The sequence below is a fragment of the Heptranchias perlo genome, chromosome 13 (genome assembly GCF_035084215.1).
Source record: "Heptranchias perlo isolate sHepPer1 chromosome 13, sHepPer1.hap1, whole genome shotgun sequence".
In the NCBI taxonomy this organism is placed as follows: Eukaryota; Metazoa; Chordata; class Chondrichthyes; order Hexanchiformes; family Hexanchidae; genus Heptranchias; species Heptranchias perlo.
The window spans coordinates 59,130,170-59,240,355 of record NC_090337.1 but is presented as its reverse complement, the minus strand read 5'-3'; the positions used below and the strand labels follow the sequence as shown (position 1 = coordinate 59,240,355).

General features: G+C 46.6%; 1 protein-coding gene across 1 annotated transcript; it reads right to left on the bottom strand.

Moving 5' to 3' along the window:
* Nucleotides 1-19,263: 19,263 nt before the first annotated feature.
* Nucleotides 19,264-94,241, bottom strand: LOC137331632 (serotransferrin-1-like). Its single transcript, XM_067995559.1, has 17 exons — nucleotides 94,139-94,241; nucleotides 84,450-84,607; nucleotides 81,508-81,610; nucleotides 77,585-77,767; nucleotides 75,473-75,617; nucleotides 73,221-73,288; nucleotides 39,515-39,687; nucleotides 35,701-35,878; nucleotides 32,838-32,974; nucleotides 31,311-31,407; nucleotides 30,496-30,540; nucleotides 28,343-28,507; nucleotides 25,689-25,845; nucleotides 24,849-24,913; nucleotides 23,598-23,782; nucleotides 21,138-21,330; nucleotides 19,264-19,526 (listed from the first exon to the last, which is right to left on the bottom strand). The coding sequence occupies exons 1-17, from the start codon at nucleotides 94,176-94,178 to the stop codon at nucleotides 19,492-19,494; spliced, it is 2,127 nt and encodes a 708-aa protein (XP_067851660.1). The 5' UTR covers nucleotides 94,179-94,241; the 3' UTR covers nucleotides 19,264-19,491.
* Between the last annotated feature and the right edge of the window lie 15,945 nt (nucleotides 94,242-110,186).

Below are 110,186 nucleotides of genomic sequence, written 5' to 3'. Positions count from 1 at the left end.
GGAATTCTCTCCTAAATCCCTTTGCCTCTTCACCTCCCTTTAAGACCTTCCTTAAACTCACCTCGTTGATGAAGATATTGCTCCCCCCTCTAGATATCTCTGTTTCTGGCTCGACTTCCATTTTTCTTTCTCCTTGCACTTTTGTGAAGCATCTTTCTCCTGCATTAAACGCTCTCACTATAGCAATGCAATTTGTTGCCGCTAATTGACCCGAATGAAGGTCGAAGCAAGCGGTGTTCTTTAACCACTTGCTTCTAAGTAACGCAGCATGGCATGAACGCAGATTTATTAAAGTTAGACACTATCTCTGGGAATTTCCTCAGTGGCTCGGCAGCTGTAACTTCTCCGAGACGATCAGTGGAAACCCTGCACACTGCTGTCACTTACCTAATGGAGAAAGAATGGGAGGGATATGGCTAGTGCAGGAGGGAGGTATAAGTGGTAGACTTTACATACATCATGAGCAAGGTCGGTGATTTGGAGTTTTCAAGGAAAAAAATGGACATAACTGGCCTGCAATCCCAAGACATCAGGAAAAATCTGGGAATTTCATATGTTAAAAATAGAATTAGTGTCAGCATGGCTCAATTGGTGGTATTCTCTTCTCTGAATCTGAACGTTGCGGATTCAGGTGTCACATTTGTCCGATTACGTCTCTGTGAGGTGCCTTGTGTGGTCTTAGCCTTTGCTCAGCGTGTAGCACTCTCACCTCTGAGTGAGACAGTCATGGGTTCAAGCCCCACTCCAGAAACTTGAGCACAAAATCTAGGCTGACACTCCAGTGCAGTACTGAGGAAGTTAAACCAAGGCCCTGTCAGGTGGATGTAAAAGATCCCATGGCACTATTTCAAAGAAGAGCAGGGGAGTTCACTCCAGTGTCCTGGCCAATATTTATCCCACAACCAACATCACTAAAACCGGTTATCTGGTCATTATCACATTGCTGTTTGTGGGACCTCGCTGTGTGCATTTTTCTACATTACATCAGTGACTACACTTCAAAAGTATTTAATTGGCCACAAAGTGCTTTGAGGCGTCCTGAGGTGGTGAAAGGTGTTATCTAAGTCTTTTCTTGGAAATTTTGCCAAGTTAAATAAATACAAGTTGTTGTTGTTGATTCCCAGCCCTCCACTCACTCTGAACAGAGGACCAACAAGCAGAACTACTTGGTATCAGCTGTGGCTCAGTTGGTAACACTCTCGCCTCTGAGTCTGAAGATGTGGGTTCGTAGTCCCAGGCCCGAAACCGAAGCACAAAATTTAGGCTGACACTCCAGTGCAGTATTGAGGGAGTGCTGCATTGTTGGAGGTGTCGTCTTTCAGATGAATGGTTATGAACAGTTTAAGATGGTCTGAGACAATGGGGGTGATTTTACACCGCAAGAACGGGTGGGTTAGGGGCGGGTGGGAGTTGAAAATAGTTGTTTTTTGGGTCGCGACCGCAACCCGGCTTTATTTCTGGGCTTAATGTCGATGCGGAAAACTACAGGCTTCCCACTGGGAATGCAAAGTCCGAAAATTTTGCAGTTGCGACCCAAAAAATCAACTATTTTCAGCACCCACCCTCTCCCTTCCCGCCCGTTCTTGGGATTTAAAATCACCCCCAATGGACGGGGAGGGTAATGGAGACCGTGGTGAGAGAATGGAGTTTGTAGCAGGGGCTGAAGACAATTGCTTCAGCCTTCCCAATGCTTCAGTTTGGAGGAAGCTGTGGCTCAGCCAAGACTGTAAATAGAGCAGAGTACCTCATCTGACATCAGTTGAATGATTGAACCCATTGTAAGGTATGTTCCTTTTTCACAACACACAATGAGCTCATTCACGTCCTTGACAAAATTGTATGTGTTGGGCAACAGGCTTTGAGATCCTGTACTTTCCCAGTTTGAGAGATACTGCTCTGTAACACAGGGCACCCCAGGTGCAGTTGCAGCTTGATTACTGTAGCTCATTTTGTGGTCTGGAGTTGAAGTGCCAGTCTGGTGTGGTTTTAACATGTTTCTCTGACTCTACCTCTTTCTGTTGATGCAAGCATTTATTTTCTCAACTTTCTCCCTTCCTTTCTTGAAGGTACATTTACACAGCGTATTTCACAATCGCAGGACGTCCCAAAGCGCTTTACAACCGATGAAGTACTTTTGAAGTGTAGTCGCTGTTGTAATGTTGGAAACGTGGCAGCCAGTTTGCGCACAGCAAGATCCCACCAACAGCAATGTGATAATGACCAGATAATGTTTTGGTGATGTTGGTTGAGGGATAAATATCGGGCAAGACATGAGGAGAACTCCCCTGCTCTCCTTCGAAATAGTGCCATGGGATTGTTTACATTCTCCTGAGAGGGCAGACGGAGCCTTGATTTAAGGTCTCATCAGAAAGACAGCACCTCTGACAGTGCAGCGCTCCCTCGGTGCGACACTGGAATGTCAGCCTAGGTTTTGTGCTCAAGTTCCTGGGGTGGGACTTAAACCCACACCCTCAGACTCAGAGGTGAGAGTGTTACCAACTGAGACACAGCCTGACACCAAGTAGTTTTGCTTGTTGGTCCTCTGTTCATCTTTACTATCGAGTGGAGGTCGTGCTTGTTTCCACAATCATGCCTTTTGGAAATGTGTTATTTTCAGGGTACTCCGATTGCAGGGTATTTTTCAGTTTGAGAGATACTGTTCTTCTTCTTGCTCCAACAGATTTCTATTCCTCATGATTTTAGACATTTTTGGTCATTCAATTTTTCTTTCGCAGCATCTCCCAAGCCTGCGACCTCCGCCATCTAGAAGGTCAAGGGCGGCCGATGCATGTGATCGCAGAAAAAACAGTGAGCAGGCAGCGAGTCTTCCACAACTGAGTTTAAACACACTGAAGTGAGTCCTGCTCACCTTATAGGACCTGGTGCTGACGTACAGCAGAGTTCTCTCTCTCTTTACACAGTTTGTTGCAAGGGAAAAGCTTGCATTCATGTAACGGCTTGTTATGTTGTCAGGATGTCCCCAAGCACTTTACCACTAATGGATTACTTTTTGAAGTGTACTGTTGTGTGGGAAAATACAGCAGCCAATTTACATTAAGCAAGGTCCCACAATACAGCACTGGAATGAATGGCTGGTTGATCTGTTTTTGTTTGGTGGTATCGGTTAAGGAAGAAATTGTTTGGTCAGGACAACAACAACAACAACAATTTGCATTTATATAGCGCCTTTAATGTAGTAAACCGTCCAACGGCAATTCCCAGGAGCATTATCAAACCTAAGAACATAAGAAATAGGAGCAGGAGTAGGCCATACGGCCCCTGGAGCCTCCTTCCTCATTCAATAAGATCATGGCTGATCTTCTACCTCAACTCTACTTTCCTGCCCTATCCCCATAGCCTTTGATTCCCTTACATAAGAACATAAGAACATAAGAAATAGGAGCAGGAGTAGGCCAATCGGCCCCTCGAGCCTGCTCCGCCATTCAATAAGATCATGGCTGATCTGATCCCAACCACAAAACTAAAGAGCAGACAAAGTAGGAGCAGGACCCGGCCACTCAGCCCCTGGGCCCTCTCCGCCACCCACAGGGCATTGACCGATCCGAACTCAGCTTCATGTCCAATTTCCTGCCCGCTCCCCATAACCCCTAATTCCCTTTACTTCTAGAAAACTGTCTATTTCTGTTTTAAATTTATCTAGTGATGTAGCTTCCACAGCTTCCTGGGGCAGCAAATTCCACAGACCTACCACCCTCTGAGTGAAGAAGTTTCTCCTCATCTCAGTTTTGAAAGAGCAGCCCCTTATTCTAAGATTATGCCCCCTAGTTCTAGTTTCACCCATCTTTGGGAACATCCTTACTGCATCCACCCGATCAAGCCCCTTCACAATCTTATATGTTTCAATAAGATCGCCTCTCATTCTTCTGAACTCCAAATTTGCTTGAGTTCTTTGAGGATATAACGTACAGGGTGGATAAAGGGGAACCAGTGGTGTATTTAGACTTCCAGAAGGCATTCGAACTCAGCTTCATGTCCAATTTCCTGCCCGCTCCCCATAACCCCTAATTCCCTTTACTTCTAGAAAACTGTCTATTTCTGTTTTAATAACAGAGTCCCAATCTACTCAACCTCTCCTCATATGTCCACCCCCTCATCCCCGGGATTAACCGAGTGAACCTTCTTTGTACTGCCTCGAGAGCAAGTATGTCTTTTCTTAAGTGTGGACACCAAAACTGTATGCAGTATTCCAGGTGCGGTCTCACCAATACCTTATATAACTGCAGCAATACCTCCCTGTTTTTATATTCTATCCCCCTAGCAATAAAAACCAACATTCCATTGGCCTTCTTGATCACCTGCTGCACCTGCATACCAACTTTTTGATTTTCTTGCACTAGGACCCCCAGATCCCTTTGTACTGCAGTACTTTCTAGTCTCTCGCCATTAAGAAAATAACTTGCTCTCTGATTTTTCCTGCCAAAGTGCATAACCTCACATTTTCCAATATTATATTTCATCTGCCAAATCTCCGCCCACTCACCCAGCCTGTCTATATCCCCTTGCAGGTTTTTTATGTCCTCCTCACTCTCTACTTTCCCTCCCATCTCTGTATCATCTGCAAATTTTGATATGTTGCACTCAGTCCCCTCCTCCAAATCGTTAATATAGATTGTAAAGAGTTGGGGACCCAGCACCGACCCCTGTGGAACACCACTGTTTACTGGTTGCCAGTCTGAGAATGAACCATTTATCCCAACTCTCTGCCTCCTGTTCGATAACCAATCCTCCACCCATGCCAGAATATTACCCCCAATCCCGTGATTTTTTATCTTAAGTAATAATCTTTTATGTGGCACCTTGTCGAATGCCTTCTGGAAGTCTAAATACACTATGTCCACTGGTTCCCCTTTATCCACCCTGTACGTTATATCCTCAAAGAACTCAAGCAAATTTGTCAGACATGACTTCCCCATAGTGTCCAAATATTCATCAGTCTCAGTCTTGAACATGTTCAATGACTGGCCGTCCACAGCCCTCTGGGACAGAGAATTCCAAAGATTCACAACCCTCTGAGTGAAGACATTTTTCCTCATCTTGATCCCCTTGACTACCAATATTTCTTAGTCTCGCACCTTTTAAAAAATATTCTATTTTTCTATTCTTCCTACCAAAGTGGCTAATTCCACATTTCCCCACATTATACTCCATCTACCACCTTCTTGCCCACTCACTTAACCGTCTATGACCCTTTGCAGCCTCTTTGCGTCCTCCTCACGGCTTACTTTCCCACCTAGCTTGTATTGTCAGCAAACTTGGACACATTACACTCGGTCGCCTCATCTAAGTCATTGATATACGTTGTAAACAGCTGAGGCCCAAGCACTGATCCTTGTGGCACCCCACTAGTTACAACCTGCCAACCCAAAAATGACCCGTTTATTCCTACTCTCTGTTTTCTGTCCGTTAACCAATCCTCAATCCATGCAAATATATTACCCCAAATCTCATGAACCCTAATCTTGTGTAACAACCTCTTGTGTGGCAACTTATCGAATGCCTTTTGAAAATCCAAATATATCCATTTGTTCCCCCATATCGACCCTGCTAGTTACACTATCAAAAAACTCTAATCAATTGTCAAACATGATTTCCCTCTCATCAAACTGTGTTGATTCTGCCTAATCATATTATGATTTTCTAAATGTCATGTCACTATATCCTTAATAATAGATTATATCATTTTCCCTACTATTGATGTCAGGCTAATTGGCCTACCTATAGTAGCCTGATTTCTCTCTCCCTCCTTTCTTGAATAACAGGCTTACATTTGCTACCTTCCAATCCATGGGGACCGTTCTAGAAGCTAGGGAATTCTGGAAAATCAAAACCAATGCATCCGCTATCTCTGCAGCCATCTCTTTTAAAACCCTAGGATGTAGACCATCAGGTCCAGGGGATTTGTCGGCTTTTAGTCCCATTAATTTCTCCAGTACTTTTTCTTTACTAATCTTAATTTCTTTAAGTTCCTCGCTCTCATCAAACCCTTGGTTCCCCACTATTGTAGGGAGTGGTGGTGTGTGTCAGCTTCACCTCTGACTTCTGAGCTGTTCGAATCGCTCCCACTCCCTTGGTTCTAGATCTTATTTGGGGGTTGTGACAAAGTGCAGCAGACAACATGTTTTGGTGCAAGAAAATTTGATCTTTATTCAAGAGGGGAAATACAACACAACAATCTTAACACTCTAATAAAATGGAGAACACTTCGGTACACACGAGGGAAATTACAGTAGAGCGATACCTCACCCCTCCCAATCCCACTTTACTAGCTAAGTTGGGCTCTCAGGACCAGGGATAATGCTCACCAAACGAATCCTTGACAGTTGAGCTGGTTCGCGATTTCGGGGTTTGCTGTATGTGTTAGTTGGTGTCTGCCATACCCCGGACGTGGTAGAGGACTTCAACTGAGTAGCTGGTCAGTCTTCGCGAGTCCACTGATGCGGTAAGGTGTGTATTGGATCTATCGGGTGAGTACCCACTTTTCTTCGTAAAGGGATAGGATTTAAAGTCTTTTGAGTAGAAACTCACCCAGGGGTAAGTCAGGAATAGATTGAGAGTGGAAACTTTGCGGATCTTCGGTTTTCTCCCGAGTTGGTTTTCTTTGGTCGCGGTGGCCCAATATTACCCTATTGGTTGGTGGTAATATTTGGTTGGTTGTTTCGTAAGGCCCTTGTTGCCGCGAGGTGTCTGATGGTCACTGGGGCTGTTGCTCTGGTTTCTTCTTGTGTGTTGGCCTGCTTCTAGAGCTGCTGACCTTCTCTGTTGAACTTCTTTCTGTTGCCCCCTCGCCTTGTTGAACTCCTGGCTGAACTGAACTTCTTGAGAAAACGGGCCTTCAATTATACTAATTGAAGCCTCCTTATCTGCACGCCAAATCTGACCCAGTTTATTGTAAGATTTTGGCTGGCTCGTTAAGAGTAACTTGTTTATGAAATGTGTGAAGTGTTTCAGGATGGTTTCATGAGTTGTTGAGCTCTTGCTTGATTGTAGTCATTGTGCTCAGGTTTCGAGTTTCCTGACTGGGCCTGAGATTTCTATGGAGTGGGCTGATTGGATTTGTTTTATGCATGTTTTGGATGGGTCCTGTAATTTGGGTGGGGACTGCTCTACCGTGGGTCTATTGTCTGAATGTAAATGTCTGGTAGGGCTGAGTGAGGTCACACAGTTCCCCAGACAGTTTGATTAACTCCAATACTCTAACCATCTATTACAGACATTGATCCCAACTCCTGTTGCAGCCTTTTCTTTTACAAGCCTAAACATGCTTTTTTAAAATACCAAATCTTGATTTTTGACCTTGAATCACCCTCTGTTAGGCCCAATACATTTCATCACCCTGAAATGGTCAGAAAAGAGTCCAAAGTCCTTTTCTTTATGGTTTTTCTCCGAGTTTTGGGGGATCTGTGAATTTTGAGAATCTTTGGTATGTTTTTTGTGTCCTCTACGGTGAAGACAGATACAAAATATTTGTTTAACATCACTGCCATTTCCTTATTCCCCAGTATAATTTCTCCTGTCTCTGACTCTAAGGGACCCATGTTTACTTTTGCTAATCCTTTCCTTTTTACATACTTGCAGAAGCTCTTAAATCTGTTTTTATATTTCTTGTTCGTTTACTTTCATATTCAATTTTCACCCTCTTTATCAATTTCTTGGTCATCCTTTGCTGGTTTCTAAAATCCTCCCAATCCTCAGGCTTACTATTCTTTTTGGCAACACTGTAAGCCTCATCTTTTAATCTAATACTATCCTTATCTTCTCTTGTTAACCACAGTTGGATCATTTTTCCCATGGAGTTTTTATTCCTCGAGGGAATTTATGTTCGTTGAGAATTATGAATTATTTCCTTAAATGTTCGCCATTGCTTATCTACCATTATATCTTTTAATCTACTTTCCCAATCTACCTTAGACAACTCACCCTTCATATTTACATAATTGGCTTTGTTTAAATTTAAGACCCCAGATTCGGACTTAACTATATCACTCTCAAACTCAATATGAAATTTGTATATTAGGATATACGGATATTAGGATATTATCAAGTTAGGATATTATTAGGAGATATTATTAGGAGATCAATATTATGATCACTCTACCCCAGAGGATCCTTAGCTATAAGATTACTAATTAATCTTGTCTCTTTACACAATACTAGATCTAAAATAGCCTGTTCTTTCATTGCTTCCTCGACATATTGTTCTAGAAAACTATCTTGAATGCATTCCATGAACTTGTCCTCCAAATTACTTTTGCCAATTTGGTTTGCCCAGTCTATATGAAGGTGAAAGACCCCCACGATTATTGCATTACCCTTAATACATGCTCCTCTAATTTCCTGGCTCATATTACGTCCAACACTATAACTATTGTTCGGGGGCCTATAAACTACTCTTACCAATGTTTTCTGCCCCTTGTTATTTCTTAGCTCCACCCACACTGATTCTACATCCTGATTTTCTGAGCTCAGATCCTTTCTCACTACTGCCTTTATCTCATCCTTTATTATCAGGGCTACTCCCTCCTTTTTCACATTTTGTCTTTCTTTTCTAAAAGTCAAGGAGCCTGGAATATTTAGTTCCCAACCTTGGTCACCCTGCAACCACGTCTCAGTAATGGCGACTAGATCAAACCCATTTATCTCTATTTGTGCCATTAATTCATCTATCTTGTTACCCTTGCTTCATGCATTCAGATAAAGCACCTTTAATTTTAACTTTTTACTATTTTTCCCTGATGTGACCATAGTCACTAATGCCTTATTACCATTGTTAAACTCTGTCCCTTCCTGACACACTCTACTTGTTTTTACCCAAATCGCTACTCTGCTCTACAGCGTTGACATTTCTCATTAGACTTATAAATTTACCCTTACCTGAACCCTCCCTCCCTCTTATTAGTTTAAAGTTCTCTCTACCGTTGTTGTTATTTAATTCGACAGGACACTGGTCCCAGCTCGGTTTAAGTGGGCCCCATCCTAACGGAACAGCTCCCTCTTTCCCCAGTACTGGTGCCAGTGCCCCATGAATTGAAACCCCTGCTTCCCACACCACTCTTTCAGCCACGCATTTAACCATCTAATCTGTTTGTCCCCATGCCAATTTGAGCGTGGTTCAGGTAGTAATCCAGAACCTTTGAGGTTCTGCTTTTTAATTTAGACCCTAGCTCATCAAACTTCCTCAGCAAAAACTCATTCCGATTTCTACCTATGTCATTGGTTCCTACGTGAACCCACGACAAGTGGATCCTCCCACTCCCACTTCAAGTTCTTCTCCAGCTGCGAGGCGATGTCCTTAACCCTGATAGAGGACAGGCAACACAGCCTTCAGGACCCCGTCGCGGTTGCAGAGAACAGGATCTATCCCTCTGACGACACTATCCCCTAACACTACCACATTCCTTTTCACTCCCCCCATTTGAATGGCCTCCTGTACCACGGTGCCGTTGTCAAATTGCCCATCCTGCCTGAAGTCTTTGCTCCCATCCACACAGGCAGCAAGTACCTCGTATCTGTTGGACAAGGGCAAAGGCTGAGACTCCTCCACCACTGCATCTAGGATCCCCTTACTTGCCTGACTCGCATTCACATCCTCCTGTCCCTAACCACTGACAAAATCTAAACCACTACCGAGCCCAAGAGGTGTGACTGCCTCCTGGCTCAAAGTGCCCAGGTAACTCTCCCCCTCCCTGATGCATCGCAATGTCTGCACCTCGGGCTTCAGCTCAACAAATCTGAGCCGAAGTTCCTCGAGTTGCAGACATTTACTGCAGATGTGGTTGCCTGGGATCACACTGCTCTCCACAAACTCCCACATGCTGCAGTTACGGCACATCACCTGCACTGCCATCGGGATCTAACCTTGTTTTATTTATTTATATAAAGTTTTTATGTAATTAATTCACTCGTTTTATTTTAGTTATTTTTAAATTAATTTATCTACTTTAAATTCTGAATTTAATAAAGTTTTAGCAAGTTATAGATTCCTAGTTTAAACCTCTCCACTAGCTTAGGGAGCAAAAAAATATATTACTCACCAACCAGCTGTACTCTGATGTCACTCATTCAAATATCTGCCTATGTTTCAGTTGGGGTCAGCTTTATATCCCCACTCTGCTCTCGGTCACTGGTCCCTCTCCTTTATATCCCCGCTCTGCTCTCGGTCACTGGTCCCTCTCCTTTATATCCCCGTCCTGCTCTCAGTCACTGGTCCCTCTCCTTTATATCCCCGCTCTGCTCTCGGTCACTGGTCCCTCTCCTTTATATCCCCGTCCTGCTCTCGGTCACTGGTCCCTCTCCTTTATATCCCCGCTCTGCTCTCGGTCACTGGTCCCTCTCCTTTATATGCCCGCTCTACTCTCGGTCACTGGTCCCTCTCCTTTATATCCCCGTCCTGATCTCGGTCACTGGTCCCTCTACCTTATAACCCCGCTCTGCTCTCAGTCACTGCTCCCTCTCCTTTATATCCCCGTCCTGCTCTCAGTCACTGGTCCCTCTCCTTTATATCCCCATCCTGATCTCGGTCACTGGTCCCTCTACTTTATAACCCCGCTCTGCTCTCGGTCACTGGTCCCTCTCCTTTATATCCCCGTCCTGCTCTCAGTCACTGGTCCCTCTCCTTTTTATCCCTGCTCTGCTCTCGGTCACTGGTCTCTCTGCTTTATATCCCCGCCCTGCTCTCTGTCACTGGTCCCTCTCCTTTATATCCCCGCCCTGCTCTCGGTCACTGGTCCTTCTCCTTTATATCCCCGTCCTGCTCTCGGTCACTGGTCCTTCTCCTTTATATCCCCGTCCTGCTCTCAGTCACTGCTCCCTCTCCTTTATATCCCCGGCTCTGCTCTCGGTCACTGGTCCCTCTCCTTTATATCCCCGGCTCTGCTCTCGGTCACTGGTCCCTCTCCTTTATATCCCCGCTCTGCTCTCAGTCACTGCTCCCTCTCCTTTATATCCCCGCCCTGCCCTCGATCACTGGTCTCTCTCCTTTATATCCCCGTCCTGCTCTCAGTCATTGGTCCCTCTCCTTGATATCCTCGTCCTGCTCTTGGTCACTGGTCCCTCTCCTTTTTATCCCCGCCCTGCCCTCGATCACTGGTCTCTCTCCTTTATATCCCCGTCCTGCTCTCAGTCATTGGTCTCTCTCCTTTATATCCCCGTCCTGCTCTCGGTCACTGGTCCCTCTCCTTTATATCCCCATCCTGCTCTCGGTCACTGCTCCCTCTCCTTGATATCCTCGTCCTGCTCTTGGTCACTGGTCCCTCTCCTTTTTATCCCCGCTCTACTCTCAGTCACTGGTCCCTCTCCTTTATATCCCCGCTCTGCTCTCAGTCACTCGTCCCTCTCCTTTATATCCCCACTCTGCTCTCAGTCACTCGTCCCTCTCCTTTTTCTCCCCGCTCTACTCTCAGTCACTCGTCCCTCTCCTTTATATCCCCGCTCTACTCTCAGTCACTGGTCCCTCTCCTTTATATCCCCGCTCTGCTCTCGGGCCTCTGCTCCCACTCCTTTTTTACCCAATAACTACTACAAACACTACCCAATGAACTAAATACTTACTGACTTACCCTCAGCACTCCTCCTTGCTTGGTTTTGATTCCTGGTGCGTCTCACTTTATGCTTGGCTCAGTTTTAGTCTATAGTTCTTTGGTTTAAGTCACTTAGCACCTCCTTCCCTTTCTGTACCTAATTGTCCCCCAGTGGAGTACAGGCCTCCTTCCTCAGCCCAAGGACAGTCCAGAAGTTCCTGCACACCACTCAATGCAGAATCTGGACCCAGGGTCCCAAATGGAAGGTAACGTAGACCCCGGACTGATGCAATATTAAGACCTGAATGTTTTTATTTCCCTTTGTATTTTAAAATGGATTTAAAAATTGGATCCATAAACTTGTGTCGCATCAAATTGACTACATGATGTGCCGCTACCCTGGACTACTTGTATAGGGTCAAGAGGGACCTTCTGTTCTTGCAGGAGTGCGGCATCTCACACCTCAGCAACTATCGGCAGTGGTCACGCACGTGGACACAGGGGCAGTCGATCTGATCGGGAGGCAACGATCGTCGTTCCTCGGGCCTCGGGATTCTGCTGCGAGGAGGTCAATTCACCATCGCCGAGGTTAAGGAGGTGGTGGGGGGCCACCTGCTCGCAGCAGACGTTCTGTACAAGAACGCCCCGCTCCGACTGATCAATGTGTACGGCCCGATCCTCTGAAGCGAGCAGATGGAGGTCTTCCAGCAACTCCCAATACTGCTGGCGACGTCCAGACTGATTGTTCTCGCCGTAGACTTCAACTGCATCATCGATGCGGCTGGATGATCCAGCAGGGGTGGCGGTATACTGGACACCACATCTAACTCCTGATAGAGGCGGTGAAAGACACAAAGCTTCGCAACGTCTTCAGCAACCCTGCAGACGGGGCACCACAGAGATACACCTGGTCCAGGATAGAGTATTTGTGTCCCCAATGCTCAAGGTCAGATCCACCGACGTCCAGCCGGTGTTCTTCTCTGACCACTGCCTCCTACTGGCCGACTGTCAATCTTAGGACGACCAGAGGGCGGGCAGGAGGACATGGAAGTTGAACGTGAGACTGTTGACCCAGGAGAACATTGAGGAACTAAAGATGGATTACACAGGTTGGAGAACCGTGAAACCCCTCTTCGATTCCACGGTGCACTGGTGGGAAGCGATTAAGGCCAACATCAAAAGGTTCTTCATCCTCAAAGGTGTTCAGAAGGTGAGAGAGAGAGACAGAGGCAAGTGTCGCAGCTCCATAAAAGCATGTAGGATCTGCTCTAGCTGCAGTCAATGGGGTTTGATGTCGGGGAGGAACCCCGAGAGGTGAAGGGCCAGCAAGCCTCGGTCTTCGCCTCCACGGCCTCAAAGATCATTTTGCGATCCAGAGTCCGCTCTGTGGAGCAGGGCGAGATGTGCTTGTGCTTCTTCTTCCAGAAGCTGCACAGAGACCTCTGTGATCAGCAGCCTGAAGGAGGAAGACGGCTCGCTGACGTCCTCGCAGGCCGACATACTGAGGATCAGCACATCCCTTTATGCCAGACAGCACGGCCTCCCAGTCCTTCCTGTCCTCTATCACGAAGGTCTTAGAGGACAGCGAGCGGGAGAGCATGGATTGGCCACTGACCTTGGACGAGCTGACAATGGCCGTCCAGTCCTTCGAGAAGAGTAGAGCTCCCGGAAGCGATGGCTTACCGGTCGAGTTGTACTCGGCTCTGTGGGACTGGATGGGCCCAGACCTGCTGGAAGTGTATGGGTGTATGCTTCTGGCAGGCAGCACGTCAGAGTCCATGAGGAAAGACATCATCACCCTCATCTACAGGCAGAAGGGGGAGAGGGAAGAAATCAAAAATTGACCACCCATTTCCTTGCTAAATGTCGACTACAAGATTCTGTCTAAGGTCATCGCCGACAGGCTCAAGTCTGCTCTGGAGTTGGTGATCCACCCCGATCAGACCTGTACTGTATCCGGCAGGAAGGTCTCTGATAGCCTTGCGCTGCTGATGGATACGATCGCCTACGTACAGGACAGGGGGGTGAACATCTGCCTCATCAGCTTGGACCAGGAAAAGGCCTTCGACAGAATATCCCACACCTACATAATGGACGTGCTCTCCAAAATGGGTTTTGGGGAGGGAATCTGCGATTCGATCTGACTGCACTACGTGGACATCCGTAGCACAGTCCTAATCAATGGGTGGGAGTTGGAGAGCTTTCCGATCAGATCTGGAATCAGGCAGGGCCGGACTCTCTTCATGTTCGTATGTTGTATCGAGCCGTTTGTCGCATCCATCAGGAAGGATGCAGATATCAGAGATGTGATGATCTCAGGCAGCAGAGGCTCTCAGGTTAAGGCCTCCTGTGGACGATGTCACCGTCTTCTGCTCCGACCAGCAGTCGGTCCATACACTGATGGGCATCTGCGGCCGTTTCGAGCTGGCTTCAGGGGGCCAGAGTGAACCGAAATAAAAGCGAGACCATGTTCTTTGGCAGGTGGGAGGCCCGGTCCCTTGTCCCCTTCACTGTCAGGTCCGACTACCTGAAGGTGCTGGGGATCTGGTTCAGGGGGCCCCTGGCCTGCACAAAGAACTGGGAGGAGTGAATCGCCAAAGCCAAACAGAAGCTTAGTATGTGGGTGGGATGATCCCTCTCCATAACTGGCAGGCACCCGGTGATAAGGTGTGAGGTATTCGCGGTGTTGCTCTACGTGGCCCAGGGTCTGGCCCATTCCTCACAACTCCGCCGTCACAGTCACCCGAGCTATCTTCCACTTTGTCTGGAGTCCAGGATAGAATGCGTCCGCAGGACCACCATGTACAAGACCCCAGACAAAGGGGGGAAGAACATCCCCAATGCCGCTCTGATCCTGATGGCCTCCTTTGTATGTGGCTGCCTCAGGATGTGTGTAGAGCCCCAGTACGCAAACACCAAGTGTCACTACATGCTGGGTTTCTACCTGTCGAACACACTGAGAAGGCTAGGTCTGGCCACACTGGCTGAGCAGGCGCAGGACGTCCCGTCCAGCTGGACCGTCCCCCCAACCTGTCCCTGGTGGAGATGTTCCTGAGGAGGAACCCCTTCGACTACAAGGCCGTCAGTCAGTTGTCAACACAAAACGTTCTCAGATTCTTGCAAGGAACGTAGAGGGTGGACTCGATCAGTTTCTTCCCCGACCAGATGGCCGGTGTCATTTGGCAGAACGTCTGGTTGCTGGAACTGGCCAACATGCACCAGGATGTAGCCTGGATGGTGGTGAGAAAGGCCCTCCCAGTGCGGTCCTTCCAACACGCACGGAACCTCAGCACCACCACGAGCTGCCCTCGAGGCTGCGGTAGGGAGGAGACCGTCTTCCACCTCCTGATGGGCTGCCCCTTTGTGCAGAGGGTGTGGAGAGAGATGCGTTGGTATCATTCCCGGTTCATCCCAAACAGTTTGGTAACACAGGACGCTGTGCTCTACGGACTTCTCCGGGACGCACACCGAGACAGATATCACCTGCGGCTTCAACTCGATGAAGGAAGCCCAAGCTGAAGGAGCTGTCCACGACCGAGTGTTGCCAACAAGCATACTGCAAGGTCCAGGAGTACATGCTGCGGGACGCACTGAAGCGAGGTATGACCTACGCAAATGCTCAATGGGGAAAGGCCACCGTGTAAGGCCACCCCACCATGAGTCATAAGAGATACTGTGTTTGAATTGTAATAATGAGATAGCTTTGTGTACAATCTGTGGTGTTCTTGCTTACTGGTTTGGAATTGTTATATTTACTTTAAACTGCATGTACCTTTAAATTCTATGAAATAAAGTATATTTTGAAATAAAATTTTTTTTACTATTTCAGATTTCTGCCTGTGTTTGAGTTGGTCTCAGCTTTATATCCCCACTCTGCTCTCGGTCACTGGTCCCTCTCCTTTATATCCCCACTCTGCTCTCGGTCACTGGTCCCTCTCCTTTATATCCCCACTCTGCTCTCGGTCACTGGTCCCTCTCCTTTATATCCCTGCTCTGCTCTCGGTCACTGGTCCCTCTCGTTTATATCCCTGCTCCGCTCTCGGTCACTGGTCCCTCTCCTTTATATCCCCGTCCTGCTCTCGGTCACTGGTCCCTCTCCTTCATATCCCCGCTCTGCTCTCGGTCACTGGTCCCTCTCCTTTATATCCCCGCTCTGCTCTCGGTCACTGGTCCCTCTCCTTTATATCCCCACTCTGCTCTCGGTCACCGGTCCCTCTCCTTTATATCCCCACTCTGCTCTCGGTCACGGGTCCCTCTCCTCTATATCCCCGCTCTGCCCTCGATCACTGGTCCCTCTCCTTTATATCCCCGCTCTGCTCTCGATCACTGGTCCCTCTCCTTTATATCCCCGCTCTGCTCTCAATCACTGGTCCCTCTCCTTTATATCCCCGCTCTGCTCTCGGTCACTGGTCCCTCTCCTTTATATCCCCGCTCTGCCCTCGATCACTGGTCCCTCTCCTTTATATCCCCGCTCTGCTCTCGGTCACTGGTCCCTGTCCCTTATATCCCCGCTCTGCTCTCGGTCACTGGTCCCTCTCCTTTATATCCCTGCTCTGCTCTCAATCACTGGTCCCTGTCCCTTATATCCCCGCTCTGCTCTTGGTCACTGCTCCCTCTCCTTTATATCCCCGCCCTGCTCTCGATCACTGGTCCCTCTCCTTTATATCCCTGCTCTGCTCTCAATCACTGGTCCCCCTCCTTTATATCCCCGCTCTGCTCTCGATCACTGGTCCCCCTCCTTTATATCCCCGCTCTGCTCTCAATCACTGGTCCCTCTCCTTTATATCCCCATCCTGCTCTCGATCACTGGTCCCCCTCCTTTATATCCCCGTCCTGCTCTCGGTCACTGGCCCCTCTCCTTTATATCCCCATCCTGCTCTTGGGAATCCGCTCCCACTCCTTTTATCCCCAATAACCACTCAAAACACTACCCAATGAACTAAATACTTACTGACTTACCCTCAGCGCTCCTTCTTGCTTGGTTTTGATTCCTGGTTCAACTCCCTTTACGCTCCCATCAGTCTTAGTCTATAGTTCTTTGGTTTAAGTCACTTCACACATCCTTCCCTGTCTGCACCTAATTCCCACACTCACCAAATTCCTAGTTGAATGTCCTCACTCTGTTAGCACTTCACTCCATTGGAGGTTCACTCTCTGACTTTCCCAATCTCCGTGTTCAAAATTTGACACCGAGCTACGTAAGGAGATTTTCGGAAAGGTGACCAAAAGCTTGGTCAAAGAGGGATGTTTTAAGGAGCATGTTAAAGGAGGAGTGAGAGGTAGAGAGGTTTAGGGAGGGAATTCCAGAGCCTAAAGCCTGGGCAGCTGAAGGCACGACCGCCAATGGTGGAGCGATTAAAATCAGGAATGTACAACAGGCCAGAATTGGAGTGTAGAGGACACTGAAAGAACTCTCTCTTTGAATAGTGCCTCATGATCTCCTAAACAGGCGAATGAGGAGTTAGTTTGTCTTGATTGAAAGACTGGTGCAAGAACTATAGAGTAGTGATAATGGGGGACTTCAACTATCCTATTATAGACTGGGATAGTAATAGTGTAAAGGGCAGAGAGGGGGAGGAATTTCTGAAGTGTTTTCAGGAGAACTTTCTTGATCAGTATGTTTCTGGCCCAACGAGGAAGGAGGCATTGCTGGATCTGGTTCTGGGGAATGAAGTGGGTCAAGTGGAGCAAGTGTCAGTGAGGGAACATTTAGGGAACAGTGATCATAATATCATAAGGTTTAGATTAGTTATGGAAAAGGACAAGGAGCAATCTAGAGTAAAAATACTTAATTGGAGGAGGGCCAATTTCAGTGGGTTGAGAATGGATCTGGGCCAGGTAAATTGGAATCAAAGATTGGCAGGCAAAACTGTAATCGAACAATGGGTGGCCTTTAAACAGGAGATGGTTCTAGTAGAGTCCTGGTACATTCCCACGAGGGGGAAAGGAAGGGCAATCAAAGCCAGAGCTCCCTAGATGATGAAAGAGATAGACAGTAAGATGAAGCAGAAAAAGGGGGAGTATGACAGATGTCAGTTTGATAACACAAATGAGAAACAGGCTGAATATAGAAAGTACAGAGGACAAGAGAAAAAGGAAATAAGAGGGGCAAAGAGAGAGTATGAGAATAGACTGGCGACTAACATAAAAGGAAATCCAAAAAACTTCTATAGGCATATAAATAGTAAACGAGTAGTGAGATGAGGGGTGCTGCCAAAGTCACAGTAAAAGAGGAGGTAGTTAATGGACTTTCAAAAGGTGTTTGATAAATTGCCACATAATAGGCTTGTCAGCAAAATTGAAACCCATGGAATGAAAGGGGCAGTGGCAGCATGGATAAGAAATTGGCTAAGTGACAGGAAACAGAGAGTAGTGGTGAACGGATGTTTTTCGAACTGGGGGAAGGTATACAGTGGTGTTCTCCATCGGTCGGTACTAGGACCACTGCATTTTTTTGATATATATTAATGACTTGGACTTGGGTGTACAGGGCACAATTTCAAAATTTGCAGATGACACAAAACTTGGAAGTGTAGTAAACAGTGAGGAGGATAGTAACAGACTTCAAGAGGACATGGACAGGCTGGTAGAATGGGCGGACACATGGCAGATGAAATTTAACGCTCAGAAGTGCGAAGTAATACATTTCGGCAGGACGATTGAGGAGAGGCAATATAAACCAAATGGTACAATTCTAAAGAGGGTGCAGGAACAGAGAGACCTGGGGTATATGTGCACAAATCTTTGAAGTTGGCAGGACAGTTTGGTTAAAAAAGCATACGGGATCCTGGGCTTTATAAATAGAGGCAGAGAGTACAAAAGCAAGAAAGTTATGATGAACCTTTATAAAACACTGGTTTGGCCACAACTGGAGTTTTTTGTTCATTTCGGGGCACCAGACTTCAGGATGGATGCGAGGGCCTTAGAGAGGGCAGAAAAGATTATTAGAGTTGTTCCAGGGATGAGGGACTTCAGTTACGTGGCTAGACTGGAGAAGCTGGGGTTGTTCTCCTTAGAGTAGAGAAGGTTAAGAGGAGATTTGATAGAAGAGTTCAAAATCATGAAGGGTTTAGAAAAAGTAAAGAGAAACTGTTCCCATTTGTGGGAGGGTTGAGAACCAGAGGACACAGACTTGAAGTGATTGGCAAAAGAACCAAAGGCGACAAGAGGAAAAACTTTATTACACAGCGAGTCGTTATGATCTGAAATGCACTGCCTTAAAGGGTGGTGGAAGCAGATTCAATTCTGGCTTTCAAAAAGGAATTCGATAAATACTTGAAAGGAAAAAAATTGAAGGGCTACGGGGAAAGAGCAGGGGAATGGGACTAACTGAATTGCACTTACAAAGAGCCAGCACGTGCTCGATGGGCTGAATGGCCTTCTTTTGTGCTGTAACCATTCTGTGATTCTACAGCACTTTGTGATAAAGCAGCGTTCTCTCGGTCTGTGGGAACATTGGGAATGGACAGGATCAAACTCAGCTCTGCTACATCCCTGTGCTCAAATATCCCCCTCTGGACACATTAACTGACTGGGATCACACGTGAGGTCACTTGGGTGAGGTAGCAGGGGACATCTGTGCCCTTGGAGCTGTGCTCCAGCAGGAGTAAGAAACCCAGTTGGAAAGAATTGTTTTCAAAAAGTGAAAAGAAGTTTATCATTGCTAAATTATTGATCAAGTTGAAATATTGTCGTTGTTACAAAAATAGCCCAGAAAGCCTGAAAATACTGAAGACAAATTTTATTTTGTGTTACAGAAACAGAATCAACTCTTTCTCTTCTATAGCTGTGAGATATGGAGCTTATCATATCTGCAGATAATCCATCAAATGCAGAAAAACGATTTAGGCAGATCTAGCGTGGATATCATTGTATTTGGACAGGCATCCAATGGCGAGAATGGAAAATTGCAGGCCATGGTGTGGAGATCCTGGTCAGGTCATCACTGTGGGGTTCAGCAGTTTTCAAAGGAACAAGCTTCCAGGAGCTCTGGAATAGAGAGGAACAGATGCTCAGAATATGGTTGCAATGGTTCTCACTCTAAATGTCCCCTATAGTAATGGAGTTTTTACATTTATATAGTTTCTTTTGTGAATCTTTGTGCTTATCCAGATGAGGGATGGAGCACTTGCATTTCAAGCATCCTGTGTTAGTGTCAAACAATTCCAGGTCAAGTACCCCATAAGTTACATACAGAGTAAAGCTCCCTCTACACTGCCCCATCAAACACGGCCAGGTCAGGTATTGCATGGTTTAGATGCACAATAAAGCTCTCTCTACACTGTTCCAACAACACAAATCGGCCCCAAATTTAAAGAAACACTTCTTACTACAGCAATGTGACATTTAAACATTTCCCACACCAGCCAACCTATGCCCTCTCTGAGTGAGATTGTCATTTAGTGCCATGTTAGGACAGCTTTGCACTGGGGGTCCAAGCCCACTAGGAACTGGGTTAAGACCACCACCTTGCATAGAATCCTTGCAGCTAGTCATTTATCCCATCAATCTGAGCTGGATTTGAAAGATCCCAGGGGTTAAAGGCCAGTGTCTAATATACTGCACGATCCAGTCCCCTCCTCTTTCCCCTCAACTGCATGCAGTATAAACTGGTAACACTCAAACAGATTTTTAAAAAATTAATTGTTTTCAATTATTCTCAAACTGTGATGATGCAAACTGTGATGATGAGCTCCCGACTGATGCTTTGGGAATATGCTGAATGTCACTATAGTCAATATCTCCGTCAAAACCATGATGATGCTGAAAGCCTGGAACGGCCGAGAATGCAGAGTTAGGGAGCCGGGATTCCAACACTCGAGATGTAGCACAGCCTGAGCTGAACAAGACGAGAGCCAGATCCTGTTTCAGGAGACTGGAGAAAAATACCACAGCTACATACAGATGGACAAGTATGGAAGCTTCATACTCGTATGGGGTACCATCAGATGCAGAGTGGAGTCATGGCTGTAACCCAAAAACAGGCAGAAAACTCTCCAGTAACCTCATCAGGATCAAGAGGGAATTTGCACACTTTTACAGCGCATATTCTCCTAGCAGGAGACAGAGATGCCTGGCTGAATTCCCACTCCCACCAAGATAACTGGCAGGACCTGCACTCCTGGATCTTAGCTACTAAGATCTGCAGGGGTGTAAAAGGCTGCATTCAGTGAAGCTACAAAACACTTGGGTGTGAGACTTGGATGCCAGAAAGTGGAATCGATAGAAGTGTGGACCTCACAACCTCAACATCCACCAGAGTATAATGGGCCACTGAAAATCATAGAGTGAATGACCCACACCCCACACAAACTCCATCACTCTCAAAACTTCTTCTTTGGATAGTGGGCCTGGCATTCACAAGGGCCATGACTGGTCTCGGAGTTCTCTCGGTCCTAGTTGGGCTCAAAGAATGGTAGAAAGGTATCTGCATCCAAGAGCCCAGACAAGCTTCATTACTGCTTCTCCCAGAATGTAGCACGACCTGGGAGAACTTGATCAAAACCCAGTCACCGCCTGGTTTAAGCACACAATAAAAATCCAACTATCTGAAGAGAAAAACACCCTGTGGAATGAAATCCATATTTCACTAATATTTACCAGGTGGTTCACAGGAGTGGACCCCTTCCATTATAGCAATGTAACTATCACCCAGGAAGCTTTTGTAATCAGTGGCATTGACCTCAATGAGGCACTGAGTGGAGTCCTTAAAAAGGAGGTCCTTCCCCAAAAACGACGTTGAGTTGAACATTGCGAAACTGCTCTCCTCGGATCCACCACGACCGTGTTTCAACTGGAATAACAAGCAAACCTGTTACTGTTGGTGACAGCAAACACACTCCCATGGTCTATATGTGAATTATAATTGGAACATTAGGAACAGGAGTAGGCCATTCAGCCCCTCGAGCCTGATCTGCTATTCAAATTAGATCATGGCTGACCTTTACCTCAACTCCATTTACCCGCCTTTGCTCTATATCGCTTAATACCCTTACCCAACAAAAATCTATCAATCTCTGCCTTGAAAGGTCCAATTGTCCGAGCATCCACAGCCTTTTGGGGAAGAGAGTTCCAGATTTTTACTACCCTTTGCGTGAAACAGTGCTTCCTGATTTTGTTCCTATTCTACTACAAGGATGAGTAGGGTCGCTGACATTCATTGATGTCTAACTCAGCCTGAACTACCTAGAGGATCCCACACTCTACACCACTCCTATACTTGTATTTTGTTTGTGATTTAACCTTTCTGCAGCATCTCTCTGTCTGTCTTCATGTATCCTGTGTGAGGATGGAGAACTAATAAGGCTGGAAATGTCACAGAGTGAGTGAGCTGGGGCGAGGCTTGAACTGACTCAATTTGTAACAGAAGGAAGTCTAATATATTCCAATGCTCACCTCCTCTGTTGTAGGTGCTCACGGAATTGAAGTGGTGACACCACCTTTTAATTCCCAAATTCGGGTAGAGCCCCGAAATTGATAGCCAATGACTCACCACCCTATTGCCACGGAAATGCTCACTGGGGCCTAGCGCTGGGTGGCTGGAGTGGCCCCTGGAGTCAGGCAGTAGGCCCATTTCATTTCGGGATTGGGGCTCTTTGACATCAATAGGGCCCCGATTTACATTTTTGGACTGAACCGCGCAGAGAGTGCGCTGTGCCCACTCTGACCAGAATCAGCCCGGCGACCAAGCTGAAGAGGACCCTGAAGCTAAGTTCCTCTTTCTTTTTCTGGGGCCGGGATGAGCTATGAATCCCCGTTTGGAGGAATCAACCTCTGGTGCTTTGTAACTTGCTACAACCCACCAAGGCAGTTTGAAATGGCCAGTCTTTTTTTTATTCATTCATGGGATGTGGGCATCGCTGGCAAGGCCAGCATTTATTGCCCATCCCTAATTGCCCTTGAGAAGGTGGTGGTGAGCCGCCTTCTTGAACCGCTGCAGTCCATGTGGTGAAGGTTCTCCCACAGTGCTGTTAGGGAGTTCCAGGATTTTCACCCAGCGGCGATGAAGGAATGGCGATATATTTCCAAGTCAGGATGGTGTGTGACTTGGAGGGGAATGTGCAGGTGGTGTTGTTCCCATGCGCCTGCTGCCCTTGTCCTTCTAGGTGGTAGAGGTCACGGGTTTGGGAGGTGCTGTCAAAGAAGCCTTGGCGAGTTGCTGCAGTGCATCCTGTAGATGGTACACACTGCAGCCACGGTGCGCCAGTGGTGAAGGGAGTGAATGTTTAAGGTGGTGGATGGGGTGCCAATCAAACGGACTGCTTTGTCTTGGATGGTGTCGAGCTTCTTGAGTGTTGTTGGAGCTGCACTCATCCAAGCAAGTGGAGAGTATTCCTGACTTGTGCCTTATAGATGGTGGAAAGCCTTTGGGGAGTCAAGAGGTGAGTCACTCGCCACAGAATACCCAGCCTCTAACCTGCTCTTGTAGCCGCAGTATTTATGTGGCTGGTCCAATTTAGTTTCTGGTCAATGGTGACCCTGAGGATGTTGATGGTGGAGGATTCGTCAATGGTAATGCCGTTGAATGTCAAGGGAACATAGGAACATAGGAACAGGAGTAGGCCATTCAGCCCCTCGTGCCTGCTCCGCCATTTGATAAGATCATGGCTGATCTGTGATCTAACTCCATGTACCTGCCTTTGGCCCATATCCCTTAATACCTTTGGTTGCCAAAAAGCTATCTATCTCAGATTTAAATTTAGCAATTGAGCTAGTATCAATTGCCATTGCACCTCCAGCAATCCCTCAGTACTACACTGGGAGTGTCAGCCTAGATTTTATGCTCAAGTCTCTGGAGTGGGGCTCAAACCCACAACCTTCGTGACTGAGAGGTGAGAGTGCTACCACTAAGCCAAAGCTGACACTAAGGGAAGATGGTTAGACTCTCTCTTATTGGAGGTGGTCATTGCCTGGCACTTGTCTGGCGCGAACGTTACTTGCCACTTATCAGCTCAAGCCTGGATATTGTCCAAGTCTTGCTGCATGCGGGCACGGACTGCTTCATTATCTGAGGGTCTGCATTTTGTAGAACTGAACAATAAAATGTGTTCACACACTCACCTGTTCACGTTTCAGCAGTTTGAGAACTTCATCTCTCTTCTCTGGTCGTGTCATAACAGCATGCGCTGGGACATCAGCCAAGTGGCATGTCAAGAATTGATCAATTGGGGCTGTGGTGCCATTTTTGCACAAGAGGCGGTAATCAGAAGAGACCAGATTCCGATTCCAGTCGACCTTTCCATTCCCTAAGAATTATTCGAACAATTATCCTCATATACCATCTGCCTGCATTTTCCTATCAAGCCTTTTGTGAGATATCTCATCAAACACCTTCTGAAAATGCATATGCACTATATCTACTGCATTCCCTTTATCGAGCAAATTGTTCACTTCTTCCAAAAAATGCTATTAAATGTGTTAAACACGATTTGTCTTTAACAAATCCATATTGGCTATCTTTAATTAGCCCATGCATATCTAAATGGTCATTAATTTTATTTCAAATTATCGGGAGTAATTATCACCTTCACCAACTGGGTGATGATCTGGAGGAGAGGACGCCCACCCATTGTAGAACGTTTCCGATTTTCATCCCGATCAAATTGTCCAGGTGGTGAAGGTGAAAATTACCCCCCATGAACTCCTAACAATTTGCCAGCACTGATGTTAGACCAACTGGTCTTTAGTTACCCGTCTCTCTCTGGAACAAACCTTCTATACTGGCTACTCTCCAGACCAATGGCACAATCTGCATATTTAAAAAGCATTGAAAAATTGTGCCAAGAGTCTCGGCTATCTCCTCTCTAACTTCTTTCAACCATCAGGGGTACATGGCATCAAAGCCCTGTTACTTCTCCATCTTCAGTTCCACTCATTTTTTCAGAACCAGTTCCTTTTCCACAGTTAACTCTCAACGATTGTTTCATATTCTCCTTCTGTAGACCTACATTCTCACTCCCATCTTGTAAAAATATCTAATGTCTCCATCATACCTTCGGGCTCCATAATTAAACTCCCTCCTTCATTCCTTGGTGACCCTATCCTTTCTAACTATTCTTTTGCATTTTATATGCTTATAAAAGCCCTTACTATTTCCTTTTATCTGCTAGCCTTTGTTCATATTCCCTTTTAGACCTTCTAATCTCTCTCTCTCCACCTCCTCACTACACTTTCTATGTTCCTCATGATTATCTTTAACTCAGGGACTGACACTCCAGCTGAAATCAGCTAGCTGAGCCCAAACCAGGAATTGAATTCTGATGTGTGTGGCTCAGGACGGCACAACTCAAGTTCACCAAGAATTGCACGTACCGTCGGTGTTCTCAGGCACGGTCGTATGTTTAACGAAAGCCACGTCACCCGCTTCCACCAGGCACCTGAAGGAGAAATCAGAATTACAAAAATAAATGCATTCAATATTTCCCTTCTTCTCCAATTTTTTACCCTCCTCTTTTGAAGACGATGACTCTCATCGGAGCACAGTTCCACAAGCACTGGCAGCAGCCCTCTGATACCCCACCCGAGTGACCTTCATTAAAATGTGAGATAGACTCATGTAGACATACTTAAATCTGGAACTCTCTCCCCTCCCAATTGTACCTATGTTTATCACCCAGCCCAGCATTCAGCTACACGCTGAACTCCTCTTGTGTCGTTGTTTCCAGCATTCTCTGTTTTTAATTCTTTGTTCCACTATTTTGTTTGGTGGGTCATTCTAAACATTTCTCATCCTTTAGCACTCTCGCGTCGGAATCAGACGGTCATGGGTTCAAGTCCCAATCCAGAGACTTGATCACAAAATCTAGGCTGGCACTCCAGTGCAGTACTGAGGGAGTGCTGCACGGTCGCAGGTGCCGTCTTTCGGATGAGACGTTAAACCGAGGCCACATCTGCCCTCTTAGGTGGATGTAAAAGATCCCAAGGCACTATTTTGAAGAAGAGCGAGGGGAGTGCTTCCCGGTGTCCTGGCCAACATTTATCCCTCAGCCAACATCACTAAAACAGGTCATCTGGTCATTATCACATTGCTGTTTGTGGGACCTTGCTGTGCGCAAACTGACTACACTTCAGAAGTGCTTAATTGGCTGTTAAGCACTTTGGGAGGTCGTGAAAGATGCTCTATGAATGAAGGTTCATTCTTTCTTTTATTACCTGAAGGCTCCGCTGTAGCTGAAGTACCTCTCGTTGCTGTTGGCTGCACACTTGTCTGTTGGTGTCGCTGTGCCTTCTCTACCGATACACAGGGAGCACAGTTTGGGGTGAAGAGCGGCATTCGCCCCAGGAGCACAGCTTTCATAGAAATATGTCGCTTCGTTCAAAAAAGAAACAGACGTTAATTTTTTTTTGTTGATTAATCTCTAGATTGTGTCTGGACTGTGATACTAAAGGGAAGTTATAACATTACTGATTGGTTTGTGATATCGCGCTGTTACCCTGAATCAATCTGAGCCCAACAATGGTCCATGCCAACCACGGCCACCATGAATCAATCAGATAGTTGGGAAAAACATTGCAAACCATTTTCACTCATCATGTTAGTTCCTCGTAACACCCTCCATTAATCCTCTACCCTGGGCATTTAACCCACTCTGCTTAACGTCTGCTCCCTACCAGAAATCTCTCCCAGCCTCTGCACCAGCACCGTCCAGAGCTATTCTGAGTGCTCCAGCTGTTCTCCCCTTCTGGGGAAGTGTCCCACTCCCCACAGCCCCAGGCCCTGCCACCCACTTCATTCTTCTTCTTCCAGTCCTGCTCTCTGGGTCAGCAGCTCGGTAGGATGCTGCTGCAGGTCAGAGGGTAAGTTTTGAGCAGGTGGACAGGCTGAATCAAGTTTGGGCCAGGCATGTGTTGAGAGCTGCTCCTGCTGCACTAAAGATTAAAGCAGACAAGCAGAACGATTGTAACTTGGGAAATCAGTAGCCCTGCTGGTCCCAACATTAAGTGAGCCTGTGAAACCTCTTAAACCTCCTGATGTTGATCTACAGCAATGCCCTACTGTGCCTCCATTGGAATTCAATGTGGGCAAGAGTGAGGTGATCCACTTTGAACCCAAGAAAGATAAATGAGAGTATTTTCTAAATGGTGAGCAACTAGGAACTGTAGAGGAGCAAAGCGATTTGGGAGTCCAAGTATACAGATCATACACAAGTTATGCTTCAGCTGTACAGAGTGTTGGTCGGATCCCATCTGGAGTACTGCATTCAGTTCTGGACACAACACCTCAGAAAAGGTATATCGGCCTTGGCAGGGGTGCAGTGCAGATTCACCAGAATGATACCAGGGTTTAGAGGGTTAAATTGTGAGGACAGGTTGTACAAACTTGACTTGTATTTCCTTGAGTATAGAAGATTGAGGGGCGATCTGGTCGAGGTGTTCAAAATGTTAAAAGAATTCGATAGAGTAGATATGGAGAAATTATTTCCTCTGGTGGGGGAATCAAGAACAAGGGGACATAATCTTAAAATTAGAGCCAGGTCGTTCGGGAATGAAATCAGGAAGCACTTTTTCACACAACAGGTAGTAGAAATCTGGAACTCTCCCCCCACCCCCCCCCCCCCCCACCCCTACATAAAGGCTGTGGCTCCTGGGACAATTGGAGCTTTCAAGGCTGAGGTCAATAGATTTTTGTTAGGTAAGGATATCGAGAGATATGAAGCAAAGGCGGGTAAATGGAGCTGAGATGTAGATCAGCCATGATCTAATTGAATGATTCAGCACGCTCGAGGGGTGAATGGCCTCCTTCTGTTCCTAATGTGCCTATGGACACTTGGAACCCAGCCTTGCTCTCCAAACACAAAGTTGTCAGCACTATAAAAGCTTTACTCCCTGCTCCTGCCTTCCTTACACTTTTGGCCCTTGGGTTATTTACCGCTCATCCTCAGACCCTGTAGTATTTCTGCTCCAAGCCCACAGTTTGTGTCTCAGCTGCAGTTCCCAGATGGGATGGGACTGTTCTCTCCCAGCCCAGAGCCAACCCTTAGTTTCTCACACCAGTAAACATTTGTAGCACCTCCAGGGCAGCCTTGTCCCCATCCAGCTCTTGTCTACCTGGCCCAGATCCCCACCTCTGACCAGGTGCATTTTGATTGTCACCTTACTGTGTGCCCTAGATTATAGAACTATAAAAGATATAGGTTCAGTAAAGGAACTTATATGAGATGCAAACAGTAGGAAGCATACAGGAGAGATAAGATACGGAAAAAGACAAACTTACATAAAGAGTGTGAAAAGAATTGAAGAGAAATATTCTCCAAAAGCACCTCCCAAACCCGTGACCTCCACCACCTAGAAGGACAAGGGCAGCAGGTGCATGGGAACACCACCACCGCCAAGTTCCCCTCCAAATCACACACCATCCTGACTTGGAAATATATTGCCATTCTTTCATCGTTGCTGGGTCAAATTCCTGGCATTCCCTGCATAACATCACTGCAGGAGCACCTTCACCACACGGACTGCAGCGGTTCAAGAAGGCGGCTCACCACCACCTTCTCAAGGGCAACTAGGGATGGGCAATACATATTGGCCTTGCTAGTGATGCCTATACTCTAAGAAGAATAATTATAAAAATATGCAGATTACAAGGAGAGAAAGTGTGTGATAAGTACACAGAGTGGAAAAGAGGAGACACACAGAAAGACAGAGAAAAGTGACAGGAAAAAGGAGAGAGCAGGAGAGCAAGAGACAGACACTCAGGAGGAGTGAATTTCACCTTTAATTTTGCCCTTGAGAAACTCCACAGGAGATGCACTAGCTCGAGCTGTTAAAAATTTCACCAGGGGAGTGAAATGTGGAACCACACTTACAATTATAAATGTCACAAGCACCGATTTTTCCATTTTTAATCAGGGTCGCCATGGGAACGTTCCACCCAGCAGTACGCCCGACAGCTGTGTGACAGGACTTCTTCCCTTTCAGCTTCTCCCAGTTCAGCTCTGGGTCCTTTACAACGGCCACGGCATAGTAAGAGGCTGTGAGAAGAACGCAAACATGTTTAACAGTCCTAATGGAAAAGTGGATAAATATTTGAAGCAGAGTAGGATTCAGGGCTATGGGAAGACAGCAGGGCAATGGGTTGGTTTTGGATTGCTCCAGCACCAACGGCCTCTAAATCAGAATGTTGGGGATCAAGCCCCATTCCAGGATTTGAGCACGCAATCTTTCTTCATCCTCCAGTGCAGTACTCGGAGCGGGGGCGGGGGCTGGATCCTGTAATTGAGGAATCAGGTTACATCTTAGCTGTGGCGATACTTCTGCCTACCATAAGAACACCCTCCTCCCCTCTCCCTTCCCCAACACCCCGACTCAGGCCTTGAGGTCATTTAAATAATTTGGGCGCTTCTAACTTGGAGATTGGGTCCTGGAAGAGCAGAATGCGGTGGGCAACAGAGACTGGAGCTTCAGAGAGGGGCCGTCCAACTGCAGAGGGTGGGGCAGCTGGAAATGCCTTCAGGAGGTCACAGAGGCCTCTGTGCTCCTGGTGAAACGTTTCACAAAAATATTTACATTTTCAATACTGGTGCTGGCTTTATGGGCCATTTTCTCCACTTGTAACAACACTGGGTGCCAGTGAAGAACAGACCTGCCTGGAATCCAGCATTGCTGTGATTCAACTGATGGAAAATAAGTTGGATGATGTATCTCTGTTACATAGATATTATAATACACATGCCCAATATTGCTTGTCACCTGTTATTTCTGGTGGCAAATCAAAGGTGTGTAAAAATGACCCTGAACTGGCAGAATAGGTTCACAACCCATTTCTCACTTCCATCCGCCCTAATTCCACCATAAAATCAGTGGAGGGAGGGCGGAAAATCTACGCCAATGAATCCTGCATTGTTGGAGGTGCCGTCCTTTGATTGAGATGTTTAACCAAGTCTTTGCTTGCCTATTCTGGACACCATTGAAGATCTCTTATCAAAGAAGAGCGCTGGGTTCAGAAGAGGTCTGGGTTCTCCTGGTGCCTTGGCCAACATTCCTCCCTCAACCACCAGCACCAAAAACAGATCCACCAATCATTCACCTAATTGCTATTTGTGGCATCTTGCTTTGTGCAAAATGGCTGCCTGCATAACAACCGTGACTGCACTTCAAAGTAATTCATTGTATGTGGAGCATTTTCCAAGAGATATGATGAGGCACTACATAAATGCAAGTTCTTTTTTTTCCTTGCTTCCCCCCCCCCACCGCCCCCCCACTCCTGACTGTTGCTGGGGTACAGTTCCACAGCCACTAGCAGACCAAAAAGCCACTCTTTACGTTTGATCCCAGTCAGTCTGCCAAGGCCGGTAGCATCACAGCCAAGCAAGATTCTCTCCCGTCTCTGGCTAATTTTTCCCTTCCCCAACCAGGGGTACTGAGCTTAATTGTAATACCCCAACTGAGATCAAAACTCAGCACAGATGGGGAATTAAATCTGGAACCTTCGGGTCTGTCTGATCCAATGCCACATTGGGTGGATCTTTAACCACTTGGCCATCAGATGTCCGACAAGACTATTATTAACACTGGTTCGTCTGAAGGACCTTGAACCGTGATCCTGCCATTAGATTTTAGTCTCTGTCCTGCAGGTCCATTTTCTGCCTCATTTTGTTGCCACATCCCAGAGGCTTGACCTGAGTCTGAAGCCACCTCCATCCCCTTTGCTTGTACCCAAGGGTCTTGATGCAGATCCACCTTTGGGAGATTTAATGTAACACCCTGCATTTAGTGTACGCTTCCTCAAGCTCTAAAAGATGTCCCATTCTATTACATTTCCAGCACTGGACCATGGTTGCATTATCCTAAAAGACCCCATTGCCAGGTAGCAGCATAGCACTGTTTTAATGTGGGAATGTATGTGGAGCTCAATGGCAGGTGAGTGCATGGCAATGTTTCGAGTGGAGTGGAGCTCATCAATTATGATCGCACAGAGTCAGTTATGATTTGACTGGGAAGTAGATGTTTTAACACTTACGTATCTTGGTGTTAACTGCTGTGGGTTTGCATTGTTCAAGATTGGCTGCAGAGAGAAAGGAAGAAAATTAATTTAAACACCAATTCCAAGTTTACATTCTCCATACTTAAAGAAACTGACAATAATCTACAACGCACTGATTTTCTGATCTCCGCTGCACCCAGGCAATCCAAATTGCCTGGGTGCTGATCCAGGAAAAACACTTCTGGGACTTGTCCCTTAACATTATACTTCTAGGACATCTCATTTTTAGATAAACCCTTTGGACTTTGATATGAATTATGGCTTTGTATAGGGATTCCTGAAGCTCCATTAAAATGGGACACCTGAACTATTTCATAGAAATATTCTACATTGGTTGTAGGACACTTCTATAAAACACCGTGGATCCCCTGACTTTGAAGAACCTCAGGAATTCTCTGAAAAAAAATGGACACTGTGCAAACCTTTCAGCCTTAAGCATGAAACAAGGAATGCACAATGAGGACAAGGAGTGGTGTAGGAGGTGGAAGGCCCAGCTGAAGGGTTTGAAAAGTAAGGCCAGGCCCACTGTTCCATGATATTAGTAGAGGCTGACGCTCTATCACAGACCAAAGTCCTTCCACTTCAAGAATCCAGACTGAAATTCAACGCACACACATGGGACAATTTTCCCCTTGTCAAATTCAGTGGGTTCTCGTGGGGAATGAGCTTTGGTTGGGCCAACTGAGCTGAGGTCCCAGTGACCCCCACACAAGCATCTATTCCATTTGTTGCTTAAACCCCAAATTCATACGGTGATAATAGCAATTTAGAACTTCATGAAGGACACTTACTTTTGTCATAATACTCTGCCATGACTGGAACGAGACCACACTTCCCTCCAACGTAGACCTCTCCACCATCGAGACTTGCTGCATCAGCGTCACCAAACTGCAACCACAGGATTTATTTAGTGTCTCTCTCTCTCTCTCACACTCTTTCCTTTCCTCCACAGCATAAACCAACAGGTTTCTCTCCATACTTGTATTTAGTACATGAAGCTAATCATTCGGTGTGGACAGGCAGGATAGATTCCAGCTCTCTCTCTCCTCTCTAGATATAGCCAGGGATTATGACTTTCTAGAATTACCAAGAGGTTTCCTGATTTTTCCTGGCTATTAATTGCTATCAGCCGCTGGGACTATTCTGAGCCATCCAAGAAGCAGAGTTTTCAAGGTTACTGTCAGCATCCACAAGGTCCTTGTGTAACAAACCAGAGATAATTGAACAAGTTAAGGTTAGGGACCATCTTGGAAACATAATTGAGTTTGGTGTCAGACTCATCATGAATAAGGAGACTACGATGTGAGGTTGTTAATTGTGGGAAGGTGGACTTTGGAGGAGTGAGGAAACAGTTAAAGGAGTTGGACTGGAAAGGATTGTTAGAAGAACAAAACTTGTAGGAGTGGTATACATTGAAATGCACAATGTAGGGATTATAAAGTAAATTTACCCAATGGGTACTTTTACTTTGTTCTCGGAATGAGGGTGACGCTGCCAAGGCTGCACCTATTGTCCATCCCGAGTTGCCCTGAGGTGATGGTGGAGGGCCCTCTCCTTGACCCCTGCAGTCCTTGTGGCGATGGTGCTCCCGTGATGGTGTTAGGTAAAGAATTCCAGGATATTGACCCAATGACAATGAAAGAACAGCAAGATATGTCCATATCAGAATGATGTGTGACCTGGAGGAGACGGTGTTACCATGACATTATTGCTTTTCTTCTCAGTGGTAGAAATTGCAGGAGAGGGAGGTGCTGTCATCATAACCTTGGTAAGTTGCTGCGTGCATCCTATAGATCGTACATACGGCAGCCACAGTGTGCCAGTGGTGGAGGGGGCGGATATTGATGGCATTGAACTTCTTGATTGTTGTTTTGACTTTACCCAACCAGACAAGTGGTGAGTATTCCATTACACTATTGTCCGAGCTTTGTAGATGGAGGAGGGGGCCAGGAGGTGAGCCACTCATTCCAGAGTTCCCAGCCTCTGTCCTGCTCTTGTAGCCATGGTGTTAATATGGTTGGTCCAGTTAAGCTCCTAGCCATTGAACCCTGACAAAGGGTCATAGACCTGAAATGTTAACCCTACCTTCCTCCCTACGCAGATGCTGAGCCTGTCCAGCATTTTCGGTTTTTATTTCAGATTTCCAGCGTGTGCTTGGTGGGACCATGCAGATGGAGTTTTATTCTGTATCTAACCCGCACTGTGCTCGACCCCAGGGTCAAAAAAATGGAAGAATCCACTTGTTAACATTAACTTGATAAACACGGCATTCAATCAACCCCCTAAAAAATGTTTTGTAAATCATTGCTGTCATTTACCATGATCTGTTTGATGCAGTCCTCAGCGTTGTGAGCCGTGACACAACTTACTGTCCCCCAACTGTTACACTTCTGTTTTTCAAGGTCACCAATGGTACACCAGCGTAGCTTGTCAGGATTCAAGGTACTGCTCTCATCTACAACACAAACATTTTGAATGGGTTTGTTATCCTTCTGTGATAAACTATAATTTACAGACTGGAGCAGCATTTCAATCGGTGAGTCCCTGTATAAACAGTCTGGTAATACTGCATGAATTGGACAACCTCAGAGATCCAGCATCCTACAGCACAGCAAAGGAACAGTAAACTGCATCGTCTCCCAATGGCCCCATTGGTAAAGGTACCCCCAACTGTGAAACTAGATTATATACAGCAGAAGGTCATAGGTTTGACAATGCTGAATTTATGGGAACACAGCATTACTGAGATGAAAGAAGACCAAGGCCCATCTAGTTCGCCTTCTACCGTCCTGATAGTCACATGATACAATGGTAATGGAGTTGTTGATTGTCGTACTAATCAATCTCTATCAATTAGTCTACAACAGACCCAGACATGAGGTGAGGAAAATCCCAGTGGTGGAAAGTTTTGGGAACCAAGGGTCTAAAGTCACTTGTTCCTCCCAAGCATACTACACTTACGACGTCATGTCTCAAATGACTCACGTACTGTATCTCAAAATGTTATTTTCTTGGCTAGCAGATCTCAGTCTGGATAATCTGGGCAGGAAATTGGACATGAATTTAGATTTGAGGTTAGGATCAGATCAGCCATGATCTTATTGAATGGCGGAGCAGGCTCGAGGGGCCGATTGGCCAACTCCTGCTCCTATTTCTTATGTTCTTATGACACAAAGCTGGGGTGGAATGTGAGCTGTGAGGAGGATGCAAAGAGGCTCCAATGTGATTTAGATATGTTGGGTGAGTGGGCAAGAACATGGCAGATGTAGTATAACGTGGATAAATGTGAGGTTATCCACTTTCGTTGTAAAAATAGAAAGGTAGATTATTATCTGAATGGTGATAGATTGGGAAAAGGGGAGGTGCAATAAGACCTGGGTGTCCTTGTACACCAGTCGCTGAAAGCGAGCATTCAGGTTCAGCAAGCAGTTAGGAAGGTGAATGGTATGTTGGCCTTCATTGCAAGAGGATTTGAGTACAGGAGCAGGGATGTCTAACTGCAGTTATACAGGGCCTTGGTGAGACCACATCTGGAGTATTGTGTGCAGTTTTGGTCTCCTTATCTGAGGAAGGATGTCCTTGCCATGGAGGGAGTGCAACGAAGGTTTGCCAGACTAATTCCTGGGATGGCAGGACTGACGTATGAGGAGAGATTGGGTCGACTAGGCCTATATTCACTGGAGTTTAGAAGAATGAGAGGTGATCTCATCGAAACATATAAAATTCTAACAGGACGAGACAGACTAGATGCAGGGAGGATGTTCCCGATGGCTGGGGTGTCCAGAACCAGAGGTCACAGTCTCAGGATACGGGGTATGCCATTTAGAACCGAGATGAGGAGAAATTTCTTCGCTGAGAGGCTGGTGAACCTGTGGAATTCTCTACCACAGAAGGCAGTGAAGGCCAAGTCATTAGATGTATTCAAGAAGGAGATAGATATATTTCTTAACGCTAAAGGGATCAAGGGATATGGGGAAAAAGTGGGAACAGGGTACTGAGTTAGACGATCAGCCATGATCATTTTGAGTGGCGGAGCAGGCCCGAAGGGCTGAATGGCCTACTCTTGCTCCTATTTTCTATGTTTCTATGTTTCTATAACAGTTGGTCTGCAATATTGGCCTCAGCAACCCTCGACTAGGCAGATGAAAAATCAGCCAGGGTCTCCCCGCTGGATCCCTCACCAGTGACCCCTGTTGGAAAGTGTCCTGGTGTGGACATCATGTGAAGAAAGGATCGGGCTTGGCTGCTAAACCCTCAACAATTGAAGAGCCTGAAAACACTCAGGGGGTCATTTTAACCTCGCTCGCCCGTCGGGAAACTGTCAGGATCGGGTGCAGTGCTGGTTTTACATCTCGATTTTACTCTCCATTGCGGTCAAATCCCAAAATATCTGAACAAGGTCAGAAAAAAATCAGTTAAAACCCAAGTAAGTAACGAAGGGACTTAAAAAAAAATCAACGACAATCCACAATCATTGACTCAGTTCTCAGGCCCCACTTTTATGGGGCTCACCACTGGAATCTTACTAGATAATTTCTTTAAAAAGTAAAATTAAAGAACCAATGTTTTATTGTTATGGATCCAGCCACTTACCTGCTACTATGATGGTGACATGGTAATAAAAATAGTTGGAGTTAGGAGGCTGCCCAAATTCATCAGTGGAACGGCACTCAATCATAACGCAACAAATCTTGACCTGGAACCAAAGTCAACGAGGGTGTTCGTCAGGGGGGCCTCTAGTGCTGTAAGTCTATTCAGAATGCAGCAGAAGAGCCAGAAATCAAGCTGAGACCAGGGTACAATGAGTCCCATCCTTCCCTGCCAGTTTCTGCAGAGCCTTGTTTGGGGCCAATCCACCAGCAGGCCGGTACACCCAGTGAGAAGAAACACACCAGCCTGCTGACTGGTGGAAGTAAAGCAGGCCTGGGCCATAGCCTGGTCCCCTTATGAAGGGGGCTGATGGGCTGCTCTACATGTGGCTCGGGGGAGGCCCCAGCCACCCACAACCCACCCCCAATCCCCAGAATGGGCAGCCTCTGCCACATTGTGGAACCTTCCCCTGACCCCGGTCACGGTGGAGGCTGCCTGCGGGCGTATCCCATCACTTACATTAGGATGTCACCCCGCAGGTTCTCGAGGCCAAGATGATTGCTATTAATCCTCACCAAAGCAAACTCCTACCTTTTTTAAGAATCCGTATAGCGTTTGCATAGTCACTGCCAAGATAGAGAAGGAAGTCTATCCCATTGGGGAGGTGAATCAGGTTCTGTGTTGAGTCTTTGAACATCAAATCTTTCTGTCCATATTTTGTTGAGTTGAAGAGATTGAAAGGCGAATTACTCTGCGGCCCAAATAATTCCTGTAAAGCACATTTGAAAATTCAATGGTGTTTATATGAAGCCTCTTAAAACTCAAGCATTAAACAGCTTTTTAAGCTCCAGCAGGCACATTTCATCCGGTCACATTTTCAATACTATAATTTGACATCAGCACTTAGAGATATCTGATGCTGCACTGATTCTCTTCTGTAAACTAGGGCCTGTACTAAGAGCCAAATTCTCCCCTGGCCGACAGCACGAATGGAAACATTCAGCAGATAAGTCTGCATCCGTGGAGAGAACAGATTGAGTCAGAACCTCAGGTATGGACCCTTCATCAGGATTCATGTCTGCTTTGTGAAGAGTGTATTCGGACGTTAGAAGCTGGTCCTCATGATTTGTCGCAAAATGTACCTCATCCAAATCTCTTCCGTCCTCATCCCATCCCACACTAATTCCTGCTCACCTATCACCCCTGTCCTTGTTAACCTTCATGGACTGCCATCTCCCAACTCATTGCTTTCAAAATCCTCATTCTCCTCTACAAGTCGCCTTATAGACCTTCCCTTCCCTGCCTTTGCAACCTCCTTCAGCTCTATGTTCCAGCAATGCTTTCTAATCTTCCACCTCTCTCCTCCTTTTCACTGTTCCTCCCTCTCTCCCCCTGCACCTTTACTGATACAGCCTTGAGCTGTTTTGTTCCCACACTCTCGAATGCTCTCCTTAAACTCGTCTGCCTTGCTGCATCTCTGCTCCTTTAAATGACTTCTCAGAACCAACCTCTTTGATCCCACCTCGGCCCACTTCCCCTACCCTTCTCCCAGCTCCCATAACCTCTCTGCTGCCATTGCTTGGCATCTGGTTAGTTTTTTTTTATGTTCTAGCTCTGTGAACCATTAACCATTCTGGGGCAGGTGCCCCTGCCTGCAGTGATGCATGAACTGGTTCACGGACTGCCCATCTCCCTGATGTCCAAAAGGGGGAGCCACAGCCCTGGTTGAAGAGAACAGGTAAATAGTCCTCTTCTCATCCAATGCCAGGATTGTTTACTATTCGATTCCAAGGTGATGGGGCTCACGTGAAGGCCAGATTGTCACCTACGCCTGCTGTCTGCAGACATAGCTACAGCTGGGCCTATCAGAGATGAAGAATGCCCCCCTACTACTTCAAAAGCAAAACACCACGGATGCTGGAAATCTGAAATAAAAACAGAAAATGCTGGAGAAGCTCAGCAAGTGAGGCAGCATCTGTGGAGGAAGAAACAGAGTTAATGTTTCAGGTCGAAGACCTTTCATCAGAACTGAATGGTGTTAAAAGAGTTAAAGTTTTTGAGCAAGTACAGAGACAGGGAAAGGGGGGGGGAGGAAAGAACAAAAGGGAAGATCTGTGATAGGGTAGAGGGCACGAGTGATTAAATGACAAAAGGGATGATAGTGCAAGGCAAGGAGGGTGGGAATGGGACAGGGTAAGAAACAAAAGATTTATCAGGACCAGCTGTAAATGGCAGCAGCAAAACCATTACAAGCACTAGCTGACGGGAAAAATGGGAGCAGAGGTTATGATCTGAAGTTATTGAAATCAATGTTGAGTCCAGAAGGTTGTAAAGTGCCTAAACGAAAGATGAGGTGCTGTTCCTCAAGCTTCCGTTGAGCTTCATTGGAACAGTGTAAGAGGCCGAGGACAGAGAGGTCAGAGTGGGAGTGGGACGGGGAATTAAAATGGCAAGCGACCGACAGGTCAGGGTCACACTTGCGGACAGAGCGGAGGCGTTCAGCAAAGCGATCACCCAATCTTATATGATCAACTTCTCCTTTGACTCCATTCACTTCCCCCAAATAAAAGATGTCGCTATGGGAACCCAGGGTCCCAGCTGTGCCTGCCTTTTTGTGGGATACATGGAATGTTCCTTGTTCCAGTCCTACTCAGGTCCCCTCCCTCACTTCTTTTTCCGGTATATTGATCTCTGTATTGGTGCCGTTTCTGCCCACGGATCCGGGTTCTGCTCCACATTCCAATGCTTCTGCCCCTAACTACACCAGAATTCCGCCTCAAGGAGGAGTGTAATTTCTGGGCTATGGATCTTTAAAAGTGGGAGTGCAGTTAGAAAAGGCCATTAATAAATTATGAGGGGTTTTGATAGAGTAAATCAGGAGAAACTGTTTCCACTAGTAGGAGGGTCAGTAACCAGAGGGCAGGGATTTAAGATAATTGGCAAAAGAACCGGGGAGAAATGAGGACAATTTTTTTTACGAGTTGTTATAATCTGGAATGCACTGCCTGAAAGTAACGGTGCAAGTAGATTCAAAAGTAACTTTCAAAAGGGAATTGGATGTTTACTTAAAAAGGAAAAATTTGCAGGGCTATGGGGAAAGAGCAGGGGAGTGGGACTAATTGGATAGCTCTTTCAAAGATCCAGCACAGGCACGGTGGGCCAAATGGCCTCCTTCTGTGCTGAATGATTCTATGATAAAGGGAAAATGGGATTCTGGGTTTTACACACAGGGACATTGAATATAAAAGCAAGGGGCTGGTGTTGAATTTGTAAAAGACAGTGGTTAAACCACAACTGGAATATATATGCAGTTCTCGGCAATCCATTGCAGGAAGTATATTAGAGGCATGGGGGACAGTAGAGGATTCACTAGAATGATACCAAATAAGAAAGAAATTGTTTTTATGCAGTGCCTTTCTTATCCTCAAGATGTCCCAAAAGGTTCAACAGCCAATGAATTACTTTTGAAGTGTGGTTGCTATTGTGTTGTGGGTAAACATAGCAGCCAGTTTGTACACAGAAGCAGCAATGAGATAAATGAGCCCTTAACCTGTCTTTTTAGTGGTGTTTTTTGAGGGATAAATGTTGGTCAGGACATTGGGAGAACTTGGTCTCCTTTGAATACTGCAACGGGATTATTTACATCCAAATGAGCAGGCAGACAGGGCCTCGGTTAAAGTCTCAATTGAAAGACAACACCTCCAGCAGTATAGCACTCTGTCAGTACTGCACTGAAGTGTCAGCCTAGATTATGTGCCCAAGTCCCAGAGTGGGTCTTGAACCCACACATTTCTGACTCAGAAGCAAGAATGCTACCACTGAGTCAGGGTAGGAATGAGAGGTTATAGTTCTGAAGAAAGGCTTGAAAATTTCTAATTGCAGCAGAGAATATTAAGGGGCATAGAATCCTAGAATCTTATAGCACAGAAGGAGGCCATTCAGCCCATCATGCCTGTGCCGGCTCTTTGAAAGAGCTCTCCAATTAGTCCAATGTAACATTGGAGGGATGTAGCTCAGTGAACAGCACTTGATGGTATGTACGACACTCCAGCTTCAACCCATGTCATCTCCAATTACGTTTCTAAGTGGCTACTGGAGTCAAGTTAAATGCAATGTTTAAAAGGGAATTAGATAAACACTCAAAAAAAAGTATTAAAAAGTACGGTGAAAGAGCAAGGAAAAAGCATAAACAACTCCACTATGCAGACACAATGAGTTGAAATTGCTATGATATTATGATCTTTATCAAAGGCCTTTTTGAAAGTCCAGCTAGACAATGCCATGAGTACAAGTTATTCTTTCTTTTCAGAGTTACCTGCACCAGATTTGAGCTAAGGCTGGCACTAACGCTGAATGACAAGTGAAAGACTCCAGTCTGCAGATGTCATTCATCGCTCGGTCATACCTGAGCTATTGAAAGGAATCTCCAAATTGCCTGATTCTTCTCATCATCAACAGCATGGCTTCTCACCACCACTGCATGAGCTGGCACTCTTGCCCAGTGACATTCCTTGTAGTTTTCAATGGGCTGTCTGGTACCATCTAAGCACAGGAGCTTATAGTTTTGCCTCTCAGCAGCTGAGAAAAACAATGCAAGAAAATATATCATCAGACAGGTTTGTGCACTCTTCCCACCCCCTGCCCCCATCCTAGCTCAGGCAATTAAAATTATATAGACTCATAGAAAATTTACAGTTCAGAAGGAGGCCATTCAGCCCATCGTGTCCATGCCGGCTGAAAATGAGCTACCCAGCCTAATCCCACTTTCCAGCACTTGGTCCATAGCCTTGTAGGTCATGGCACTTCAAGTACATATCCAGGTATTTTTTAAATGAGTTGAGGTTTCTGCCTCTACCACCCTTTCAGGCAGTGAGTTCCAGACCCCCATCACCCTCTGGGTGAAAAAAATTCTCCCCAGCTTCCCTCTAATCCTTCTACCAATCATTTTAAATCTATGCCCCCTGGTTATTGACCCCTCAGCTAAGGGAAATAGGTCCTCCCTATCCATTCTATCTAGGCCCCTCATAATTTTGTACACCTCAATTAAATCACCCCTCAGCCTCCTCTGTTCCAAAGAGAACAACTCCAGCCTATCCAATCTTTCCTCATAGCTAAAATTCTCCAGTCCTGGCAACATCCTCATAAATCTCCTCTGTACCCTCTCTAGTGCAATTACATCTTTCCTGTAATGTGGTGACCAGAACTGTACACAGTACTCAAGCTGTGGCCTAAACAGTGTTTTATACAGTTCTAGCATAACCTCCCGGCTCTTATATTCTATGCCTTGTCTAATAAAGGAAAGTATTCCGTATGCCTTTTTAACCACCATCTCTAGCTGTCCTGCTACCTTCAGGGATCTGTAGACATGCACTCCAAGGTCCCTTTGTTCCTCTGCACCTCTCAGTATCCTCCCAATTATTGTGTACTCCCTTGCCTTGTACTCCCCAAATGCATTACCTCACACTTCTCTGGATTGAATTCCATTTGCCACTTTTCTGCCCACCTGACCAGTCCATTGATACCGCCCTGCAGTCTACTGCTTTCCTCCTCACTATCAACCACACATATATCAGGGTTTTGTAAATATAAAATTACAGTGTCTATGTAAATATAAACAAATAGGGTGGTAGCACAGAATATTACAGGCTCAAAGCACTACCACTGTGTATCACAGATCAAGAACAGTTTTCACAGTGTATCACAGACCCAAAACACTGACACCCAGTGGGCACGATTTTAATAAGGTGGCTCGATGGCAGCGGAGGGTGGCGGGGGGGTTCGATGTGTGCACCATCTACAGGATGCACTGCAGCAACTCGCCAAGGCTTCTTCGACAGCACCTCCCAAACCCGCGACCTCTACCACCTAGAAGGACAACGGCAGCAGGCACATGGGAACAACATCACCTGCACGTTCCCCTCCAAGTCACACACCGTCCCGACTTGGAAATATATTGCCGTTCCTTCATCGTCGCTGGGTCAAAATCCTGGAACTCCCTTCCTAACTGCACTGTGGGAGAACCGTCACCACACGGACTGCAGCGGTTCAAGAAGGCGGCTCATCACCACCTTCTCAAGGGCAATTAAGGATGGGCAATAAATGCTGGCCTCGCCAGCGACGCCCACATCCCATGAACGAAATTTAAAAATAATAAAACCTTACTGTTCCCCAAGCGATTGTGACTTAATTGGTGGCCATTAAACTTATTTCTGGGTTTGCCATCCGAAAGCTGTGCAGTGGGTGGACTGCACACCAGGTGGAGCTCCCAGATTTAAAGGGCTACTGCTCCAATGGATTTTGCTGGAGCAACGAGAAAGAAGGCACAATGGAGCAGCACAGGGGCAAGGCTGCTCCAAGATTCAGCGATGCCTCACCTGAGGTGCTGCTGGGCAGGGTGAGGAGGAGGAGGGAACTATTTTACCCGGCCGACAGGAGGAAGCGCCACCAAGAAGGCCTGGCTCGAGGTGGCAGAGGAGGTCACGAGCAGGAGCAACATATCCCACACTTGGGTCCAGTGCAGGAAGTGTTTCAGTGACCTAACTAGGTCAGCAAAAGTAAGTACCCTTACTGATTCTTCTGCATTCTGTGTTCCACATCACCACCGCCCCCCACAACTCATTCTGCACTGCCGAGACTACTCCATCACATCACTCCTCACACCCACTTAAGGTTCATCCTCAACTTACCTGGACTTCCTCAGCACTTCCTCACCTCCCCATTTGTGACCCCACCACTACCACTCACCCCAATCCTGATCCAATGTGATGTCTCTGTCTGACACTCACCCTCTGATGCACCTCTTTTACGATCAGCCTCACCCAAAGCAATGCATTCATCGGGTGACCACTTCACCATCACTCACACACACACCTGTACTTTCTCCCCTTCTAGAAGAGAGCGCAAAATGCACGCGTGAGTGCGAGGACTGGAGGGGGGCCACAATAAATAGTGGTCCTCACAGAGACGGAGGAGGAGGCGCTGGAGATCAGCCGCACCCTCGAGTGCCTGTCCTTTGGGGCACCCCACAAGCGTCTGGTGTAACATTCATCACACAACTTGAATTGGTGTCAACAATGATTGGCATGTTGAACACCTCAGTATGCTCATCACAACATGACACATCTGTGATGATACTTAATATTGCCTTCTGTTCTCTTCCAGGCCCTACAGCAACTGCAGTGACAGGAGAGGGTGATTCCTCAGAGGAGTTCCCGGCCTCTGAGGGTGCACCGTCACATCTGAGCGAGCCATCCACCAGCGCAGATACTCACACCTCGGTGGGTCCTAGTAGTCAGTTAGTTGGTTGGCACCTGGTGAGTCACCACACACAAGTGAGCACGAGCAGACACTGGTGGCAGGGGCAGCTGTGGAGAGTCCGCATCAGTGGGTGCACTCCGCTCCAGGCTCTACTCAGCTGGACGCAGATGCTGAACCCCGAGGGCCAACCTTTAAAAGGAAAATGATCGAGGGGCAGCAGCACATTTGCGAGGTACTGGAACAGGTGCCACGCACACTCTCCACAATAGCGTAGAGGATGGAGGAGTCCAACTCCTGCATGAGTGGAATGGTGGCACAGGTACCAGAGGGAATCTCTGAGATAGTGTCACAGGGACATGAGGAACTGTCTGAGATAGTGTCACAGGGACCTAAGGAACTGTCTGAGATAGTGTCACAGGTACCGGAGGGAATCTCTGAGATAGTGTCACAGGGACATGAGGAGCTGTCTGAGATGGTGTCACAGGGACATGAGGAACTGTCTGAGATGGTGTCACAGGGACATGAGGAACTGCCTGAGATGGTGTCACAGGGACACGAGGAACTGCCTGAGATAGTGTCACAGGTAAGTGCGATGGAGAGAATGCTAGCCTCCATTGAGCTACAAGCATGGCTTACAAATAAGTCCATTCAGGCCCTGATAATGGACTCACGGTGAACAACATTCTGTTACCTTAAACAGGCAGACAGAAACTTTACAATGGGGATTCCAAGGCATCATACATGTCCTCCAAACTGTTGTCCAGCAGGGTGGTAGGAGTGATGTGGGCCTGGCCCGGGAGAGGGATGATGGCGAAAGGGGACATGGAGTGGGGACGCCACACAAAACACTCCCATATCTCATCCATTGCCCCCCTCTCAACCAGTACCCGCAATGCTGCCTCCTCTCCAGGTGGCCGAGTCTGCCCCTGCACAGGTGCAGGTGGAGCAGTGTTCGGAGGGCCCCTCACGGGCTCCAAAACCCAGAAGGCATAGGCCGAAAGCATCTAAACAGTCCTGCCATGGACATGAGCAACCTGCCACTACCTCTGCTGCAGCCATAGGGGATGCACCACGTAGAAGTGGTAGGAAGAGAAAGACTAAGGATTTGTGATCACGAAGGGTTTGCACAAGGGTGTCTGACAGACTGTCATGTTTTTCATTTATATTTGGTTTTTGTTAAAGTCACATTAAATGTTATCATTCTCACCACTACTGCCACGTCTTGCCCATTCTTGACTACCTCATCTTGAAAGGCGACACTTGATACCACCCAAAGGGTCACTTTACAGTGGATGTATGTGTGGTTGAGGGACTGTTTTGTGCAGGAGTGGGGAGGTCTGGTGTTGGCGCTGCTCTTTCCAGATGGTGTGAGGACTGGACCATCTTCACTTTGTGATCTTATGAGAAACGTTCACATATGAGTGACTCCCTGGCCTCACGAGCAGCCAGGTGAGCCGCTGCTCTGCCCATGGGTTTGTCCTCCTCCTGGATGTTGATTGTAGATGTGGTTGCTGGATGAGGGCATGGGGCCTCATCAACCGGTACCCCTCTCTGTTGCACCATGTTGTGCAGGACACTATAATTCGACCCACTCTGTCTGGTGTGTATTGAAGCGTTCCCCCAGACCGATCCAAGCACTGAAATCGCATCTTGAACAGCCCTATTTCATGTTCAATTACAGACCTGGTGGCGATGTGACTGTCATTGTATCAACGCTGTTGCTCGCTGATGGGGTTCCTCAGAGGTGTCATGAGCCAAGTGTGCAGGGGGTATCCCTTGTCCCCGAGGAGACATCAGGGGGGAATGTCTCCCCCCCCCATGTCTCCATCTCTGATATCTCCCTCTCCACTGTCTCCCCCCCCCCGGTATCTCCCCCCTCCAAAGTCTCCCCCCAGATATCTCCTCCCCACCATGTCTCCCTTCTCTGATGTCTCCCTCTCCAATGTCTCTCCAAGATCTCCCCCTCCCACTGCTCCGATGTCTGATGTCCTCGCCCCCGATCTTTGCCCCTCCCCATATCTTTGTCCCAACCCCAATCTTCTTGCAGCGCCAGATGACGTCTCTCTCTCTCTTTCTCTGCCCCCCCACCCCAGACGTTGCAGCTCCTGTCAGCAGCCAGCCTGTCAATTAAAGCCAGTGGGATGATCATTTCCATAGTTGTTCAGGTACTTTAAGTACTTGAGGTACTTAATTTTCTCCACATTTTGGCAGGGGTGCGATTTTGAAGCATCCTCAGCGTGTTTCCCGTGTGTGGGAAACACTCCATGTTGCAACAGACGAGTTTCAGCCAGCAGCCAGTGGGAGAGGCAAATGATTATTTGACAGATGGGGAGAAAAGGTCACTTATTGCAGTAGGGCACTCAGTTCTTTCAGACAAAGTTTTGGCTGCAAGATCTTTGTGTTTGCACTGAAAATTCTTACTTTCCACTCAAAATTCTGCTGTTCAAACATACTTAACTACTTTTTGGACCCCCTCAAACTCACACCGTCAGGATGGGGACACCATGGCTGCATTCACCACCACATCTGAAAATGAGCAACATCACCAGTCTCTCCAGGCACGGCATCCACCTCCACCACGTGGAGCTGCACAACACAGTGCTGCACCACAGGCACCTGCACAAGATCAGAGAGGGCAACACCAGAGAGAACAACGTAGCAGGAGGCACTGCCCTCACCACAGGGTCTACAGATCGAGGCTCAGTTTCCTGGACCTCTCTGAGGAGCAGTGCATACGGAGGCTCAGAGTCAGTTGCCAGGTAGTCGCAGAACATCTGCAGCCTCCTTCATGCTGAGCTGCTCTCGGCTGGGTCAAGCAGCATCCCCTTACCCGTCGCTGTCAAAGTCACCACTGCCCTCAACTTCTTCGCCTTCGGATCGTTCCAGGGTGCCACCGGGGTCTTTCGGTGGTCTGCACACAAGTGCATAAGGCAGGTCAGCGATGGCTTGTTTCGCAGGGTCTCGCATTATGTCAACTTCCCCATGGACGACCTCAGCCAGATGGAGAGGGCAGTGGGATTCCACTCTGTGGCTGGCTTCCCATGGGTGCAAGGTGTAATCGACTGCACCCACATGGCAATACAAGCACCCCTACACGAACCAGGACTGTTCATCAACAGGAAGGGCTATCACTCAATCAACACTCAGCTCGTTTGTGACCACCGCAAAAGATTCCTTTACATGTGTGCCAGATTCCCTGGCAGCTGCCACGATTCCTTCATCCTCCGGGAATCCAACATCCCACCTCTCTTCCAAGCACCGATCACCCTTAACGGCTGGCTCCTCGGGGACAAGGGATACCCCCTGCACACATGGCTCATGACACCTCTGAGGAACGCCAACACCAAACAACAGCATTGATATAACGACAGCCTCATCGCCAGGTCTACAATTGAGCAAGCTATAGGGCTGCTCAAGATGCGCTTCAGGTGCCTTGATCGTTCTGGGGAAGCGCTCCAATACGCACCAGACAGAGTGGGACACATTACAGTTGTGTGTTGTGCCCTGAACAATATGGCACAACAGATAGGGGTGCTGCTTGAGGAGGCCCCATCCACATCTGCCACCCACATTGAGGAAGAGGAGGAAGAGGAGGCAGAGGAGGAGTAGGCGGAGGAGGAGGAGCATGAGCAACCCACGGGCAAAGCAGTGGCTCACCTGGCTACTCGTGAGGCCAGGGAGTCACTGATATGTGAACAGTTCTCCTAACATCAGACAGTGTGAAGAGTCCAGTCCTCATACCACCTGGACACAGCAACGGCCACACCAGCCCCACCCTCCCTCCACCCCTCCCTGCACAAAAGAGGCCTGCAACTACACATACAGCCACTGTAGAGTGACCCAATAGAAACATAGAAAATAGGAGCAGGAGTAGGCCATTCGGCCCTTCGAGCCTGCTCCGCCATTCAATATGATCATGGCTGATCCTCTAACTCAATACCATATTCCCGTGCTCTCCCCTTACCCCTTGATGCCTTCTGTGTCTAGAAATCTATCTAGCTCCTTCTTAAATATATTCAGTGACTTGGCCTCCACAGCCTCTGTGGTAGAGAATTCCACAGGTTCACCACCCTCTGAGTGAAGAAATTTCTCCTCATCTCAGTCCTAAATGTCCTGCCACGTATCCTGAGGCTGTGACCCCTCGTTCTGGACCCCCCCCCAGCCAGGGGAAATATCCTCCCTGCAGCCAGTCTGTCGAGCCCTGTCAGAATTTTATAAGTTTCAATGAGATCCCCTCTCATTCTTCTAAACTCGAGTGAATACAGGCCTGGTCAACCCAATCTTTCTTCATACGACAGTCCTGCCATCCCAGGAATCAGTCTGGTGAACCTTCGCTGCACTCCCTCTATGTCAATATATCCTTTCTTAGGTAAGGAGACCAAAACTGCACACAATACTCCAGGTGTGGTCTCACCAAGGCCCTGTATAATGGGTGGCATCAAGTGTCGCCGTTCATGGTAAACCTCATGAAAGGGCCCTATTACAGAAGCCAGTTAAGAATGGCCAAGATGTGGCAGTAGTGGTGACAATAATAATATTTAATGTGAGTTTAACATAAAGCTAATATAAATACAAAACATGACCGTCTGTCAAACACCCTTGTGCATCCCCTTTGTGTTTACAAAACCTTCGCCTTTCTCTTCCGACTACTTCTACATGGTGCATCCCCTGTGGCTGCAGCAGAGGTAGTGGCAGGTTGCTCATGTTCATGCCCTGACCGATTAGATGCTTTGGGCCTACGCCCTCTGGGTTTTGGTGCCCATGAGGGCCCCTCCAAAGACTGCTCCACCTGCACCTGCGCAGGTGCAGACTCGGCCACCTGGAGAGGAGGCAGCATTGCGGGTACTGGTTGAGAGGGGGGCAATGGGTGAGACATGGGGGTGCTTTGAGTGGCGTCCCCACTTTCACGTTCCCTTTCGTCATCATCCCTCCCCTGGGCCAGGCCCACATCACTCGTACTACTCTGCTGGTCCTCAGTTTGGAGGACATGTGTGAAGCCTTGTAAGGCCAGTGCTGGTGTATCTGCCTGCCTGTTTAAGGCGGCAGAATGTTGTTCACCCTGAGTCCGAATGGCCATTGTCAGGGCCTGAATTGACTCATTTGTGGGTCATGCTTGAAGCTCAATGGAGGCTAGCCTTCTCTCCATCGCAGACATTCCTGCACTTACCTGCGACACTATCTCAAACAGTTGCTCACATCCCTGTGACAGTATCTCAGAGATTCCCTCCTGTACCTGTGCCACCATTCCACTCATGCAGGAGTTGGACTCCTCCATCCTCTACCTATTGTGGAGAGTGTGCGTGGCACCTGTTTCAGCACCTTGCAAATGTGCTGCTGTCTCTCGATCATTCCCCTTTTAAAGCACGGCCCCCAGGGTTAGGCATCTGGATCCAGCTGAGCAGAGCTTGGAGAGGAGTGTGCTCACTGACGCGGACTCTCCACAGCTGCCCCTGCCACCAGTGTCTGCTCGTGCTCACTTGTGTGTGGTGACTCACCATGTGCGACCCCAACTAACTGACTACTAGGACCCACCGAGGTGTGAGTATCTGCGCTAAGATGTGACGGTGCACCCTCAGAGGCCCGGAGTTCCTCAGAGGAATCGCCCTCTCCTGTCACTGCAGTTGCTGAAGGCCTTGTAAGAGAACAGAAGGCAATATTAAGCATCATCACAGATGTGTCATGTTGCGATGAGCATACTGAGGTGTTCGACATGCCAATCATTGTTAACATTTACGTTGTGTGTAATGAATGTTAAAGTTGTGTCACCAGACGGACAGGCATTCGAGGGTGCGGCTGATCTGCAGCACCTCCTGCTCCGCATCTGTGAGGACCACTACTTGTTGTGACCCCCCCTCCCTCCAGTCCTCACCCTCTCGTGTGCATTTTGCGCTCTCTTCGAGAAGGGGTGAAAGTACAGGTGTGTGAGTGAGTGATGGTGAAGTGGCCAACCGATGAATGCATTGCTTTGGGTGAGGCTGATCGTGAAAGAGGTGCATCAGAGGGTAAATATGAGACAGAGACATCACATTGGATGAGGATTGGGGTGAGTGGTAGTGGGGAGGTGAGGAAGTGCAGGTAAGTTGAGGATGAGGCTTAAGTGGATGTGAGCAGTGATGTGATGGAGTTGTCTTCGCAGTGCAGAAAGAGTTGGGGGGTGGGGGCGGTGATGTGGAACACGGAATGTAGGAGAATCAGTAAGGGTACTCACCTTCGCTGACCTAGTTAGGTTATTGAAGCACTTCCTGCACTGGACCCAAGTGTGGCAGATCTTGTTGCTGCCGGTGACCTCCTCTGCTACCTTGAGCCAGGCCTTCATGGTGGCAGAAACAGGGTACATCCTCCTATCGGTGGGGTAAAACAGTTCCTTCTTCCTCCTCACCCCGGCCAGTAGCATCTGAAGTGAGGCATCATTAAATCTTGGAGCAGCTTTGCCCCTGTGCAGCTCGATTGAGTCGTTTTGGTCTTTGCTCCAGCAAAAACCATTGGAGCAATGGCCCTTTAAATAGAGACGCTCCAGCTGACAGCCTGTGATGCGTTTGCGCAGTCCGCCCGCTGCGCAGCTTTCGGACAGCAAACCTGGAAGCCACGTTAAGGGCCACCAATTAACTCGAGATTGTGTGAGGAACGTTAGGATTTCATTATCCGGGTTTGCCGCGCGCCCATTGACCCCCCCACCCCACCCCACCTGCCATCCCAAGCCATCTGAAAATCAAACCCAGCGTATCACAGACCCAACAAACTGACTCAGTGTATCACAGACCCAACACACTGACACAGTGTATCACAGACCCAACACACTGACACAGTGTATCACAGACCCAACACACTGACACAGTGTATCACAGACCCAACACACTGACACAGTGTATCACAGACCCAACACACTGACACAGTGTATCACAGACCCAACACACTGACACAGAGTATCACAGACCCAACACACTGACACAGTGTATCACAGACCCAACACACTGACACAGAGTATCACAGACCCAACACACTGACACAGTGTATCACAGACCCAACACACTGACACAGAGTGTCACAGACCCAACACACCGACACAGAGTATCACAGACCCAACACACTGACACAGTGTATCACAGACCCAACTACTGACACAGTGTATCACAGACCCAACACACTGACACAGTGTATCACAGACCCAACACACTGACACAGTGTATCACAGACCCAACACACTGACACAGTGTATCACAGACCCAACACACTGACACAGTGTATCACAGACCCAACTCACTGACACAGTCTATCACAGACCCAACACACTGACACAGTGTATCACAGACCCAACACACTGACACAGTGTATCACAGACCCAACACACTGACACAGTGTATCACAGACACAACAAACTGACACAGTGTATCACAGACCCAACACACTGACACAGAGTATCACAGACCCAACACACTGACTCAGTGTATCACAGACCCAACACACTGACACAGTCTATCACAGACCCAACACACTGACACAGTGTATCACAGACCCAACACACTGACACAGTGCATCACAGACCCAACAAACTGACTCAGTGTATCACAGACCCAACAAACTGACTCAGTGTATCACAGACCCAACACACTGACACAGTGTATCACAGACCCAACACACTGAAACAGTGCATCACAGACCCAACACACTGACACAGTGTATCACAGACCCAACACACTGACACAGTGTATCACAGACCCAACACACTGACACAGTGTATCACAGACCCAACAAACTGACACAGTCTATCACAGACCCAACACACTGACACAGAGTATCACAGACCCAACACACTGACACAGAGTATCACAGACCCAACACACTGACACAGTGTATCACAGACCCAACACACTGACTCAGTGTATCACAGACCCAACACACTGACTCAGTGTATCACAGACCCAACACACTGACACAGTGTATCACAGACCCAACACACTGACACAGTGTATCACAGACCCAACACACTGACACAGTGTATCACAGACCCAACACACTGACTCAGTGTATCACAGACCCAACACACTGACACAGTGTATCACAGACCCAACACACTGACACAGTGTATCACAGACCCAACACACTGACACAGTGTATCACAGACCCAACACACTGACACAGTGTATCACAGACCCAACACACTGACACAGTGTATCACAGACCCAACAAACTGACTCAGTGTATCACAGACCCAACACACTGACACAGTGTATCACAGACCCAACACACTGACACAGAGTATCACAGACCCAACACACTGACACAGTGTATCACAGACCCAACACACTGACACAGAGTATCACAGACCCAACACACTGACACAGTCTATCACAGACCCAACACACTGACACAGTCTATCACAGACCCAACACACTGACACAGAGTATCACAGACCCAACAAACTAACTCAGTGTATCACAGACCCAACAAACTGACTCAGTGTATCACAGACCCAACACACTGACACAGTGTATCACAGACCCAACACACTGACACAGTGTATCACAGACCCAACACACTGACACAGAGTATCACAGACCCAACACACTGACACAGAGTATCACAGACCCAACAAACTGACTCAGTGTATCACAGACCCAACACACTGACACAGTGAATCACAGACCCAACACACTGACACAGTCTATCACAGACCCAACACACTGACACAGTGTATCACAGACCCAACACACTGAAACAGTCTATCACAGACCCAACACACTGACACAGTCTATCACAGACCCAACACACTGACACAGTGTATCACAGACCCAACACACTGACACAGTCTATCACAGACCCAACACACCGACACAGAGTATCACAGACCCAACAAACTGACTCAGTGTATCACAGACCCAACACACTGACACAGTGTATCACAGACCCAACACACTGACACAGTGCATCACAGACCCAACACACTGACACAGAGTATCACAGACCCAACACACTGACACAGTGTATCACAGACCCAACACACTGACACAGTGTATCACAGACCCAACACACTGACACAGTGTATCACAGACCCAACACACTGACACAGTGTATCACAGACCCAACACACTGACACAGTGTATCACAGACCCAACACACTGACACAGTGTATCACAGACCCAACAAACTGACTCAGTGTATCACAGACCCAACACACTGACACAGTGTATCACAGACCCAACACACTGACACAGTGTATCACAGACCCAACACACTGACACAGTGTATCACAGACCCAACACACTGACACAGAGTATCACAGACCCAACACACTGACACAGTCTATCACAGACCCAACACACTGACACAGTCTATCACAGACCCAACACACTGACACAGAGTATCACAGACCCAACAAACTAACTCAGTGTATCACAGACCCAACAAACAGACTCAGTGTATCACAGACCCAACACACTGACACAGTGTATCACAGACCCAACACACTGACACAGTGTATCACAGACCCAACACACTGACACAGAGTATCACAGACCCAACACACTGACACAGAGTATCACAGACCCAACAAACTGACTCAGTGTATCACAGACCCAACACACTGACACAGTGAATCACAGACCCAACACACTGACACAGTCTATCACAGACCCAACACACTGACACAGTGTATCACAGACCCAACACACTGACACAGTCTATCACAGACCCAACACACTGACACAGTCTATCACAGACCCAACACACTGACACAGTGTATCACAGACCCAACACACTGACACAGTCTATCACAGACCCAACACACCGACACAGAGTATCACAGACCCAACAAACTGACTCAGTGTATCACAGACCCAACACACTGACACAGTGTATCACAGACCCAACACACTGACACAGTGCATCACAGACCCAACACACTGACACAGAGTATCACAGACCCAACACACTGACACAGTGTATCACAGACCCAACACACTGACACAGTGTATCACAGACCCAACACACTGACACAGTGTATCACAGACCCAACACACTGACACAGTGTATCACAGACCCAACACACTGACACAGTGTATCACAGACCCAACACACTGACACAGTGTATCACAGACCCAACTCACTGACACAGTCTATCACAGACCCAACACACTGACACAGTGTATCACAGACCCAACACACTGACACAGTGTATCACAGACCCAACACACTGACACAGTGTATCACAGACCCAACAAACTGACACAGTGTATCACAGACCCAACACACTGACACAGAGTATCACAGACCCAACACACTGACACAGTCTATCATAGTCCCAACACACTGACACAGTGTATCACAGACCCAACACACTGACACAGAGTATCACAGACCCAACACACTGACACAGTCTATCACAGACCCAACACACTGACACAGTGCATCACAGACCCAACAAACTGACTCAGTGTATCACAGACCCAACACACTGACACAGTGTATCACAGACCCAACACACTGACACAGTCTATCACAGACCCAACACACTGACACAGAGTATCACAGACCCAACACACTGACACAGTGTATCACAGACCCAACACACTGACACAGTGTATCACAGACCCAACACACTGACTCAGTGTATCACAGACCCAACACACTGACACAGTCTATCACAGAACCAACACACTGACACAGTGTATCACAGACCCAACACACTGACACAGTCGATCACAGACCCAACACACTGACACAGTGTATCACAGACCCAACACACTGACACAGTCTATCACAGACCCAACACACTGACACAGTCTATCACAGACCCAACACACTGACACAGTGTATCACAGACCCAACACACTGACACAGTGTATCACAGACCCAACACACTGACTCAGTGTATCACAGACCCAACACACTGACACAGTGTATCACAGACCCAACACACTGACACAGTGTATCACAGACCCAACACACTGACACAGTGTATCACAGACCCAACACACTGACACAGTGTATCACAGACCCAACACACTGACACAGTGTATCACAGACCCAACAAACTGACTCAGTGTATCACAGACCCAACACACTGACACAGTGTATCACAGACCCAACACACTGACACAGTGTATCACAGACCCAACACACTGACACAGTGTATCACAGACCCAACACACTGACACAGTGTATCACAGACCCAACACACTGACACAGAGTATCACAGACCCAAAACACTGACACAGTCTATCACAGAGCCAACACACTGACACAGTCTATCACAGACCCAACACACTGACACAGAGTATCACAGACCCAACAAACTAACTCAGTGTATCACAGACCCAACAAACTGACTCAGTGTATCACAGACCCAACACACTGACACAGTGTATCACAGACCCAACACACTGACACAGTGTATCACAGACCCAACACACTGACACAGAGTATCACAGACCCAACACACTGACACAGAGTATCACAGACCCAACAAACTGACTCAGTGTATCACAGACCCAACACACTGACACAGTGTATCACAGACCCAACACACTGACACAGTCTATCACAGACCCAACACACTGACACAGTGTATCACAGACCCAACACATTGACACAGTCTATCACAGACCCAACACACTGACACAGTCTATCACAGACCCAACACACCGACACAGAGTATCACAGACCCAACAAACTGACTCAGTGTATCACAGACCCAACACACTGACACAGTGTATCACAGACCCAACACACTGACACAGTGCATCACAGACCCAACACACTGACATAGTGTATCACAGACCCAACACACTGACACAGTGTATCACAGACCCAACACACTGACACAGTGTTTCACAGACCCAACAAACTGACACAGTCTATCACAGACCCAACACACTGACACAGAGTATCACAGACCCAACAAACTGACACAGTCTATCACAGACCCAACACACTGACACAGAGTATCACAGACCCAACACACTGACACAGTCTATCACAGACCCAACACACTGACACAGAGTATCACAGACCCAACACACTGACTCAGTGTATCACAGACCCAACACACTGACACAGTGTATCACAGACCCAACAAACTGACACAGTCTATCACAGACCCAACACACTGACACAGAGTATCACAGACCCAACACACTGACACAGTCTATCACAGACCCAACACACTGACACAGTCTATCACAGACCCAACACACTGACACAGAGTATCACAGACCCAACAAACTGACTCAGTCTATCACAGACCCAACACACTGACACAGAGTATCACAGACCCAACACACTGACACAGAGTATCACAGACCCAACAAACTGACTCAGTGTATCACAGACCCAACAAACTGACTCAGTGTATCACAGACCCAACACACTGACACAGTGTATCACAGACCCAACACACTGAAACAGTGCATCACAGACCCAACACACTGACACAGTGTATCACAGACCCAACACACTGACACAGTGTATCACAGACCCAACACACTGACACAGTTTATCACAGACCCAACAAACTGACACAGAGTATCACAGACCCAACACACTGACACAGTGTATCACAGACCCAACACACTGACACAGTGTATCACAGACCCAACACACTGACACAGTGTATCACAGACCCAACACACTGACACAGTGTATCACAGACCCAACACACTGACACAGTGTATCACAGACCCAACACACTGACACAGTGTATCACAGACCCAACAAACTGACTCAGTGTATCACAGACCCAACACACTGACACAGTGTATCACAGACCCAACACACTGACACAGTGTATCACAGACCCAACACACTGACACAGTGTATCACAGACCCAACACACTGACACAGTGTATCACAGACCCAACACACTGACACAGAGTATCACAGACCCAACACACTGACACAGTCTATCACAGACCCAACACACTGACACAGTCTATCACAGACCCAACACACTGACACAGTCTATCACAGACCCAACACACTGACACAGTCTATCACAGACCCAACACACCGACACAGAGTATCACAGACCCAACAAACTGACTCAGTGTATCACAGACCCAACACACTGACACAGTGTATCACAGACCCAACACACTGACACAGTGCATCACAGACCCAACACACTGACATAGTGTATCACAGACCCAACACACTGACACAGTGTATCACAGACCCAACACACTGACACAGTGTATCACAGACCCAACAAACTGACACAGTCTATCACAGACCCAACACACTGACACAGAGTATCACAGACCCAACAAACTGACACAGTCTATCACAGACCCAACACACTGACACAGAGTATCACAGACCCAACAAACTGACACAGTCTATCACAGACCCAACACACTGACACAGAGTATCACAGACCCAACACACTGACACAGAGTATCACAGACCCAACACACTGACACAGAGTATCACAGACCCAACACACTGACACAGTCTATCACAGACCCAACACACTGACACAGAGTATCACAGACCCAACACACTGACTCAGTGTATCACAGACCCAACACACTGACACAGTGTATCACAGACCCAACAAACTGACACAGTCTATCACAGACCCAACACACTGACACAGAGTATCACAGACCCAACACACTGACACAGTCTATCACAGACCCAACACACTGACACAGTCTATCACAGACCCAACACACTGACACAGAGTATCACAGACCCAACAAACTGACTCAGTCTATCACAGACCCAACACACTGACACAGAGTATCACAGACCCAACACACTGACACAGAGTATCACAGACCCAACAAACTGACTCAGTGTATCACAGACCCAACACACTGACACAGTGTATCACAGACCCAACAAACTGACACAGTGTATCACAGACCCAACACACTGACACAGTGTATCACAGACCCAACACACTGACACAGAGTATCACAGACCCAACACACTGACACAGTCTATCACAGACCCAACACACTGACACAGTCTATCACAGACCCAACACACTGACACAGAGTATCACAGACCCAACAAACTGACTCAGTCTATCACAGACCCAACACACTGACACAGAGTATCACAGACCCAACAAACTGACTCAGTGTATCACAGACCCAACAAACTGACTCAGTCTATCACAGACCCAACACACTGACACATAGTATCACAGACCCAACACACTGACACAGTGTATCACAGACCCAACAAACTGACACAGTGTATCACAGACCCAACACACTAACACAGAGTATCACAGACCCAACACACTGACACAGTGTATCACAGACCCAACACACTGACACAGTCTATCACAGACCCAACACACTGACACAGAGTATCACAGACCCAACACACTGACACAGTCTATCACAGACCCAACACACTGACACAGTCTATCACAGACCCAACACACTGACACAGTGTATCACAGACCCAACACACTGACACAGAGTATCACAGACCCAACACACTGACACAGTCTATCACAGACCCAACACACTGACACAGTGCATCACAGACCCAACAAACTGACTCAGTGTATCACAGACCCAACACACTGACACAGTGTATCACAGACCCAACACACTGACACAGTCTATCACAGACCCAACACACTGACACAGAGTATCACAGACCCAACACACTGACACAGTGTATCACAGACCCAACACACTGACACAGTGTATCACAGACCCAACACACTGACTCAGTGTATCACAGACCCAACACACTGACACAGTCTATCACAGACCCAACACACTGACACAGTCTATCACAGACCCAACACACTGACACAGTGTATCACAGACCCAACACACTGACACAGTCTATCACAGACCCAACACACTGACACAGTCTATCACAGACCCAACACACTGACAGAGTATCACTGACCCAACAAACTGACTCAGTGTATCACAGACCCAACACACTGACACAGTGTATCACAGACCCAACACACTGAAACAGTGCATCACAGACCCAACACACTGACACAGTGTATCACAGACCCAACACACTGACACAGTGTATCACAGACCCAACACACTGACACAGTGTATCACAGACCCAACAAACTGACACAGTCTATCACAGACCCAACACACTGACACAGAGTATCACAGACCCAACACACTGACACAGAGTATCACAGACCCAACACACTGACACAGTGTATCAAAGACCCAACACACTGACTCAGTGTATCACAGACCCAACACACTGACTCAGTGTATCACAGACCCAACACACTGACACAGTGTATCACAGACCCAACACACTGACACAGTGTATCACAGACCCAACACACTGACACAGTGTATCACAGACCCAACACACTGACACAGTGTATCACAGACCCAACACACTGACACAGTGTATCACAGACCCAACACACTGACACAGTGTATCACAGACCCAACACACTGACACAGTGTATCACAGACCCAACACACTGACACAGTGTATCACAGACCCAACACACTGACACAGTGTATCACAGACCCAACAAACTGACTCAGTGTATCACAGACCCAACACACTGACACAGTGTATCACAGACCCAACACACTGACACAGTGTATCACAGACCCAACACACTGACACAGTGTATCACAGACCCAACACATTGACACAGTGTATCACAGACCCAACACACTGACACAGAGTATCACAGACCCAACACACTGACACAGTCTATCACAGACCCAACACACTGACACAGTCTATCACAGACCCAACACACTGACACAGAGTATCACAGACCCAACAAACTAACTCAGTGTATCACAGACCCAACAAACTGACTCAGTGTATCACAGACCCAACACACTGACACAGTGTATCACAGACCCAACACACTGACACAGTGTATCACAGACCCAACACACTGACACAGAGTATCACAGACCCAACACACTGACACAGAGTATCACAGACCCAACACACTGACACAGTGTATCACAGACCCAACACACTGACACAGTGTATCACAGACCCAACACACTGACACAGAGTATCACAGACCCAACACACTGACACAGAGTTTCACAGACCCAACACACTGACACAGTGTATCACAGACCCAACACACTGACACAGTGTATCACAGACCCAACACACTGACACAGAGTATCACAGACCCAACACACTGACACAGAGTATCACAGACCCAACACACTGACACAGTGTATCACAGACCCAACACACTGACACAGTGTATCACAGACCCAACACACTGACTCAGTGTATCACAGACCCAACACACTGACACAGTGTATCACAGACCCAACACACTGACACAGTGTATCACAGACCCAACACACTGACACAGTGTATCACAGACCCAACAAACTGACTCAGTGTATCACAGACCCAACACACTGACACAGTGTATCACAGACCCAACACACTGACACAGTGTATCACAGACCCAACACACTGACACAGTGTATCACAGACCCAACACACTGACACAGTGTATCACAGACCCAACACACTGACACAGAGTATCACAGACCCAACACACTGACACAGTCTATCACAGACCCAACACACTGACACAGTCTATCACAGACCCAACACACTGACACAGAGTATCACAGACCCAACAAACTAACTCAGTGTATCACAGACCCAACAAACTGACTCAGTGTATCACAGACCCAACACACTGACACAGTGTATCACAGACCCAACACACTGACACAGTGTATCACAGACCCAACACACTGACACAGAGTATCACAGACCCAACACACTGACACAGAGTATCACAGACCCAACACACTGACACAGTGTATCACAGACCCAACACACTGACACAGTGTATCACAGACCCAACACACTGACACAGAGTATCACAGACCCAACACACTGACACAGAGTATCACAGACCCAACACACTGACACAGTGTATCACAGACCCAACACACTGACACAGTGTATCACAGACCCAACACACTGACACAGAGTATCGCAGACCCAACACACTGACACAGAGTATCACAGACCCAACACACTGACACAGTGTATCACAGACCCAACACACTGACACAGTGTATCACAGACCCAACACACTGACTCAGTGTATCACAGACCCAACACACTGACACAGTCTATCACAGACCCAACACACTGACACAGTCTATCACAGACCCAACACACTGACACAGTGTATCACAGACCCAACACACTGACACAGTCTATCACAGACCCAACACACTGACACAGTCTATCACAGACCCAACACACTGACAGAGTATCACAGACCCAACAAACTGACTCAGTGTATCACAGACCCAACACACTGACACAGTGTATCACAGACCCAACACACTGAAACAGTGCATCACAGACCCAACACACTGACACAGTGTATCACAGACCCAACACACTGACACAGTGTATCACAGACCCAACACACTTACACAGTGTATCACAGACCCAACAAACTGACACAGTCTATCACAGACCCAACACACTGACACAGAGTATCACAGACCCAACACACTGACACAGTGTATCACAGACCCAACACACTGACTCAGTGTATCACAGACCCAACACACTGACTCAGTGTATCACAGACCCAACACACTGACACAGTGTATCACAGACCCAACACACTGACACAGTGTATCACAGACCCAACACACTGACACAGTGTATCACAGACCCAACACACTGACTCAGTGTATCACAGACCCAACACACTGACTCAGTGTATCACAGACCCAACACACTGACTCAGTGTATCACAGACCCAACACACTGACTCAGTGTATCACAGACCCAACACACTGACACAGTGTACCACAGACCCAACACACTGACACAGTGTATCACAGACCCAACACACTGACACAGTGTATCACAGACCCAACAAACTGACACAGTCTATCACAGACCCAACACACTGACACAGAGTATCACAGACCCAACAAACTGACACAGTCTATCACAGACCCAACACACTGACACAGAGTATCACAGACCCAACAAACTGACACAGTCTATCACAGACCCAACACACTGACACAGAGTATCACAGACCCAACACACTGACACAGAGTATCACAGACCCAACACACTGACACAGAGTATCACAGACCCAACACACTGACTCAGTGTATCACAGACCCAACACACTGACACAGTGTATCACAGACCCAACAAACTGACACAGTCTATCACAGACCCAACACACTGACACAGAGTATCACAGACCCAACACACTGACACAGTCTATCACAGACCCAACACACTGACACAGTCTATCACAGACCCAACACACTGACACAGAGTATCACAGACCCAACAAACTGACTCAGTCTATCACAGACCCAACACACTGACACAGAGTATCACAGACCCAACACACTGACACAGAGTATCACAGACCCAACAAACTGACACAGTCTATCACAGACCCAACACACTGACACAGAGTATCACAGACCCAACAAACTGACACAGTCTATCACAGACCCAACACACTGACACAGAGTATCACAGACCCAACACACTGACACAGTCTATCACAGACCCAACACACTGACACAGAGTATCACAGACCCAACACACTGACTCAGTGTATCACAGACCCAACACACTGACACAGTGTATCACAGACCCAACAAACTGACACAGTCTATCACAGACCCAACACACTGACACAGAGTATCACAGACCCAACACACTGACACAGTCTATCACAGACCCAACACACTGACACAGTCTATCACAGACCCAACACACTGACACAGAGTATCACAGACCCAACAAACTGACTCAGTCTATCACAGACCCAACACACTGACACAGAGTATCACAGACCCAACACACTGACACAGAGTATCACAGACCCAACAAACTGACTCAGTGTATCACAGACCCAACACACTGACACAGTGTATCACAGACCCAACAAACTGACACAGTGTATCACAGACCCAACACACTGACACAGTGTATCACAGACCCAACACACTGACACAGAGTATCACAGACCCAACACACTGACACAGTCTATCACAGACCCAACACACTGACACAGTCTATCACAGACCCAACACACTGACACAGAGTATCACAGACCCAACAAACTGACTCAGTCTATCACAGACCCAACACACTGACACAGAGTATCACAGACCCAACAAACTGACTCAGTGTATCACAGACCCAACAAACTGACTCAGTCTATCACAGACCCAACACACTGACACATAGTATCACAGACCCAACACACTGACACAGTGTATCACAGACCCAACAAACTGACACAGTGTATCACAGACCCAACACACTAACACAGAGTATCACAGACCCAACACACTGACACAGTGTATCACAGACCCAACACACTGACACAGTCTATCACAGACCCAACACACTGACACAGAGTATCACAGACCCAACACACTGACACAGTCTATCACAGACCCAACACACTGACACAGTCTATCACAGACCCAACACACTGACACAGTGTATCACAGACCCAACACACTGACACAGAGTATCACAGACCCAACACACTGACACAGTCTATCACAGACCCAACACACTGACACAGTGCATCACAGACCCAACAAACTGACTCAGTGTATCACAGACCCAACACACTGACACAGTGTATCACAGACCCAACACACTGACACAGTCTATCACAGACCCAACACACTGACACAGAGTATCACAGACCCAACACACTGACACAGTGTATCACAGACCCAACACACTGACACAGTGTATCACAGACCCAACACACTGACTCAGTGTATCACAGACCCAACACACTGACACAGTCTATCACAGACCCAACACACTGACACAGTCTATCACAGACCCAACACACTGACACAGTGTATCACAGACCCAACACACTGACACAGTCTATCACAGACCCAACACACTGACACAGTCTATCACAGACCCAACACACTGACAGAGTATCACAGACCCAACAAACTGACTCAGTGTATCACAGACCCAACACACTGACACAGTGTATCACAGACCCAACACACTGAAACAGTGCATCACAGACATCAACACACTGACACAGTGTATCACAGACCCAACACACTGACACAGTGTATCACAGACCCAACAAACTGACACAGTCTATCACAGACCCAACACACTGACACAGAGTATCACAGACCCAACACACTGACACAGAGTATCACAGACCCAACACACTGACACAGTGTATCAAAGACCCAACACACTGACTCAGTGTATCACAGACCCAACACACTGACTCAGTGTATCACAGACCCAACACACTGACACAGTGTATCACAGACCCAACACACTGACACAGTGTATCACAGACCCAACACACTGACACAGTGTATCACAGACCCAACACACTGACTCAGTGTATCACAGACCCAACACACTGACACAGTGTATCACAGACCCAACACACTGACACAGTGTATCATAGACCCAACACACTGACACAGTGTATCACAGACCCAACACACTGACACAGTGTATCACAGACCCAACACACTGACACAGTGTATCACAGACCCAACAAACTGACTCAGTGTATCACAGACCCAACACACTGACACAGTGTATCACAGACCCAACACACTGACACAGTGTATCACAGACCCAACACACTGACACAGTGTATCACAGACCCAACACACTGACACAGTGTATCACAGACCCAACACACTGACACAGAGTATCACAGACCCAACACACTGACACAGTCTATCACAGACCCAACACACTGACACAGTCTATCACAGACCCAACACACTGACACAGAGTATCACAGACCCAACAAACTAACTCAGTGTATCACAGACCCAACAAACTGACTCAGTGTATCACAGACCCAACACACTGACACAGTGTATCACAGACCCAACACACTGACACAGTGTATCACAGACCCAACACACTGACACAGAGTATCACAGACCCAACACACTGACACAGAGTATCACAGACCCAACACACTGACACAGTGTATCACAGACCCAACACACTGACACAGAGTATCACAGACCCAACACACTGACACAGAGTATCACAGACCCAACACACTGACACAGTGTATCACAGACCCAACACACTGACACAGTGTATCACAGACCCAACACACTGACACAGAGTATCACAGACCCAACACACTGACAAGGAGTATCACAGACCCAACACACTGACACAGTGTATCACAGACCCAACACACTGACACAGTGTATCACAGACCCAACACACTGACTCAGTGTATCACAGACCCAACACACTGACACAGTCTATCACAGACCCAACACACTGACACAGTCTATCACAGACCCAACACACTGACACAGTGTATCACAGACCCAACACACTGACACAGTCTATCACAGACCCAACACACTGACACAGTCTATCACAGACCCAACACACTGACAGAGTATCACAGACCCAACAAACTGACTCAGTGTATCACAGACCCAACACACTGACACAGTGTATCACAGACCCAACACACTGAAACAGTGCATCACAGACCCAACACACTGACACAGTGTATCACAGACCCAACACACTGACACAGTGTATCACAGACCCAACACACTTACACAGTGTATCACAGACCCAACAAACTGACACAGTCTATCACAGACCCAACACACTGACACAGAGTATCACAGACCCAACACACTGACTCAGTGTATCACAGACCCAACACACTGACTCAGTGTATCACAGACCCAACACACTGACTCAGTGTATCACAGACCCAACACACTGACACAGTGTATCACAGACCCAACACACTGACACAGTGTATCACAGACCCAACACACTGACACAGTGTATCACAGACCCAACACACTGACTCAGTGTATCACAGACCCAACACACTGACACAGTGTATCACAGACCCAACACACTGACACAGTGTATCACAGACCCAACACACTGACACAGTGTATCACAGACCCAACACACTGACACAGTGTATCACAGACCCAACACACTGACACAGTGTATCACAGACCCAACAAACTGACTCAGTGTATCACAGACCCAACACACTGACACAGTGTATCACAGACCCAACACACTGACACAGTGTATCACAGACCCAACACACTGACACAGTGTATCACAGACCCAACACACTGACACAGTGTATCACAGACCCAACACACTGACACAGAGTATCACAGACCCAACACACTGACACAGTCTATCACAGACCCAACACACTGACACAGTCTATCACAGACCCAACACACTGACACAGAGTATCACAGACCCAACAAACTAACTCAGTGTATCACAGACCCAACAAACTGACTCAGTGTATCACAGACCCAACACACTGACACAGTGTATCACAGACCCAACACACTGACACAGTGTATCACAGACCCAACACACTGACACAGAGTATCACAGACCCAACACACTGACACAGAGTATCACAGACCCAACAAACTGACTCAGTGTATCACAGACCCAACACACTGACACAGTGTATCACAGACCCAACACACTGACACAGTCTATCACAGACCCAACACACTGACACAGTGTATCACAGACCCAACACACTGACACAGTCTATCACAGACCCAACACACTGACACAGTCTATCACAGACCCAACACACCGACACAGAGTATCACAGACCCAACAAACTGACTCAGTGTATCACAGACCCAACACACTGACACAGTGTATCACAGACCCAACACACTGACACAGTGCATCACAGACCCAACACACTGACACAGTGTATCACAGACCCAACACACTGACACAGTGTATCACAGACCCAACACACTGACACAGTGTATCACAGACCCAACAAACTGACACAGTCTATCACAGACCCAACACACTGACACAGAGTATCACAGACCCAACAAACTGACACAGTCTATCACAGACCCAACACACTGACACAGAGTATCACAGACCCAACAAACTGACACAGTCTATCACAGACCCAACACACTGACACAGAGTATCACAGACCCAACACACTGACACAGAGTATCACAGACCCAACACACTGACACAGAGTATCACAGACCCAACACACTGACACAGTCTATCACAGACCCAACACACTGACACAGAGTATCACAGACCCAACACACTGACTCAGTGTATCACAGACCCAACACACTGACACAGTGTATCACAGACCCAACAAACTGACACAGTCTATCACAGACCCAACACACTGACACAGAGTATCACAGACCCAACACACTGACACAGTCTATCACAGACCCAACACACTGACACAGTCTATCACAGACCCAACACACTGACACAGAGTATCACAGACCCAACAAACTGACTCAGTCTATCACAGACCCAACACACTGACACAGAGTATCACAGACCCAACAAACTGACTCAGTGTATCACAGACCCACACACTGACACAGTGTATCACAGACCCAACAAACTGACACAGTGTATCACAGACCCAACACACTGACACAGAGTATCACAGACCCAACACACTGACACAGTGTATCACAGACCCAACAAACTGACACAGTGTATCACAGACCCAACACACTGACACAGTGTATCACAGACCCAACACACTGACACAGTGTATCACAGACCCAACACACTGACACAGAGTATCACAGACCCAACACACTGACACAGTCTATCACAGACCCAACACACTGACACAGTCTATCACAGACCCAACACACTGACACAGAGTATCACAGACCCAACAAACTGACTCAGTCTATCACAGACCCAACACACTGACACAGAGTATCACAGACCCAACAAACTGACTCAGTGTATCACAGACCCAACAAACTGACTCAGTCTATCACAGACCCAACACACTGACACAGAGTATCACAGACCCAACACACTGACACAGTGTATCACAGACCCAACAAACTGACACAGTGTATCACAAACCCAACACACTGACACAGTGTATCACAGACCCAACACACTGACACAGTGTATCACAGACCCAACACACTGACACAGTGTATCACAGACCCAACACACTGACACAGTGTATCACAGACCCAACACACTGACACAGAGTATCACAGACCCAACACACTGACACAGTGTATCACAGACCCAACACACTGACACAGTGTATCACAGACCCAACACACTGACACAGAGTATCACAGACCCAACACACTGACACAGTGTATCACAGACCCAACACACTGACTCAGTGTATCACAGACCCAACACACTGACTCAGTGTATCACAGACCCAACACACTGACACAGAGTATCACAGACCCAACACACTGACTCAGTGTATCACAGACCCAACACACTGACACAGTGTATCACAGACCCAACACACTGACACAGTGTATCACAGACCCAACACACTGACACAGAGTATCACAGACCCAACACACTGACACAGTGTATCACAGACCCAACACACTGACACAGTGTATCACAGACCCAACAAACTGACACAGTGTATCACAGACCCAACACACTGACACAGAGTATCACAGACCCAACACACTGACACAGTGTATCACAGACCCAACAAACTGACACAGTGTATCACAGACCCAACACACTGACACAGTGTATCACAGACCCAACACACTGACACAGTTTATCACAGACCCAACACACTGACACAGAGTATCACAGACCCAACACACTGACACAGAGTATCACAGACCCAACACACTGACACAGTCTATCACAGACCCAACACACTGACACAGTCTATCACAGACCCAACACACTGACACAGAGTATCACAGACCCAACAAACTGACTCAGTCTATCACAGACCCAACACACTGACACAGAGTATCACAGACCCAACAAACTGACACAGTGTATCACAGACCCAACACACTGACACAGTGTATCACAGACCCAACACACTGACACAGTGTATCACAGACCCAACACACTGACACAGTGTATCACAGACCCAACACACTGACTCAGTGTATCACAGACCCAACACACTGACACAGAGTATCACAGACCCAACACACTGACTCAGTGTATCACAGACCCAACACACTGACACAGTGTATCACAGACCCAACACACTGACACAGTGTATCACAGACCCAACACACTGACACAGAGTATCACAGACCCAACACACTGACACAGTGTATCACAGACCCAACACACTGACTCAGTGTATCACAGACCCAACACACTGACTCAGTGTATCACAGACCCAACACACTGACACAGAGTATCACAGACCCAACACACTGACTCAGTGTATCACAGACCCAACACACTGACACAGAGTATCACAGACCCAACACACTGACTCAGTGTATCACAGACCCAACACACTGACACAGAGTATCACAGACCCAACACACTGACACAGTGTATCACAGACCCAACACACTGACTCAGTGTATCACAGACCCAACACACTGACACAGAGTATCACAGACCCAACACACTGACTCAGTGTATCACAGACCCAACACACTGACACAGTGTATCACAGACCCAACACACTGACACAGTGTATCACAGACCCAACACACTGACACAGAGTATCACAGACCCAACACACTGACACAGTGTATCACAGACCCAACACACTGACTCAGTGTATCACAGACCCAACACACTGACTCAGTGTATCACAGACCCAACACACTGACACAGAGTATCACAGACCCAACACACTGACTCAGTGTATCACAGACCCAACACACTGACACAGTGTATCACAGACCCAACACACTGACACAGAGTATCACAGACCCAACACACTGACACAGTGTATCACAGACCCAACACACTGACTCAGTGTATCACAGACCCAACACACTGACTCAGTGTATCACAGACCCAACACACTGACACAGTGTATCACAGACCCAACACACTGACACAGGGTATCACAGACCCAACACACTGACTCAGTGTATCACAGACCCAACACACTGACACAGTGTATCACAGACCCAACACACTGACACAGTGTATCACAGACCCAACACACTGACACAGAGTATCACAGACCCAACACACTGACTCAGTGTATCACAGACCCAACACACTGACACAGTGTATCACAGACCCAACACACTGACACAGAGTATCACAGACCCAACACACTGACTCAGTGTATCACAGACCCAACACACTGACACAGTGTATCACAGACCCAACACACTGACACAGTCTATCACAGACCCAACACACTGACACAGAGTATCACAGACCCAACACACTGACACAGTGTATCACAGACCCAACACACTGACACAGAGTATCACAGACCCAACACACTGACACAGTGTATCACAGACCCAACACACTGACACAGTCTATCACAGACCCAACACACTGACACAGTGTATCACAGACCCAACACACTGACACAGAGTATCACAGACCCAACACACTGACTCAGTGTATCACAGACCCAACACACTGACACAGTGTATCACAGACCCAACACACTGACACAGAGTATCACAGACCCAACACACTGACACAGTGTGTCACAGACCCAACACACTGACTCAGTGTATCACAGACCCAACACACTGACACAGTGTATCACAGACCCAACACACTGACACAGGGTATCACAGACCCAACACACTGACTCAGTGTATCACAGACCCAACACACTGACACAGTGTATCACAGACCCAACACACTGACACAGTGTATCACAGACCCAACACACTGACACAGAGTATCACAGACCCAACACACTGACTCAGTGTATCACAGACCCAACACACTGACACAGTGTATCACAGACCCAACACACTGACTCAGTCTATCACAGACCCAACACACTGACACAGTCTATCACAGACCCAACACACTGACACAGAGTATCACAGACCCAACACACTGACACAGTGTATCACAGACCCAACACACTGACACAGAGTATCACAGACCCAACACACTGACACAGTGTATCACAGACCCAACACACTGACACAGTCTATCACAGACCCAACACACTGACACAGTGTATCACAGACCCAACACACTGACACAGAGTATCACAGACCCAACACACTGACTCAGTGTATCACAGACCCAACACACTGACACAGTGTATCACAGACCCAACACACTGACACAGAGTATCACAGACCCAACACACTGACTCAGTGTATCACAGACCCAACACACTGACACAGTGTATCACAGACCCAACACACTGACACAGTCTATCACAGACCCAACACACTGACACAGAGTATCACAGACCCAACACACTGACACAGTGTATCACAGACCCAACACACTGACACAGAGTATCACAGACCCAACACACTGACACAGTGTATCACAGACCCAACACACTGACACAGTCTATCACAGACCCAACACACTGACACAGTGTATCACAGACCCAACACACTGACACAGAGTATCACAGACCCAACACACTGACTCAGTGTATCACAGACCCAACACACTGACTCAGTGTATCACAGACCCAACACACTGACTCAGTGTATCACAGACCCAACACACTGACACAGAGTATCACAGACCCAACACACTGACTCAGTGTATCACAGACCCAACACACTGACACAGTGTATCACAGACCCAACACACTGACACAGTCTATCACAGACCCAACACACTGACACAGTGTATCACAGACCCAACACACTGACTCAGTGTATCACAGACCCAACACACTGACACAGTGTATCACAGACCCAACACACTGACACAGTGTATCACAGACCCAACACACTGACACAGTGTATCACAGACCCAACACACTGACTCAGTGTATCACAGACCCAACACACTGACTCAGTGTATCACAGACCCAACACACTGACACAGTCGACATCCAACCCCCTCTCCGATCCCCTTGGACCTCCTATCTCTAACACCCACGCCCCCCCCCCCCCCCCCACCGCCGGACCTCTGATCTCCAAGACACCCTCCCCCCCAATCCCTGGACCTCCGATCTCCAACTCCCCCCACCACTCCTCGCACCCCTCCACTCTGGACCTCTGACTTCAACTCCACCCATCCCCCCAACCAAGACGTCCAATCTTCCCAACTTCACAGTTCCCACCCCCTCCAATGTTCAAACCCCTACCCCCCTCCACCCCCCCGCATGTCCGACTTACCTCTGTTCCACTCCTTGGCTGCTTATCTGCCCGTCAGCCAGCCAGACTGTCAATCTTGCAGTTGGGTAACCCATTAAAAACATTTAAAACGGGTTCTGCCATTAAATTCGGCCGGACCTCTGGGGGACCCGTATTTCCGGGTTTCCCGGCCGCGAACCCTCCCCTCTGCTCCCTCCCCGCCTCGCAGTTAATATCGGGGCCAGTCTATCACAGACATAACATACTGACACAGTGGCCATGATTATAGCACGGAGCTGAGAACTGGGTGGATGGGTAGATAATCACCTGGGAACCCCGGAAGTGAAGTGAGCGTGCTGGATTCTGCAATCACAACTCAATTGAAGCCAATTGATTTCATTTCCGTGTTTCCTGCACGACTGCCAGCCAGATTGACAGGCTGGCTGACTGACTGACTGACTGCCCGGAGTGAAAGCAGCCGGGAATCGGAGAGGAAGGAGGGAGGGAGAGATTGTGGGCCGTGGAGAACATGGGTGGAGGGGTCTGATGCCGTAGGCCGCCAACTGGGGGAGGGGTCTCGAGCACGGTGGAGAGTCTCGACCATGGTGGGGGGGGGGTCGCAACCATATGGGGGGGTCTTGACCATGGAGTGTCTCAACCATTGGTGGGGAGGAGGGGTTAACAGCGTGAATGCTGGTTTAATATCCTAACCAGCAATTTCTGAGATGGGCTGAATGAGAGTTTGTGATCCTATGCCAGAATTTTTGCTCAGTGGGTGGGTTTTGATTTTTATTTTTTGCTCAGTTGAGTCGGGGTGGGAGGGCACGTTTATTATTCTACCGGGGGATGTAGGAAGTGATGCAATGGTGGTGCTGCAGGGTGGGGGGAACGTTTCTTTTCATTGGTTGCAGTTCTTGCTACTTGATCTCCCACGGCATTGCACACGGGGAGTCAAAACCAATGAAATTTTTCACATCAACCAAGGGAAATATTTGAACCAAAACAGGGAGGGGAGGGGTAAGAGAAAGGGAGAGGGTGAGCGAGGGGGAGAGGAAATTAGGGAAGGGAGAGGCAGCGAGGGGGAGGTATGGGGAGGGAAGAGAAGGCAGATAGTGGGTGAGGATGGGAGAGGGTTGGGGTGGGGGAGTGATGAAGGGAGGGGAGGATGACAAGGAAGAGGAGAGAAGGAAAATGAAAGAGGAGGGGAAGAATATAAAGGGAGCAGGAGGAGGTGAGGAGAGAAGAAGGCGAGGTGGAGAAGGAGAGAAGTGATTTCATGGTCAGTGCAATATAAGTGACGTTCATTTTTTGAACTTCCTAGCAGCAGTAGCATTAGCATTAAAAGATGAAAAGCATAACGGATGTCCCTGGCAGTTATATTCCGCTGCATTTGGGAAATGTGGTGAATTCAATAAAAGGACCTGTCAACCATTGCTGAGGGAAGGCTCAGCTGAGGAAAAAGAAGGACTAGATTTATTTCAGCAGATCTGACAGAGAAGGAGAAAATTAGAGAAAGTGATGAAGTATTTACTGGAAGTGGGGTGGGAAGAAACACAATCCAAATAGTTGTGGGAGACTGAGCTTGTGATAAATATCTATGGAAAGCCCATTGCTGAAGATGGATAGAGAGAAAGCCAGAAAAAGGGAAGAGATAGAGCACACAAAGACAAAGAATGGATGAACATTGGAAACATATTTGGAGTCCAATAATTCTTATTAGCAAAACAGCCAAGTTCTTATAAAATGTTATGATTCTTTCAAGTAACTTTACCGCAGAATGTTCCAATATTTCAGATGTTGTCATCATTCTTAAAAATCTAAGTTTGTGCACACACTCAACATTGATTCAGGGTGTTAACAATTGACTTTTTTCAGTTTATTTAATTTAATGCTGGCTTTCCCCCCAGCCCAAACTTGCAGGGAAAAGGAGCCAGGGCCAGAAGAGGCTCAGTAAGTTACATTTTTTTTTAAATGGTTTCTTTTTGGGCCAAGAGGAGTAGAAGTGTTACTTCCTTTTCCCACAAGGAAACTTGGGCCTCCCCTGCCCCGTGTTTCCTCTCCTTTCCCCCGACCATGATTCCCCTCCTGGGCCACTCACCCTGCGCCGGGGTCTGTTCCCTTTGGTTCCCCGGTGGCAGCCTCCTGCCGCCCGATTTTAACGACCAGACAGCTGCTTCCCACCGACTTCCCGACCATTTTGGACAGCAAACAGCAAGCTATTGAGGCCAATTAATGGTCGTAATCTATGGGGTGGAAATTTCACTCCCAGACTATTGCTGCCAAACGAGGACTTTGTGCAGTGCAATTTTGTGCCACCAACAGACCCAGGGGACCTTCTTAGGCTGAGGTCCCCTCATTCATTTACTGCAGGTACGCAAGTCATGTGGTACGCTCAGAGTACAGAGGCGGGGAGGGGTGTATGACAGAACCTCATTCTTGCCTTCATGACTGTGCCCCGGCCTACCTCAGTGACCTCCTTCATCCATGTGTCCTGTGTGCACCCTCCGTTCTTCTGTTTTCTGCTCCACTATCAGCAGTCACTCCTTCAACCTTCTGGAACCCCTCTCTCTTGGCAACACCCCCTTGTTACCACCCCCCCACCTACTTTCAAAGGCTTTCTACATACTCTTTCCTTTGAGCATGCTCTCCACCCCACCACAACCACCTCCAGCTCAGTGTCCAGTCTCTTTTTTTTTGTCCACCACCTGTAAAGCACTCTTTGTCCAAGAGGAGAGCTACAGAAATGTGTTTCGTTGTAATCAATTGAACAGATTCACCTACCTGGCACTGTGGTATGTTTCACAAAGGCCACTTCTCCAGACAGAAAGGCCGCATCATCCTTCAAACACCTAGAAAGAAATAACCACTCCAGTCAGTTTACCATAAAGAACAAGTCTCATCTCTGAATGGATGCTGAGCCAAAGAAGGAGATTAGAAGGGCCGACTAAAATCTTGGCCAAAGAGGTGGGTTTTAACTCATTCTTAAAGCAGAGAGAGACAGAGAGGTGAATGGGTTTAGGGAGGGAATTACAGAGTGGGATCCATACAGCTGAATGGTGGTGTGAAGGTAGGGAGGAGGGGAATGCACAAGAAGGCAAAGAGTCAGAGGAACAGAAAGTTTTGGGGGAGGGGAGTTGGTTTTAGGGGTAATGGAATTGATATACATGGGGAGGGGTGAAGCCATGAATGGATTTAAACACAAGGATGAGCTTTTAAATGTGAGGCATTGGGGGACTGGGGACCAATGTAAGTCAATAAGGGCAGGGTGTAGGGAAGTTGGGATAGGACACAGGTAGCAAGAGTTTTGGATGTACTGAAGTTTATGGAGGATGAGAAACTGGCCAGAAGATCATGGGTAGCAAAGGCATGTATGAAGATTTCACCGGCAGATGGGGTGAGGTAAGGCGGAGGTACAGTACGCATTAACTACAAAGGAGAGTCTTCCCGACTCTGCTCCAACAATCCAGCAATGTTCCTCTGTACCAACCTCAGACAAGTTCCGTCATTACACTAGGATGACATTTTTCCATTTCCCACAGCTGCCATCCCATTGGAGTGCTACAATTAGCCTCAAACCCCTAGGCTATGGAGGGACGGGGCAATCAGCCAGAATTTCTGCTCCTTGGCATTATCTTGCTACCCCTGCTGGAAACTGCCTTTGTTTTTTTGATTCATTCTCGGGATATGGACATCGCCAGCAAGGCCGGCATTTATTGCCCATCTCTAGTTGCCCTTGAGAAGGTGGTGATGAGCCTTCTTCTTGAACCACTGCAGTCCATGTGGTGATGGTACTCCCACAGTGCTGTTAGGTAGGGAATTCCAGTATTTTGACCCAGTAATGATGAAGGAACAGCGATATATTTCCAAGTCAGGATGATGTGTGACTTGGAGGTGATAGTGTTCCCATACACCTGCTGTCCTTTTCCTTCTAAGTGGTGGAGGTCACGGGTTCATGAAGTGCTGCCGAAGAAGTTTTGGCGAGTTTGTTTCAGTGCAACCTGCAGCCATGGTACACCGATGGTGGAGTGGGTGGATGTTTAGGCTAGTGGATAAGGTGCCAATCAAGCAAATTGCCTTGTCCTGGATGGTGTTCAAGTTCTTGAGTGTTATTACAGATGTTCCCATCCAGGTAAGTGGAGAGTATTCCACCAAACTGCTTACTTGCGCCTTGTAGATGGTGAAGAGACTTTGGGGAGTCAGGAGGTGAGCCATAGCATTTATGTGGGTTGTCCAGTTGAGTTGCTGGTTATTGGTTACCTTTAGGATGTTGATGGAGGGGGGGTTCATTGATGAAGCAGCCGAGGATAATTGGGCCTGGGGCGCTGCCCTGAACAACTCCTGCGCGATGCCCTGGAACTCAGATGATTGGCCTCCAACAACCATAACCATCTTCCTTTGTGCCAAGTATGACTCCAGCCATGGGACAGTTTTGCCCATGATCCTCAAAGTACCCCTAAAATACAGGATGAGTAATGTCTCATATGCTTTAAAAATGCCCCTAAAATACAAGGTGAATGGCCTACCATTTAACCATCTCGTGTTTTCCACTTAAGCACTTTACAGGGTCATCCTATTTCATCTCTCATGCTCACACTCAGACACATACTCACACGCTCACACACACACACACACATGTATTTTTCCCTTCCTTCTACCCTTTATTATATTTCTTTTTAAATGCTGTACATCTGTAATTTCTTCCAGTTCTGACGAAGGGTCCACCCCCTGAAATATTAACTCATCTGTTTCTCTCCACACATGCTGACTGACCTGCTGAGTGTTTCTGGCATGTTTTATTTTTGAACAGTCTCTCAGTGTGGGTTAAAAAAGAAAATTAAATGCTGGATGGAAAGCAAGAACACCTTTACTGAATTGTCAGTGGATACATTTTGTTCAATAGGTCCCTAATATCAACCAATAAAAAGGAAGAGATTTGAAATAGTTTTGACTAAGTTGCACCCAATATCCAAAGGAACTTGCTGCTCTACGGAAAGGTTTGGTGATTCTGGACTCCAGAAACAAGGAATACCTACTGAAATGCTCCAGAATAATCATAGTAGGGTTCAACGTGTGATCGTTTGCAGTGATTCCCATCTGTTCCTGTACACAGCGCACACAGCTTAGGGAAATCCGGCTTGGCACCTGGGACACAGCTGGAGGAGAAGAAATTTTCCACAACTGGAAACAAAATGGAAATGATTTATGCAATAAGTGAGGGAGCAGAGGTGAGCAGAGCTCAAAGGTCAATAGGAAGTGAAAGAACAAAGGAGAAAGTAACGTCAGCAAGGCCATAATTACACCAGGTTGTTAGTGTATGAGCCCCAGCTAATCCCTCCACGCTCCCACTGCTGCTGTGGCAGCCCTGGTCTGATCCCACCCACTGCTAGGGTAATGGGTCAGCTTTTCCTCTGCCCTTTAGGGTCAGCAGCCCCAACTGATCCCATCAGATCGCCTTCTGGTTCAGGCGCCCACTTTTTCCCATTCTGTAATCTCTTTGTGGAGAAATAAACACAAAAGGGACTGAGGTAAGAAATAGGGACAGGGGATAAAGAATGGAGAACAGAGAGAAGTAATAGAGATGGCAAAAGAGGGGAGAGATAGAGAGGTGAGGCAGAAGAAAGAGAAGCAAAAGACAGGATAGAGGCAGAAAAGGAATGGGATTGAACCAACAAGAGAGACAGAGCAAAAGAACCAACACAGGAAAAAAGGTGAATGAGTGAATGCCAACCAGAAAAAGATGAGAATAGAGAGAACCAAGAGAGGAAGAGAAATAGAAAAGGAGAGAGAGAAAAAACTGAAGGGGAAGAGAAGGACAGAGGAGAGAGAGCAACAGAAGGGAGAAAAAGAGAAAGGAGAGAAGGGAAGGGTGAAAAAGAGACAAAGAAGGGTAGGGGGAAAGAGGGACATAAAGTGGAAGGAGAGAGGCAAACAAAGAAGGGAGGAGGGAAGAGAAGGGGAAGGGAGGGGAAAGAGAAAGGGAAGGGGGAAGAAGGGAAGAAAAAAGGAAGGTTAGAGAAAGGAAGAGGGAAAGGCAAAGGAAGCAGAGAGAGGGAGAAGAGAAGGAGGGGAAAGAGACGGAAGGATAGAGAGAAGGAGAATGGGAATGGAGGGGAGAGAAGAAGGGGCAGAAAGGAAAGGAAGCAGGAGAGTCAAATATAAAAGGAAAGATAACAGAGACACACAGGATGGAGGGTGAGGTGAACAGAAGGGAAGGAAAGAGAGAGAGGAGGAGATACATACAGAAGGGAAAGTGAGAGGCATAAAGGAAGGAGAGAGAGATGCCAAAGGGGAGCAGATACAGAGAAAAAAAAGAGGCGATGCATATGGAAGAAAATGAGAGAGAGAAACTATTTTTTCTGGACATAAATTATTTAGATCAGGCTTACCAGTATCAGTACTATTTATTAGAGGATGTGAGAAGCTGAGAGTCTATTGATGGAGCCATTTGTAAAATGATTTAGGAAGTATTGAATCAGATTATTATTATGTATTTATCCCTAAAGATGACATGTTTTTATGTATTTATCCCTAAAGATGACATGTTTTATGTCATCTTTAGGGATAAATACATAATAATAGTCTGATTCAATACTTGAGCTGCAAGCAAACTTGGCTTTAAAAATGTAAGATTAATTTTACAAGTTTACTGCCAGTGGGGATTCCCATCCACTGGAAACACATGTCGGAAATTCAGGCACACTTTGTCCACGGTTCACTGGTCATCATGGTCAGAGCGCACCCTCATTTCTGATATGTCCTGTCACTGGGTGAAGCTCCCCAATGTCAGTACAGGTTTGTAAAATTACCCCTGTACTGTACGGTTCTGGCTATACATCCCAGAATACCATTAACTTTACAATTGCTCTGCCATACTATCTACATATTGCAGATGACAGGTGTACTGTCACTTTCAGGTCTCTTTCTGCATCTCCTTTTGCTAATTCTATTCCATTCATTATAAATTTGAGGCATATTTTTGCCCATTGTGTAACACTTTACATTTATCAGAATTAAATGAAATCTGTCATCCACCCAATTGCCTGACTGATCTAAATCCATCCACAAATCATTAAATGCATCGTCTATCTTGACAGTTCACAACGCTGAGAAAGTTTTTGACAAGAGAAAACAAGGCAATATTTTACCGTTTTCAACAGGGGTAGTTCCATCCCAGGTTGTCAGATTGTGCTCCAGAATGGTTCCTACTGGGATGATCCAGCCAGCAGATTTTCCCAGGCCAGTGTGGCAAGATTTCTTGCCCCTCAACTCATTGAACCCAAAGTTGCTCGTTGACTTTACCACTGCTACAGCATAGTAGCAGGAATCTCCTGTAACACACAATGCACCGTCAGTCGTGTCAGAGTCATTGTACACATGCACTATATTTACATAAATTGGTGTAATTCTACATGTTGTGCAGGTGCAGAAATGAGGTGCATGTGGAAACTCTGCAGAAGGCTCTGGAAACGAATTTGAAGTGGTAACGCTACTCGAGTGTTTTAAAATATCATTAAGAGGAGATTGAGAATAGATTATTGAAATCACTGTAGGGAAGGGCCTATGACAGTTTTTGAGATGGCTGTATTGATGGGTCTATCACGGGTTATTGAGATCGCTGTAGAGAGGGGTCTATTACAGGTTATTGAGATCACTGTAGAGAGGGTCTATCACAGGTTATTGAGATCACTGTAGAGAGGGGTCTATCACAGGTTATTGAGATCGCTGTAGAGAGGGGTCTATTACAGGTTATTGAGATCACTGTAGAGAGGGTCTATCACAGGTTATTGAGATAACTGTAGAGAGGGGTCTATTTCAGGTTATTGAAATCACTGTAGAGAAGGGTCTATCACAGGTTATTGAGATCACTGTAGAGAGGGGTCTATCACAGGTTATTGAGATCGCTGTAGAGAGGGGTCTATCACAGGTTATTGAGATCACTGTAGCGAGGGGTCTATCACAGGTTATTGAGATCACTGTAGAGAGGGTCTATTTCAGGTTATTGAAATCACTGTAGAGAAGGGTCTATCACAGGTTATTGAAATCACTGTAGAGAGGGGTCTATCACAGGTTATTGAGATCACTGTAGAGAGGGTCTATCACAGGTTATTGAGATCACTGTAGCGAGGGGTCTATCACAGGTTATTGAGATCACTGTAGAGAGGGTCTATCACAGGTTACTGAGATCACTGTAGAGAGGGTCTATCACAGATTATTGAGATCACTGTAGAGAGGGTCTATCACTGATTATTGAGATCACTGTAGAGAGGGTCTATCACAGGTTATTGAGATCACTGTAGAGAGGGTCTATCACTGATTATTGAGATCACTGTAGAGAGGGTCTATCACTGATTATTGAGATCACTGTAGAGAGGGTCTATCACAGGTTATTGAGATCACAGTAGAGATGGGTCTATCACAGGTTATTGAGATCACTGTAGAGGGTCTATCACAGGTTATTGAGATCACGGTAGAGAGGGGTCTATCACAGGTTATTGAGATCACTGTAGAGATGGGTCTATCACAGGTTATTGAGATCACGGTAGAGAGGGGACTATCACTGATCATTGAGATCACAGTAGAGAGGGGTCTATCACAGGTTATTGAGATCACTGTAGAGAGGGTCTATCACAGGTTATTGAGATCACAGTAGGGATGGGTCTATCACAGGTTATTGAGATCACTGTAGAGAGGGGTCTATCACTGATCATTGAGATCACAGTTGAGAGGGGTGTATCACAGGTTATTAAGATCACTGTAGAGTGGGGTCTATGACAGTTATTGAAATGGTTGTATAGAGGGGTCTATCACTGATCATTGAGATCACTGTAGAGAGGGGTTTATCACAGATTGGTGAGATCACAGAAAAGAGGGGTTTACCCCAAGTTTAGTCTGGAAAGCAACCAGCTGGTGTGGATCTTTGGGGAAAGCGGTTATGACTGACTTTTACTTGATATGCTTTGGATATAACTGCTTTAGTGGGTGTTTGTGAGATTTGTTCTTGTGTATGCGCAATGGAGACACTGAACACTGAAAATATTCACTTTTAATTTTCGGAAATGAATCAGGGTTACACTATAGTGACTAGTCAGAATTAACCCCTGTAATATAAAGGAACTTAATTCATATATTAACTTGATTCTAAAGGACACCATTCTGTTCTTATACAGATCATTGGTTAGACCACATCTAGTACTGCACTCACATGGTTTTTGATATAGTGACCTTGGAAAAGGTTCAGAGAAGAGCAACAAGAATGAGTCCCAGCTTAAAGAATTGTAGTTACTCAGTTAGGTTTAAAGTACTAGGTCTAATTACTTTACAGGATACCTGAGAGAGGTATATAAAATAATGAAAGGGCTGGATTGCGTACTTACTGATAGATCATTTCAGTTTGTCAGATTGGGGAGGACCAGGGGACATGCGTTTAAACTTCGCAAGAGTAGGAACAGACTTGATTTTAGGCGCTTCTTATCCCAGAGGATAGTGAGCCTCTGGAATGCATTGCCCGGCTTGTGCGGTGAGTGCTGACTCTCAGCACGTCTTCAAGAGGAAGCTGGACCGGTTCCTGACTAGGGCAGAGATCTCATCATCTAAAAGCTAAGTGGATCAACAGTTAACGTACACATGGTCAATGTGATCACCTGGACTGGTTTCGATCGCCGGAGGGGCTGGGAGAGGAATTATCCGGATTTTTTTCCTTAATTGGTCCTGGGTTTTTTTTGGGGGTTTTTTGCCTCTCACAGGAGATTACATGGTGGCGGAGGGTGAGGTGGGTGGGGGGGAGCTAGAATGTGACTAGTCGTGATGGCTTCAGGCATCATGATGGTGGGGCAGACTTGATGGGTGAACTGGTCTTTTCCTGCCCGTCATTTTCATATGTTCGTTTGCATCCTAAGTCCAATTAGTGGGTAGCTAATCAATTTGGAAAATATTTATGTATCCAGGCTTTGCTCTGCAGCATTCTTTGTAATCTACCAGCCAATATCCTAGTGAGTGACACAGGCACCATGATTTTATGCAAGAAGTAGGACTCAGGCCTCCACCCATTCCTCAAAGATTGTATCATGAGAGAGCCTCAAGGAAGTGGGCTGCCAAATCCAAGCCTATTCTTTTCAAGATACTGGTTGAAGCCCTTAGAATGGCCACAGCCAGAAACCCATCAGTTTGCCACCTAGATCTGTCCCATATGTTGCCCTGGCAAATCTCAACACACAGTCACTGGCTGGTCAGACAAGACCTTGTGATATTTTGAGACAAATTTTTTGCATCTTTGTTTGTGAATAAGAAAGATTCCAATTGAGGGCATCTTTAATTAATGGAGTGTCTATCATTTGGTGTGTAACAGCTGTTACTTGCAGAAATGATGAAATCCGTTACTCAGAAATGCTCTGTTAAAATGTTCCAGCAGGCTACAGATTTTGCTTTGAGTGTATAGCCCTGGTTTCAAACTGAGAAGGTCTATGTTGGAGCAATGAACTGATCACCATTCTAAGGGTAAGGACTGGTCTGGGAAGAATCAGATGTTTGGCACATGTTTGGAAGATGCACGGAAAGGATTTTTGGTTCGGTAGGAAGGATCCGTCTGCCTCACCCAGACACATCAATATAAAACACGACAGTTCTCAACAAAGAGAGAAATTATTGGAAAGAGGGCTATACACTCAAAGCAAAATCTGTAGCCTGCTGGAACATTTTAACAGAGCATTTCTGAGTAACGGATTTCATAATTTCTGCAAGTAACAGCTGTTACACACCAAATGATAGACACTCCATTAATTAAAGATGCCCTCAATTGGAATCTTTCTTATTCACAAACAAAGATGCAAAACATTTGTCTCAAAATATCACAAGGTCTTGTCTGACCAGTCAGTGACTGTGTGTTGAGATTTGCCAGGGCAACATATGGGACAGATCTAGGTGGCAAACTCACAACAGGGGTGAGCATTGGGTGCTAGTGAGCAACTGCAGGTATCAGGCCCATTATAAATAACGTGCTAGCGCTCCCTTTCTTTTTCGTATAACAGTTTTATTGTCAGCATTTTGTTGTCAGCATTTTCTAAGCCTTTACCTGTGGTATTTTCAGCTATGATCGGTTTCAGGCGTGGTTCAGGCAAGAGGCCTCCATTATATATATCTCCACCATCCACAGTTATGGCATCTGCTTCTCCTGTCTGAGAATGAGAAAAATGTATTTTTCAATCACTGCAGTTACTGAGAACATCATCTGTTTTCCCCTCTAATTTTCTCCCCTCCACTCCTGAAATCCTGAATGAGCTGTATTGATGTAGCTCCAATGAAACACAGAGTTCACACACATTCCAATCTGACACATTGATATGGATGTTTAAACAAAAACATCTAGGGCTCGATTTTCCCGAGAAATTGCGGGTGCGTTGGGGGCTCCGAAAATCGGAGAAATCCCGTTCGGGTTTGGAGCCCGGCTCTAACCTGCCGCGTCCAAGTTACCCACGGGCGCATGGGCATCCCGAATCCGGAAGATAGTTAAAGAACCAAATGTACCTCATTGAGGTACTTAAGGCACTTTGCTTGTGACATATTACGTAGTGAGAACGATTTTTAACTTACCTGGGCGGCTTTCCCACGGCTTCTGATTCATGCCTGGTGAAACAGAAGCCATGGGAAACCAGGTGTGAAACCAGGCATGAAGGGCCGGATCAGGCAAAAAGAAACAAAATAAATGAAATAAAAAACCATTGCATGAAGTTAAAACACAAAATCCACCTACCTTTCCACCCTGCTCCGATGTCCGATGTCTCCCTCTCCGATCTCCCCTCTTCACCACCCCCCCCCTCCGATCTGTAGTTGCCCGTATCTGTTTAGTCCTTCTTTTTGATAATGGACGCCTGTTTCTAATCCACCACGAGTTGCCCAGTGTTTGACTCCCTCATAATGACCATCAATATGTCACAAATCTCCTCCCTTTCTGTCTTAGTACTCTGGAATCAATACCATTGCTCCTGATGAATCATTTGTTTTGAATCCTTTATGCCTGTCTAGCACTTCCATTTTTATTTCGATTGAAGTTCTTAATTCTACTTGGGTTATCATTTGAACCGCTCTGGTGAAGGTGCTCCCACAGTGCTGTTAGGTTGGGAGTTCCAGGATTTTGACCCAGGGTCCATTCAGTTTTATTCTTTTGTTCCTTTCCAGTGATTTGACACAACTGAGTGGCTAGGCCACTTCAGAGAGCCGAGAAGTACCATGGAATTCATGGGCATGGATGTAAGGACAGTGTCCATTTCCTATGGAGGCGAGGTATCAACTGGTCAGAGTACATGCTTTCAACGGGTGATAGGGTTCTCTCGAGAGCAATGGTGCACATGTGGGCATGGGGCCTCTTTGCATCAGCTCCATGGCCTTCAAGAATAGAAAGGACACGTGGTATCAAACCACAGAAACAACAGAATGTGTGTCAGGGGTCACTGTCCACCACGGTGCCATTGTGAACAATTGGTCCACTTTTCACCTCAATGTCCCCCTGTTCTAACAACCTTCACCACTTTAAGGGCTGCTGCCTCGCCAGAATTTGCACTTCCCAGTCAAGTGTGCATTAGGCCAAGCTCTCTGAGCAAACTTTTTTTTAAAATTCGTTCACGGGATGTGGGCGTCACTGGCGAAGCCAGCATTTATTGCCCATCCCTAATTGCCCTTGAGAAGGTGGTGGTGAGCCGCCTTCTTGAACCGCTGCAGTCCGTGTGGTGACGGTTCTCCCACAGTGCTGTTAGGAAGGGAGTTCCAGGATTTTGACCCAGCGACAATGAAGGAACAGCGATATATTTCCAAGTCGGGATGGTGTGTGACTTGGAGGGGAACGTGCAGGTGGTGTTGTTCCCATGTGCCTGCTGCTCTTGTCCTTCTAGGTGGTAGAGGTCGCGGGTTTGGGAGGTGCTGTCGAAGAAGCCTTGGCGAGCTGCTGCAGTGCATCCTGTGGATGGTACACACTGCAGCCACAGTGCGCCGGTGGTGAAGGGAGTGAATGTTTAGTGTGGTGGATGGGGTGCCAATCAAGCGTGCTGCTTTATCTTGGATGGTGTCGAGCTTCTTGAGTGTTGTTGGAGCTGCACTCATCCAGGCAAGTGGAGAGTATTCCATCACACTCCTGACTTGTGCCTTGTAGATGGTGGAAAGGCTTTGGGGAGTCAGGAGATGAGTCACTCGCCGCAGAATACCCAGCCTCTGACCTGCTCTCGTAGCCACAGTATTTATATGGCTGGTCCAGTTAAGTTTCTGGTCAATGGTGACCCCCAGGATGTTGATCGTGGGGGATTCGGTGATGGTAATGCCGTTGAATGTCAGGGGGAGGTGGTTAGACTCTCTCTTATTGGAGATGGTCATTGCCTGGCACTTATCTGGTGCGAATGTTACTTGCCACTTATGAGCCCAAGCCTGGATGTTGTCCAGGCCTTGCTGCATGCGGGCTCGGACTGCTTCATTATTTGAGGGGTTGCGAATGGAACTGGACACTGTGCAGTCATCAGCGAACATCCCCATTTCTGACCTTATGATGGAGGGAAGGTCATTGATGAAGCAGCTGAAGATGGTTGGGCCTAGGACACTGGCCTGAGGAACTCCTGCAGCAATGTCCTGGGGCTGAGATGATTGGCCTCCAACAACCACTACCATCTTCCTTTGTGCTAGGTATGACTCCAGCCACTGGAGAGTTTTCCCCCTGATTCCCATTGACTTCAATTTTACAAGGGCTCCTTGGTGCCACACTCGGTCAAATGCTGCCTTGATGTCAAGGGCAGTCACTCTCACCTCACCTGTACAAGTAGCCCATTCAAATTAGAGGGAAGGTCCTCCATGGCAACATTTGGCACAGCCCATGGGCATGGGCAGCCACAATTTTGCTGGGATCACAAAATCGGGGTTGTTGCTTCTATTAACTTGGATACATCTGTTGATCTGATTCAGATAGTCTGGCAACCCTGTAACAAAATGATTGGATCACAATCTCATGCCCTAAGTTTAAATGAAGTAGAGCCTTACCTTGATAGCAGTCAAACAGGTTCCAACAGTGTCCTTGATTATACACTGGAAGTTGAAGGCCTCATATTTCATCGCATCTTTCAAATCATTGCATTTTGATAATTCTGCTTCGGAGATTGTACACCATGTGATATTTGAGTCAATGGCAAATGAAAGGGCTGCAAAAAAAGAACAGCATCAGACAGCAATTATACAGTAGAGAGAAATAGCATGGAAATTATATTAGGGACAGAGAAAGAGAGAGACATAAATATTGCGATTGTTCAGAGGAAAGAGACAATACAGTGATCATATGGAGAGTGAGAGCACAATGGTTATACAGGAGGCTGGACAGTGATTGTGAAAGAGAAAAAGTGGTGGATAGCAGCTATACAGGAGAGAGAGAAAGAAAGAATGCACTGCAGGTGTATTGAAAAGAGGCAGGACAATTGTACAGGGTAGAAAACACACAGAAATTGTACAGGGTAGAGAACACACAGCAATTGTACAGAGTAGAGAACACACAGCAATTCTACAGGATAGAGAATACACAGCAATTCTACAGGATAGAGAACACAACAACTATACAGGAGAGAGAACACACAGCAATTATACAGAAGAGAGAACACACAGCAAATATACAGGAGAGAGAACACACAGAAGAATGACAGGTCCAACAGTTATACAGGAGATAGGGAGGGCAGTGGTTATATAAGGGAAAGAAATAATGCACAGCATGGAGGGAAAGAGAGAAGAGAGAGAGAGAGTGCACAACCATTATACCAGGGAAAGGACAGCAATCACAATAGAGAGAGGGCAATGATAATACAGGAAGAGTGAGAAGGTAGTGATTATACAGAAAAGAGAGTACAGTGAGCATACAGGGGAGAGTGAACACTGAGGAGAGATTGAGTAGAATGGACCTATACTCTCTGGAGTTTAGAAAACTGAGAGGTGATCTAATTGAAACATATAAGATTCTGAAGAGGCTTGATGGGATAGATGCTGAGAGGTTGTTTCCCTTGGCTGAGGAGTCCAGAACTAGAGGGCATAGTCGCAAGATATTACCCCGCAGATAATGAAGCAGTCCGTGCCCGCATGCAGCAAGACCTGGACAACATCCAGGCTTGGGCTGATAAGTGGCAAGTAACATTCGTGCCAGACAAGTGCCAGGCAATGACCATCTCCAACAAGAGAGAATCTAACCACCTCCCCTTGACATTCAACAGCATTACCATTGCCGAATCGGGTACGGTAGCATAGTGGTTATGTTACTGGACTAGTAATCCAGAGGCCTGGACTAAAATCCAGAATCATGAGTTCAAATCCCGCCACGGCAGCTGGCGAATTTAAATTCAATTAATGAATTAAATTCAATTAATGAAATAAAAAAAAAATCTGGAATTAAAATACCAGTATCAGGAATGAAACTACCGGATTGTCGTAAAAACCCATCTGGTTCACTAATGTCCTTTAGGGAAGGAAACCCGCCGTCCTTACCCGGTCTGGCCTATATGTGACTCCAGACCCACAGCAATGTGGTTGATTCTTAATTGCCCTCTGAAATGGCCTAGCAAGCCACTCAGTTGTAAAATCTCGCTACGAAAAGTCAGAATAAGAATAAAACCGGACAGACCACCCGGCATCGGACCACTAGGCACCGGACACGACAACGGCAAAAAAACACCAAGCCCAGTCGACCCTGCAAGGTCCTCCTTACTAACATCTGGGGACTTGTGCCAAAATTGAGAGAGCTGTCCCACAGACGAGTCAAGCAACAGCCTGACATAGCCATACTCACAGAATCATACCTTTCAGCCAACGTCCCAGACTCTTCCATCACCATCCCTGGGTATGTCCTGTCCCACCGGCAGGACAGACCCACCAGAGGTGGCGGTACAGTGATATACAGTCAGGAGGGAGTGGCCCTGGGAGTCCTCAACATTGACTCTGGACCCCATGAAATCTCACGGCATCAGGTCAAACATGGGCAAGGAAACCTCCTGCTGATTACCACCTACCGTCCTCCCTCAGCTGATGAATCAGTCTTCCTCCATGTTGAGCACCACTTGGAGGAAGCACTGAGGGTAGCAAGGGCACAAAATGTACTCTGGGTGGGGGACTTCAATGTTCATCACCAAGAGTGGCTCGGTAGCACCACAACTGACCGAGCTGGCCGAGTCCTAAAGGATCATAGCTGCTAGACTGGCCCTGCGGCAGGTGGTGAGCGAACCAACACGAGGGAAAAACTTACTTGACCTCGTCCTCACCAATCTACCTGTCGCAGATGCATCTGTCCATGACAGTATTGGTAGGAGTGACCACCGCACAGTCCTTGTGGAGATGAAGTCCCGTCTTCGCACTGAGGACACCATCCAACGTGTTGTGTGGCACTACCACCGTGCTAAATGGGATAGATTCAGAACAGATCCAGCAGCACAAAACTGGGCATCCATGAGGCGCTGTGGGCCATCAGCAGCAGCAGAATTGTATTCCACCACAATCTGTAACCTCATGGCCCGGCATATTCCTCACTCTACCATTACCAACAAGCCAGGGGATCAACCCTGGTTCAATGAGGAGTGTAGAAGAGCATGCCAGGAGCAGCACCAGGCGTACCTAAAAATGAGGTACCAACCTGGTGAAGCTACAACTCAGGACTACATGCATGCTAAACAGCGGAAGCAACATGCTATAGACAGAGCGAAGCGATTCCACAACCAACGGATCAGATCAAAGCTCTGCAGTCCTGCCACATCCAGTCGTGAATGGTGGTGGACAATTAAACAACTAACGGGAGGAGGAGGCTCTGCAAACATCCCCATTCTCAATGATGGCGGAGTCCAGCACGTGAGTGCAAAAGACAAGGCTGAAGCATTTGCAACCATCTTCAGCCAGAAGTGCCGAGTGGATGATCCATCTCAGCCTCCTCCCGATATCCCCACCATCACGGAAGCCAGTCTTCGGCCAATTCGATTCACTCCATGTGATATCAAGAAACGGCTGAGTGCACTGGATACAGCAAAGGCTATGGGCCCCGACAACATCCCAGCTGTAGTGCTGAAGACTAGTGCTCCAGAACTAGCTGCGCCTCTAGCCAAGCTGTTTCAGTACAGCTACAACACTGGCATCTACCCGACAATGTGGAAAATTGCCCAGGTATGTCCTGTCCACAAAAAGCAGGACAAATCCAATCCGGCCAATTACCGCCCCATCAGTCTACTCTCAATCATCAGCAAAGTGATGGAAGGTGTTGTCGACAGTGCTATCAAGCGGCACTTACTCACCAATAACCTGCTCACCGATGCTCAGTTTGGGTTCCGCCAGGACCACTCGGCTCCAGACCTCATTACAGCCTTGGTCCAAACATGGACAAAAGAGCTGAATTCCAGAGGTGAGGTGAGAGTGACTGCCCTTGACATCAAGGCAGCATTTGACCGAGTGTGGCACCAAGGAGCCCTAGTAAAATTGAAGTCCATGGGAATCAGGGGGAAAACTCTCCAGTGGCTGGAGTCATACCTAGCACAAAGGAAGATGGTAGTGGTTGTTGGAGGCCAATCATCTCAGCCCCAGGGCATTGCTGCAGGAGTTCCTCAGGGCAGTGTCCTAGGCCCAACCATCTTCAGCTGCTTCATCAATGACCTTCCCTCCATCATAAGGTCAGAAATGGGGATGTTCGCTGATGACTGCACAGTGTTCAGTTCCATTCGCAACCCCTCAGATAATGAAGCAGTCCGAGCCCGCATGCAGCAAGGCCTGGACAACATCCAGGCTTGGGCTGATAAGTGGCAAGTAACATTGGCGCCAGATAAGTGCCAGGCAATGACCATCTCCAACAAGAGAGAGTCTAACCACCTCCACTTGACATTCAACGGCATTACCATCGCCGAATCCCCCACCATCAACATCCTGGGGGTCACCATTGACCAGAAACTGAACTGGACCAGCCATATAAATACTGTGGCTACGAGAGCAGGTCAGAGGCTGGGTATTCTGCGACGAGTGACTCACCTCCTGACTCCCCAAAGCCTTTCCACCATCTACAAGGCACAAGTCAGGAGTGTGATGGAATACTCTCCACTTGCCTGGATGAGTGCAGCTCCAACAACACTCAAGAAGCTCGACACCATCCAAGATAAAGCAGCCCGCTTGATTGGCACCCCATCCACCACACTAAACATTCACTCCCTTCACCACCGGCGCACTGTGGCTGCAGTGTGCACCATCCACAGGATGCACTGCAGCAACTCGCCAAGGCTTCTTCGACAGCACCTCCCAAACCCGCGACCTCTACCACCTAGAAGGACAAGAGCAGCAGGCGCATGGGAACAACACCACCTGCACGTTCCCCTCCAAGTCACACACCATCCCGACTTGGAAATATATCGCCGTTCCTTCATCGTCGCTGGGTCAAAATCCTGGAACTCCCTTCCTAACAGCACTGTGGGAGAACCGTCACCACATGGACTGCAGCGGTTCAAGAAGGCGGCTCACCACCACCTTCTCGAGGGCAATTAGGGATGGGCAATAAATGCCGGCCTCGTCAGCGACGCCCACATCCCGTGAACGAATAAAAAAAATTTTTTTAAATCCCCCACCATCAACATCCTGGGGGTCACCATTGACCAGAAACTTAACTGGACCAGCCATATAAATACTCTGGTTACAAGAGCAGGTCAGAGGCTGGGTATTCTGCGGCAAGTGACTCATCTCCTGACTCCCCAAAGCCTTTCCACCATCTACAAGGCACAAGTCAGGAGTGTGATGGAATACTCTCCAGTTGCCTGGATGAGTGCAGCTCCAACAACACTCAAGAAGCTCGACACCATCCAGGACAAAGCAGCCCATTTGATTGGCACTCCCTAAACATTCACTCCCTTCACCACCGGTGCACTGTGGCTGCAGTGTGTACCATCCACAGGATGCACTGCAGCAACTCGCCAACGCTTCTTCGACAGCACCTCCCAAACCCGCGACCTCTACCACCTAGAAGGACAAGGGCAGCAGGCACATGGGAACAACACCACCTGCAAGTTCCCCTCCAAGTCACACACCATCCCAACTTGGAAATATATCGCCGTTCCTTCATTGTCGCTGGGTCAAAATCCTGGAACTCCCTTCCTAACAGCACTGTGGGAGAACCTTCACCACACGGACTGCAGCGGTTCAAGAAGGCGGCTCACCACCACCTTCTCAAGGGCAATTAGGGATGGGCAATAAATGCCGGCCTCGCCAGCGACGCCCACATCCCATGAACGAATAAAAAAAAAAGGCTCGAGGTGCTGTATGGCCTACTTCTGCTCGTATTTCTTTGTCCTGTATACTCACTGTTCTCTCTCTCCTGCTCCTATCTATTGTAACCACTCACTCTATCTTCTCTTCCCAGGAACAACCCTCTCATCCCAGGAATTAATCTCGTGAACCTTTGTTGCACCGCCTCTAAGGCAAGTATATCCTTCCTTAGATAAGGAGACTAAAACTGTACACAGTACCCCAGGTGTGGTCTTACCAAAGCCCTGTACAATTGTAGTAAGACCTCCTTACTTTTATACTCCAACCCCCTTGCAATAAAGGCCAACATGCCATTTGCCTTCCTAATTTCTTGCTGCACCTGCATGCTAACCTTTTGTGCTTCTTGTACGAGGGCACCGAAATCTCTTTGACACCAACATTTAATAGTTTCTCAACTTTGAAAAAAATTCTGTTTTTCTATTCTTCCTACCAAAGTGACTAACCTCACATTTCCCCACATTATACTCCATCTGCCACCTTCTTGCCCACTCACTTAACCTGTCTCTATCCCTTTGCAGACTCTTTGTGTCCTCCTCACAGCTTACTTTCCCACCTAGCTTTGTATCATCAGCAAACTTGGATACATTACACTTGGTCCCTTCATCTAAGTCATTAATATAGATTGTAAATAGCTGAGGCTCAAGCACTGATCCTTGTGGCACCCCACTAGTTACAGCCTGCCAACCTAAACATGACCCGTTTATTCCTACTCTCTGTTTTCTGTCAATTAACCAATCCTCTATCCATGCTAATATATTACCCCCAACCCCATGAGCCCTTATCTTGTGTAACAACCTTTTATGTGGCACCTTATCGAATGCCTTTTGAAAATCCAAATATACTACATCCGCTGGTTCCCCTTTATCTACCCTGCTAGTTACATCCTCAAAAAACTCTAATAAATTTGTCAAACACGATTTCCCTTTCATAAAACCATGTTGACTCTGCCTAATCATATTATGATTTTCTCAGTGCTCTGTTACCACATCTTTAACAATGGATTCCAGCATTTTCCCTACTGCTGATGTCAGGTTAACTGGCCTGCAGTTCCCTGTTTTCTCTCTCCCTCCTTTCTTGAATAGCGGTGTTACATTTACAACCTTCCAATCCACTGGGACCATTCTAGAATCTAGGGAATTTTGGAAGATCTCAACCAATGCATCCACTATCTCTGCAGCCACCTCTTTTAGAACCCTAGGATGTAGGCCATCAGGTCCAGGGGATTTATCGGCTTTTAGTCCCATTAATTTCTCTAGTATTTTTTCTCTACTGATATTAATTACTCTATGTTCCTTACTCTCATTGGACCCTTGGTTCCCCACTATTTCTGGTATGCTTTTTGTGTCTTCTACTGTGAAGACAGATTCAAAATATTTGTTTAACGTCTCTGCCATTTCCTTATTCCCCATTATAATTTCTCCTTTCTCAGCCTCTCTAAGGGACCAACATTTACTTTTGCTACTCTTCCTTTTTACATACTTGTATGAGATAGATAGGGCAGCGATTATACTGGAAATAGAGTGAGAACAGCGATGTACTGGAGAAAGAAGCGTAACTTTAAAGGAGATAGAGGACAGAAATCATGCAGGAGAGAGGGAGAATGTTTGTATGAAAAAGAAAGAAAAAAGGAAAGTAATTATACAAGAGGAAACAAGGACAACAGTATATGTGAGAGAAAAAAGAAAGGACAGCAACATATAGGAGAGATACAACACTGTGATTACACAGAAAAGAAAGGACAGCGATTGCATAGGGGAGCAAGGACAACATATATAACAGCAAGAGCACGATAGAGAGAACAGAAATTTTAACGGAGAATTAGAGAGAAAGAACATGGATTATGCAGGTCAAAGAAAGAACTTGAATTTATATAGCACCTTCCATGACCTCAGAACATTCCAAAGCACTTCTCAGCCAATGAAGTATTTTTGAATTGTAGTCACTTTTGTAAAGTAGGGAAACACAGCAGCCAATTTGTGCACAGCAAGGTCCCACAAACAACAATGTTTGTGCTATGGGATCTTTTACAACCACTTGAGGGGGCAGACAGGACTTCAACTTAATATCTCATCTGAAAGACGGCATGTCCAACAGTACAGAAGTCTCTCAGCACTGCACTGGTGTGTCAGCCTAGATTATGTGCTCAAGTCTCTGGAGTGGGGCTAGTACCCATGACCTTTTAACTAAGAGATGAGCGTGCTTCCCATTGAGCCAAGCTGACACTAAAGAGAAAAATGACTGATTATATGAGGGGAGAGAGCGCTAGAGGAAAGCAGTTATACAGGAAAGAGGCAGGGCAGTGAAAGGAGATAGATAATGGCAGTATAAAGCAATGGGAGGGTGGAGAGAGAGGATGGAACTTATACAGGACAAAGAAAATACAGTGATTATACAGGGAGAGAAAGAGATAGAGGATGATTCTATGAGAGATGACAAAGATTACACAGGTGAGAGGACAGCTATTATATAAGCGAGAGGGCAGCAATTATATGAGAGCGAGAAGGGGACAGTGATATGCTGGGGAAAGAGAGCAATTATACAGGTGAGAGAGGATTGTGATTATGTAGGAATGAAGGGAGAGCTTCGTGCAAAAGAGAAAAAAAGGCAGCAATTATACAGGAGAGACAATTGTAAACAATTTTACAACACCAAGTTATAGTCCAGCAATTTTATTTTAAATTCACAAGCTTTCGGAGGCTTCCTCCTTCCTCAGGTGAACGTTGTTGGAAAATTCAGAAGTGGTTGTAAAAGATCCCATACAGGAGAGAGACAGACAAAAATTGTACAGGAGAGAGAGGACAGTAATATCTAAAAGAGAAAGAAAGACAGAAATTATACAAGAGAGAAAGAGGACAGTAATATCCAAGAGAGGGAGAAAAACAGAAATTATACAGGAGAGAGAGAGGACTGTAATATATAGCGGTGAGAGAGAGAGAGAGAGAATCATGATTGTACAGGATAAAGAGAGAGAGAACAACACAGGAGAGAAACAGGGCAACAATATCCAGAGAGAGAGAAGACAGAAAATTAAAGTGGTTAGCGAGCTTTGTTAAGGTGCAGGATTACCCTGTGAGCCATCAGATTTTAAACTGAGGAATATTTGAATGTGGTATCATATGGTGATACCACCATGTAGTCAATTCTGTTGCTGTTTAAAGTTTGGCCAATATGGTGGGCTTTGAGTGACATTTCTGGATTAGGTTTCAGGAATTTAGCTGCAGTGAGACACAGGGCCATCGTTCCCGTTAACGTAAAGCTCTAGTTTGCAGTTGCAGAATCCAATAGTTCACTTGGGGTGCCTGCTTACATTTCTTACACTTTGTATTGTGCCATAACTTTCACAGTGACTTATGTCTTTGTTGTGAAATTGGAACCCAGAGTTCTGTTGTTCAGAAACAATTGCCTTCTCTTCAAACAGGTGACACGACAGGCTCGAGCAGTGAAGTGGCAGTGTGACTCTCAGGCTGAAATTTCTGCCCTAAAGGTATGATTAGCCAGGTTACGCTGCACAACAATAGGCCAATCGATGCCATCGAATACAGGAGTAAATGTAAAAAGGAAATAGCAGTTTACAACCAATTAATCGAGTGAAGCTAATCGATGGGCATTAAAAGTACATTTCACTTTTCTCTGTCCTTCTGTGTGTGTATCTAACTCTGAATGTGTGTGTTTGTATCTCTGTCTCTCTGTTCTGGCTAAAAATTACCACTGCCTATCAACAACTTGCATTTATATAGCACCTTTAACAGAGTAAAATGTCCCAGGGTGCTTCACAGGAGCATTATCAAACAAAAGAAAGAAAGAAAGAGACTTGCATTTATCTAAAGCTAAATACTGCAGATGCTGGAAATCTGAAATAAAAACAGAAAATGCTGGAGAAACTCAGCAAGTGAGGCAGCATCTGCGGAGGAAGAAACAGAGTTAACGTTTCAGGTCAAAGACCTTTTGTCAGAACAGGCGTTTATATAGCGGCTTAGAATTCCCAAAGTGCTTTACAGCCAATGATGTACTTTCGAAGTGTTCTTACTGTTGTAATGTAGGAAACATGCCTGCCTATTTTGCGCACAGCAAGGTCCCACAAACAGCAATGTGATACTGACCAAATCATCTGACTTAGTGATGTTGGTTGAGGGATAAATGTTGGCCAGGACATCAAGGAGAACTCCCCTGCTCTTCTTCAAAATAGTTCCATGGGATCTTTTACATCCACCTGAGAGGGTAGACGGGGTCTCGGGGCCTCGGTTTAATTGTTATAAAAATTCTGTAAAGTATTGATCCTGCACTATTGGAACAAATGTTTTTTTTTTCATTTAAAGAGCTGAAAGTTTAAGATAAATAAATATATCTAGCAATGAATGATACATTTGGAAAAATACTTCTGGATAAATTCCCTCAAAACAAATAAGTTTAATACTCACAAATAATTCCCGAGAGCATAACAGCGCAGAGTAACGTCATCTTGCCAAACTGTGGATTGAAGGAACAGAGTAGTGGGGCTTCTGTCACAAACCAGCTGTGAGGCAGGCTTGTGATTGAACTTCTGTTCTCCCTCTCTCCTTTATAAAGTCTAGAAATGACTACGTCAGCAGCGCGAGAGGTAAGACTGATGTTGGCATGTTTGGGTTATATTTCACAGGTGCACTTACCGTAACTCAGCCACGCCTGATATATTCAAATAAGCCTTTGTTTACGCTACAAGGAATGCAGAGAGAGAACAGTGTGACATCTCAGAGGGGGCTAGAAGGGGATTTCCTACTAATTCTTAAAATTAGCCAAGTCAGATGGTAAATAAAGATAGTATTGTTTGGGCATTCAGAGAAAATATTTCCCTTCATTTGGTTTTCCGTATTTCATCATCCTCCAATTTTTCTTTTTGTGTGTACTCTTTTCTTGGCATTAAAAGCTTTATGTGTTTAATTTATTCAGCTATTCATTTTATTTACAAATGTCCTTATTTTCCTGTGTCTTCAATCATTTAAGTTAGAGGTTCACTTAATTCGGAGTTTAGAAATGCTTGTGTGCGACACTGGTGCGCAAACCCATCACATATCTGTGCAACAACTCTTTGTTCATTATTTTAACGGACGTGTTAATATGTAAAACAGGCATCTTGACACTGCCGATAAATAGCAAAGTGATATAATTTCTAGGCTCGGATCTTTTGTATTGGGGTGGGAATGGATTCTTTAAATACTTCACATATAGAGGGTCTCTCTATTCTTTACTTAGTTGGGGAGAGGCTCTTCTTGTCCTTTCATGGTCCCATCACTCCATCTTGTTTAATTTCTCTTGTGCAGCTCTGTCTTTTATCGATGTGCTCTTTCAGCTTATTCTTATCTATTCCCCTCTCTCGATTATTTTTCCTTTGATGCTCCTGACTAATCTTTTTCCAGTTTTTGCTGATGTTTGACTGTTTTTTAAAAATTTCTTACATTTTTATTCACATTCCTTCCACTATTTATTTTATGGTTTGGTTTTTCCCACTATTTCCACATGTCCTTCTTTCCTTTCTTCCTCTTTCTTCTCTCCTTTCTGAGCCTACTTTTTTGGCCTTTGTTTCCTTCTCTGATTTTCTCCTCTGTTAAAGTTGCCCACTCTTGCTGGGGAAAGAGTATAGCACTATTTATATTGGGAAGTCCAAAGGCATTGTCTTTGGTCCCCGCAATAAACTCCTTGAGCATAATTTAAACATGGTGGCGGGAACTCGGGGTGGGGGGCCAGGGGGCAGTTGCGGGGGGGGGGGAGGGGGGTGGTGAATAATTACGTAGGAAACCTGGAAAAATTTTCTGTGCATCGGCTCGAGCGGTCGCAACTAAATTGAAGGCCCTTAATGTGACTTCCAGGTTTCGCCTCTCCAAGCTACGCAGTGGGCATATTGCACATCCAAATGACGTGTTGTGAACTGGAGTATTCAAAGGGTCATTGCAAGCATGGATTTTGAAGGAGAAAGGAGGAATCTTCAGAGATGCAGCATTATAGGAATAAGGCAGCACACTGTCTTAGCGACTCCTCTCTTGAGTTGCTACTGGCTGGTGTCAGGAGCAGGAGGGACGTTCTATACCCGGCTTACTAGGCGAAGCGCCCTGCTCTTGCCACCAAGAATGCGTGGCTGGAGGTGGCAGAAGAGCTGATCAGCAGGAGCACGGTGGCAGGGTCATGGGTACAATGCAGGAGCTGCTTTAATGATCTAACCAGGTCAGGAAAAGTGAGTACAGTTACTGATTCACCTACATCCTGTGGTGTACATTACCACCCCCCTCCCCCCACTCTGTCTTGCCAAGCCGACTCCATCACATCACTCCTCACACCCGCTTAAGTTTCATCATCAACTTACCTTCACTTTCAGCACACTTCCTCACCTCTCCGTTTGTGAACCCACCACTCCCACTCACCCCAATCCTGATTCAATGTGATGAATCTGTTTGATAGTCTCCCACTGATGCATCTGCTTCATTGGCATCCTGACCCAAAGCAATGCATCCATCGGTTAACCCCGTCATGTTCACTCACTCACACGTCAGATCTTTCTCCCCTTGTAGGAGAAGAGAGTGCAAAATGCACGGGAGAGGAGTAGGACTGGAGGGGGGCCACAACAAATAGTGGCCCTGACAGATGCAGAGGAGGAGGCATTGGATCTGAGCCGCATGGTGGAATGCCTGGCCAGCGGAGATAGCAAGACTGGCAACCTGCAAACGGCTGGTGACAGAACTTTAACATCCTTCAAACACACCATGAATTGATGTTATCAATGATTGACCTGTTGCACATCTCACTCGGCTCATTGCAAACTAACTTCTGAGATGATTGTTAATTTTGCTTTATCTTCTCTTCCAGGGTCTTCAAGGATTGATGACGAGGCAGAGCCATGGAAGAGGACGATTCCTCAGAGGAGTTCCATTCCTCTGAGGGTACACCGTCACATTATATCCAGCCATGCACCAGTGCAGATACTGGCACTTCGGTGGGTCCTGTTAGGCGGATAGTTGGGTTGTTACCTGGTGATTCACACTCACAGGTGTGCACGAGCAGACACTGGTGGCAGAGCCAACTGTGGAGAGTCCGTGTCGGGAGGCGCATTCCTCTTCAAGCTCTGCTCAGCTGAACCCAGATGATGAACCCTGGGGGATATTGTTGAGAGTGAGAATGATCGAGGTACAGCTGCACCTTTGCGAGGTAATGGAAAACGTGTCACGCACACTCTCCACAATAGCAGATAGGATGGAGGAGTCCAACTCCATCGCTACTGGATTGGTGGCGCAGGTAAGTGTGGGAACGTCTTCAATGGAGAGAGTGGCAGCCTCCATCGAGCTTCAAGCACGACTCTCTAATGAGTCCATGCAGGTCATGACAACGGCCGTGCAGACTCTGGATGCCAACGTATCTGCCACCTTAAATAGGCAGATAGAAACTTCATCCGTGTAAGCGCCACATCTCCTCACCAGCCTGCTATCCAACAGAGAGGTGGGTGTGATGTGACGTTGACGTGGGAGAGGGGTGATGGAGAAAGCGGACATGGAAGTGTGAACTCCACTCAAAGAGCTCCCACGACTCACCCGTTGCCCTCCCCCCCCCCCCCCCAAACCAGTATCCACAATGCCTCCTCTCCTGATGGCCCAGTCTGCCCCTGCACAGGTGCAGGTGGAGCAGTCTTTGGCGGGGTCCTCACGGGCTCCAAATCCCAGAGGTCGTAGGCCGAGAGCATCTCAGCAGTCAGGGCAGGGACCTGAGCAACCCGCCACTACCTTTGCTGAAGCCACAGGGAATGCACCATGCAGGAAGAGGAAGGCTAAGGTTTTATAATCATCAAGGGTATGCACACGGGTGTCTGATGGAATGTCATGTTTTTCATTTATATATTTTTTTTGTTAATTGCACATTAAATGTTATAATTCTCACCACCACTGCCACGTCTTGCCCATTCTTGTGTCCCTTTTGTGAAAGCGCCCTTTCATGTGCTTCATCATGAACGCCAAGACATGTTGCCCTATTGGGCGTCTGTACAATGTATGTGCCGATCTGAATTCTCTGTATTTTCACTGCCCGCCCACCCCCAACCCACCCATTCTTAGGGGTTAAAATTTACCCCCTTATCTCCAACTCCATCCCTTTCCCTGGCTACTACCTCAGGCTGAACCAGATTGTTTGTAACCTCCTCATTCTATTCAATCCCAAGGTAAGCTTCCAATCCTATCTCCGCCTACTCCCACCTCTGTAACATTGAACTGCTTCAACCCTTATCCCACCATGTCTGCCACTGAAACTCTCAGCAATGCCTTTCTCGCCTCCAGACTTGAGTACTCCAATGGTCTCCAATGGCCTCCCTTCCTTCATCCTCTGTAAATCTCAGCTCATCCAAAACTCTGCTGCTGGTATCCTATCCCACACCAAGTACTGCTCACCCCTCACCCCTGACCTACATTGGCTCTCAGTCAGCCAACACCTCAAATTTAAAATTTTCACGCACGTGTTTAAATTCCCCCCTTATCCCTGTCAACTCCTGCCCCCGAACGCTCCATTTCTCTTCACTTTGGCCTTTTGTCCCTTTGGCCCGCCATTGGCAGCAGTACCCTCGGCCACCTAGGCCCCCTGGAATTCCTTTTCTAAACCCCTTTGCTTCTCCACCTCCCTATTTTCCTTTACGACCCTCACTGAATCCACCTCTTTGATTAAGCTTTTGGTCACCCATCCTAATATCTCCCTTTGTCTCAGTATCCATTATTTTCTTTACACCTTTGTGCTGTGAACCATTTTTTCTACATTAAAGGTACTATATAAATGCAAGTTTTTCTTGTGTTGAATAACTTAATGTTTCTAAGTTTGAAACTGTGAGTGTCAACATCAACACTCCGAGGTCAGGTACAACATGAGTTAGATACACAGTAAAGCTCCCTCTACACTGTCCCATCAAACACTCCCAGGTCAGGTACAACATGAGTTAGATACAGCGTAAAGCTCCCTCTACACTGTCCCATCAAACACTCCCAGGTCAGGTACAACATGAGTTAGATACAGCGTAAAGCTCCCTCTACACTGTCCCATCAAACACTCCCAGGTCAGGTACAACATGAGTTAGATACAGCGTAAAGCTCCCTCTACACTGTCCCATCAAACACTCCCAGGTCAGGTACAACATGAGTTAGATACAGCGTAAAGCTCCCTCTACACTGTCCCATCAAACACTCCCAGGTCAGGTACAACATGAGTTAGATACAGTGTAAAGCTCCCTCTACACTGTCCCATCAAACACTCCCAGGTCAGGTGCAGCATGGGTTAGATACAGAGTAAAGCTCCTTCTACACTATCCCACCAACCACTCCCAGGTCAGGTACAGTATGAGTTAGGTACAGAGAAAAGCTCCCTCTACACTGTCCCATTAAACACTCCCAGGTCAGATACAGCATGAGTTAAGTACAGAATAAAACTCCTCCTACACTGTCCCATCAAGCGCTCTCAAATCAAATATAGCACAGGTCAGCTGCAGAGTAAAGCTCTTTCTACACTGCCCCATCAAACATTCCCAGTTCAGGTACAGCACGGGTTAAATGCAGAGTAATGGTGGATTTACTCTATAAGTCTATCATCAATGCTGAGTAGTTTTCAAGTCACACTAGAGAATTAGGCCGCATTTATGCTGGAACTGTAACATTAGTGCAAAACAAAATTATTTCACATCAACAGTGCCGTTGCAGTGTAAACATAGCATAAAGCACCCTCTGTTGTATCCCATTGTTTTGTGCTATAACCATAAATTCGGAAAAGCACTCCCTACTGTGTCGTTTCCGGCTTCCATATCTTCCACTGCTGTTGGCCTCGCTGAGTGACAATGCCACCCTCGGCCAGATAATGCTGCACTCGGGACAGTTTGTGTTGTGGACCAACACCAATGAGCAAATAGTTTGAGACCATTCCAAGCTCATTTGCGGTGTTGCCAACTCATGACTTAATTAACAATGTGTTGATTTTACCTTGCTGTTTTAATATCTGCAGTCACAAGGATAGAGAGGGAGAGTTAATGATGCAAAATCAACAAACTGTTCACAAAATCACAGTTGTTGCAGATGGTGCGTTTCACAGTGGACCCATAAAGTAATTAGAGGGAGAGCTAAGTTGGATCAATATCCAGGTCATAAAGCAGAACAGATAATATTCTCACTCATTGGCCCATCCAATGCTCCCCTAACAAAGTGAGGTCTGTTCACCTGAAGCTGTAACAAGAAACCAGCTACACACCTTCAATTCAAAACAGAAACTGAGCCTCAAGCCATGGGTCAGCAGGAAGGGTGTTACAGACTCGAGGTTTCATCCAACCCTCTTTTGTTGACACAAAAATGATGGTTTCCCCGAGCACATTGCCTCTCCTATCAGCTGAAACCTGTGCCCCTACAAGTGCCATGAACGGAACAGTGTGCTTGGGATTAGCAGTCACCTCCTAACTGAGGTATCAAACACTGGAGATCGCATGACATGCCCACCACATTCTCCTAATACTGTTGAAAGGCACAAAATCCCACTCAGTCAGACTAAAATTAATAGATTAGTAATAGTTGAATAATGCACACAGAAGCAATGAAACACAGCAAGGTGGAATTATAGTTCCTAAAATTCCAATTCCCACAACCTTTGCTGAATCTGGTAGCAATTGGATGCACTGTGTCTAGCAGGCCTGGAAAAGTCATTGTTCTGGGTGGGATGGGGGGCAGACACAGGGGAAATAGTTCTGAATGGCACAGCTGCATGATTTATAACTGGACTGCGCCTGAAGCAGAACCATCGGGCAGAAAGATGCAGCAGTGATTCCAAGGAGAACCGCCAACAGTGCAAAGTACAAAAGCAAAGAGGTAATGCTATACCTGTACAAATCATTAGTCACACCACAATGGGCTGAATCTGTGTCTTCACAGCCTGGACGGTAGTCTGATGGTTTGGATGGCCTACTCATTTTTATATCCTGCTCAATTTTCATTCGATTGGTTTCAATGGAATGTAAATCAGGTGGAAGATCCATTTCGCCAGATTACTGCCCAAGTGGTGAAGGTGGAAATTTACCCCATTGTGTCCAGTTTAGGATGTGTTACTTTACTGAGCACATCAAGGCCATGGAGAGGTGCAGGACAAACACACCAAGGTGATCCCAGGGAAGAGAGGCATTAGTTATGAGGAGGCACGAGAAAAAAATGGGCTCTTTTAATTAGAGCAAAGAAGGTTTAGAGGTCATCTAATGTAAGTATTCAACATTATGAAAGATTTTGTCAAAGTAAATTGGGACACAATGTTTCCACTGGAGTTGGTAACCAGAGGGCATAAATTTAAGGTCATCACTGAGAGAACAAAGGGAGGGAATAGGATTTTTTTTACACAGAGAACATGGACTGTCCTACCAGAAACAACGGTGGAAGCAAAATCCATAATAGGGAAGTGTGTAAATATTTGCAAAAGGAAACGTTTAAAAGATAGGGAGAAAGAGCAGGGGAACAGGAAGAGAGATAGCTCTTTCGGAGAGCCAGCACAGGAGCGATGGGCCTCCTTTCGCGCTGTAAAATTTTATGATTCTACAATTATTAATATTATCCCATACTTTTGTCCCTGGAATCTTGTTAATGATTGGTTGATGGGTCTATAGTTACCTACTTTATCCCTTGCTCCTTTCTTGAACAGAGGTGTTACATTGGTAACCGTGCTCTGGCACAAATTCCACATCCAAGGATGTTTAAAGGATTCTGGTCAGGACCTCTGTTATTTTCTTTTTGACTTCCCTCAGCATTCTAGGATGTCTTTTTGACTTTGAATTCTACTGTCAGTGCAATACTTGAGTACTTTAAAATTAATAACAGTCCACATAGGGTTGAAACACTTTTTTTAGAACACATTTCTTATACACAATAATAAGCAATATGATTTCTGGATGAAACAGTCTTTTGTAGACTTTCATAATGCAATGTTGTACATAAATGACGGTATAGGGGGAATATACTGGCATGGATTGAGAATTGGTTGACAGACAGGAAATAGAGAGTAGGGATAAACGGGTCTTTTTCCAGGTGGCAGGCAGCGACTAGTGGGGTACCGCAGGGATCAGTGCTTGGGCCCCAGCTAGTCACTATATATATCAATGATTTGGATGAGGGAACAGAATGTAACATTTCCAAGTTTGCAGACGACACAAAGCTGGGGTGGAATGTGAGCTGTGAGGAGGATGCAAAGAGGCTCCAATGTGATTTAGACAAGTTGGGTGAGTGGGCAAGAACATAGCAGATGCAGTATAATGTGGATGAATGTGAGGTTATCCACTTTGATTGTAAAAACAGAAAGGCAGATTATTATCTGAATGGTGATAGATTGGGAAAAGGGGAGGTGCAACCAGACCTGGGTGTCCTTGTACACCAGTCGCTGAAAGCGAGCATTCAGGTGCAGCAAGCAGTTAGGAAGGCGAATGGTATGTTGGCCTTCATTGCAAGAGGATTTGAGTACAGGAGCAGGGATGTCTTACTGCAGTTATACAGAGCCTTGGTGAGACCACATCTGGAGTATTGTGTGCAGTTTTGGTCTCCTTATCTGAGCAAGGATGTCCTTGCCATAGAGGGAGTGCAACAAAGGTTTACCAGACTGATTCCTGGGATGGCAGGACTGACATATGAGGAGAGATTGGGTCGACTAGGCCTATATTCACTAGAGTTTAGAAGAATAAGAGGTGATCTCATCGAAACATATAAAATTCTAACAGGACTAGACAGACTAGATGCAGGGAGGATGTTCTCTATGACTGGGGTCCAGAACCAGGGGTCACAGTCTCAGGACACGGGTCATGCCATTTAGAACCGAGATGAGGAGAAATTTCTTCACTCAGAGGGTGGTGAACCTGTGGAATTCTCTACCACAGAAGGCAGTGGAGGCCAAGTCATTAGATGTATTCAAGAAGGAGATAGATATATTTCTTATTGCTAAAGGGATCAAGGGATATGGGGAAAAAGCGGGAACAGGGTACTGAGTTACTGAATGGCGGAGCAGGCCCAAATGGCCTACTCTTGCTCCTATTTTCTATGTTTCTATGTAAACTTCCAGTCCACCCAGGAAGTTTGGAGTTCCAGCCAGTCCTAAAGCTCATGGTGGCTTAAAGGGGGAAGAAATTGGTTTGCGTTGAGCCCGTTTCTCAGGCATAAAAATGGGTGCAACATATCAGTTTTTGGGCACGAGGCCTCGTGCCTGATCTGTGACGATGACATGGTCACCGACATATTGGTCCTCGCTGTTTTTAAGCGTCCCGGGTGGCCGCCTGATAGCAGCCTTTGCCCAATGTATATATGCAAAGGGTCCAGCACCTGTCTCAGGACCCTTGTGCAATGTTCGCCAAAAGCAGGCGGAGCGTGCGCCGTGCATGCTGCGACTAGTTTTTCTGCTTCTACCGCGGGCTAACCAATGGAGGCCACAGCAAAAAAGGTCAGTTATGTGGAGTCAGGGGGAGCAGGAGTGCTCCTCCCAGCTCCATAGCACTATAGCGGGCTGCTGCCGGTCTGCAAACGCACCCCCTCCCGTTGCCCCACGTCCCCCTTCCACATCCCAACACTTAAAGCTGCTGGCGAGGAAGGCGGCCCAAAGTGGTCCCGCAGTGGAGCGACAAGCTGCCTCAGGAGGTGCAACAGGCCCCCGCACCTCGCCGCCCTCATTAAGACGTGACCCAAGGACCAATTTCAGGATATCCTCGGGCCAACCTCTTCAGGCGCACGCTGCAGTCAGTAACGTTTTACGCCAGCTGTCGGGCACTAACCAACTTCAATCCCAAATAATCCAAAGGCTTCTGGTGTTCGACTTGTCATCTCAGATTAACAACAGAATGATAGGAGATATTGAGTATCATGCTCATAAGCAGGTGCTGACACATCACCCAGGTCTCACATACCTGGAAATGATTTGACAATGTATAATTGAATTAGTAACTGGAACAAAGCCCTGAGTTCCTGAATAATTTCCAGATCAATCTCTGACAATTTGTCTCTGACTTTCATTTTGTATTTTGGTAAGAAAACACAGTTTCCATTTTGACTCTAGCTGTTTCATAACTGTACAAGATATAATTCAGAGAACTCCCTGATTTGTACTTTTCTTTCTCATATACATATATATATAATATATATATAGTTATATCTATATAGTTTTAAATATAAACTCTTACAAAGAGTACACATGACTCCTAGTTAGCCAAACCTAAGTATGGTGGTGTGAGCTGACAAAGTCTGTTATTGTACTTCTTGTGGGAGTGCTCCAGGGTAAGCTAACTTTGGATCAAGGTGAATTGTCTACCTCAGATTCAAGCTGCAAACCTATATCTCACCAGCTAACAAGCTGGGCTCCCAGATACTATAGGGATGTATTATGTGTTACAGGGAAATACTACCTATAATTTGCTCTGCACAGACAAAAAGCCTCTCATAACCCTCTGCTCCATTACAATTTTTGGGGTTTTCATGCTAGATATTCTCTTGGGGTCAATGTTACTGGTTACTCCCATAAGCAAACTTTGAGTCCTTTACAATCCAGATTGCACCCTTTTCTGCCTAAGGTCTAGTTAAGTGAAAGCATGGCTCAGTGATTGTAATAGTCAACCCTTGCTCCATAGACCAGATCCTGAAATAAGACACATGTCTGTGTCTACGGAAGACAGACTGAAAGGCACTCGTTTGAGACTGAGAAAAGCTTCAGGACAATAGCTCATTTACTTACATAATACACATGAATGAACAGTACACAACTTTTGCAATGAGAGCATCAATTAACCAATCCTCCTTAGTAATAACAAATAATTGGTAAGCTAGAGTTTCTCTCTGGGAACAACAATCAACACCCCCTTAATTCTGTGAGATGGAGGGGTTGACCTATCAAGTTGTCAATCAAACATACGACGCTGTGGTGACAGCCTATCTCTTTGATGTGGGAACAGGAGACTCCCATGCATCTGTCTTAACTAAGCCCCACACTGCGCAAATGGAATGATACCAGGACTCACATCATAGGACACTGATTTCCATATTAAAAGGAGCCTATCGCCTGATTTAGGCCGGCGCTTTGGACAACCGGCTGTAGGCCCCTTTTAAAATGGCGCCGGATGCATCGCCAGCGTTACCGGGGCGGCAAGGCTTCCAACCCCCTCTGAAGGCCGTTACCGCCAGGCAAGGCCATTCAAAATCAACCCTAAAGGCTCTTATAATATGTTACATTTTCACTCTCTCACCAAAGTTTCCAAATGCCTTCTAGCTCAATAGACAATTGTCTACATGTACTAAGTCGATAATTTAAATTAAATACTTAATTTCTTAAACTTTTGCTTTAAAGCTTTGGGCGTGAAATCATAAACATCAAGAATAGCCCGTTTGACAACATCATACTGGACATAAGAAGATGTCACAAATGCTTTATTGCTAAGTGATGTTGAGAGACAAGTTGCCCATATATCTGATTCCACCTATGGTGGGAAGCTAGTAACTCAAACACCCAAATAAAACTAGCAGTGCTGTCTCCTTCTTTAAAATGTAGAATCAAATTTAATTTAACAAAATTACAGGCAATGTGTTTGATTTTGTTATGTGTTTCTCCATCAGTTCAAGAACACGAGAATGCTCATTCTGCTCCTCAGCTTCACGTTGGCATCAACATCCATTCTACATTGCTCGTCTTCCTGTCTATGTCACTCTAACTGCAGTTGAAATTTTGGCTGTTTTGCTTTCTCCTCTACAGCCAGATGAGCCAACTCAACCTTTTAATCTTAATCCTTTGCTCTTGCTGACATTTTTAAACATCACTGCTCGCTATGGTGCAATTCCATCAACGGGCCTTGGGTCCCCTACAATCTAAGACATTTATCTGCCAAATGTCTAGTTAAGCTATAGAATCACCCAAGTAGTAACGGAGAAACCTTGCTCTGAATACCGGCTACTGAAATATGCCACATGCAGCCACACTGTTCTGTTTTTGTTGCTTAAATAGAAAGAAAGAAATGCAGGGCTATGGGGAAAGAGCAGGGGAGTGGGACTAATTGGATAGTTCTTTCAAAGACCCAGCACAGGCACGATGGGCTGAATGGCCTCCCCCTGTGCTATATGATTCCATGAATTCTTCTCTATTTACAGAAGGGTTGCACCAATCAGAAGTCACAATATGGTTGAGGACAATCATTCAACTCAGCCTCATCCATCCAATTGGAAGCACCTAGAGACCCCCATCAAACTTTCCAACAAAGGTTTTAGCCTCCACTGCCTTGCTTGGACATCTATTCCAAGTATTATTTTCCATTATTTGGAACATGGGCAACGTGGCAAGGCCCATCCCTAGTTGACCTGAGAAAGGAGATGGTGGGCCTTATTCTCGAACCGTTGCAGTCATTGTGGTAATGGTGCTCCCTTAATGGTGTTGGGTAGGGAATTCCAGCATTTTCATCTAGTGACAATGAAGGAATGGCATTATATGTCCAAGAACTTTGCCATTTGGTCAAGAATGGGCTGCATTATAGAGAAGCCCTCCCTGGTAAGTGTTGTTATGGCATTGGACTCTGCTGCCATCTATATCATCCACCACACATCTTCATAAGGTCTATGCTATGCCTTCATATGGTTCTGATGCTCTGCAAGCATTCAACTTTTCATGGCAGGACCCCTGAGATCAGCATCTGAATGTCCAACAGGCAGGGTCTGATATCTCCAAAGCTCCACTCAGGTACACCATGCTCCACCTCCAATACCTCGCCCTCTGGATTCCTTGTGAGTTGTGAAACACCCCACGTCAAGTCCTCATCTATGCTATCTGTATCAGCATGTTAACCTATCTGGGCTGGTGAATGCAAGTGATTGGTTCATGATGGAGTGTGCCAATTTCTGCTACCAGTGCCAGATGTTGAAGGTTCTGCCACTGGATGTTTCTCTCTCTCTGCAGCATCTTTCTTGTTTCCAGCTTCTGTGGAGATAGAATCATAAAATGATACAGCACAGAAGGAGGCCATTTGGCCCATTGTGCCTGTGCTGGCTCTTTGAAAGAGCTATCCAATTAGTCTCACTCCCCTGCTCTTACCCCACAGCCCTGCAAATATTTCCCTTCAAGTATTTATCCAATTCTCTTTTGAAAGTTATTATTTAATCTGCTTCCACCACCCTTTCAGGCAGTGCATTTCAAATATCCCGGGCCTAAGTTTGAGCCCCGGGTTTTTGAACTTGCAGCGTAAAAAAATATTTCCTCATGTCGCCTCTGGTTCTTTTGCCAATTACTTTAAATCTGTGTACTCTAGTTATCAACCTTTCTGCCACTGGAAATAGTTTCTACTTAATTACTCGATCAAAATCGTTCATGATTTTGAACACCTCTATCAAATCTCCCCTTCACCTTCGCTGCGCTAAGGAGAACAATCCCAGTTTCTCCAGTATCTCCATGTAACTGAAGTCTTTCATCTGGTACCATTCTAATAAATCTCCTCTGCACCCTCTCTATGGCCTTGACATTCTTCCTAATGTGTTGGTTAGGATTGGTTATAATACTCCAGCTGGGGCCTAACCAATGTTTTGTAAAGGTTTCACATACCTTTTGTACTCAATGCCTCTATTTATAAAGCCAGGGACCCCACATGCTTTTTTAACAGCCTTCTCAACTTGTCCTGCCACCTTCAAAGACTTGTGTACGTACACCCCCAGGACTCTCTGTTCCAACACCCCCTTTAAAATTGTACCATTTAATATATATTGCCTCTCCTCATTTTTCCTACCAAAATGAATCACTTCACACTTCTCTGCGTTAAATTGCATCTGCCATGTGTCTGTCCATTTCACCTGTCTGTCCATGTCCTCCTGAAGTCTGTTACTATCCTCCTCACTGATTACTAATTTTCTAAGTTTTGAGTCATCTACAGACTTTGAAATTATGCCCTGTATACCCAAGTCCAGGTCATTAAAATATATCAAAAAGAGCAATAGTCCTATCATTGACTCCTGGGGGACACCACTGTATACCTTCCTCCAGTCTGAAAAACAACCGTTCACCACTACTCTTTGTTTTCTATCCCTTAGCCAATTTTGTATCCATGCAGCCACTGCCCCTTTAATCCCATGGGCTTCAACTTTGCTAACAAGTCTATTATGTGGTACTTTATCAAATGCCTTTTAAAAGTCCATATATACAACATCAACCATACTACCCTCATCAACCCTCTCTATTACTTCATCACAAGAAGAGAAGTTAAAAGGAGATAGAGGTTTTCAAAATTATGAATGATTTGAATAAATAGTGAAAAACTATTTCTCTTGGTCAGTGAGTTGATAACTAGAATGCATAAATATAAGATCAACAACAAAAGAACAAATGGAGGGTTGAGAGAAATGTTATTACACAGGGATTGTTAGGACAAGGCATGTCCCACCAGAAACAGTGGTGGAAGCAGAAGGTGGATAAATATTTTAAGAAGAAAATTTTAAAGGGTATTTGGAAAGGGCAGGGGAATGGGACTAAGTGGATACCTCATTCAAAGAGTCAGCTCAGGCATAGTGAGCTGAATGCTAACCAAAGGATTTAAGGGATATGAGGCTAAGGCGGGTATATGGAGCTACATCACAGATCAGCCATGATCACATTAAATGGCAGAACAGGCTCAAAGGGTTAAATGGCCTATTCCTGTTTCTATGTTCCTTCCTATGTTGCTAATGGCCTCCTTCTGTACTGTAAACATATCTGATTTAATCTGGCTGTGTCTCATTGCTTATGTGTACTTAACCTATAAACAAATCTATTATTTTTAACCTGTACATATTGATCTGATGGTGTGGGATGTTCCATCTTTTGAAAGAGCCTAGAGAATGTATTGGGCATCCAACATGATCTCCAATGTTTGATACCACAGATAGGGGGTAATTGTTCATCCTGAGCCTGCTACCCATGCAAAACATGTATAGGGGCATTGGCTTCAGTCCATAAGAGACTTTGTCTGCTCATGGAAAACACATTTTTTTCTGTGAACACAAGAGAGTTGGGAGACAGTCCAAACCACTAACACCCTTCCTGCCAACACATTACTCGAGGCTCAGTTTCTGATTTGTATTGAAGGTGTGTAGCTGGTTTCTTGTTACAGCTTCGGGTGGACAGTCATCACTTTGTTGGGGGAGGATCGGATGGGCCATTGAGTGAGAACTTTATCCTTTCTGCTCTATGACCCGGATATTGATCCATCTCAGCCCTCTCTCCAATTACTTTAGGGGCCCATTGTAAAATACACCACCTGCAACAATTACAATTTTGTGAACAAATTGTTGGTTAACTCTTCTCCCTTCTATCTTTGTGACTCTTAGGTATTAGAATATAAGAACATAAGAAATAGGAGCAGGAGTAGGCCACATGGCCCCTCGAGCATGCTGCACCATTCAATCAGATCATGGCTGATCTTCGACCTCAACTCCACTTTTCTGCCCGATCCCCATATCCTTTGATTCCCCTAGAGTCCAGAATTCCGTCTATCTCAGCCTTGAATATATCCAATGACTCAGCATCCACAGCCCTCTGGGGTAGAGAATTCCAAAGATTCACAACCCTCTGAGTGAAGAAGTTCCTCTTCATCTCAGTCCTAAATGGTCGACCCCTTATCCTGCAACTATGCCCCCTAGTTCGAGACTCTCCAGCCATGGGAAACAACCTCTCAGCATCTACCCTGTCAATTAGATCACCTCTCATTCTTCTAAACTCCAGAGTGTAGGCCCATTCTACTCAACCTCGCCTCATAGGATAACCCTCTCATCCCAGGAATTAACCCAGTGAACCTTCGCTGCACCGCCTCTAAGGCAAGTATATCCTTCCTTAGATAAGGAGACTAAAATTGTATACAGTACTCCAGGTGAGGTCTCACCAAAGCCCTGTACAATTGTAGTAAGACCTCCTTACTCTTGTATTCCAACCTCCTTGCAATAAAGGCCAACATTCCATTTGCCTTCCTAATTGCTTGCTGCACCTGCATGCTAACTTTTTGTGCTTCTTGTACGAGGATACCCAAGTCTCTCTGAACACCAACATTTAATAGTTTCACACCATTTAAAAAATATTCTGTTTTTCTATTCTTCCTACCAAAGTGAATAACCTCACATTTCCCCACATTATACTCTATCTGCCACCTTCCTGCCCATTCACTTAACCTGTCTCTATCTCTTTGCAGACTCTTTGTGTCCCCCTCACAGCTTACTTTCCCACCTAACTTTGTATTGTCAGCAAACTTGGATGCATTGCACTTGGTCTAAGTCATTAATATAGATTGTAAATAGCTGAGGCCCAAGCACTGATCCTTGCGGCACCCCACTAGTTACAGCCTGCCAACCTAAACATGACCCGTTTATTCCTACTCTCTGTTTTCTGTCAATTAACCAATCCTCTATCCATGCTAATATATTACCCCCAACCCCATGAGCCCTTGTGTAACAAGCTTTAATGTGGCACCTTATTGATGCCTTTTGAAAATCC

What these genes read in the sequence shown, in the direction of transcription:
- LOC137331632 (XM_067995559.1), bottom strand. Translation starts at nt 94,178, where the DNA reads ATGACGTTACTCTGCGCTGTTATGCTCTCGGGAATTATTT. An exon ending in TGCTTGTGACATTTATAATT is followed by an intron (nt 25,846 to 28,342) that starts GTAAGTGTGGTT and finishes TTTTGAACGAAG; the next exon opens with CGACATATTTCTATGAAAGC. An exon ending in AGCTACAGCGGAGCCTTCAG is followed by an intron (nt 24,914 to 25,688) that starts GTAATAAAAGAA and finishes TTTCTCCTTCAG; the next exon opens with GTGCCTGGTGGAAGCGGGTG.